The sequence below is a fragment of the Nyctibius grandis genome, chromosome 4, assembly GCF_013368605.1.
Source record: "Nyctibius grandis isolate bNycGra1 chromosome 4, bNycGra1.pri, whole genome shotgun sequence".
NCBI classification, from domain to species: Eukaryota; Metazoa; Chordata; class Aves; order Nyctibiiformes; family Nyctibiidae; genus Nyctibius; species Nyctibius grandis.
Genome location: NC_090661.1, coordinates 1983678 through 2124509, shown reverse-complemented (window position 1 = coordinate 2124509; position 140832 = coordinate 1983678). Strand labels below are relative to the sequence as shown.

At 47.1% G+C, this 140832-nt stretch overlaps 6 protein-coding genes across 14 annotated transcripts; 2 read left to right on the top strand and 4 right to left on the bottom strand.

Annotated features, from left to right (window-relative positions):
* Positions 1-1333: 1333 nt before the first annotated feature.
* Positions 1334-11482, bottom strand: LOC137662201 (acyl-CoA (8-3)-desaturase-like). The gene is made up of 12 exons (XM_068398337.1): positions 11264-11482; positions 8017-8127; positions 7366-7563; positions 6226-6327; positions 5906-6034; positions 4524-4581; positions 4025-4101; positions 3535-3632; positions 3101-3197; positions 2063-2142; positions 1738-1863; positions 1334-1385 (listed from the first exon to the last, which is right to left on the bottom strand). The coding sequence occupies exons 1-12, from the start codon at positions 11480-11482 to the stop codon at positions 1334-1336; spliced, it is 1347 nt and encodes a 448-aa protein (XP_068254438.1).
* A 13267-nt stretch (positions 11483-24749) lies between these two features.
* Positions 24750-37158, bottom strand: LOC137661883 (acyl-CoA (8-3)-desaturase-like). The gene is made up of 12 exons (XM_068397624.1): positions 36841-37158; positions 34283-34393; positions 33091-33288; positions 32193-32294; positions 31894-32022; positions 30152-30212; positions 29951-30027; positions 29093-29190; positions 28397-28493; positions 27725-27804; positions 27192-27317; positions 24750-26421 (listed from the first exon to the last, which is right to left on the bottom strand). The coding sequence occupies exons 1-12, from the start codon at positions 37033-37035 to the stop codon at positions 26370-26372; spliced, it is 1326 nt and encodes a 441-aa protein (XP_068253725.1). The 5' UTR covers positions 37036-37158; the 3' UTR covers positions 24750-26369.
* A 9772-nt stretch (positions 37159-46930) lies between these two features.
* Positions 46931-64393, top strand: LOC137661881 (acyl-CoA 6-desaturase-like). Its single transcript, XM_068397622.1, has 12 exons — positions 46931-47259; positions 51900-52010; positions 53464-53661; positions 54120-54221; positions 55176-55301; positions 57220-57280; positions 57740-57816; positions 58035-58132; positions 60021-60117; positions 61864-61943; positions 62765-62890; positions 64309-64393. Exons 1-12 carry the CDS (start codon positions 47053-47055, stop codon positions 64358-64360), a joined length of 1335 nt encoding a protein of 444 aa, XP_068253723.1. The 5' UTR covers positions 46931-47052; the 3' UTR covers positions 64361-64393.
* An 18431-nt stretch (positions 64394-82824) lies between these two features.
* Positions 82825-103322, bottom strand: RAB3IL1 (RAB3A interacting protein like 1). Of its 8 annotated transcripts, none has more exons than XM_068398349.1 (13): positions 103259-103276; positions 99230-99612; positions 96646-96880; positions 96065-96160; positions 94436-94513; positions 93590-93805; positions 91470-91589; positions 90126-90254; positions 89908-90020; positions 88993-89016; positions 86929-87028; positions 85898-85964; positions 82825-85479 (listed from the first exon to the last, which is right to left on the bottom strand). In XM_068398349.1, exons 2-13 carry the CDS (start codon positions 99355-99357, stop codon positions 85397-85399), a joined length of 1389 nt encoding a protein of 462 aa, XP_068254450.1. In that variant the 5' UTR covers positions 99358-99612; positions 103259-103276; the 3' UTR covers positions 82825-85396. The 8 variants fall into 8 exon arrangements, with proteins under 8 accessions (XP_068254450.1, XP_068254449.1, XP_068254454.1 ...); XM_068398348.1 differs by lacking the exon at positions 103259-103276 and adding an exon at positions 101054-101189; XM_068398353.1 differs by lacking the exon at positions 99230-99612 and having other exon boundaries at positions 103259-103322.
* A 9983-nt stretch (positions 103323-113305) lies between these two features.
* On the top strand, positions 113306-122497 carry LOC137662518 (bestrophin-1-like). The gene is made up of 9 exons (XM_068398999.1): positions 113306-113457; positions 114383-114477; positions 114877-115110; positions 116186-116340; positions 117433-117510; positions 118982-119134; positions 119622-119702; positions 120515-120666; positions 121045-122497. Exons 1-9 carry the CDS (start codon positions 113306-113308, stop codon positions 122234-122236), a joined length of 2292 nt encoding a protein of 763 aa, XP_068255100.1. The 3' UTR covers positions 122237-122497.
* A 1281-nt stretch (positions 122498-123778) lies between these two features.
* On the bottom strand, positions 123779-139685 carry FTH1 (ferritin heavy chain 1). Of its 2 annotated transcripts, none has more exons than XM_068398958.1 (6): positions 139343-139685; positions 132463-132519; positions 128227-128507; positions 126250-126396; positions 125125-125250; positions 123779-124118 (listed from the first exon to the last, which is right to left on the bottom strand). In XM_068398958.1, the coding sequence occupies exons 1-6, from the start codon at positions 139674-139676 to the stop codon at positions 123954-123956; spliced, it is 1110 nt and encodes a 369-aa protein (XP_068255059.1). In that variant the 5' UTR covers positions 139677-139685; the 3' UTR covers positions 123779-123953. The 2 variants fall into 2 exon arrangements, with proteins under 2 accessions (XP_068255059.1, XP_068255060.1); XM_068398959.1 differs by having other exon boundaries at positions 139406-139685.
* Between the last annotated feature and the right edge of the window lie 1147 nt (positions 139686-140832).

Here is a 140832-nt window from a genome sequence, read left to right as displayed (position 1 = left end):
AGGCCTGCATGGGATGACAGAATTAGGTATGATTTAATTCCTTTTCCAGACACAGGAACAGAGCCACAAATGTACTTAGTTGCTTAATAACCAACATAGATGCCCACAGGTCCTTGGAATCACCGGGAAGTAAGCACTTAATAAAAATTAATATATATAAAACTCAATAAGAGCAAAAGTACCCTAAATACCCTTGCAATCTGGAACTACTCCTCAGTGCCTAGGCTTCTCAGTCTTATTTAAAGCTGGTCTACATCAGAAAACTAATCAGACAGCATAGTCACCACTCAATTAAAATATATACATGTATTTATGCATACAAATAATATATGCTATACAGACTCTTTGGATTGTATTCAAACGAGTTATTACAGGTGTAAAACTTAACATCTAGTTATCTGCCTCCCTGTGCAATCCCTGAACAGTACCAGTTTTAACACCTAAGTAATCAGACCAAGTAGCGTACATATGATTGGTAGCGATGGGGACATACCCCAGGCCATCTTGTTTTTTGCATACTTATTTTATCTATTCTAGAATATCCCTTAAAGATCCCCCCGCCTTAATTTGTCCTGACTCCCTGCAGTTTGCTTTGTCCTATCCCATTTTCACCAATCCACTGAGCCAAAAACACTAAGAAGACGACCTTATCGTGGCCTTTCAATACTGAAAGAAGGCTTGTAAGAAAGTTGGAGAGAGACTTTTTAACAAGGGATTGAGTGATAGGACAAGGGGCAATGGTTTTAAACTGAAAGAGGGTAAATTTAGATTAGATATAAGGAAGAAATCCTTTACTGTGAGGGTGGTGAGACACTAGAACAGGTAGCCCAGAGAAGTCATGGATGCCCCATCCCTGGAAGCGTTCAAGGCCAGGTTGGATGGGGCTTTGAGCAACCTGATCGAGTGAAAGATGTCCCTGCCCATGGCAGGGTTTTGGACAGGATGATCTTTAAAGGTCCCTTCCAACCCAAACCATCCTATGATTCTATGACTTTATGAAGAATTTCCTTTCAAACTTCTTCCACAAGCAATGAGCTGGTGTCTCCAATGAAATAAACTGATCAAGGTGATTCAAGAGCTAATTCTCCCCAATTTAAAGGCCCAGTTCATCATGCCTCTAAATTCTGAGACTGAGAGCAGGAAAAATAGAGGTTCATGGTTGGGAACAAGAAAAACTGTATCTTTAAGCCACTTTTCCCACCCATTCTTACTGAAATTAGCTTTGCCCAGCTCCCGAGTTTCTATGCCAGAAGACGCACACACACTGATGGTCTGTGCTGATTCTTTGCAGCAGTTGTCTGGTGAAGAGTTTCCCTTTGAGAGTTGCCAGTTTCTATCCATGCAGATATGCTTCAAGCCAGTGCTCCCCAGAATCCTTCAGTGAACTACAGGAACAGAAAGCAAAAAAAAATCACTTATGGGGAGACAATATTCAACTTCATGGGAAGCAAACTGTAGTTTAGATGTAAAAAGAAGTAAATGGAAAAAAAATGGATTAAAAACTACATGGACATCTCATAGCAAAGTCTGACTACAGGGAGTGAGTTGAGAGGAACTAAGGAAGAGAAAAAAAAAAATCTTTGAAACTCTGAAAGTTTTTGAAAATTCAAGTCCTTTAGAAAAGCCTAAATAAACTCTAGGTTTCATCTCTCCGTGGATATTGATTTGAAATGGTTGCCTATGCCCCTCCCTTGCATGCTATTATAGTGCAAAACTATCTTGTTAATTGATACTTACTGCAAAATATCTACAAAGGCTGTTGGTAAAGTCTTGCTTTTATACTCAATGTCATGCTTATCACAAAGGGCTTTCACCAGAGGAGCTGCTTTCCAGTAGTTGTGTCGAGGCATTGTGGGGAAAAGGCTGCAGAATTGAAGGAGAGAGGGTTATTGTAAGACTTTGCTTGCATCACTCTCTGTTCCCTCTGTTCAAAATATTTCCCTGCCCTTCCCCAAAAGGAGAGCAAAGGGTCTCTGAGATGGTTCAAGGTGAGACTACATGGCCTTTCTCACTTTTAAGTGCCCCATATTATTCCCACTCTTCTCCCCATAATCATACTCACTGGTGCTCAATTTGGAAGTTCAAGTGCCCAGTGAACCAGTCATTGAACAAAGATTGCTTCACATTACATGTTGCATGGAGCTGGGAGGAAAAAAGAGCAAAGAAATACATGATTTAGCTTTTATTTTTCTGCAAGTCTGATAATTGAACCCCAGCAATCATTACCCACCCTCTTCTAGCATAAAAGGCAAGTTAGAGTTTGGGATTATAGCCATCATTGCCCTGAAGGATTAAATGAAGTCTAGATTGAAACAGGTTGTTGGGATATAGGTTTAATTTAGCTATCTCTTTGCTCAGAAAGAACAACTTCTTCACTGGCATGCACACAACCCAGCTGTGATTCTTTTAAGAGGTTCTTCTCACATCTTCCACTTGGATGGAAAGAAAAGATGCCCAATAAAAAAGAAAAAACATTTTCTGGCCTCTTCCAACCAGTGCAAGTGGAGACAGATGCAAGAGTATGAGGGCAAAGATTTGTGTACACAGGCTTCATCTCACCTAATTTAGTCACCTTTAGTTTGAACTCTGCATCTGAGCTCATCACTGTAGAGTCAATGGAGAAAAATCCATATTTTTATGGTGCCATTCATCTGACCTGATTTAGATGTCTATTTTAGAGTAAGATGAATCATGCTCTAGAAATGGCTCTTTCTCCCCAATGAACGTAGCAGGTGTTCAGGTGTAGATATCCAGATCTGGTCAGATGAATATCAGGCTGGGTCTTTTTCCCTTAATATAAGGAAAAATGCTTAGAACCCACTACGTGGAATTATACTGCTGGAGGCAGCATAGATGTGAGTAAAGTTGTATTTACATATTCATTTTTATCAGAACTAAATTTTGTCAGATTTATCTTATCTGCAGTAAACCTGTAACCTGTAGGGTAAAAAAATAAAGGTATCCAGTCCCACTCTGCTTCTCTTTAGTTGGCCTAAAAGGAGTTTGACTGTAACTTTAAAGCTAAGAGAACAGCAATGTTGTCTTTGTCCTATAACTCAGAACTGCAGACCCACTCTTCCAGAAGAAAGGAGATGCTCACCTGAGTAGATACCCAGTCTTTGTTCTTATCATAATCAATGTCCATTGGAATGTGATTCATCTGTGTCACCCAAATAAACCAGGTACTCTCTAGGTACCTGGGCAGATAAACACAGAAACACATCATATCTCTAATGCCATCCAAATTTACTCTTAAAACAATTTCATAAGTCTCATCTTAAGTAAAAGAGCACTTTTACATAATTCAGGATTTTCTGTTTCATCCCTTTGCCTCCTAACTTTTGGAGTTTCTTTTGAGAACCACTCAATTTGTAGTTGTCCCTGAGCAGCCACCACCCCCTGAAGGTATACTGTTCCTTCTTGGCTGACTATTTATTTCTGAGAAAATTGCAGTGAGTATGACTAGTTTTCATTTATTTCCATTGAAGCTCAATATCGTTTACAAATATTAGTCATGGGAACTCTGTGTGTTACCTGGACAACCAGTAGTATATCATGAAATTGTTAAATCCCATTAAAGGAATATACATGAGACAGACTCGGATGTTATAAGACACAATCAATAACAGGTCCTGTAAAAAAAAAACAAACCAAACCAACAAAAAACAGATTAAAATAAGCCTTTGCTGATGAACTCCCTCCACTCTCTCCTCTCCCTTTGTACTGCAGCATAAAAAAAAGTTCTTATTTATTGATCTCTTATTTATCAAGAGCAAGCTCCACACCATCATTCTGCCTCAAGTTGAGTGTATCCCTGCAATACTCCCACAGCACTCACTTTACCATCAGTAACTAAAGACCAGCCTCTTCTAAAAAATTCTCCCTGGACCCGTTGACTTAATTCCTGCTGCAGCAAGCCTGGAATCAGCCTTTTCTATCTTAAACCCCACAACCACCTGAGACGAAGGTTAACCCAGCCACAGCGTGGCAACATTTTCTGAAAGTCAATGCAAGTAGTGCTTACCAACCACTTTTTCCTCTTGATTGTAAAGTAGAATATAGACAGCTGGAAGAAGGGTACAAGTGCAAGTGGAGCCAATACTGAAGGGAAGAATAAAAACGGAGAGACATTTATAACTTCACTGCATCACACATCTTAAAGAATATTGGAGGGGGACAATTCCCCTAAAAGACTCTTCTTCGCAGTGGAATAAAAAAAATTGCTGCCTTCCATTTACACACACTTCTCATGTGTCCAAATAATCTCACCACCTCTTCATTTCTTTCCCATCCCTTTCTTCCTCACACTCGATTCACCCCTATCTAGTACCCAACATCACATAATCCTCACAGAGACATGAGGGGCAATTCCTCCTCACGTGAACTTTCTTTAACGTGCAGGAAGCTTCCCAGAACTGTGACTTCAATGGGAGTATCTTTAAAACCTTTATTTTGGGGAGGAGATGCAGTCATGATTTTTAGGTGAATTTCCTACAGCACTGCAAGGAAGCGGGGATACTCACAGATGAAATACTTATGCTGATAATTGTAAGGCATGAACTTCTTCTTCTTTTTTCCAAGCTGAAAAATGAAAACACATTGTAACGGGCCAGTTGGAGACCTGAGACCCTTCATAAGGTATTTCTTGTTCCTGGCTAATGAACACATCGAGAACTACCTCCTAATCTCTCTAATTCAACCCCTTTTCTTGAAATGCAGGTGTTGAAGTTCCAAAGTAATGGAGAGAAGCAGATTTCATTTGAGTCTTTGTATCCAGATACCAGCGTTATGCCAATATCAGAACAGAGCCACTTCTTAGGAGAGTTCCAAAACTCATGGCAGGATATAAAAACGCTCGAAAATCACAAAAATGCTCACAAGTCATTTAAATTTTGTAGAAGAAGTTTCCAGTGATGGTAATGAAAGTCCAATCTAAACAGTTCCACGTATTCACCACAGAGTGCTGAGACTGTTGGTGCTCAGGGAGGAACAGGTTATTAATATAAACTTGATGGGTGACGAATGCAGGATGTGTTTGCTGTGAAAGCTACATCTGAATTTTTGCATCAGGTGAGGTAGGTTGCAGACATTCCAAATTTTTAAGTAATAGAGAAGATAGTGGCCAAAAATGACACAGCATTGGGATGCTATCCTAAAATGACTGCAAGATCAGAGTAGTAAACACTCTGTAAAGACATCTGCCTTTTTGTTTTGTTGAATATTTTGCCTTCTAGTACATGAAACAGCAAAGAGATGAAATATTTACAAAAAGAACACGTAAATTTATTTCACGTGTAATTTTATTTTCCTCGCAGTGTGTTTTTTCATTATTTGCACAAAAGGGTTCTTAACACCATTTGCAAATTTTGTCTTATGATCCTTCAAAGGACAAAATAATGAGGTAAAGTAAACTATTCCCAGAGCTCCCCTATTACTGAGAAAAAAAACTTGAACAGCTCAAAGATGTCTTCACTGGTTAAAAACTGAAACAAAACAAATGAACACTTGTGTTTTGTGCACATCAGCTGTACTGGTCCTGAAGGATTTAGGTGCCAAAGAGCTCCCACAGCCAAAAGGACCCAGAGGGAACATCTGACTCGCTATCTATAGGATCCTTAAGAACGTCTAACACTAACGCAAGCGGACTGATTTGTCCTTTGGACTGCCTCCAAGGTGCTTACCCTGCTCTTGTAGCAACACAAAGAACTTAAGCATTGACTTTAAGACTTTGCTTCTCAGGAGATGGTGCCTAAGCTTCGTAATAACATGAGGCTCTCAGGCCTTGGAACACTTTGGAAATTACCATGGGTTTATGCAGGAAGGCACAATCTGGGTTATTATTATACCTCACTCTATAGCTTTCCAGCTTTAAAATCTTTGCTTCTCCAGCCATACCCATGCTCACCTCCACGGAGAGTGTCTTTCCCAAGCTGAACAGGAGAGGGTGCATGTTGAGGTCAGGGTCTTTGCGGAAGCAGTTGGGTTTGGCGTGGTGCTGGTTGTGCAGGTGATTCCACCAGCTGGCTGGTAACCCCTGCAGGAAAAGTTGAAGACCAGAGACTCAAACTAGCACAATATCAACAATTACATCACTATTTATCCACCTATTATTGATGACTGCACTACACTTCCCTCACAGGTGATATTGCCTGAATGCAGGGACACTCCCACTCATTGCTTAGTCCAGATTAGCCCCAGAGAATATTCCCATCGTGAGGCAAATACCTTCAGAACATTTATCACAACCAGCTGCAGAATTCGATTCCACTTAGGCTTCCTGAAGACAGAGCAGTGCCCCAGATCATGTTGGAACCAGCCCATCTGGATCTGGAAGACAGAAGGATCACTGAAGAAACAGAATCACAGTGGCGTTGCATTAACATGCCTTGGGAGTCTCTGTAACTTCATAGTGTGAGCACATCTTCCTGCTGGTTTGGGGAAGAAACACTACATGCTGTCCTACGTGCTCAATGCTGAGAACTTCCTTTGAGGCTACTGTCCACTAAAGCTGCTCAATGCCAGATACTGATTTTATTGTAGCAGCTAAAGGGAAAGCAGCAAAGCATCATTGCAATTAATTTGGCTGTTACAGCATGGAAGTCTTTTGCTCCCACTGCAAATAGATAATTTCCAAGGAACCAGCTAGAAAGTGTAAGAGCTTCCAAACCCATAGCTTCATTGCATTTCATATTCTCATGGAAATGCAAGAATGATCTTTGAGGAATATCTGCCTTAGCAGATATTAGGCAAATAGAGCAGATTATTTAAAAAAATGAATTACTTTGCTCTTGTTCCATGGATGTCTGAGCAAACCTAAGGTTTCAGCGCTACTAAGAAAATCTTGTTTTCTTCCTCCCCTCACCCTGCAATTTCTCCCACCTAAGGGACACAAAGTCCTGTTCCCTCCTTCCCTACATTGACCCTGACATGTGTCGTGCCCTCTATGATTCAGTTTACTAAACCAGCAGAAAACTATTCAGGGTTAGTGAGTGTAATTGGCTTACAAATGACCCAACAAACACCAGAGCCATCAGTCTGTAAACAAGGAACATGGGGCCAAGAGTGGAGCTGAGAATGAAATATGCCCTCTTCTGCTGGGGTAAGTGATTAGATCAGCTCATCCCATCTTGTGAAACTGCCACCTCCACAACACCCCACCAACCCTAGTGAGCAGCTTGTCAGCACAACTAGATTTGCTGGAGTCAACAAAAATTGTGATATAGAACGTGCTTGTTGTCTTCAGACAGATTACAGGATCTAAGAGGAAGTAAAGCACTGACTGGGATACGAACATTTCATTAATCATCTGCTCCATCTAGAAGAACCAAACATGTCAGCAGCATTCAACAGCTGTCAGCAGTTTACCTGAGCAATGGTGAAGAACGCCATGCCAACTAGGAAAGGCACTAAGGATATCCCAAAGTACCAGACGGTGAGCCAGGATGCAGCATCCAGTACCAGCAAGTGAAGGAAAATCAGGAAGAAAAAGATGTAATTTGGCCTCAGAAGTCCCATCTTCTCAATAGTGCAGCGCAGCTCACGAAAATCCTCTAAAAGTGATTTCTGTGGGTAAAGTGAGTATTAACACACCGTCTACTTTGAAAGTGTAACATAGCAGACCCAGGAATCCCAAAGCAGCCATGGAAGCCAGAGGAGATATTCTATCAGAGGGGTCTCTGTGCCAAAATGAGCACAAGATCAACAGATCTTGGTTTTGCTTTGACACTGGAAAACAAGCTGCTGACAGGCTCTGTCATGGAGACTTTGCAGTAGGAAGAACTGAGCAGAATTTGGGGCTCTGGGGCTCATTCCTCACATCCAGGTGTGGATTTAGAGATTTTTGGGACAGTGCATGTTTCCATGCATGACTACTGCCAGCTGCCTCCCCACCACCCAGCCCATGGCACAGTGTCAGGCACGCTGATTTGGGAATTATTTCTGCTAGCTCTCTTATTTTCCTTCTCCTCCCATGCTTATCCCCAAGCCATTCCCACAGCTGGATTCTAGGACACTCACTTTTTTATTAGACTCAAAGCTGGGTTGATCTGGTGCCAGCTCCCCGATCAGCAGAGATTTCAAGTATTTTCTCACCAGAGACTTATCATTGTGAAATGCTACAAAGGCATCCTGAGAAACACAAAAAGGAATGGGGTAAGAAAGGGTATGTGAGTAAACACCAGATGCTGAGCCTCTACTTTTTGCAGCTCTTTGATATAGTACATAATCCAGTTTCCTTTGTCCAGAGACTTTTGGATTTTTATTGTCCCTTTGGTTGCTCCTGTAGTTCTTTGCCGTCAGCTGGAGCTTGGCCCAAGGAAGCTGGAGAAGTTTCAAGAAACTAGATTTCATTAAAGTGCCTGGGCGAGGCTGGTAATAAACATGAAAGTGTTTGATGAAAAACTCTTTGCAGAGGGAAACATGCTGTTTCATCTGCTTGTTTCAGCACCGTCCTTTCCTAGAAGGCTCCACCCAGCAGCCCTGCCCTATGGATGGGACCCAGGACCAGGTAAATGCGTCAATGAACGAGGTGTGTCTTTGCCATGCTTAGGATGATGTTTTTAAAATCCTCTCTTTATTACACTAGGGCCATAGGATATATATTATAAAATATGGAACAAAGGAGGAAACTCCATATAAATCAAAACTCTTTAGCCCATGTCCTCAGTGAATTTTCCGGAAGAAAGGTAAAGAGGCTGACCATACTCTTTTGTCTTCCAGAAAGAGTAGATATAATGAAATCCCCAGTGTCTGAGCAGCCAGGTACTTGCTGATTTTGGCTCTGAAAAATCCATGTGGGAGATCATGCCACAAAAACATTCTGCACACATCTGGTCAGGGTTAAGTCCCTGGAAGAGGACAGAGGACTTCCCTTGTGCAGTCTGGCATTGCTCTGGGGTCTCTGTTTAGAGACAGACAGTCTTATCTCTGAGTACTTTAGCCTAGAAGAAGTCAGAGCAAGGTGCCTTTTTGGACAGATGAACTTTCTACAGGTATCTAGTGGCCCTTTGTCACAGTGACAAATGAGTAACTCTGTCCAGACCCAGAGGACTGGGGAAATCTTTCCCTTAGATTCTGTGCCCCTCATCCTACAGTTTTTAATACATTTTTATGTAGCTCCCTCTTGCCAGGAATTCTAAAACTGAGTCAAGGTGTAAGTATCTATATTGCAGCTTAGAAAAAGAGGAGCCAGAATCCTTTTAAGCAGAATTTCCTATCCACAATATCAATATCATAGATTTTTATCACAGAAATGCAAACCTTTCAGTCCTGCAACCTGGCCTTTCTCCTCCCTGCTCTTAGGCCCTGATTATCACCTTGTAGGAGAAAGTAACTTTAAGGATTATCATCTGCAACACACTTAACCTCCAACATTTGACATCAATGTAATGTTCTGCAATGCATATTGTCTATATTTACAAAGTAATCCACACAGAGAAAGATAATTCTCACCACATATATATAACTATGAGCTCTAGAGGAAGATAATTCTCTCCATATAACTATGAGCTCTAGAAGAAGATAATTCTCACCATATATATATAACTGTGAGCTCTAGAGGAAGATAATTCTCTCCATATAACTATGAGCTCTAGAAGAAGATAATTCTCACCATATATATATAACTATGAGCTCTAGAGGAAGATAATTCTCTCCATATAACTATGAGCTCTAGAAGAAGATAATTCTCACCATATATATATAACTGTGAGCTCTAGAGGAAGATAATTCTCTCCATATAACTATGAGCTCTAGAAGAAGATAATTCTCACCATATATATATAACTATGAGCTCTAGAGGAAGATAATTCTCTCCATATAATTATGAGCTCTAGAAGAAGATAATTCTCACCATATATATATAATTATGAGCTCTAGAGGAAGATAATTCTCACCTTCAGAGGAGACTACAGTGAATTAGCACCCACAAAGAAGGTTTACTGGCACAGAATTACAGGGAAGATTAACAAGTTGGTGAGGGAGCTGGCAGTGGTTGGCGGACAGGATTGGTGTCCCTTCTTCAGTGCAACACTGTTTGCACCCTCACATCATGTTATGCAGGTGCTGCATAAAGGACACACAACCCTCTCTTTAAATCAGGGCTGTATCTGCCAGTCAGCGAGCTAGAGAAGAAAACCAACAACTCAGAAGCCTTCTTTTGCCTCATTTGAGAACACTCAGTATTTTTCTGCCTCGGTTTTCAGCAGGGTGGAAGGAATGAAATGTGAAAAACAACTTATCTGATCCATTTTGGGCCACTGTCCCACTTTACAAACTGAAACCTGAGGAATTAAACAGGCTAAGCAATTTCCTTGAAGCCAAAATGTCTTGTCATGACAAGAATTAAATCTGGGTCTCTCACATCACAAGCATATGCCCTAATCCTTGTCATGTTTCTAATGAGCATATTTCTGACTATTCAGAAATACAGTAGCTACTTTCAGCAAACAGTCTGTGAGATCTGCTTAGAATTATTGTTGCTGTCAACAAGCAACAAATGATTTTAGAGAAATCCTCTAAAACAAAGACTTTTGCAGGAATCTCTGGAAAATCTATTTTCAAATAGTGATTATTTGTAGAATTTTTCCTCCCCTTCTGCAGCCAAATGTTATTCTGCTGCTTTCTCAGACATTTTTCTTGTATTTTATTTATTTTCCCCCATCCTTTGAAATAGCCTTTTTGCTCAAGACTCTCTTCTCCTCCACTTGCCTGTACAAAATAGTGTCACTTCCTTGAGTACCCTCTTCTCTTGCTTCCTTGCCCCCAAAATTACTTTAGGTTTGGACATTACCTCCTCTGTATCTATCTTACCTATCTACCTACCCTTGCTCTATCTTTGATTATCATTTGCTTATCCCTGATCACATCCATGTTACGCTGAAAGAGCAGCCTTTAAGGCAAAAATACACACTGAGTATGATGCTTCCTACCCTCTTCCCTTTCTCACTGCTACAACAGAGATGCTTTGCAGGCATCTGGAAGACAGTTTGCCTGATTATGCCCAGTGGTAAGACAACCTGCATGGATGTTGCTCTGTTTACAGCAGGGTGTAACGAACCCAAACAGAGCTTTACAACTGGTGTAGCAGGTAACTCTGACCCTGACAGTAACCAGAAGGGCATTTTTACAGACAGCAAAGACACGTCCACTGCGTTATGTCATCAAGCACAGTGCCAACTACCACAACGCTCTCCACTGGAGTCCCACCATGTCATCCTGCCCTGACAATGGAACCACCTTCCTCTGCTGTTCTCCTAGGTCTTACCGTAGCATCTTGCCCAGCATAGTGGCTAATAACTCGGCTGCCTCCAGGATGTTGTTTGGAAAACTTGCTGACATCGTAAACCTTCCTGTCAATCACCAGCCACTGCTCCTGACCTTGGCCACGGCCATTGTGGACTCTGATCTCTTCCCAAGTGAAAAGCTCTAGAAAGGCTGAAACAGGTCGCGTCTCCTTTTCAGTGGAGCCAGTCTGTGGAGCCATCTGCACTGATAGATGTGCCGTCAGCACTGAGATTCACTAGTCTGAGCTGTGCAGCGCTGTGTCCGGGCAGAGCGTGAACCATCTCAGCCTGCCTGTTATACAGTCCCACTCCAAGCCACTCCCTGTGCCTCTGGGGCTGGTTGGCTCCCCTTGCCCAAACACACCGCTTCATAGCTCCCTCCTCTTCCACTTTCACATCAGACACTTCGACACACCCTTGAATAAAACCCCTGTTCCTTCTTGTCCTTTCTGAGTTGCCTTTGGAAGGTCTGATTACTCACAAGAACTGTAGACTGAATACAAATGTGCATAAATAGAAAGACTTAGGAAGGTTATCTGTTATTCAGTTAAATGAGGTGGCAAAATGACAAAAAGGACTATTAAGTGAGCACCTTTGTAGAAGATTAGGAGCTGGATAAGGTAAGCTGTTAACTTGCTTCCATATAGCTGAGGCAATATGGGGATTTGCCAGAAGAAAGAGGAAGGCTGTGGGCAGCTATTCTGCGGCAAATATTCAGTGTCCTTCTTAGAAAACTGAAGCACTTTCAGCACCATGTTATCCTTTAATCAGTCATTAATATCAGGAAATCCTGCATTTGCCATACAGTGAAGCTTCATAATGTCATACAGCACCAAAATATAAAGCTGTAAAGGAGCCTGTGTGGAGAGCCAAAAGCTGCTCTTAAAGGTGTTTGCTGACATCTCTCATTCAACTGTAATTCCTGCCTTCAAGGCACGGAGCCAACTTGTACGCTAGCACAGTGAAAACAGCAGAATGCCCCAAGGTCTGCAATCTAACTCCACAAGGTATCTCTTAATGGTCTTGTCACTACCCAAAAACTTCAGGTTGTCTTTGGTCTTTGAAATTTTCCAAGTTGACCCTGGTATGCTAAATTCTTCTGTCTTTCTTAACGGAAAGCATTGTTGATCAAAATACCACCAGATCAGAGGAAAGAAAGAACACAGTAAGAAAACATTATTCATCTCCAGTTAACTTAGCTTAATACAATACTTTGCCCACAGTTGTTTCCAGAGTTTCCTGTGTATACTCCAGTCACTCAACCACATCATTGTTGAAGTAATTAATTCATAAGTCAACAACAGACATGAAAAGATTTGGGGCTTGCAAATAATAATAGTGGTAATAATAACAACAACTACAACAACAGTTAACACCGAGTTTGGCTGTAGATTAAGAGTTTCTAAAACTATGTTTAACAGCACTGTCTACATAATTAGCCTTACTTAAATATTAGTCATGTAGAGCCAAAGTCTAAATATCTCTGATGCTCAGAGAGGATCTGCTATGCAGTAAAGAGGTAAGAGTCCTCAGCTGTAACAAATAGCAAAGACAAGGCAATGCTGTGTTTCATATGAAGTCACATCAGTTTTGCAGGTGACTCTGAAAAAAATAACCCCACATATATGAAATATTGTCCTACTTGAAATGTAGGATTCTCTTAATCTTGTATTTTTTTTAATACAAAATTACTAGCCTTGGGTGGTTTTGAGGAAGGTACAAGCAGTAGGCAGATACGATATAGTCTGTCCTCCTTAGGTTTCCATCCTATCCCTTTGTAATGCAATACTGAGTTAAATCCCAAATCATGAGTTTTCCACCTTACCCCAAACTTTTATTTATGTTTATAACCACAAATATTGTCTACAATGATGCCCAGTCCCTGTCTGAAACCTAACAAGTTCTAGGTCTCAACTATCTCTTGTGACAGTGAGTTTCACAGACAAGTCACATATTGTGATTCAAAGAAAAGTGGTTGTTGTGATGAGCTCCCAATTCAAGGAAGGACTGAAAAAACTCAGCTGAACTTGCAGATTTCAGGGAAGGCAGAAAGATAAGAAAGCCAAACTATGTTCTTGATCAAGGTACCTCAGCAGGGCGAGGTGAGATTATGGCTGCGTTCCCTCTCTCCCAAGCAGATGGCACGCAGCAAGCTTAGGCAAGAGCTGATCAAAGCAGAGATGAACTGATAGGCCTCTGCATCAGGAGAAAAGTATCATTTAATTTATATAGAATAACTTTATTTTGAAGAGTTTGTCCTTAAGGAACTCTGGAATGGAGTTTACAGGATATTTGTGCTATAAGTGATGATGACGTTTCTCAACTTGCAATTACTTTTCTTAGCACACTCTGTGCAAGTCTTGGACTGCAAACACAGTGGCAAATGTGACGTCTTGGGTTTTGTCTTCCTTGTGTTTCCCAGTGAATTAACAGTAGTCCAAAACCAGCTGGGTAGAGTAGAGACAGCTGAAATCTCACATAGGAGACACCTGCCTTGCCCTCAGCCCTGTATGGAGTGGGCAGTCTTTCTGGCTGACACAGAACTGTAAATTATGCAATTCTAATTCTTTAAATCATGTCGCAACTTGCAAACTAATCAATCAAGTCCAAAACAACCGTTTGGAAGTTCCTGACATGTGGCAATGGTTGAACCACCTTAGGTAAAAGAGAAATGTGACTATTGGTATTCATTAGAAGGCAATGATAAGAGAATGGGGGAATAATTTCTACTGTGCTGTCACGTTGCATTTTGTAACCCTTTATCTTGCTCTAAATAAAAGTTAAGAGTGTCCACACTAATGATGTCTTCATCTTCTAGCGTGGAAGATGCGTAGAGTCTTACATAAATCGTGTTCAGAACTTGACATGGTGCTAATAAAATATGCAATAGTTGTTGCAAATTTCTGCATATGTGATTTATTTCAAGTGACTCCACAACTGGCTGAAAGTACAAAAAAACCTTCCCATTGTCTTATATTCAGACTTGTAAATGTAGCAGCTACCTGAAAAGGAGTAGATAAAAATGTGGGTTTAGATTCTGGTCTACAAGGAGCTGGAGAATCCAGAGCCGGGAACGTATTGGGGTGAACAAGTGCAGGATGTCTCTGCTTATACACACAGTTAGTAATCATGACTTTCACAACACACACTGTGGGTACCAGTGTCCACCAAACCACTGTTGTTACTTAGACGAGTTAAGCTTGGGAACTCTAAGATAATTTTCCTCCATATCTACTCTGCCCTGGTGAGGCTGCATCTGGAATATTGTGTCCAGTTCTGGGCCCCTCAGTTCAAGAAGGACAGGGAACTGCTAGAGAGAGTCCAGCGCAGAGCCACGAAGATGATTAAGGGAGTGGAACATCTCCCTTATGAGGAGAGGCTGAGAGAGCTGGGTCTCTTTAGCTTGGAGAAGAGGAGACTGAGGGGTGACCTCATTAATGTTTATAAATATGTAAAGGGCAAGTGTCATGAGGAGGAGCCAGGCTCTTCTCAGTGACATCCCTTGACAGGACAAGGGGCAATGGGTGCAAGCTGGAGCACAGGAGGTTCCACATAAATATGAGGAAAAACTTCTTTACAGTGAGGGTGACTGAGCACTGGAACAGGCTGCCCAGAGAGGTTGTGGAGTCTCCTTCTCTGGAGACATTCAAAACCCGCCTGGACGCGTTCCTGTGTGATATGGTCTAGGCAATCCTGCTCCGGCAGGGGGATTGGACTAGATGATCTTTCGAGGTCCCTTCCAATCCCTAACATTCTGTGATTCTGTGATATTAACAGTGTGAGTAGTATTTCATGTCTGAATTTATTTAGCATCAGATCCCATCCAGAGGGTCCTGTAATGCCTATCGATATTACATTACATTAAAAAGCCTCAAACAAACCCTTTCCCAATTTGAAAGCAGAAGCTGTCTCTGTCTATATCACGCAGGTCACCAAGCAAATTTCAGATTGCATGGAGAAGCCCAGATAGACAGTGAAAGCCAGAGTCATGCTCACCCAGAGAAACTATTGAGAAATCAGCTAGTGAATTTACACCATACTTGGTGTTCTGCAACAACTACCCACACACCTGCCAAAATCCATGTCATACGCATCTGGGAGCTAGTACATGTGCCCAGAGCTGTTCCACCTTGCTGCTTTTCTGACTAAGAGCCTCCTTGTACAGGCACTTGCCATAGCTTCCCAGATTTCCAGAGAGCCAGTACGTGACTGCTGAACTGGTAGTTGTTGCATCAACATTTTCATCCTGTACCACGTAAATGTTTAAGTTTACACTTAATCCACTGGAGATAAACTGGCATAGCACAGGATGATCCAGAAAAAACCCTAGTACTAAAATACACTGAAACATCTTGTTTCTAAGAAAAATCTCTTGTTCTAGACAAGTCCTCTAAGTTCCGAGTCATTTTGTCATACAGGATGCCACCTATGGTTCTTTTGACCACCTTTTCTACAGAAACTAAATTTTGCATGAGCCTGTCACACGGGCTGTGCGAACACCTATCAAGTGAGGCTCCTGGGTAAGACTGGATGAAGAACAGCTACTTTACAAGCTGTACAGTCTTGCTCAGACGGATAACTTATACCTAAGAAAGACAGACAGCTATGGGTTGTACATGTCTCCAGGGCTAGATGTCAACAGTACAGAGAGTTTGAGAAGCGTGACCTTGGAGGAAAGCACCTACAATTACAGCTGCACTTACCTTTGTAGGCAGACCTGAGTCTCTCTGCCCTGCCCTGGCTGGTCTGAAGCCATGCTGGAACAGCACTTTGCTTTTGTGGAGGGCTCGTGGACACTCTCCTCTAACGTGGCTCTGACATCTGGCAGCTGACCTGCATCCATCTGCTCCTACTCCCATTGATAGTGCCTGTGTTCCTTCATGGATTTCATAGATCCTCACTCAAGACTCTCTCTTCTGTGACTATGACATGTCTCTTTCCAAACACAGCAAGGAAACTGAAATCATTAAAATTATTTTCTCTCCAACACAAAACTTAATTGGGAACCCATAATTCAGGACAAGGCTACACACTGAAACATCTCCTCAATCTTTTCAAGAGACAATAACTTTTGCAGACTGCAAAATTTTGTTTTGAAGAAATGTTTTGGAGAAAAAAAAAATCCAATAATCACTTGCCTGATAAGAACATTAAAAGACACCATGTCAGTCAGGAGGAGAAAAGGACCAGGTTTCCCTTTTTTTTAGTATATTCTGAATTAATGAGACACCATCCTGAATCTCAGATGGGGCTACTTTTCAGAAACATCAGGTACTTTCAGAAATGGGAAGAGAAGCCAAAAGGGGTTTTTTTTGTAGGGCAGAATCAAGTTTGCAATGGAGGTTCTCTTCTCTTCACTGCCTTGGGGGTTTTAGTTTGCTCAGATATTCAAAGTCTTGATTAACTTTCTCTCATTCCTCAATCCGGATATCAGTAGTAAGCTAACACAAGGGTTTTTTTTCCTTTCTGAAAGCAATCTTAATGTCCTTTGCAAAAGAGAGAAAAACACCTGTGAAGCACTGCCATTTGGGTAGTGGAAAACTTAACTTTCATTCCTGGCTTTGGGTTGTATTTTATGGGTAAACAATAAAACACCAAGATGGATGCCATGTTAATTACAAGGAGGTGTAAAATTAGGTTCTGTAATAAGCACTGTGAACCTTCTCATCTAAAACTCCCCACAGAACAATAAGTTGCATTAAGACACTGAACTATATTATACACATTTTTGTACTTCTGTGTAAGTTACTAAAACCCCTACACAGAAGATGCTGCAATGCTGCACAATGAAGCTGTAAAACTTGATACAATTTGCTGTTACAATTCTTATGTGGCCTTCTCCTACACACATCATCTGTAATTACACATCCCAAATTGTTTTTAAACAGGGCCAATATCTCTTCAACAATCATCCTGCACTTTTATGTATCTCATTTAACCTGCAATTCCTATGAAATATACCCTTCACATCCTCCAGCTTCACAGAAGTCAGAACCCCAGGGGCTCTTCTGTGGCTTTAACATCTACATTCAGCTGATCTAAAATTATAAATTCTAAATTTAACAGCTTTAAAAAGCCCCTCTCTCAAGCACAGGGGTAGCATTGTATATTGTTACAAAGAAGAAATAAGACACAGCATGACTCAAGCTAAAATTGTTAAATGCCTGTAACAAACCCATTTTGTTTTCCCACTGTCATGTATTTGGGGGTGTTTTTTTCAGACTACTCGGCATTTTTAGAGCATTTTCTGTGTTCAGCGCAGAGCACCCTCTGATTACAGACACAATTCTGATTGCTCTGTCGATCTGAAATTGTGCATCCATGAAAGAAGAACTCTACAAAAGGTGACCACGCTTGAAAGTTCTTTTTAATACATGGCTTGTGCAACACCAGTTAGGAACAACATGGCATAAGGAAGGATTAAAACGCCCATGGTGGTTCCACAGCCTACACACAGAGCACCTTCTTCCTTCTGTCCTTCCTGTGGGTCTTGGGCCACCTTCCAACCTCTGCAACATAGGAGGCAGGGATCCTGCAACAACTTGCCTCCTGCGCTATTCAACCATCATTCAGTTCTCTGGCCTTCACCACCTGCCTCCTATACCATCCTTCCTCAGACACGTATTACAGTGTATATGCTTAGCAGGGCAACATATGCATTACAACTCAGACATGTGCATCAGCCTTAAACTTCTACATCCTACCCTCTCCACGAGGAGGTCGGTCATATTTTTCAGTTATATGGCTGAAGTAGCTTTTGCTGCTTCCTTTCATTTCTTTTGCAAAGTTTAATTCTTTGACACTTTAGCAATTCCTACTTGCACTTGCATGACCTTTTCTGACTCTTTGCATTCCCAGTCTGCCTCAGAGATAGCTCCTCACCAAACCAAAATGCTTTCCTGAGTTTATTTCTCCCCTCCTTGCTACGGACCTAAGTCCCATAAAGGTTTTATACTCTTAAGACTCCTCCATACTCATGTCAGAGCTCCTTACTCTGGCTGACTGTAATGATTAATTTCTTTCATTTTTCAAACTTTGCTCTTAAAAAAAATACAGCAAAGGATCAAGTGCAGTGTAGCCAAGCTGGGGCATGTAGCTTGATCACAACTTTTAGCCACAAGCCACTCAACCACTTCAGACAAAAATTGAATGAGTTCTGGACCCATTTCTAGATATTCCACACTACATGGCAAAAGTGGAAGGGCAGAGGTCTAGCATGTTTGGGACCCAGGGACCCTAACCTGCAGCAATAGGAACTCCTTGGAATTTTTCTGTTGCATTTGTTTTGCTTTTATTTGTTTTAGTGAGAACTATCATTGTCTAATGAGGGAAATCAGCTGCACCTCTCTGAAAACAAGGGAAGCAGCAGAAGTGCTTACAGATGCAGATGAGTGGTGTGTTTATGTGCTTAAGAGGGCTGACATATAGCTCAGCACAGGTCAAGATCCATCGAGAGCTTGGTTCCAAGAACGACAACACATGCCCTTCTTTGTTAAAAGTACAAGAATATTTAAGAGGGGGAATTGCCAACGTGGAGTGCTTTCATCTGATCTCTGCATGGCCTCACAGGTCTTCAGCAGCAAGCTAGTCTTGATAGTGGCTCATTTCAAGGGACAAAGGATACTCCAGATCTGTACATGAATATCTGGTTAATAAAGGAAAATGGTTAAGCAGCAGAAAAATGTTCAAACATCAGGCAAATACCTACAATCCTTCTGCAACCTTGTAATTCTTCAGTTTGGAGTTTGTCCTGGTTTTGCTGGGATAAAATCATAGAATCAGTTCTCTGTTACACTTTGGTTTAGTTCATGGCCAGCTCTGGTATGCAGGTTTCCACACTGATCAAGGCCATTAGCAGTTTTGAGTTGGCCAGGTGCTAAAGCTCTGAGGAGCAAAAGCCAGGGCAGCTGAGCCAGGCTGGCCACAGGTGTATTCTATACCACAAACCTCACATTCACTATAAATTGGAAAGTTTGCTAGGGATGTGTTGTTCTCTCTATGCTCTTCTCTCTCCTCGTGGTTACCAACCCTGGAGGTCTTGCCACCACTATATGGGCTAAGTATAACTCTGTCTTTTTTGTATTAGTATTGATATTGATTTTCTTATATTATTAAATCTGTTTCAATTTCAACCCACGAGTCTCTCTCCTTTTCCCAATTCCCTTTCTCAGCTGGGAGGGGTCATTGGGTGATAAAACAACTAATTATTGTTTAGCACTGGATGTGGGCTAAATGGAGAGAGAGTTAATATATGGAAGTTACACCCCATTCCTGTCCTATTTCTAGAGTCCTTTGTGTTTGTTCCTGAGTTCTTATTGGCTGTAGCTTTTCTCTGTTGAGACAGTTTTTAGGCAATGTCAAACTGATTATAGTTCTGGAGGTGTCTCCAACAACTACGGTGGAATTCTCTTTACATCTGGAAAACCATATAACATCCTACCTCTGTGTGACAATTCCTGCTAGACAGAGTGTTAGGAGCTTTCATATGTGGGCAATCAAACATATTATTGGGCGGGCATTGTCTAGGCAACCTAGTGACCGTGCTTAAGACCACAAGGTTCTCCCTTTTGCAGTAGCAGAGTCTGTCCAATGTTGACCTATTTCCACTTTCTCCATCCAGGTTTCCCATAAAGTATGCAGACTCCTGGGATAGCATGCCACTCTCAGTGAACATAACTGCACAGACCTCTTCATCCCTAGAGGAACTAAGGCTTCGTCACTACCCTAAAATTTGAGGCAGTGGAATAACTGTGGGGCTTTTTAGATTCATATGTGGGACATGTAGGTCTATCTTACAACAAGAAGTTCAGCTGCTACCCATTTTAACCAAGAAGGCATCATGCTAGATCCCATTTTAACTCTGAGAGTAGAGCATCCGTCTGTCAGGTAGTTAACTTCCCAAGTACAGTTAATTATAAGGCAATTGGTCTGAGCCAGCATGAGTCTTATTCATGCTTCAAAAGCATGAGTAAGAATTTTACCCCCCAAGACAGCTTTTGAGGACTGAGGCATTGCCAAGGCAATCCTGCTTTCCTCCCATATTACAGGAAGTCCCAATTCCTACTGCTGGGCCAGACATCATCCTGATTCCCTCTGACAAGTTCCTCATTGGCAAATACAACAGGCTAGAGTACACCAGGGCTCCAAACTAAGGCAGAAAAGAATCCTGATGAGTCCTATTGCTCTGACTTCAGCCACTTTGCAAATGCTCCCTTTTTTATTTTCAGAAAAAAACTTCCCCATGTTCTGCCTCTAGTCCTGTATCTCATGACACAAAGTTTAGGAATCTATTCTAGTCCATCCCTGTCTTGACATGTTCTGCCTCACAGCAGTTATGGGTGGTGACTAGCTTTGTTAAAGCAATGTTGTTGCTCTATCAGAAGAAAAGTTTTCTTCAAGAATTAGAAGTTGTCTATAAGACACAGACCATAACATGAACCAGCTACTCAGAACACCTGTTCTGGAATCTGAATTAGACTCCAGCAGGCCTTTGCCCCTTATTTATTCCTCTACTTTGTTAACTTTGGAATATTTGTTCAAGACAGAAATATCTGTAGCTTTCTCAAGTGAAGTCACATGTTTCTGATCTCCCTCTTGGATGAGGGGAGAAGAGGGAATAAAATAAAAAGAACCTCAAAATGACCAAGACATAACATGAGCTCATTGGCAGCATCTTCATTTGCCTTTTGTTTTACTTGGGCAACATCCAGCATTTATTACTTCATCTTGTTCCTTTTTCGTAACTGATTGTGAGATGATCCTGGAAAGGAATTCAGACTCACTTGTTAGGACACTGTCATCTTTTCTTGCCAGAAGAAGTTATCATTCTATCTGGCTATGTATCTAAATTGTTGTTCTAGAAGCAGCCATGTTCATCCCAAAAGGTCTATTATGCAGGAGGTGACCTAATTCTGATAACACTGGCCACAGGACTGCCCTGATCTCTTTCTGAGTCAAAGCAAACAACAGCTACAGTATACAAGGAATCATCACCAGCAGTGACTGGTTCTCCTTGAATTGAGTTTAAGATACCCATACAAATGGGTTTGTTCTTATTTTATCTTTTAGGAGAAACAGAATTTTGTATTTCGGTAATGAGCCACGCAGACAAGATTCTGCATGGGGACACTCCAAGTAGGCAGGGTCACTTCATTTACCTCCATGTGCTTTTTACCAGGGCCTGTGTCTGTCACTGAGGGCAAAATCTTGCTCCCTTTTCTGCAGCTGCAGCGGGTTTTGAGCCAGGGTGAGGAAAGGGGCAGGTAAGAAAATGAAACAAGGGAGGTCCTGACAAAAGTTTTCACTACAAAGGGGATTAAGCTTTGGAAGACGCTGCCTAGAGAGCCTACGGGATCTCTGCCCCTGCAGGTTTTCAGAACGCAACTGAACAAAGGCCTTAACAACCTTGCCTGTATTCAGTATTTACTGAATAAAGCATGAGGTCAGAATATATAACCAAAATGGAAGGGCAATTTTTACCATGACTGAGTATGTCTCCACAGTATTCCTAGAACATCTAGTGGAAGTGTCAGACACACATGAACCTGATGTTCTAAAGACTCTCTTGTCCTTAGACAAGCATTCCAGTGATTAAAGTTACAGTTAGATGATATTTTATTTATTGAGGTATATTTTAAGCTAATTTTCCTGGAAAAAAAGCATTGTGTCACTTGATCCTCCAACTCTACAAAACTGCTTCCCACAGAAGCAAACTATTTCGCCTAAAGGACGCCATCGTAATCAGCCTTTCATACAAGCACTCATTGGTACATCAGTTTTTATTGCTGTTTCAAAACTTTCTTTGTAGAAATTCCTCACCATTTGCTGAACACTTTATATTGGCTGCTGTGGCAGATGTAAATTGCACAGAAACCACATCCATGCCAATGAACCCTCTTCCAGTGTAATGTAATGCTTTCTTTCGCCACCCATGAGTAGTGTTGCGTTAATACATTAGTCTTGCACACCTGTCTTGTTAAGAAACCTTTTTATATTCCTTATAAAAGAACCTATCTTGGGAAGCAACAAATCATCCTGTTTTCGAGTGGCTCAGCTGCATCCATCATCTATCCTGTACGGACCTACAATCATCTTCACTTCTTCTTTTCTAGAGATGGAGAAATTACTATAAACAACACAGTTCACCTCTTCAGGTGTTCAGGACAATGGAAGCAAACACATGCGTGGGCTCGGCAAGGAGTGCAGATCCAGATCATTCGTTACATTAACAAGTCAAAACAACTGGGTGTTGGGAAGGGGAAAACTACAGCGTTTTCCTCTCCCAGTTGACCCAACACCCTTAACTGTTTTAACATCACCCTAATGTTTTTATAATTCCAGCTACTCCATTGCTGAAAATGTTCCTCCCTGATTTGAAAAAAGTAATTTATTCTGGGCTGGAGCCACTTCTTTTTCCAATGATACTCCGCTTAACTGGATAATCTTCAAAGCCTTATGAACCTCAGACTACAGTTTTTCAGACCCCATGCAAATGCCTAATGAATTTGTTCTCCTTTGAACATCTTTGGGGATTATATCCTCTCCCAACATCCAAACGCCATGGAGAGGCTGAAAACTAACAGGCTTCACCTTGGGTGTAAATGCTCTGTCTTCATCCCTAAATAAGCTTTGCTACAGTGCCAGGGGTTTTTTTAACAATTAATCCTATGAATTAAATCGCTGCTTACACCATGTAATTCAGATACTGCATTGCCTAACCTGCCACAACTGTGGCAGAAAAAGAGCATGCAAGTACATGATACGTGAATGCAAGACAAAAACCTCACAACTACCATCTTAGTGTCACTTGGCTTTGAAAAATTACCAACAGCAGAAGATTAATTACTCTCCCCTGCCTCATGATCAGATCCACTGGAGACATCTTCAGAGAAAATGAATTTTTATGTTTACTACATCTGTACTAGATATTTAACACACTTCTCATTTCCTAGTGTTTAGGCTGAACCTAAAGCCTAAGAGCTTTAGGTTCAAAGACCCAAAAGCAAAAGGCCCAACAACTTATTCCTGCTTACAGGCAAAGGTTATTGTAACCCAGTCTTAGCTATTACAGAGGGTGAGATGGGGATATAATGCTGTGGTTAGTGAGTTTTAGGAGCTCCATTCTCACATCAGCCAAAAGTTGCTTTGAGCTGTGCATTAATTTCATATTTACTTCCTTTAAGTGAACAGAACAGTAGGATAATAGCCAGACCAGAGCCTTTAAACGCTCAAGCTTCAGTTCCCAGTGTGTGGCTGTGTGTCCTCCTTCCGTTCCGATGCTTGACTGCCATCCTGTGGCTGTTTCACAAGGCTCAGGTTCCACGTTCTAAGGCTGAACTGTGAAGCCAAAGGACTTCCACTAAATGGCAAATTTGGGGCTGGTGGTGGTGTTCCAAAAAGGTGTATCCCAATGCATGGTCAGAGAACCTGAAAGGGGTTTTGGACTTGCACTTGAATATTGTTGTAAAATTTCAGTATTATGACATGTTGGAGTAATCTGCCCCTGTGGACTCTAAACAGCCCAGAGTAATCACAGAAACTGAAGAAGTTGTCACACAGCTTCCTTCTCCTCCTGAGCTGTCATACATCTGGAGAACTTCTAGCAAACTCAACGTACACAGACCTGCTTATGTTGATTCAGGTCCCCTTTTGCTCTTACCCTTTAGGACTGTGAATCAGTTCATCACGTGTTATTTTTCCTGGTTAGTCAGGCAATTGTTTTATTGTGTTGTGGATGTTTCCTCTTTACTGTGGCAGAAAAAACACAACAGAAGTCTCCTAAGGTCTCAGGCACTAAGGTGGAACTTAGACGCATTATTCTCTTCAAAACTGTTAACTCCTACATCATCCTAGCCCTGAGTGTAGCTTAAATATATTTGAACTTTCAAAATTAATCATCCAGATAATTAAAGTTCTGACTCTGGCCATTCAAAAAAAAAGCCACTTGCTGGGAAACACCAAGCGCTTCAATGGTGTTGAACTTATGGCCCACTTGACCTACAAGCAGCGTTTCTTCTACTTACCTCACTTGTCACAATCCACTTGGTAAGTACTTTTGAAGCTTCATGAACTGAGCTGAAGTCTTGCTGTCTTCTTTCAAAACATGTCAGAAGTACTTAGACTTTTATAAAGTATCTCTGTGGCTAGAGCACCAGCATCCAGCAGAGAAGCTTAGGTTCAGTCCCCTCTTTTGTCAGAGACGATTGAAAACTTGTCCTGACAAAAGAAGAAGGGTACCTTCCTTGCCTGTTGATACCATTCTACTTGTATGTTTGTTTATACTTCACACAAGCTGATTCCCTTCCTCTGAAATACAAGTGCTGAGGTTTGTGACAGTTCTCTCTCTGCAGCTGTGGACAGGCATTTGTTCCATGTTTTAGAGAGTGCAGACTCTTGTGCAGACATATTTTACTATGATGACAGCAATAATTGGTAAGATAAGGAATTTTATTATTAGACTTTCCTCCATGAACAGTTCTAATAATAAAAGGGAAAGAAATGGAGCAGGAAAAAACAAGGCAAAAGAGTAACTAAGGCCCATTTCCTTTATGGTCTTTATCAGCAGGTATCAAAGATTTAATAATTATTTTATTATTTCCACTACAATTTTATTCTGTGCTTAACAACATTCTCGGCCAGGGAAGATACATTTCTTCCATTCCCTCACAAGCCATCCTCCTTTTGGATGTTAATCAGAAAAAGCACCATATGTTCCTCAAAATCAACCCACCACCTCTGGAGAATAAGCCACGGGTGATGGACTCATCTTCATCAGTGCTATGCCAGGTGCTACATCCTAGTTTGGCATCTGTAACATTGGTGTCGGAAATGAAAAGCCACCAGGAAATGCAGGAAGGCTAATTCACATTCCAGTAAATCACACAGTCCATGCCCTCTTGGAGCGTGTTTTGAAGGCACATCATCCCACGGAGAAAGACCAGCAATGTACTGGCTGATGTGTGCCCACAGGTGTGCAGCCCGCTGACTTCTGCCAATTGAAAAGCTAAATGCATTTAAACAGTACTCCAACCCCTAACACTTCTACGACTTCATTAAATTTGTCTGCAGCTCAGAGAGGAATACCTCCTGCTCCATGGGCCAGAAGTCATGAGTTCTCTCTGCTTAACAAATCACTCAGAAAAAGAGTGAAGCTTCAGGTGACCACAGACCGATTACCCTTTTGCTTCCTTAGTCACCCTTGTAGGGATCCTGAGCATGGACCATATTTCTGTCTCTTCTGACTTCCATAACAGGTTCAATAACACTCAGAAGTATGGCACTGTGGAAACCACTTGCAGAGACTCCATGGGAGGTTATCAACGGGCAAATAACCCAGAGGCCTTCAGCGTTTAAGAGATGTGGTGGGCAGCATTCCCACAGAATATGGCACGCTGAGCTCCCACATCTACGTGCCTGGGGAATAACCTGCACTTTCCTGTTTCTCTGCCTCCATTAGGGCTCTAATTAGATCTTTTTCCTCATGCTTATTCCTACAGAACTGCGTGCAACTTCTCCACCTCACCCGCACACATACAAATCAGGTTGGGCTCTCACGTGCTCTCCACTGCCCCTTGATTTGGGCACTTCTGTTGCCATTGTTAATCACACATAGCTATTTGAAAATACTGTCCCCACACAATTCATTATTGCTTCCACATTTTAATAACTCCCATGTTGAGTTCATACTGTCTCAACTCTCTTGCTACGCTCATGAGAGCCACCTCACAAAAGCCTATGTTAGATAAGAGACTCCCCTCCTATATACTCAGCAAATGAAGTATCAGCAGACAAAAAGGCATCTGTTCCCAGCCCCAAAGCTGCCTTCAGCTTGGTGGGACATAACCTCCTCCATTCAGCTTTTCCCCATAACTCAGCACCAGAGAAGAGGAATGAAAGAAGCACAAGAAGAATTAAGAACACATCTTTTAAAAAAAAAATCATATTAATCACATTCATCAACGGAATTAAGTGGCACCACCTCCCCACCTCTGGCTTAGCCAGCTCTCTCTCCTCTGTGCTCTGTTTTCATGGTGATCACCACAGGAGGCAAGAAGGGTGGGGAATTCCTCTGTAAGGATCCACTGCTTCTTATTTATGTAGATAGGCATCAAGCCAGAGCTCCCCTGAATCTTTCAAAGAGCTGCCAAGAGAGAAACACATTTCCTTAGAAACAAGGTAATGAAATACAGTGTCCAGGGAACAGAGCCTTGTGGGAAGAATTCCTGTCTAGAGATTGATAAAAGATCACTGAATCATGGAATAGTTTGGGTTGGAAGGGACCTTTAAAGGTCATCTAGTCCAACCCTCCTGCAATGAGCAGGGACATCTTCAACTAGCTCAGGTTGCTCAGAGATCTTCAGAGGCAAGGCAATGTAGACTACAGCTCCTTGGAAAGATAAAGAAGAGCCAAACGACTGGGGCTCCATCAGACAACGACTGGATGGCTAAAGCAAACAACTTAATTAGAATGAAAACAAAAGGGGCAAGCACAGCAGAAGAAAGCCACATGACTTTTCAACGGAGTAAGAAATATCTGAGGGGCAAGGAGGGGAAGAAAAAAGAAAGAATGAATGACAGTTCAAACTCATCTTTATGAAAACATCTCTTTCCCTGGAGCATGCTCGGAGACAGAGGCTTGACATTCTACTGACCTCTGGCTCTTCAGAGCTGAAGAAAAGGAGCTGTCTGTTAGGTTGTTCCTGCTGCCACCTTCTGTCTGCTGCTACTGAAACCAGCACCACGGCTGAACAGTTTTCCAATCCCTTTCATAGTCACCTGTACTATCTACAGCTCTTCACAGAACTTCTGTGATCCAAGCTGGCTGCCTCTCCCCTTCCCATGGCCCTCGCTTGTTCACTCCATAGTACTGGAGAACCCTCCACCTAGGGAATGCAGCAGGTTGATACATACTGCACGATGTCTGCAAAGGCGGTGAGCAACGGCTTGCACTGGTACTTAATACCATGTTTGGCACACAGGGACTTCACCAGAGGAGCCACCTTCCAGTAGTTGTGTCGAGGCATTGTAGGAAAAAGGCTGTGGGAAAAGAATATGGTGATTCAATGGCATTTGTCATCACCCCAGAGAATCCCTGCCCCTCTTCTGTGCCTAAGCCTGGGAATGCCTCAACCTCCCCTTGTGCCCGTAGCCATTAGTGCTTTGTAGTGGTCCCTCTCATGTCACTTCAGTCAGTATCTGTACTAACCAGGAGGCTGGTAGTTCTCACTCCTGTGCCATGTTACTCATATCTGAAGTGGTGCTGGTGCCTACTGGTGCTCCGAAAAGTTTGTGGAGTTCCCATTCCATCCCCGTATAAAGAGCACAAAATTTACCCACATGATCTTTTGTTCTTGTATTAGCTGGGACCTTGTAGGCTCTTCAGACCTAGTGTAACTAGTACTCCTTGAAATTCCCTGGCATCCCCAACCCATGCTTCAACTCACTGGTGCTCGATTTGGAAGTTCAGATGTCCACTAAACCAGTCATTGAACAAGGACTGATGAACATTACAGGTTGCCTGGAGCTGAGAGAAAAAGCAGTAACATTTAAGGGTTGTTTTAGGGAGGCCCCTTCTCTTACATGTGTCAAACACAACAGTAAACAGGTACAAGTTCCTTATCATCACATGCCTCCTGGCTGAACACAGCAACTCCAAGAGCTATCTCCAGTCAACACAGGATGGCCACGCTGTGATATACAATTGTTAGGGACATAATTTAGGAGAACAGACTTGACTTCCCCAGTAAGACAAGCCATAACAACCATGACCTTCACCTCTCTCACTTAAAAAGCTGTGATGGCTTCAGAACTAAAATAAGATAGAGCACACGAGAGATCTGCATCCTTCATGCACGGGAAGCTCTCTACCTGAAGAGCATTGCAGCATCTCTCATTATTTTCCTTGAGCCATCTGTGCTCAGCATTTGAAGCCTCCATCCCACTTCTGCACCTTCTTTCTTTGCGCTAATCACTCACTTCACACAGCGAGGACAAGCTGCTTATGTTTTCCCCCCCCAGTTCCCACCACTTCTGCAATCAGCTCTCTTGGGCATTATGTAGCCAGAACTATAACTTCTCACCTTCAAAGACACAGGTCTCTAAAAAGAAGGTCTTACCTGGGTAGAGAACCAGTCCACGTTCTTATCATAATCAATGTGCATCGGGATGTGATTCATTTGTGTAATCCAGACAAACCAGTTACTCTCTATAAACCTGTGCATACAAACACACACAAAACCATCAATGATCTCACACCTGTGCCGTAATAAGTCAGTACAAACCACCTGTACACATACAAGTTAGTCATTGCTTGACAAAATGAACACCAGGAACCCAAAACATCTGATCAGCAGATCAGACTTACCCATACCTTCTACCTTCTAATGACAGAATCACAGAATCACAGAATGTTAGGGATTGGAAGGGACCTCAAAAGATCATCTAGTCCAGTCCTCTGCTGGAGCAGGATTGCCTAGACCATATCACACAGGAACGCGTCCAGGCGGGTTTTGAATGTCTCCAGAGAATGAGACTCCACAACCTCTCTGGGCAGCCTGTTCCAGTGTTCGGTCACCCTCACCGTAAAGAAGTTTTTCCTCATATTTATGTGGAACCTCCTGTGTTCCAGCTTGCACCCATTGCCCCTTGTCCTGTCAATGACAAACGACAACCTCTGTCTTGCTGAAAGGCATAAGGGGACAGAAGAATAGGGAGCCGATGAGAACGATAACCAGGAGGCTGAAGAAAAGCTGATGCGAAGGATCAATAGAAACTGTGTGGAGAAAATGAAGGAATTATAAGTTGAATGATACCTGACTAACAGATGAAGCCCCAGGATACCCTTCACCCCCAGTAAGGGCAAGTAGGTGAGAAAGAATCGGATGTAGAAGGTCAGCATCCAGGCCAGGTCCTGTAGTACAGGGAACAGACAAAACTTCATTAAGAGGAAAAATTACTGGCTTCTGAATTTACTGTCCACTCTATGTGGCACTCCCTTTAAAACCTCCCATAATATCTTCTACTGATAGATTTTTCCTCCCCAGCCCCATCACAAAGCAATCTGACACACAGCCACTCCCCAGCCATTCCTGTACTCAGGAATTATCCTGGTCCTATGAGCCCAGTGCAGGGCAAACACTAGAGAGGACGTGCTCTAAAACATCATGTTTTCCTCTGGATCTAAAGAAAGCAGTGAGAAAATCAAAAACCTAGCCAATGAAATGAATGAAGAGCTCTGGTTTACCTCCATCTCATCCTTTTTTGTCCCTCTTCACATCTCTTGCAGTCTCTTATTTCCCTCATGCTCATATTCTCCTGACTGTCCCACCTCCCAGGCAAGAATAAAACAGCATAATGCCTTGTCTCTAACCCCAACATCTCAGAGAAGAGTCAGCTTTTTCTGCATTTTTTTCCAAAGTCTCTAGAAACCGGACTGAGCCAGAACATTGGAGAACATCTTTTGTCACCCAACTGTGAATGGACCTTTTACAGAGGAGAAGGGCTGTGTGGAAGATACCCTCTCTCCCCCAGCAAACGTTATTTCCCAGATCATATACCCACACCCCTTGCCACAGACACACACAGCTCAGAGTTCCTCCTAGTGATTTCTTGCACTGAATATATCTGTAAAAGATGGAGAAGTCACCACTGGCAAAGTGGAGCTGACTTACCACCCACTGTTTCCGCTGTACCACGAAGTAGAATATGTACCACTGGAAGTAAAGAGGCACCAGAGCTGGGGGACCAACTAGAGCGGAGAAATAGATTGCAGAGACATTAACTGTGCCCTTTTATCCCAGTGAGATGAACTGGAAAGGGAAGGGGTTGAGCAAATGCTGTCCGTACAACTGCAAAAGGGTAGGGTTACTCACTGATGAAGAAGTACTTGTGCTGGTGGTTATAAGGCATGAATTTCTTCTTTTGTACACCAAGCTGTTAAAATAAGCAAATTAATCAGGCTGTGAAGACAGCTAAAGACATCTGTGCATACAGTCCTACCGACGCTTTCAAAGAAGCACATGCTTAGATACCTCCTAACTTTTGAAAGAGATGTCCTCTCAAACCATGCCAGCATCCACCACGCCATTGGCTTCATCATCACCCTGGCACTTCAGTCTGTGACTGCTACGGTAAGTTTTCATCCCTGCCTTGGATGCACAAGAGGCTGGGCAGTCCCTTGCAGCACCAACAGCGAGGTGCACTGGAAGCTCCTTCCCTCCAGAGGGCACAGTTGCCCAGTAACACTTAAACCCAAAACCCCACGAGGCACCAGAACAGGCTGCCCACACAGAGCTTCGGGAAAAAAAGACAAACTTATGACACCGTTAACAAAGATGACCCTGTGTAGAACGCCCACCTACTTGCAATTAGTCTCCAGAGCAGAGAAATGAGCATCTAGACATTAATCTGTGTCCAAAGGAACAGGGGTGAACTGATTATCCTCCCTCTGAGACTGCTGATTTTTCAGTGTTCACTGTATAAACATAACAGATCACATCGCTGACTTCCTTGAGGAACTCCACTACATCCCTGTACGTGTCCACACCAATTCCAGACAGCAGCCCTCCCTTCATTTCAATGCAAAACAGAGCATTTAAGCCAGGTGACACTATGAATTTATGTAACTATTTTTTTTAAAGGACCAGCAAATTATAAAGCCATTCAATTAATTGCAGAGTTGCACCAGAAATAAAGTTGGGACTCCAGATGGGATCTGATCTGACACCCCTTGTCCAACTGAGGCCACTGAAATAGATTCTTTGATCAGTGATTGTAAAACATCCAAATAGTCCTTGTTTGTCATCTGCTGCTTCTTCTGACCCTGTCTCAGAAAGGGTCACTAGCCATTGGAAGGGGCTGCCCAGGGAGGTGGTGGAGTCACCATCTCTGGAGGGGTTTAAGCAAAGCCTGGACATGGCACTTAGTGCCCTGGTCTAGTTGCCATGGTGGTGTCAGGGCAATGGTTGGACTCGATGATCCCAGAGGGCTCTTCCAACCTGGTTGATTCTGTGATTCTTTTCCCAAAACACTGTAATTAGTCAAAGCTGATCTTGCTAAGGAGAACTTGCAATCTTATCTTCATACAACTGCGAGTCTCTCATCAGAGAAACATGAACTTGCAACAAATATCTCATTCTTATTTTAAAGCGTAGCAAAAATAACTTCTGTTGAAATTTTAAGAAAAATCTCACAAGTATTGAAGTATTACTAAGGAATATTAGGGACTAGTGGAAGGCAAAGTAGCACTATTAAACCAGCAGGTCAACTCAAACCATTTTCTGGATGTACTTCTCATATTATAGAAGCAGTTTTGATGTTTTTCTTTAAACCTTCAGAATAAATTTGGAAAATTTCAACCCGCAGCAAGATTGTATTAGGGCAAAAACCATAAAAAAACGGTTGCAAAGTTAAGTATATGGAAGCTACTGATGTGTCAGGATCTTTTTTCTTCTTGTTTTTCAAAGGCCATTAATGCCAAGCTGCACCTTCTCTAAATTCCTGAATTACGGAGACAGCTCATTGACCAAACCAACCGGTCACTGGTCTCCAAGCTCTGCAGCTTTCCAAATTTGACTCCTAATGCTGTAATCTCCCAGCCTTCATCAGGTCTCACCTCTACAGAGAGTGTTTTTCCCAAAGCGAAAAATAAGGGGTGCATGTTAACGTCAGGGTCCTTTCGGAAGCAGTTGGGTTTAGCGTGGTGTTGGAAGTGGAGGTGATTCCACCAGCTGGCTGGTGCTCCCTGCAGGAAGGGATGAGAAGAGAGTGTCGTAAAGAAGTTGTATCTTCAGCCCTTAGTCCTCCCTCCCCAGTAGTTCCTTGCATTTGCTTTCTTCTTATACCGAGATGGGTTTTGACTGCAGAGCATCCCAGGCAAGGCTCTAGCAGCCCCTCTCAGCACTGAATGCCCACCTTCAGATGGCCGATCACGAACTTGTGCACCCAGTGGTTCCATCTGGACTTGCTAAAGACTGAAAGGTGTCCAAAATCATGCTGGAGCCAGCCAGCCTGGGCCTGGAATTCAAAAAAACAAAACAAAACAAAACAGTGCTGCTGGGGAAAAAGAAGAATCAGGAGCCTCTGCATCAGAAAAGGGCTTTCCTTCTCCCACTCCCACGCTCCTCACAACAAACCCCTGGATAGCAAGAGCACTTCCACTGCTAAGACCCAGTCCAAACACTTATCTTTTGCTACATACCACTGCAGTCCAGACTTTGCCTAATGACTTTTAGTGCCTGATAGTTGTTTTCATGAGAAAGAAAAAAATCACGGAGGGAAAAAAGCCATGGGCCTCAGAAACACCATTTATTCTCTTACAAAACTGCACTGAAATCAGCAACAAAGTCTCCTTTAAGGAGCAGCTTGCTGCTGCCTCCTCCGAGTACTTGTAATTCCAAGGGGATCAGCTGGCCACAGGAGGAATAGCTGGGGCTTTGAGAGCTGCTCTGCCCTCTCCTCTAACTCGCTGCAAGTTCCCATGGGAACACGGTGGCTTGGCCCCTGCACAGAGCCTTGGAGTTCTGGCACAAGGGACCTCAGAAGCGTAGCATGGCTTTCATTGTAGGAAGAAGGCTGGGAATAAGGAGGGCTTTGACAAACTATGGGAAGGATAAAGCAGGGCAAAGCCTGCTCTACCAAAGCAGCATGTCGTGGCACTGGAATTTTGCCCCTTCGGTGGAACGTAGGGAGAAGGAGAATTTCAGGAAGTCCATGAAGATAAGATTTCTCCTGTGCTTATGGCAATGAGCACCTAAGTCTCAAAGGGCTGGCTTTTGGTGTTTCTGGGGCTTCTTTTTACCTAGCTGCTTACCTGGACAATGCCTAGAAGCACTGCAGAGAAGAGGAAAGGCACTGTGGATGCTCCAAAATACCAGATGGTGAGCCAAGCTGCAACATCCAACACCAAGATGTGACAGAGACACAGGATGAAAAAGGTGAGGCTGGGGTTGAAAAGCCCCATCTTCTCAACGGTTGCACGCAGTTCACGGAAATCTTCTACCAGTTTTTTCTGTGGGGAGACCCAAGGGTATCTGCTGGTCTGAAAATGCCTCAGGAACTCAAAGAGGAGCTCAAGGAGCTACTGTGGCAACAGGGAAAAGCTGAGGGTCACCTGGAGACACATCTTCACTAAGACTACTACTACAGACCTGTTGGAGAGCAGCGTAGGGGAAAGGGACCTGGGGGTCCTAGTGGACAGCAGGATGACCATGAGCCAGCAATGTGCCCTGGTGGCCAAGAAGGCCAATGGCATCCTGGGGTGTATTAGAAGGGGTGTGGTTAGCAGGTCAAGAGAGGTTCTCCTCCCCCTCTACTCTGCCCTGGTGAGGCCGCATCTGGAATATTGTGTCCAGTTCTGGGCCCCTCAGTTCAAGAAGGACAGGGAACTGCTAGAGAGAGTCCAGCGCAGAGCCACGAGGATGATGAAGGGGGTGGAACATCTCCCTTATGAGGAGAGGCTGAGAGAGCTGGGTCTCTTTAGCTTAGAGAAGAGGAGACTGAGGGGTGACCTCATTAATGTTTATAAATATGTAAAGGGCAAGTGTCATGAGGATGGAGCCAGGCTCTTCTCAGTGACATCCCTTGACAGGACAAGGGCCAACGGGCGCAAGCTGGAACACAGGAGGTTCCACGTAAATATGACGAAAAACTTCTTTACGGTGAGGGTGACCAAACACTGGAACAGGCTGCCCAGAGAGGTTGTGGAGTCTCCTTCTCTGGAGACATTCAAAACCCGCCTGGACGCGTTCCTGTGTGATATGGTCTAGGCAATCCTGCCCCGGCAGGGGGATTGGACTAGATGATCTTTCGAGGTCCCTTCCAATCCCTGACATCTGTGATTCTGTGATTCTGTAATGACATGAAGTGAAGTGAAGGGGAAGCTTCAGACCAACACAGTGATTCCAGGAGATATTATCATTTTATGTAGAGGGAATTCTGGCTGCCAGCAAGAGAAGTTAAATAGCACAATTTCAACACCAACACCGAGTTTTTAAGATACTTACATTCTTGCTGGGCTCAAAGCTGGGTTGATCTGGTGCCAGCTCCCCAATCAAGAGTGGGCTCATGTACTTTCTTACTAGTGTCTTGTCAAGATGAAATGCTATGAAAGGATCCTGAAATACAGATATAGGAACGGGATGAAGAAAAACGATCGTTCAGGTGGCAGCAAAAGAAATATATTTCATGATATCCTGGACTCAGCAGAAAGCAACCCAACTAATGGAGCTGGCTGAACTGGATTTTACTGCCACAAACCCTACTGCTTTCTTCACACCATAAATGATCATTTGAAGCTGAACTCTCTGTATCATTTTCTATCTGGATCCTGTTAAGTGCAGGTCACTGAGAAATATGGGCTCACTCCACTCTTACCTCTGAATCTGAAAATTTTATATCCTGTTGAACCTCAAGATACATCATCTGAACCACATACTCATCTGTCTCTATTTTGTCTTTACCTTCCATCTTTTTTTAACTCAGGCCCCATATCCTGAAATGAAAGTCTGACAAGGGAGAAGGGCTACATGTTAGCACAAAAACTGAACCAGCTGGCTGAACTGGGGAAAAAAAATGGGACAGGCAGGACACAGACAGGTGATGGCAGCTTCTGGTGACCCAGACGACTCTCTCAAAAGCCCCACGTTGTTCCAAACGTGCTTCTTTGGCAATCCCCCATGCCCACCCTGCTACATCTTCCTAGAATAGTTTTGTTTTCTTGCTACCTGCCTCCTGTTCCCCATCTGCTTCCCCTCCATATTTCTGAAGAGTCCCACGAAAAGGCCTTTTTTTTCCCTCCATACCATTCAAAAGATGCCTGTTAGGGAAATCAATTACTTTTATCATTAAATGTAATGTCAATCTCCATGGCAACCAGGCAGCCAGGTGAAAAAAACCTCACTAGTGATTGTTATCACTATAGATTCTATCACTGCATTTAGACCACAAAGTCCCTGAGCACACATGGCACCACTATAATTACTAGCTCGTGATTGCATGCTTTTAAAATAAATTATCCTTTTAAAAGATCTCTAGTCAAGAAAGGGGTTAAAAAAACAGCTGATGTTGCCAGCTCTGGATCAGCCCTGTTGTACTTCAGATGTAGCATCCTCTCTGCTCAGGCTGATGTGAATAAAGGAGAGGAAGAGGAGAGGGGAAATGTACATTTGCATTTTCTCATTGGAATAGGGGAAAAAAAATGGGGAGAAGTATGTGGGCAGACCAGAGGAGGATGGTACCACACGTTTAGACCAATCCTTCCCATGGAGGCTGTAAAAATCCGGCAGTGCAATCCTTAAGGGACCACTGATTGCACCTTCTAGAAATCAGAACACTCCAGTGGCATCCAGCAAACTAAAAGTGTTCTTTCTTTACTTTCCAGTTTTTCTGGGTTTCAGGAGCCTGATTCTTTACATTTCCAGGACAAAACTATTAGAAAAATTGGAATTTACTTGGCTCGGGTTCCTGAGCGGTCAGCAGTTTAATTGCACCCAGCAGTGAGACAGATGATAACGCCTAAAGAATGCAGTTGGCTGCAATGTGACCGTCCCACTGTGTTCAGCCCTGTGCTGGCCACAGTGACCAACCCAGTTCTCATCACACAATGCCAACGGGGCTTCGAAAATGCACGTGTGCATCCTGACCTCATGGAGAATGTGCAAATTCACGTTATTTTGGGCTTTAAATTATATATATGCATACGATGCACTAGGTCTCAAGTGTCATCCTTTCTGCTCAGGGACTCTTGAGTACTGAGGTACCACTCTTGAGGTAGTTTTGACATCCCACACCTGCCCTTGGGTCTAAATACTTACATTTGGAGAAATGCATTTTCTTTTGTGAAGACATAAGCAGACAAAGGAAGGAAATAACACCAACAGAATTCCCCCACACCCTGCTGCCAAGTCAAACAACGTTTACCCTGCTTTGCAACCGTCACTGGCATTCAGACATGAATGATTTTTTTTTTTTTTAAAGACTGAAATACGACTTTCAGGAATATTTTGCACTAGTGCCACCTCTTGGAAACATCGTGCTGGGTTTTTAAAGTTAGAGGAGGCTGAATGCATTCGCATTCTTGCAAAAAACAAGCCTGTGCACACACCTGTGTCCCTACCGGTACCTCGGGTGGTTCTGTTCGGATCTGGCCTGGGACTAAACGTGTGTAAAACAAGAGTGTTCTTAATTACTGTATGTGTGCAAAAATGATGGGTTTTTTTCCCCCTAGATTTATGCCCGGCCGCGGACACCCTCTTTGCGCACGTTTTAGCTATTTCTTCAGAAATGTTACCGTGTAAAAACAGCCACCCAGGACAACAACCGCTCAGCACACCCGGGCTAACACCGTGCGTGTGTGACAACGCCGAGTACCCGTCCCCCCCCACCGCCCCCGCCGGGTTTGTCCCCGGGGACCCCCCCCTCCACGCAGGCCACCCCTCCTCGCCCTCCCTGCAACAGTGTGTGTGGGGGAACACCACACTTCTGCCCCTGCCCCCAGCATCCCTCCTCTGGCCGCCCTGCAAGAGCCGGGGAGGGACGCCCTGCCGCCGCCGCCGCCCCTCACCGTGGCGTCCTGCCCGGCGTAGTGGCTGATGACCCGGGAGCCTCCCGGGTGCCTCCGGCAGAAGCGGCTGATGTCGTACACCTTCCTCTCGATCACCAGCCAGCGCTCCTGCGGCGCCGGCCCCCGCCCGCTCCGCTGCCCGATCTCCTCCCAGGTGAAGCGCCGCAGAGCCCGGCCGGGCTCGGGGTCCTCCATGGTTGGGCTGGGTGGGCTGGGCTGGGCTCGGCTCGGCTCGGCTCGGCTCGGCTCGGCTCCGCTCAGCCCCGCGCCGGCCGGGCCCTCCCCGCCAGCACCGCCCGTCTCCCCCCGTCCGCGCTCCTTCCCAACCTCCTCTTGAACACCGGCCCGCTAGCCCGCCTCCCATTGGCTCTCCGCTCCCTCAAGCCCCGCCTTCCCTCATTCCCGCACGCCCATTGGGTCCCGCTGGCCTTGCTCCCGCCCCCCGAGGGGGACGCGCGGTGGCCGGCCGGAGAGCGCCGCTGAGCGGCTGCGCGGTGCCAGCGGGGCCCCGGGGCAGCCCCGGGGCAGCCCCGCCGTGCTCCGAGGCTGCAAGGCCCGGAGATACAGTGAGCGGAGCTGCAGGCGGGGGGGTTGGTGGTGGAAAGAGGAGAGAGCTTCGGGCCCCCGCAACAGGCAGCTGCCTGGCATCTTCAGCTGTGGCATGGGCTATAATACACCGTAATACACCATAATATACCATAATACACCGTAATACACCACAATACACCGTAATACACCATAATATACCATAATACACCACAATACACCGTAATACAGCCGTAGGCACAGGACAAAATAATTTTGAACATATCTGAGGGCACCCAATAGACCTCATCATCTTGGCAAGCTCAAAAAAGTAGCCACTTACAAGATGCGTTCCTAAGAGTGTCGACACTCATGCCAGGGCTATTTAAATGAATTACAGAATCATGGAATCGTTTTGGTTGGAAAAGACCTTTAAGATCATCGAGTCCAACCGTTAACCCAGCACTGCCAAGGCCACCACTAACCCATGTCCCTCAGCACCACATCTACTCGTCTTTTAAATCCTTCCAGGGATGGGGACTCCACCACTGCCCTGGGCAGCCTGTTCCAACACTTGACAGCCCTTTCGGTGAAGAAATTTTTCCTGATATCCAATCTAAACCTCCCCTGGTGCAACTTGAGGCTGTTTCCTCTCATCCTAAACGCCTTCACTTCCGACCAGGGAAATGGGATCAATGCACCCTTATATCAATTTTCTGATTGTATCAAACTGGGGGGAGCAGTTGATAGGCCGGAGGGCAAGAAAGACACGCAGGCTGACAAGAACATCAAGTAGTTTCACATAAGCAAATGCCAAGTCCTGCACTGAGGAGGTAAGAAACGTGGGAAAGGGATCAAGAATATCAAGTGGCTGGTCCTAGATGACTTGCTAGTTGGAAAGGACAGAGGCTTGGTGGTCAATGTTATATGCCAGGTGAAGACACAGCCTGGAAAATTATATAATGAACCAGATACAGGCTTTGGGGAAAGCAGAAAAGGCCAAAGACCTGAGCCATCAACAGAGGAACCATGTGTAGGCTTTGCAGTGCAATTCACACCCAAGTTGCTTCTTTTTAGACCACTTTTGCAACCTTTTTCTCCTCACTTCTGGGCAGAGGATGCCTCACCTTCCTTGCCTTTAGTTTTGTTTTCCCTCTCCAGCAAATATTTCCTGCTCTTCCCTCTGTCCTGTCTCTCCCTTTCAGCTGCCACAGCCTCTTCTGTTCCTATGGCTACGCGTGGCTGCTGCTGCCTGGAGATGCAGCCGGAGGGAGGAGAGGTGTCATGGCAGGTATATCACAGAATATGCCTGCTTGGTGGTGGTCTGCAGATGATTCCTCACACAACAGACTACTGCATAATGCTAGAAGAGTGAATGATGCTGAACTAGACAGATCCATCTGTGTGGGACTTCATACATAGACATCACAAATGTACATTAAAATGCTTCTCTCCACATTCAGCTCCCTTCTTGCTTTCCCTAGTAGCAAGTCTTCTCTCTGAACTCTCATTACCAATTCCGAATTTCTTTGTTTTCATTCACACCTTCCAATCTGACCTAGTTACAGCAATTCCAGTTGAATGTAACCATAGAAACAAAGACCCACCAGACTGCATCCCTTCTTGTTCTGAACATCACCTGATTGCTACATCACATCTTTCTAGCTTGGAATTCCATGCCTGTAAAACACTGGATCGAACATCTTTTAGTTCCCTCCCTTTAGCAATGCCACAGCTAATGCATGGAGTAAAGCATCCCTGCTTCTACACATTTGCACTGTCATCCATGAAAGAAAAGGTTCCCTCCTGATCTCAGCAAAAATTAAGTTGCTCTGTATGTTGACTGCTGACCATCTCACAAACAACCATAAGACATTAATAAATGTTTAGCGTCTTTTAAAATTTAACCATTATATTCAGAAACATATTTCAATTTCTTTTTTTTCTGATTATCTATTGTACAAAAGAGTGATTGTCCTAAATTTAGTTGATATTTTCAGTTTGACTTTTCATCATGAATACAAGGGTCAGTTTTCTTTTTCCTATATACCACATTTAAAAAAAAAGTCTGTCTTCCGACACAAGTAAAACCTTTGGAAACTTGTTTTAAGGGATCTTAATAGCCAAAAAGCACCACTGAGCTTGATAAACCGCAGTCTTGTTCCTCTCATATGCCTCCTCTGATTTCAGCAGGACCAGAAGCTATAAGAGATGTTTAATACCTTATTAACAGATTTCCCCAGACAAATTATACATCAGTCCTTGGAATTACCTACAAAGCTGCTTCTGACATGAAATTTGTGGCTCTGTTTCTTTTCCCCTCAGTAGATGATTCAGCCCAAGACAAAACATCCTGGAGGCTACTGGAATCGTCCAGTTCCAAGCAGTGAAGCTTTCCGTGTCCTCCTACAAGCTGCCAGTTGTCAACAGTGGTTGGTTCTCCTGCACTTGCCATACCCAGGATCTCAGTGGGTCTCGCAGAGGCAAGAACGAGATCTTTGTAATGAAGATTGCAAGGGAAAACCAGCTGCCATTCTACACTCACAGCATCCTGCGTCCAGCTGTGACTGCTGCGTTAACAGAGAATCAATCTTTGCTGGAAGACAATTAACCAGGTAAAACCAGACCTGGCCTCTCTGCTCTTCCAACAGTGTTTCTTCTTCTCAGTGTTCTGACTCCTTGTTTGACCTCCCCTCCTCCCACCTCCATTTCTCCTTCCTGTCACAATCCAGCTGTGACCCAGCTTCCTAGGCTATCAGGGTAAGAGGTGCTCTTTGATTCCTCTGATCCAGCTGCAATTCATTCTTAGCATCCTAGATGATTTGGGATCACCAAAAGTCAGAGAAAATATATTAAAACTCCTTATATTACTACCGTGATTTGGCTGTAACATACTTTAAAATACCAAAGTGACCTGGGTGATGAGGGATCACTAAGTACCTGGGCATCTGGTGACCAAACCAGTTCCTTTATTCTTGTCAGCTTGTTGCATTATTGGGAATGAGCTGTAATAGTTGAATAATTTGGCCTAAGTGAGTTAGTAGTGTACCTGGAACTATTTGTTTGGATTGCTGACACTTTATATTGACAATAAATTCTTAGTTTTGCAGATAAACAGTGTTTCTTCAGCCCATATTAACTACATGGATTATTTGCTCTAGTACTCTGCCCTAACAACTGATTGTTAAAATTTAGATGCAAAATTATACATGACAGAGGGAAAGAATGAATATATTCTAGTGTGGGCTGCTCAGGAAGATTGAGATTTGTGAGGAGTTTACATCTTGCCAGAAAAAGCAACCAGGAATCACTCTACATAAGGGATGGGGTTGCTGAGATAAAAATAGGTGGGTTTTTTTTTGTCCTCCAGAAGATATAAATTAAGATTAGTAACTGAGGGAGTAAGGCAGTACTTCTTTATAGAGTTTTTTCACATTTGAAAGCAAAACCTGAGTAAAGAGAAAAAGAAAGAGTCTGATGATAACAGAAGAACATCAGTAGGATGGACTTTTCATCACAAATTATTACGAATGAGATTATACTGACAAGGCAGCATTAAGAACAGAACATTTCTCTCCTCCTTGTCCTGATGAGTACTTGCAATGCCTGCTGCTTTCTATACTAAACAAGTGTCATTATGTACTCTGCTTCCTTGGCATCCAGACCAGTTTGTGCCCTGACCCCGATAATCCCACACGGCCAATCCAAGATCCACTGCGGAATGTGAAATTCATGCCAGCGATGGCAATACAATGGGAATTTCTGTTTGTTGGTTGGTTGGTTGCCTTGAAAAGTTAGGCAGCTCTCAGCCACTCTCCCATGACTGGAAAAAGTGTTGCCAGCTCCCTTCAAAATGCTGAAATATGTCAGAGGAAAATATCGAACACATCTTTGATAGCATTTTGTCTTCATTTTAAATAGCATTAAAATACATCAACTTAATTAACCAACTCTAGTAGCACATGATCATGAGCTACGGAGCAGAGCAGACGAAGAAAACGACAGTACTATACATAAGAACTGAAAAAATGTATATTGAAAACTATGATTTTCAATAGACATTTTTCTGATTAAAGTTAGGAGAGAAGGAAAAGTTTGTGTCCACCGCTAAGGGATGGAGAAGTAGTTTACTTCTGTTGTTGAAGTGATGCTGCAACAGCATCCCTACCTAACCGTTGGGTTCCCTCACCTCAGGCTCCACGCTCCAGCACCCCTTTCCCCAGTCAGGATGTCATTTAGCTGCTTCCCACTGTGTTTGAATTTATTATTCACCCATCTCAGCCCAAGTTCAGAGCTCCTCAGCCTTTCCTTCTAGTCAAATGGAGGGAAAGCCTGGGGTCCTTTCTCTCCTACGTGTATTCTTCCTTGGCAGAGTAACTTAAGGTAGCTACAAGTCTAAAGATGCAGCTAAATCTGATCTTCACTCTATTTTTCTCCCAGTATCTGCAGTTCCCATCCCCTCTTTGCCCTTCACGTCCCTGCTCCGTGTCCTTCCCACACATCCCTTGCTCACTGCTCTCTCATGCCACCTCCTTTTCCCACCACGTGCCACGGAGCCATCCAGCCTTACCAAATGGCCAGGGATGGATCTTGTGCTTATTATACTGGGGAAAAGGAGGATTTTCCCTTCATGTATGAGGACTATTGCATAGCTGAAGTGCATTTCCATGTGCTGGTGCCAGGCTGGGCGCTTCTATCATCAAAGTCATCCTCCACGTATTAATGGAGACTCTAATCCTTTCTAAAGGCAGATTAAAAGAACCTGATCTGGTCTTACCAACTCTACATAAAATTCTATAAAGCAATGAGACAATAAAGTCAAAAATTGTGATTTCTATTACATTTGAAAACACTTTTCTCAGGGTCTTGGTTTCTTTTACATTAACAAATCAATGCATGACACAGCATAAAGATACCTGAGCTACCAACATGCCCTCTTTTTTCCCTGTTCCACACTAACCCAGCAAGATGTCCTTCACTTAACTCAAGTTAGTGTACATATTTCTACATTACTCTGAGGAGCAGACACGCTCCTCCTGTGTGTGCTCCCTACAAAAACTCTTCTGCTTTTCACCTCTCTGTATATCCCCTTTTCCACGCTTTCTTTCCTGTTTCTCACCTTTTTTCCCCAATCTCGTGACTACCCGATTAAACTCTGGGCTTTTATGTCCCATACACAAGCTCTTTGTGCCGTTCAAGCCACACCGTGCAGCAAATGCAGCCTTTCACCTACTTGGCCACAGAAGAGAGTCTGTTCTCCTCTCGTTGCCTCGGCTGGTTTGTGCCCCAGGAGCCAAAGAAAACCTGGAACAAGTGCTGCATAAAGCCTTGACAGCGTTACAGCCTGGGGTTTTTTTTGATCGGCACCTTTCAATGACTTCCCATGAAGTTATTACACAATTATCTACGTGAACTATCCAGATGAGGAGTTCTCTGAGCAGACTTTACGTCTGTGTCCATCTCACAGGTACAAAAGCCAATTCCAAAATGTACCCACCTCCTCACCAGTTCATTTCTCAGGAGGGAGGATTTGCTCAGACAAATACACTGTTCAAGCCCAGTGTTTGCATACGTAGCCAGCCCTGCGTAGATTATCCACTGCTTAAAGCCATCAGCTCTGAATTATGAACTTCCATGGACTGACTGATAAAGCTTGTTGTACACAAAATAACCACCAATTTCAATAACACTAATATATTCCTTTTGTGGAGCAGTCACCTGATGGATTATGGCCATCAGCTAATACGATGAGTTATCTTTTGTCTCTACAAGTCAAAAAAAGTCATGGCTTTGACTCAGATGAGCTGCTATGAAATGCCTAGACTCACCCTTTAGATCACTGCTCCTGTTCTTTACTGATTTATGTGGCAAACCCTCAAGAAGAATGTGTGCTGCAAGCACATAGGCCAGGTTAATGTGCCCAAATTTTTATATGCCATTATGGTGACATCATTTTCTCCATTTGATGTATTTCCTTTTATTAAACAGAGATATTCTGAATATGATAACATCTAAATGCAAAATCAACCTCTCTGAGGTGTTCCTGTTTGACCCTTTCCTTCAAATCCCTTTTCAACCACCAGCCTCCATCACTCTTTTAATTTTTAAAAAAATTGTTGTTATTTTTGCTGAATCCACAACTTACAGCATAAAGAAACTCCCAACCAAAACAAGGAGAGAAAGGGAGAGGAAAAAAAAGAGAGAAGGAAAACCATCTTCCTGGTGACCAGCCAGGAACAGAAGCAATGGGGTCTTTCAGACAATTGTCTTCTTCTGGACGTCGTCTCCAGTGGAGCAGGGAGTCCACAGAGCAGTTTTCCAACAGTAACACCACAGTTTTTGTCAAAACCCACTTAAACTCATTACTGGTTGCTCCTGCCTGAGATGATGTTAGCGGTGACTGGAGCACACTTGGTCAGGTGCAGGAGTTGCACACTCCATGCACACACAATGTACAAGTTTTCTGCATGAGCATTAACAAGTAATACTTATTGGACATGTAAATGATTTATCTACTGTATTATCCAGTAGGCTTTAAAGATATAAACTAAAAGCTACAAGGCAAAGGGTAAAATAATAGGGTAGGAAAGGATGAGTCACCCATGGTAATCAATTCTTAGGAGAAAGACAGAAAAACACATCAGGATGCATCTGTGCAAGGCCTTGAGGATAAATACACTCGGATACCCCAGTAAAAGCACCATGAGAGCAGCCTCCAGGTGTGTGGTTACCAGGGAAAGGCGAGCGAAAGGGGAACACCCTTAGCATTACACAGGTTAAAGCATCCAACATGCTGTGCAGACACACCTACAGGATTAAAATCCTGAAATTCAAAGAACTCAGCACAGAAAGCGTCATGGTAAACTTTTCCCACATCACAAGCAATGAGCTTCAGGTCCACCTTAATGTAGTGTCTTGCTGACATACATTATTACCCTTGTCAGAGGTCTATTTTGAACTAAACTAAATAAAACGAGCAAGTCTTAGGAAAACATTCCTTTCATTTCTGACTCTTGTCACCCCACACCACAGGAAAAGACGGTTTAATAGGCTGAAGTCCTTGTGCAGCCACAAGACCAGGCAGAAACAGAGGAAACCCATAGCACGCCTTGGCACAAAGGCAGCACGAAGTGATCCTCACTGGTGTAGAAGTGGTTCTATCACTTTGGTCTCCATTCCTGTTGCCTGTGTAAGGAGCATGGGTGGAGAAAAGGAGAGGAGCAAGAGATTGTTAGATATTCACTGTTGTCAGCTCCTTCAGGCTGATGGGAGCAGGCAAAAACAGAGCACCCTTGTCTGTGCCTGCTCTAAACTATGGCTGGGGCTGGACAGACGCACGACAGCACCAGGACTGGAGGCATTTCTTGCTTTCGCTGAAGGAGGTAGTCTCTTACCCCATGCATTAGCTCCCTCCTTCCAGAACAAGATACAATAGTTGGCTGCAGAGCAAATAAGCATCGTGAATTAAAACATTTGATGGTTAACCATAGGAGTTCCTTGCCCTGCTTTTCCAGACCAGGTCAGATCATAATGCTATTGAAAGGTGAGACAAATAAAAGTCTGAGCTACTGGAAGCCAGTGTTGCTCCAATCCTAAGATCTGATGATACAACAGAAAAATGTTTCTGTGCTGTACTTTAGGAAGTGCCTTCTGTGCCCTAAAACATTTGTGGATGAAATCTGCTTAGAATTAGCCAGTGCCTCTACAGAAAGGATTAATAAGCCTTCCATTTATTAATGCAAAATGGTCAAAAGAAAAGATTTCTATCACCAGGAAAGCTGTGGGTCCCAACTGCCTTGCCCTGGAGAGTGGCCACAGATACCCTGAGACATGAGAAGAAAGACAGCAGTGAAAATGCTCTGCAATGGGTTTTGCCCTTGCACCACACCACCTTGCACAACCTAATGGCAGGGATTATTTTACAATAAAAGTGCCCCACGGCAAAGAGAAGATGGCACTGTCTCACCTGTTAATAAAAGCCTTGCCCTAAGCAGGGGATCTCTAGCTGAGCCGGCTGTCAAACAGAAAAAAGACAAAAGAAAACTGTTAAGCCTGACAGCCATCGAGTCGATAATGCAGCATGACAAAACAGAGCACAACAATGCTAATTACAGGCAGAATGGCAAAAAATCTCCTTTCTAAGCCCCGCACTAAGAATCATAGAACGGTTTGGGTTGGAAGGGACCTTAAGTATCATCCAGTTCCAACCCCCCTGTCACAGGCAGGGACACCTTCCACTAGACCAGGTTGCTCAGAAGAAGTAAGGTGAATATTTGGGGGGAAAAAAAAAAAGAAAAAAAAAGCGGAAGGGGAAAAAAATGCAAAAAAAAAAGGGAAAGATAAAAGGGAAAAAGGAAAAAAGAAAAAAGAAAAAAGGGAAAAGGGAAAAAGGGAAAAGGGAAAAAGGGAAAAAAGGAAAACAGAAAAAAGGAAAACAGAAAAAAGGAAAAAAGGAAAAAGAAATAAGGAAAAAGAAAAAAGGAAAGGGAAAAAAGGGAAAAAGGGAAAAAGGGGAAAAAAGGGAAAAAAGGATAAAAAAGGAAAAAAGAAAAAAAGAAGGAAAAATTGAAAAAAGGAAAAAAGGGGAAAAATAGGAAAAAAGGAAAAAAGGAAAAAAGGAAAAAAGGAAAAAAGGAAAAAAAAGGAAAAAAAGGAAAAAAAGGAAAAAAAGGAAAAAAAGGAAAAAAAGGAAAAAAAGGAAAAAAAAGGAAAAAAGGAAAAAAGGAAAAAAGGAAAAAAAAGGGAAAAAAGGGAAAAAAGGGAAAAAAAGGGAAAAAAGGGAAAAAAGGGAAAAAGGAAAAAAGAAAAAAGAAAAAAGAAAAAAAGAAGGAAAAATTGAAAAAAGGAAAAAAGGGGAAAAAAGGGAAAAAAGGGAAAAAAGGGAAAAAAGGGAAAAAAGGGAAAAACAAAAAAAGAAAAAATAGAAAAAAAAAGGAATAAAAGGAAAAAGAAAAAAGGGAAAAAAGGGAAAAAAAAGAAAAAATAAAGAAAAAAAGGAAAAAAGAAAAAAAAAAGGGAGGGGGAGCTTTTTAAAGCAGGAGCCAAAATCCCGAGGAAAAGAAAATAAGGAGGAGAGGAGGGGATGCCGGCAGCTCCCGTCCCAGGGCCCCGCTGCGAGGGGGCGGCGGCGGCGGCGGCCCCGCGGCCCGGCCCGGCCCGGCCTGGCCGGCAGCCGGCCCTTGGCTTCGAAAGATCGCGCCGGGCCAATGGCAGGGAGCAGCCGGGCGGCGGGAGGGCCGGGATTGGTGCAGGAACTCTGGTGATCCCTGTGGAAACCTCACCGGGACTGAATGGAGGAGGATGCTGGGGAGGGGGGGGATGCTGGAGGGGGGAGGAGGATGCTGGGGGGGGAGAGGAGGATGCTGGGGTGGGGTGAGGGGGGTGGAAGGGGCCGAGCTTGCCACAAAACAGGGCTATGTGCGAGGAGAAAGTGCCTCAGAGCGGGGAGCACCAGCCTAGGGGGCACTTCCGAGCAAGCGCCGGGAGCGGAGCGATCGCCAGGGCCGGGCAGCGAGAGACAAAGAGCCGGGAGGACATGAGCGAAGGCGAAGGGAGGGAACAGGCGATCAGCTGAGCTAAACCACGCAAGAAAAGCTCTGCCCCACCGGCAGATCCCTCAAAAGCGCAGGGACAAGTCGTGTCCCCCCCAACACCTTTTGGCAAGCAGACAAAGCGGCAAGTGGCCTCATGGGGAAAGGGGGTGAGAAGAGTGGGGAGTCGGGGGAGCCGGAGGCGCAGATCCGTTTCTACACCTGGGAGGAGATCCAGAAGCACAACCTGCGGACGGACAAGTGGCTGGTGATAGAGCGCAAGGTTTACAATGTCACCAAGTGGGCGTACAGACACCCGGGGGGTCAACGAGTGATCAACCACTGCGCCGGCGAAGATGCCACGGTAAGGACCCACGCACGGACCCACCCGCGACCGCTGACAGCCCACGCTGCCGTCCCGGGGGGCCCGGTGCAGCCGGCTGTCCGCCTCTCCCTCCCTCCCCATCTCCCTCCCACCTCCTCTCGACCCAGCTCATCCGTTTTAGGAGCAGGAAGGTTGGTCCCCACTGATGCAGCTCCTTGGCCATCAACTCCGTTGAGCCATGGCAAGTGGCAGCGTCTGGAAGATTGGTTGGTAGAGGTTGCTGGGCTCTGCTATTTTGTCTTTGTCTCTTGTTTTCTCTGAATTCATGAGCAAAGTGTCCCAAGTCTTCCCCTCTTCAGTGCGTAGCTTAGGATGTGCAGAGTCACAGCGGCCAAGCACACGAAAGGGTTAACGAGAGGCCAGGCTGTGTTTCAAAGTTGCTTCTGTGAGGAGGGTGAGCTTGAGGCTTTAAAACAAGGAGCTTTTTTAGATTTTTTCCCCGGGAGAGTATTCTCTAGAGGATTTAGTTACAAGATTCTACAGAAAAAAGGAAAAAAAAAAGAGAAACCCGTTTGCTGCTGCTACAGCTGCTCCTGCACTTCATAGCTGCTCTCAGCTACCTCTCATGTTTCAGCAACTTAAAAAAGAAAAAAAACAACAAAACCAACCAAACACCTTGAAAAAGGAACAAATTGCCTTAGAGATTGTTGTCTGCAGTTTCCCTCAAAGCCACCTCCTCCAGAAGTGCATCCCCAGCGCACCTTCTCTCCCCAGGGCATCAGCCCATAGTTAATAAAATTTAAACTGCCTCAGAGCTTTTCCGAATATGCGCATGGTAAGCGGCAGGAGGGACAAGCTGTGACATTAACTGTTCGTTTCCCAAGGCTCTTAACACGTTAGCAAGGAGAGAGGCTCTGTGTGTGGCAGAATTAACGGGCAGGAATCACTAACCTTTCCTTTCCGTCAGGCTCCGTCTGCCTGTGGTCCGTGGTTATTTTCCATTCTTTTCCTTGAAGCACTGAAATGCATTTTGATGCTCCTGTCTCCTTCCAATAAATCCTCTGAATGAAGAGCTTTCTCCCTCAAAAAGATGGGCCGGGTTTTACTTTCAGCTGCTTAAATGCAGGCCTGCTGAAACAGTTTGACTCCTGTCCCCAAGAATTTAACTCCAGTATCTCCACTAGCAACCAAAAAGCATCTGCTGTTGAAATTGTCTTGAATCTTTGCAGGGGAGACTGAAACACAGGTTTGTGATTCTCCTACTGCATCCCACTATACTCAGAGCATGCTCCGTGGTCTTAAGAATGCTCTGATATTGTTCATCTCCACTCTGAGCACTAAAACAGAATTGACATGTGGTTTCCAGCTTCCCTGTGGTGAATAACAGTCGACTGCCAAAAAAAATCTCTCTCATTCAGGGTGAGGAAGCCTTGGCCTTGACCCTGTCAAGGCTTAACTAACAAGTTTCATTCTGTATTGCAAGATATCACAACTGGAAGAGCTTAGGAGGAGGAAAAGACGATAAAAATTCAGTTTAACGTGTTTACATTCCTAGTTCTTAAATGGCTTTCCTCTTTCTCAGATTCTCCGTAGCACCACACACAGTTAGGACCTCCAGTCCAGCAAACATGCACCAAAGGAACCTCAGCATCTTGTCCATTTATCTTGGACCAATCCTCTAGAGGATCACGTGTATCCATCTACCACAAGCTGCCCGCTGACAGCCTCACTGAACTCCCCATCTATGCTGGGCCACTCTGAAGGTTCCCTGCTTGGTGATGTGTGAGCTAATTCATCTCAGGATGCTCACAAGACAGCTAACTGAGAAGCTTCCATGGCAGCTGTTATGTTCAGCATGCTCATGCCAGTCAGGTTAGGAGTGCCCAGGCTAGCTTACACATGAATTTCCCCTACAGGTACTGACAACACGGAGCATTCCTTCATTTTAGGCCATACTTTAACATGCTGAGACAACATACTAGTCTGGGACAACCTGTTCTGGTATCACATCATACACAGTTGCCTTCACAAAATGAAGGCAAGAGTATGGAAGGGCACCTTGCAGTCTTTCTGTTTCAGAGATGTTCAAAGATGTGAAAGAGCATCCTTGTACTGACTGCACTAAGCACTTCAAATGCTCAGGTACAGTTCACACCTCAATAATACGCAGCTTTTTTTCACCAAAAGCAGCTGGAACAATTGCCACTTGCCCACTTCCCATAAGACACTTCAGCTTATTTGGCCAGTAGACCACAAAGTTGGGAGGTCAGGTGGAAATATCACATGGCACTTCCCAGAGATGATCTTTTGCCTTTTGCTTTTTATCTCCTGTAGTACAGAACTGAGGACAACTCCAAAATTTAGGTAGTGTCTTATATTTGGGACCTATTAGTAAAGGAGATGCATGAGAGAGAGCCAATAAAAAAGCAATCCTTCCACCACTGTAGCTTGCTGTTTGATGATGGTAAGAGTATTCAGGAGACGTTATTCTCTCCCCTGCTTGGGGGCTATACTGAAAAAGCCCATTCTCTACATATGCCAATGACATATGTGTATATTACCTCTCAGTGAAGGTAAAACTTCTCTGCTGCCAGTATTTCCTCCATGGCGTAGGCTTGAGATAACAGTGAAGTGGAAGACAGTGTAGTTTGGAGTAACAACTGTGTTTTGACATGCATGGTTGTGTTTCTGACCTATTCCAACCTTTACCTTTCATCCCATCCAGAAAGAAGTGAGGCTGTTCAGAAAACTCTCCCTGGAAAAGTCATGACAGAGCATTTATAAGCATGTGTAAAACACAGAGAGGCTACTGGCAGGGAAGCCCCAGGTAGACAAAAATACCTTCTAGGTGGTCAGGCAGAAGATGCTGTTCTGAGTCACCCCCCAATTAACACAACAGAGATCAGCGAGATCTCCACCATGGCCTTCAGGCGGTTCCTGGTCAGACCTCCAAAGACTTTTTTTTCCCCATTAGTTTAAATAATGTTGAGTCACCATTCTTTAATGCTTCTTATGTGCTCACTCTCTCTCCCTCTTCCTGCATCTTCCCCTTTTTTTGCCCCGAAATTGCAAAACATCACAGCAGGTACAGTCAGCGATTCACTTCCCCACTTGTTTTTATTTCTCTCCTGCACCTGTAGCTAGTTCTTCTCTACCCACCCCCACCCCAAACAAGTGCTGCATCTCTAACTTTTCATCTCTCATTTCTTTAACTTCAAGTTAAATGGCTCAGCTCAGCTTTCACTCTCCCTCCTTACATGCCTCCCACAGCAAAACCTCTATGGTCAGAGTATTCTTCTGAAGCTCAGTCCAAAGTCTGGGAATCAGGTGAAAGTTTCTATTGATTTTGGCGGACTTTGGGACCAAGGTTGTTGGCTGGTATTTTTGAACACCAGAGCTAGACCTTTGATGGAGGTCACCTCCCTGAAGGGTCAGCTGGACACAGTGAGCACTTCCCAGCCTGCCCTTTCTGCTCAGAGCCAGAAGAGAGACTTTACCTGGTCCCTACTCTTGTTAGGCAATGGGACAAAGGTGGAAGGGCTGAAGCATGGTACTCCTGACTTCTATTTTTGACTTTTTTTTTTTTCTGTACTGGTCTTAGCACTTCATGTAATTACATCTTTACAGCTCTCCTGGGTGATTTTCTAGAGTTAACTCCAGTTCTGTGCCATAAGAAAAGGGCAAGGACAGAGTAAGCGTTTCTGACCTTTGTCAGCTTTCTGGCCCTGCCTTTGGGGTTAAAATTCAAGCCACTCCATGTGAAAGGAGGGGTGTGCAAGATCTCACTACTAGCAGCAGATGCATCAAATAATATGCTCCTATCGGGCATCTGTAGGAGATGGGTAGACAAAAACATGTGGAAAGGGGAAGGAGTACAGAAAAATAAGTCAGGCAAACTCACGAATGCCAGGATCAAAAAGACTCTACAAACAAGGCATTGTCTTTCCATATGCTTTTTTGGTGTAAGTGCTTTTTTGAATGAGGTCCTAGCCATGGCCCGGTTTGACAGCAAGCACTTTAAAGCAATTGCTTAAAGTTCTGGTATACAACTGAGTTTTTGGGTTGGTTCCTTTCTAAGACATTTTACTTGGACTTGCATGGAGATAAAATTGCCTCTATATCTAGAATATGGTTCTAGAATAAAGAAGAGTCAAGGTAGCATTCAGTTACTCATCATACAGAACAAAAAGAGAAAAACAATCTCCAAAATGAAGAGTCACCACTTTTTCCTCAGCTGTGTTAGTGCTGGGATCTACTGCAGTCATGTCCAGGTTCAGTCACCACAGTCACCCCCTCTCTTGAATTGCCTTTCAAAGGGTATTTATATCCTAGTGGGGATCTGCACAAATTCCTCTCTGCCCACCTTCTAAGCAAATTAACAGGATTTAGGTATTTAGTTGCTTAGAAAAAAAAATTCTTGAGGTGCCTTTCACCATATGTCTAGGTGGCATCCCTGATCTCACCATTCACTTCCTACTAGATAAGTGAATTCATCAGCCTCTAGTAGAAGTACTGCAATGAGCAGCAATCACAGGTCAGGCTGGCACCCCTCTTTCACAGTAACATGAGGGGATGACCGCGGAGAAGGACAGTGGTGGAGATGGACGGGAATGACACAATGAGTAGGAAGCAACAGCTTGCTCCTGCATCTCACACAGTTACTCGTATTTCCACTCCAGGATGCATTCCAGGCCTTCCATATCAATCCCACCTTGGTGCAGAAGTTTCTCAAGCCATTACTTATCGGAGAGCTTGCTCCAGGGGAACCTAGCCATGACCGAGATAAAAACGTGAGTATTTATTTCTGAGCTGGGGTTTATGATGGGTATGTTCCACCACTTTTTTCCTCTCGGGTTGTCCTCCAGGTCAGAGGGAGGCAGATTATAAAGGTCTCTTCACTACAAGTAGCTCCAGAGAGGAAGAAAAGTGCTCAGTGACCAAACACCTCCATGCAGCAATGTGCACATCCCAGTATAGATTAAAATGTGTGTAGGAGGGAGGTGACACATTCAGACGGGCTGTACAAGCCTTTCCTTTCCCCCAGAGCCACCAACAGCTCTGTCTATGGTGATCATGTCCCATTTCTAGCAGCCCATTCTAGGTGCCCAGGTTAGACTGATCCCATACTGAAGGGAAATGGGAACTGAGACACGTAGGCTGGGAAATGTGCACCAGCTTTTGTGCTGGTGTCCCTTCTCCTATTCCTTCTCTGGTGACCAAGCTCTAAAACACATGTCATCACTTGCCTGTTACGGGGGAAGGAGAGGAATAGGCAAAGAAGTCTGAAGAGACTTCCAAAGAAGTTACTCACCACCTCAACAAGACTTCAATCTCTTTCACTGTTTGCTCTGCAGCTCCCTTTGACAGATTAACTCCCAGGGAAACACCTCTTTGAGACTCAAACCGGCTTATCCATCTGAGCCCAGTACCAGCAAAGCTCTGGGGAGCAGCCACATTTGTGCCACACATGGCACCAGCACCAGGCATCTATGGGTGAGGTGACCCAGATGCCTCATTTCAGTGGCTGTGCTTAAGGAGCAGCAACCCAGCAAGCCCCTTTTCCACCCACTCTGCACCCTCAGGGCAGCTCTGTCCCTCCCAGACGCCTGTTCATGCATTATTCAGGCACAGTGCATGGCATGACTGGCTCTTGCCATGAAACTCAATCCTGTCCTGTTGTTTGTGACCGGCCATGATTATGATACATCTGTATCACTCACAATAGAAGAGACGATGCTAACCCGCAGTCACCTGGGAGTGCTCTTCATGAATGATTGCACGGTAGCTGACCCACACATTAAATAGACGATGGATGCTCTGATATTTGGTACTCACCATCAGAGCTCTGGAATTATGCATAAGTAATAGGACTGAATTCTCCCTTTCTCCAGCTGCCTCTTCAGTACTTGTAAAGCTCATTCAGACAAAAGTCATCAGCTGATGTAACTCTCTACAGAGCCAGGTACTGCTGCTCATTCACAGCAGGAGGCTTGGATTACTCTCCTAGCCCAAGGTGCAAAAGGTCAGGACGTGGGCTCAGACCAGCCAGGATGTTTATTCATAGGAGAGTGCTATGAAAAGCGAGAGTACAGGGTGACTATGAGGGCAGGTCCTTCCTTACCTCTGAGGTAGCCAACCAATGCGAGAAACAGCCAGGGTCCTTGGTATGGAGCTTGGCCTTCCTTCCTCAGACACATTCAGACTCATAAGTTGCGTGCTGTGTCTTGCATGTCTATTTTGCAGTCCCAGCTGGTGGAGGATTTCCGGACTCTGAGGAAGACAGCAGAGGACATGAAGTTGTTTAGAGCAAATCCTTTGTTCTTCTCTCTTTACTTGGCCCATATTATTGCACTGGAAGTTTTGGCTTGGTTAATGGTTTCATACTTCGGTACTGGCTGGATCACAACCCTCATCCTTGCCTGCTTCCTTACGACTTCCCAGGTGAGACGTAGTAGGCACAGAGCATACTGGCTACACAAGTCACTAAGGAGAAAGCCAGTGTACACTGAACTTTTCATACTGGATTAATTACCAGTGCAAAACATTCATATCAGTGAAAAATATTCACCGTGGTGTCTTCTGGCCACCCCTACCACTGCTGATTGTGGCTCATGTTATTTTTCTCACCTCTTTGGCCTTTTCTTTCACATGTTGGTGGACTTGGTAGTGTTAGGTTTACGGTTGGACTCAATGATCTTAAGATCATTGGGTCTTTTCCAACCTGAATGATTCTATGATTCTATGTCCCCTCCAGAATGAAAAAAGAGATCTTCACCTTCTCACTTCAATTAACTCCCTCTCTTCCTCACTCTCACAACTTGCCTTCTATCTCCATTTCCTTTTGTGCTTAATTCTGATTTCAAACAGTGTCCTAAGTACTTTACTTCCCTTCATCCCAGGCCCAGGCAGGGTGGCTGCAACATGATTTTGGACACCTCTCTGTCTTTAAGAAGTCTTCCTGGAACCACATCGTCCACAAGTTTGTCATTGGACACCTGAAGGTAAAGGACATTATGGACCCAGGGCACTGTGGAAACAGCTGCAGTCACTTTGACTGTGTCAAAATAGGAAACTGCAGCTCTAAGCCTTTCCCCAGTGAGCACATGCACAGAGGAGAAGTTAGTGACCATTGTACATGGAGCTGTTGTGCAGAAGAGATAAAGAGAGCATGACCATAGCTCTTAGAGAACACAGTAGTTCCACAAGCTTCAGTGCGACTGCACGAATTTATAGCAGATGAGGACAAAGCTTATTAAATTACATAAAACCCTATTTTAACATCATATTTTTGCCCTGTCCTCCACCTCCTTCACACTCAGGTATAGTATTTTTCAAATGTCCCATCCTGCTACATCCCATCCGTTCAAGATGCCTTCAGAACTTCTATACTGGGCAAGGTCCAGTGCAGTCCAGGCATTTCCACATCCACCTGCAGTAGGAACTTACAGGGGGTGGGACATAGCTTTGCCCATTCTCCCAAACCCACTTTGTCTTGCCTGATTCCTCACAGGCACAGGCGATAGAGGGAAACCAGTATAATAATCCATAAGGCAGCAAGGGGCTTTAGTGGTGGACTTGGTAGTGTTAGGTTAGTGGTTGGACTCGATGACCTTAAGGGTCTTTTCCAACCTAAATGATGCTATGATTTGGCTACTAATAACAACTTCACATATGGGAAGACATGATGACATGCAACTCGCTCAAAGTATATATATATTCCCTGTTCTTTGAATACGGATGATCCTTAGTGAGGGCAAACCAGCCCTCTGAAAGCAGCAGTCTCAGAGCAACTGACAGCTTGGCCACTTACTGCTTACTTCTATTTCAAAAGCAAATAAGAGTTTGGCCATAATCAGAGTTGCACTGTGCTCGTTTCTATAAATGAATGGGTAATCCTACCGTTAGAGGAACTGTACTTTTCCATGGCTTAACTCCTTACTCTTGTATCTGCCCAGGGTGCCTCTGCAAACTGGTGGAACCATCGTCACTTCCAACACCATGCCAAGCCCAACATATTCAAGAAGGACCCAGATGTGAACATGCTGCATATTTTTGTCCTCGGAGATACACAGCCTGTTGAGGTAAGGCGAAGTGGGTAAAATGTAGAAGACCAATGTCCTAAAGAGCTTCAGACAATGCTTGTGCGAAAGTAAGAGTTGGCTAGTCTTGGGAGACATGACTTACATAGTCAAGACTTCCAGGAGTGCTAAAAAAGGAAATGTGTCATGCAGGGATTTCATCTGTGTTGTTTGACAGGAGTTTGACCACCACACCCTCCCAAACCTTGGGCTGAGGAGCAAGATTGACTGTATAATTCCCTATCCATTTTCTATATTGACCACAGGAAAACGTGTTTTGGGGTAGCTTGGGAAAAGCAATCAAGATAGGACTGGAAAGAAAGTAGAAAGTAATTAAAGAAAGCTTCACCCTGCTGGCTTGAAATACCAACATGAGCGGAAAATATGGTGTTCCTCAGTACTTCATCAAGAACATTTCAAATACTGATCTTCCATTCCACAAAAAATGTCTTCCAATACTAGTCTAGCTGTGCTCCAGACAACCTGTACAAGATCCTCTCCACTGGAGCCTTTCCCATGCGGTTGAGGGCATATTGCTGGCCTAAGCAATACTTTCTTACATTAACTACGTACTGTTATGCTGCCCATGAAATAACAGGCTAATGTTAAGGTATTTGAAATCAATCTGTCCTTCTAGACCCAAAATACTTACTGTCTGTTGTATAAAAACCTACACAAAGGACATAAACTATGTAGTATCCTTGTTTGTTTTTTTTTTTTTTTACAATGGAACAAGGATTTCTAGTTTTAAAAACAAAAAACAAACCAAAGAAAACAAACAAATGAACACCTGCAGCAAGTACAACACAGGGGAATACAACACTGAAAAGTGAATGGTTTCTCAGCCAGCTTTTATACTACTGAGAAAGTAACTCCAGACACATGTAGGGGACATACATGCTGATATATGGACACGTATAAAGAATGTCTTGCACACACAGAATTTTCAAGAGGCAGAAGGGCTCTTATATATGACTAAAATGAAAGCCTTCTCCTGAGGTATAAAAAACAGTATCTAGAAGATGTCAATCAGTATCATGCTCTTAAATTTGTGGGTACCACCCATTGGAAAATCTTGTACCTGATAACTGGGTTTAAAAGTAGACCGTGGTTCTACCACTTAAAGGGAAAAGGAAAAATGTAGACATTGATGACAACAAGGGAAACCGGATCTCTGTCCTACAAAATATCTAAAATGTTAGGCCAGCATCAGTCTATCCCAATACTCTTTTCCAGATGATGCTAAGCACACAGCCCTTCAGAGCTGAGACCAGAGTGAATGGTGTGGCTGATTTATTGGTGCTACAAGGCTTACCTTCACTGGGAAGTTGCTATGCTGGAAGCAAAAATGCAAGTTCATGGCAATCCAGATTCTCCATGTGCGAGCTCTTTGTGTGAACACTCCTGGAGCTCAAAAAAGTCTTCTGTATAGCTCTAGATAGTTCACTAAGGAGATGAGGTTAGGAGACCGGGTGCTCTTGGCTCCCTCTTTTCACTGAGAGGAAATGGGCACCTGCAAAAATGCAACAATCCAAGGTTCAAACCTGTGTCTGGAGAAACTTCTCTGCATCTGCTCTCTGTAGGTGGACCACAGTAACGCAGGAATCGGTGCAGAATATCTTTCACTTATATGTCAAACTAGTGACACGACATTCTAGATTTAAGCACGTCTGTGTGACTTGCTGTAGTAACAGCTAAGGACCACACTAGTTTTCTCACATCGGTGAAGTAAGCTTTTAAAAGACCTGGCTAATGGCAGGAGTTCGTGGGGGCTGATAGCTGCAGAAGTCAAAAAGGATCAATAGTTGGGACATTTTGCATGGAAGATTACCCAAGAGTCATTGTCTTGTACTGGCATCCTGTGTAGTGACTTACCAAAGGTCATAATCCCAGCCTGAGCTTTCTCCTCTGTGTCCTGCAGTATGGCAAGAAGAAGCTGAAGTACCTGCCTTACAACCACCAGCACGAGTACTTCTTCCTCAGTGAGTATCTGCCCTGCACGCCAGTTGACCTTTCCAGCCCCTACTGCGTTAGCAGAGCAACTCCTTAAGTCTCAACTCATCCTTCCCTTCCTCACCACCGCCATCCCCTGTGCAAGTCCCAAAATCAGTTCAGTATATTCTTCAGTGATATCCAAGCATCTAGAACACTGCCAGCATGGCCATGTAAAGCAAGGCAAACAACTGAGACTGGGCAATAACCTCTGCGTGAGAGGCTCCATGGAAAAAACACATGTTGCCAGTCGATGCTCTTTGATAAGTCAAGACAAACGGGTGTGAAGCAGAGCCTCCTTTCTCCACAGAAAGGCAACCACCCCACATCACCAGCACCTCACCTCTCCCACCAGTGCTAGGCAGACTTGACCTAGAACCAGTCCTAAATCTCACGTCACGTGCCTGTCCACCCCTCTGATGGCCAAAACCTTTCCTTTTGCTTTGCAGTCTTCCCGCCTCTGCTCATCCCCGTGTATTTCCAAATCCAAATCATCTCGACCATGATCAGGCGCAGGTTCTGGGCGGTGAGTGAAACATTCTCTCAACCTTTATGGGGTCCGGCTGGCTCGTAAGAAATCACACTTGAGTAGGGAGGGAGACTGGTCATCTCTGCAAGAGAGCTGGCAGAGGGAGGGTGGGCAGGGATCGCTCTTTGCTGTATTATAGTTATCCCTAACATTACCAGCAAGGACACATTACATGAGAAAGGCAAAGTGATGCCCAATGTCTTCTCTTCCCCTAGGACCTAGCCTGGGCCATCAGCTACTACATACGCTACTTCATCACATACATTCCATTCTATGGCGTTCTGGGATCCCTGTGTCTCCTCACTTTTGTCAGGTAGGAGATAAAGGGCATCCCTGATGCTCTCCCTTCCCTCCAATGCCAGACAAACCAAGGCTCGGCTCTGCTGTGCCCCACAGGCCTTCCCTATTTAGATTCTCTGCAGTTATTGACCTCACTGTGTGTTACCTTGGCTATATCTCCACTGCTTCACTTTCCTCTTATCATCTCCCAGTCCTACCTCCCCCTCTGCAGAGCTGGTACTCAGCATCTTCCCCTGCCTGCATCTTCCCCTGCCCTTGTGATGCTCCAGCCAGGATCCTCCTTTCTTTCCTCATTCCCTGTTCTCACACGTTGGCCAATCCCAACACAATTTATGCATTTTTTTTTCCACTTTGGTCAAGGCTGGACCCTTCCAGAGTGCCTCAGGCCACCCTCTTCCCAGCTTACTGGGAAGGTAATTCATGAGCCCTCCTGTACGTGCTTCCCCTGTAAATGAAATGCTCACCACTTCTCCCAGTGTGGAAGACTGCATGGTCTGTACCCTGTCTGGTACCAAAGGATGGCATTTAGTCCCACAGTCAGCATTAGTTTTAGGAAAAACTGTGATAAAAAACATTTCACCACAGAGAAAAACATTTTCTAAAAAAGATAATTCTTTTTTTTTTTTTGAGTAAAAAGAAATGGCAACAGATGTACAAAAACCTTCACAATATTAGAACTTTTGCCTCTGCAAAATTTAATGTCACTGTTCATGACTTCAGTTTTCATAGTTTCAAAACCCTTTGGACCTAAGGAAAACAGGACATTCAGAAGGCGCATTTGTGTAAGTGCCTAGCCAACCTTTTCAGTCTGCAATCAAGCTGACAAACTTAGGACAACCAACCTGTCATTTCCAAAACTTCTGTAATTTGATTGAGCGAAAAGTGGAAGAAGAAAGGCAAAATTGCAAATTCAGATCATCTGCTCTTTCTGAAAACAAGCCTAAAGACTAGAGCAAGGGTGCTTCTGGACAACTACCTTGTCAACACGCATCGAAGTCTCAGCATAGAGAAACTACTTTGGGTAAATGAAGAGAAGAAAGTGCATTTCTGTAGGCTACTCTAGAGGTGCTAAAAATGCATTTATATACCCTAAGCAATAAACAAGCTGCTCTAAAGCAACACCCAGCCCAGTGCAGAGCTGAGACTTATGGTAAAGGTATGAGAGAGCAAAGGGAGGCTGGGACCCCACATGTACTAAGCCTGACACCCAGGAAGCTAACACCAATGGGCAGGTGGAGTTTGAAATTAATGTACATCCATCAAGCAATGGGAAAGATTAAAATAGTTCTGAGACTTTCTAAATCAGGACTTGTTGGTTTTTTTTTTTTCAGGGAGTTGGATCGTTTTATTTACCGAAAGGCAAAAGTAGCATGAAAGATCAATCTACTTCTGAGGGAAGGGGATAGGGATAGCCCAGCTGGATGTCCTGCTTTTATTTAATCCTAAGTGCCTTAGTCCCAGAGGTATAAAGAGGGGAAGGGAAATTCATCACAGAAGAGATTCTCTCTGGTTTCCATAGAAAGAGCGGTGTTTCACAGAATCACAGAATCAATCAGGTTGGAAGAGCCCTCTGGGATCATCGAGTCCAACCATTGCCCTGACACCACCATGGCAACTAGACCAGGGCACTAAGTGCCATGTCCAGTCTTTTCTTGAACACCTCCAGAGATGGTGACTCCACCACCTCCCTGGGCAGCCCCTTCCAATGGCTAATGACCCTTGCTGAGAAGAAATGCTTCCTAATGTCCAACCTGAACCTCCCCTGGTTTACTTCCATACCTCAGAGCAATACCCTCTCTGCACATTGTGTCTCCTGCTGCTCCCTGTAGACCTGCTCTATTTACCTCATGTCCTGCTCTGCGATATCCAGTGTCATGCTTTTCACCTGTTTGTTTTGGAAGGTTTCTGGAGAGCCACTGGTTTGTGTGGGTCACCCAGATGAATCACATTCCAATGGAAATCGATTGTGAGAAGCACAGAGACTGGCTTAGCTCTCAGGTAACTGGAAGGGGAAAGAATACCCCTGACTCACCCCAAAACGGATTAGAAATTTACTCAAAGAGTGGCTGGGTTACTACTGTCCCCACGTACTAGTATATGGTCTCTGTCTGTGACCCCTCCCATAAAGATGTTCTCCCCAGAGGCAGCAATGCTGAGTCACGACATGGAAGTCCAAACTTATGTAATTAATTTGACAATCAAAAGATTCCTTCAGATTTGAGGCAGTATCAGGTTCAAGAAGCATGATTTGGCTTTCCCCTGTGGTGTATTTTTGCATATACACACAAGCAAAAGAGCCCCAATGAAAATCAAAGCTGAAGAGAGAGCTCAATGTATTTCTAAAGTTTACAGTTCAGCAATAAGGACTGAAATGAAAACCAGCTGCTTTCTGCATCCTTTTAATGCCTGGTCAGACAAATCCACCCTGCTGAAAGGATGCCTCTTATTTACAGTGGTCCAAGTCCTATTCAGACCTAGAGGATAATGAGAGCAGCTTTGACACCGGCTGTATGAATTTGGTATAACTGAGCTGAGAGAAGAAATCATCTCATGTGTTAATTAGTATTTGTAGTTGTTAATGGGGCCTTGAAGGTGAGCTTTCAAAGTCTGACAGTCCATTTCTTTCCCTTGTGCTACAAGCACTATTCAGGAAAGCACCTAAGCATTTCTTTTAAATTAAGTGTGTGAATAGATTCACTGAAGTCACAGGAGTGTGCAGATGTTCACCTTAAGCTTTTGCTTAAGCACTTAATACAACTGGAATCTGCAGACAGAGAGAGGTTGTGAGAGTGAGAGATTTGGGGAGGGGATTATGAGAGAGAGAGATTGGGGGGGACAGAGAGAATGTGTGTATGATCGAGGGAGATAAGCCTCTCTTGACACTGCCGTGGTTTTATGATGCATCTCACGGGCTGAGGAGAGAACATCTCCTATGGCGACTGTGTAGAAATCACAGCTTAGCCAGTTCAGAGTGCAAGAGGATTTTAAGAAATTCTACCTAATCTTACAATCGTCAATAGCAAGAGTAGCTAAGAAATATGTCCAGAATATTCAGATCTTGCACTTAAGGCAAACAGGGCAATAACTAGATGGGATGGGGAAAGCAGGCTTTCTGTGTCCATGCATTTTTCCTCCCCCATTTTCCACCTTAGAATCACAGACTGGTTTGGGTTGGAAGGGATCTTAAAGCTCATCTAGTTCCAACCCCCCTGCCACGGGCAGGGACACCTTCCACTAGAACAGGTTGCTCCAAGCCCCATCCAACCTGGCCTTGAACACTGCCAAGGATGGAGAATCTACAACTTCTCTGGGCAACCTCTTCCAGTGTCTCACCACCCTCAGAGGAAAGAATTTCTTCCTAATATCTCATCTAAATCTACCCTCACCTTGGTACTGTTGTTAACCATCTGATCTTCAACAGGAGAGGCTGAGATTTAGGAGTCTACTCGGGCTGATATGTGACTCGTCACCAAATGCCCACAAACTGCCCCCATATATTGTCCCCTTTTCCACCAGTCAAACCCGTGGAGACACGGTCAGCACAAGAGTTGACAGTAAGCCCTGAAGGAGGGTTAAAGCTCCCCTTGCTACAACCAGCTATCTCAGCACGGCAGCCTTCTGCGCTCTGACAGCTCAGTAGTGCAGGAAGATGCACGTCAGCCCCTGCAAGAGGCAGGAGGAGCTTTGTTCTGATTTTAGGGTGAGACTTCACTGACCTTCACAGCTGCTTTCTTGCCTTCACAGGTGGCAGCCACTTGCAACATCGAGCAGTCCTTTTTCAACGACTGGTTCACCGGGCACCTGAATTTTCAAATTGAGCACCAGTGAGTATGGACTCAGAATAATTTTGCCACTATTGGGTTGTCACAACACTGGATGTGAGGGAAGGGAAAGTCTGCTAAAGGCACATATGTGGGATGGGGCAGGATCTTTGGAGCACTACCATACGCCAAAGAAAGAGAGTCCTGGACTACCAGGGGGTCATAGTCTGCTTCTACTACAGGCATGGCATCTGCCTCTCTTGCTACCAAATACTTCAGCTTTCACTCTCACATTTTTAATTTGGGGTTTAATTAGGAGTCAGTGTACGAATCTACCAGTTAAATGGCTATGGATTCATACCCTAAGCTAACTACTTGAACTTGAGTATCCACTTCAGAAATCTCCTCTCCGTGACTAAAAGCACTTCAGTGTTTTATATCTTGGGACAGCTGTGCAGGGCTGTGTCGCTGCTGGTGCCAGGTTCCAGGAAAGATATTAAAACCAGGGCCATATGTTGCCAGTGACAACACAAAATGTAGAAGAGATGGCACTTAGGGTAAAGCTGACTGGTTTGGAAGTCAGCTTAGGAAATCTCCATTGAACAGCACAAAGAAGGTGATCACAAGTTGTTCTTTACCTGCTTTATCATTCCATGAGCTTCCAGAGATGGGAAATCAATGCATTCAGTTTTCACAAGCTTCCTTGAAAGAGAGGACTGTAAAGCACGGATACATCTCTGTGCCTCTCTTTCTCTTGTCAGCTTGTTCAGCTTGAGGAGAAGTCATTGATAATTAGTCCCTGTGAGGAGAGAGAGAGAGATGCCCATCCCTTGAGGTTAGTCTCTAGAGTTTTCTCAGCTTTGTTTTCTGTTTCTCTATTCAAGCCTGTTTCCAACAATGCCACGGCACAATTTCTGGAAGGTGAAACCTTTGGTGAAGTCATTATGTGCCAAGTATGGAGTCCAATATGAAGAGAAGCCTCTTGGAAAAGCCTTCGTAGACATCGTTGGGTAAGGTTCTTCTAGTATCATCTGCAGCTCGCCATTCATTGTTATGTGAACATCCTATATTTTCTAGTACAGAGAATTCAGGATACTATAGACCCTTCAGAAATACCGTGTCGATACGTTGCAATCCCTGGTGTCGCTACGTTAATAAACTCCATGTTTTCATCCAAGGAACACCTGCAGAAATGTTGACCCACAGCAATGACACAGCTCCACTGATTTAGTGGACTAACACCGGGTGACAACAGATGGGAAGCTGCTTCACTACATCATGGGGGAAGAAATAACTATCCCCCAGAGCAGCTTCTGCAACCAAAGTACCAAAGTACTTAGTGAGCATTTAGATGGGTACTAACCTGATCTAATAGGGACCTTTTTTTATAATACCTTTTTTATAATACTATTTTTAATAATACCTTTTTTAAATGCTATTCTGACAGCTGATGATTCTTGCTTTCGGGAGCTGGCAGCATATCTTTAGGCTGCAAAGTGAGATGAATCAAAGGGCATCGAGTCAGGTTACAGCCCATGCTGTTTCCCACCTGAGCCCTGCCAGCAGCAAAGGGCTGTTCCCTATAGGCACAGTTGAAGACTAGTCTAATAGTCGTTGTCAGGCAGACTCTGTGTTAATGTTTCTGTCTCAGTTACTCCAAGGGGAATAATTCATGACAGGGAACATGAGAAAGTATTCTGCAGCCCAGGGATCTCCACTCTCAAGCCATTCTAAGCAAATACAAATTAAAGCAGGTTGGCCCCAACATGTAGAAAGGCTGAAAACTGATTCAAAACCTCCTTTGGTCCTCTCATCCAGTTAGCACAGGAAAATGCATGAAACACACCCACCCAGTGGGGTTATGCCCAGCATCCCACCATACAGCACCCATGTCCTCACACAAGTCCTCAGAAACCATCTCAGCAATTACTTGCCCTCCTGACAGCAGAACCATCTCCTGTAAACTATACAAAGCTACATTTCCAGCCTCTGGACCACATTCTGTTTGTCAGAGGACTTTTGGGCCCAAACCATCTCAGATCTGCCACGTAATATTTGTGGAGCTGATACAGGTGGGAAATTCTGTGTGAGAATTGCTGGGGGAAGTGGGGAAACTCCTCAGGAGGTGCAACGTGGTGAGCCCAGGCAATTATTTTCTGCTGTTTATTCAGGGCCAGAGGGACTACAGATTAACACAGTGGGCATTAGGTGAAGTTCTTGCTCACTGAGTCTCAAACTGGTCACTTTGGGGTCCTAAAGAGCAAAATAGGTGGCTCTTCTTGCTATATCTGCTATACTGGGGAAAGGCATTCGGTGCCCTAAGGATTCACATTCAAATTCAGTAACAAGCTTTGTTGTAGGAAAAAAAAACCTGACAGAGGCAAGATTCATGGGCCAAACAAATTTCTCTTCGTTTTTCTTTCCACAGGTCCCTAAAGAAATCTGGAGATCTATGGCTGGATGCCTACCTCCATAAATGAACATGAATCTTAATGGGGAGGTGTGAGTGATGGGGAGGGATGGGGGGGTGCGCGGGGGGGAAATCACACGTGTGTCTTTTGCTCTCAGATTTCAGTCTATATCTACGTGCACAGTTGGAGGGGAGTTTCCTGTCTTGTGAACTGCTACTGGTACGGGCTCAGGCAACCTATTTAATTCAGACAGATTTAAAACGTGCTACAGAGGATGAAAAACAATGCCAGTATTGCACAAAGCGGAAGGTTGGGAGAGGATGGGGAGAAGGAGCGTTTAAAAAAAAGGGGCATTAATATCTGACCTTGACCTTCTCTTCACAAGCTTCATTCTAGTTCTACCTAAACCACACAAGCCCTTAATTCACAGACACCTCAGACTTGCTAGGCTTCAGTGAGTGTTTGCAATCCAAGGACACCCCAGTCAGCATACGCCTCTTTCCTCTTTCCCATGTTTGTGTAAAAGAGGAGCTCAGCACAGTTTCATTTTGTTATCAAGGGAAAAATAACGTGGTCTGTGACTCCTATCGTGACAGGGAGCTCAAGGTGGGTTGCGACGCCCATCAGCCCTGCCTGCAGGGATCTCGCCCCACACCCCACGGGGACCCGCAGCCACCGTACCGCGATGTGGCTTTCAGCCCTGCTCTCTCGGGCTCCCTCCTTTCTTTCTCTAATCATAGCATCACTTTAGTAAAAGCTGCAATACTGACCCTGCGCAACTAATGTCTAACCACCTCTCAGCAGGGCTAATATAGCTGTATTTTTATGACCAGCCCCTAGTTCCAGGCGTTCGTGGAAGATCTTTGGGCTTAAACAGCAAAATGTCTCCTTTAGGAGAGGGTCTATTTTCTCTTTAATGAGCAACAAGTCTGGCATAGCATTATGGTTGTCAGTAAATTACACAAAAGACCAAAATAAGTCACATAAGCAAAACTTACTAATTGCTTGTGAGTGCTCCAGTGTAACCACAAACGGTCTTTTCAGCAGAGCAGTTAGGCAGCGTGCTGCAAAACCACACTGTTCTGCCTGTCTGCACATGCCTGGCAGAAACCAAGCCTCTTTCTGCTTGTCAGAGGCCAGGAGCAAGGGCACCGTTTACCCTTCTCCTGTGAACAATCAGCGAAGGAAAGGAGTTCTCCCTGCAAAAGGAGGAGCTGCCCAACCATTTGACTTGGCCCTTCGGGGAGGCAGCTGAAAACAGAATTGACCAGGCTGTGCTGGTGATATGAAACCTTCTGGAGAACCCTCTTACAAGTTGTCTAAAACTCTTGTTTTCTGCCCAACACCTAATCACCGAAATCCATTAATGGTTTATCAGGAGATACGGTTGAACAACTTCCAGGTGCTTCTGTAACAGGCAACCTGATCCCAAATAAATCAAGGGCTTTAGATTCAGATGTAATACAACCAAAGAGACAAACCCTCTAGTCTATGGTAAAGGGCCATGGTTTCAAAAGCAGTCTCCAGTTCCAACAGCTGCCTCTTTGCTCACTTAAAACACCCAATAGAGATAACTCTAGTCATTAGGCAGTGACTTTGCATGCCTCATTGCTTTGCTCAGCTCTGAAACTGGATCCTCTCTATCAAATTCTTAAAGGTCCTTTCCAACCAAAACGATTCTACGATTCTATGAAATCCTTGAACGCTAATAGAGTCCCACAAAATCAGCAAAGTTCTTCATGAACAAAGGCATCTCCAGGACTGTGGCCAGCCACTTAAAAAAAATGTATTCCACCACCCCTCACCCTCTTTGGAGAATGAGATGTTTCTTTGCTTACAGATGGGAAATTCATAGGCAGGACTGCAACTTAAGCTAGCTAGTAATGCTTAAGGCTTGTAAAGGGCTTATTCTGGTGTTCTTGCCCACCCCTAAGATGGCAACAGCTGGATATCACTAGGAACGGTTAGGGTGAGAAGCTACTGCCTCTAGGGTGTCTGAAGCTCAAACAGACTTTGAGCAAATTTTATAGTTGATTACTAACAGCATAAACAATAGCGTCCTTCTGGACACTGTAATTTCCCAAACAGGTAGTAACGAGCTAGCCTGGAGTTGTGGCTAACATTGTTAAGAGTGCCTTAATATGTGCATCTCTTTCTGACTCCTTGAATGTATCTCACTGTCTCTGCTTCAGCAAGGATGACCACCAGCACACAGTGGCATCTGCAGCACAAGCTTTTAAATATTCAGCTTATTTTTCTGACAGTTTGTGTTTTTTCACCACTCCAGTTCTTCTTTCCAGAGCAAATATTTCCTCAATACAGACGCCTCTTCCTCCTTAGCACCGTCCCCTCTTCTCTCTCTTACCTTTCTTCTTGTGAAACTGTTTGCTTTTCAACACCTAGAGAAGCTGCAGGGAAGGGGTAGCTCAGCCTAGGTAAATAGTCCTGCTTTAGCAGCTTGGTTTTCCTGCTTGCCACTGACCACTCTACTGGAAGGACTGTTTTTCTCCTAAAAACCCCAAACCCAACACAACAGCCTGGCGTAACAGTGCCTAGGAGACAGCAGCTACTACTGATGATGGCTGAAAGAACTTCACCTTAGCACAAGATACCAAAGGGAAGAAAGGGGGAGACAGGGGAGATCTCGATATTAACTCTTCCCCAGCTACTTGCTTCTTTCAGACTCTCAAAAAAGTTCCTTTTCATGAAAAATGTTCAGCTGCTCAAATCCAGAAATAAAAACTGTGCAATGTTATAGTCGGAACTGATTTTCAAGTGTCACACGTTGTCCTTGCTATTGCAATACAAAAAGGTCTGTTCCACAAAGAACAGGTCACCAACCCTTGGTAACTAGCAGTGTATTTTTTCTTATTCATCGTACTTACATGTGCAAAAAGTTTGTCTGGTGAAAATGTAAGATGCTGGTTACTTTTTCAGGCAAAGCCTCTCTGGCTCATATAGTTTCTTCTTCTCCCTCCAAAAAATCCCAGCCTTCTATCGTGGAATTCAAGCTGTTTCGTACGTGCCTTGATGTAGAAGTTCTCCATCCTTTAACAGGAGCAGGTCAAACACAAAAAAATCCATAAAACATGCTGGGAGCCTGCCAGGGTTTATTTAACCCAGCTAAACCACATCACTGGCGATGAAGAGAGGCCATGAGTTGGAAACACAGAGTTTGTTTCAGGACAGATAATAAAACAATAGGCAGGAATGGACTGGGTTTGCTTCTCTTCAGTCACTTGTCAGCGGGGACCGGAGTAGAAGCTGGAGGACCAGGATGGTCAAAGACAGTTGGCAGGGAAAGGCATTAACTGAAGCGAGTGCAGTGAAGGGAAGAGAAGCCTCTGGGCGGGAGAGAGATGGGCACGTGTTTTGGGAGGAGAAGTACAGAGATGGGAGAAATGTGGGAAGGGAACAGGCTGGAGGATGCATGACAGTGGGAGAAAAAATACCAAGGGGGGGTGGAGAGAGAAGAAAAAGCAACTTGAAATCAGGTGCCCCATATTCTCCCATTCAGCGCTAGTATCTGCCTGGACAACAGCTTGCGCTGGAGACACCAGGCCAGAAAGGGCAGAGCACAAGCTCAAAGGAGATGGCAGCGTCACCAGACATCTCGTGGTGAGCTGGATCTTGCACTGAGCTCGCCCTCGCCCAGCTCTGAGAGCAGGGACAGTACGGGGGTGACGCACACGCTGCCCTCAATAGTGCGCTTCGGTCCCCCCCAAAGCACACGCTTCTCCTGCACTCAGTGAAGCAGGTTAACGCTGTAGCCTAGACCTTCAGCAACAAAAATTAACTCCGCTGAAGGCCATAGGTCTGTGCCAGCTTTGTGAACCAACATGAAATCTAGCCCCATGTTTCCAGGCAGAGGCACAATGGGAATTAGGGGATTCGCATTGAGATTTTTTCCTTTAAGCATGGATTTGAGGAGTCTAAGATCCCAACTGCTCATTGAAACAGGACTTGGGAGGCTCAGAGCACCAGCAGAGCCTCATCAGGACATATCTCCAGGCCCCATCACTCCTTGCTACAGGGACTGATGACACTGGCTGGATTTTAGGTCTTCATTAGGGTAAAGACATCCTTTTTCTTTCTGTAACAAACTGCCATGTCCTAGCCATGGCCTCTTCTAGCAGATGCTTTCCTAAGAAAGCCTTCCTAACAAAGCCCTAACATTTCAAATGTTTTCTAGGAGTTGTTAAAACATCAAACCCACATTCCTTATAGGACAGCTCCTAATGGTGTCATTCTTAAAAAAAAATATTTCAGTAACTCAAAAAGAACAATTTTATTCTTGTGTATTCTACTGCTCAATAAAATCATAACTATTTGTTGACCATAAAAATGCCTTATGTGTTTTTTCCAGTCACATCCAGAGTCACTGCAGCGCTCAAAGAACCTGCTTCCTCTCAGAGCACCTTCTGCAATACCAACCCACTAGCAGGTAGCATGGAGAAGCCAGCTAAGGTAGCTAGGACATTTCTGGGGCATGAATGTCACCATCCAGGGCTGGCTCTGAGATCAAGAACATATGCTCAAATTCAGAATTCTTAAAGGGTCAGGGTAGCATTTGGCATAAAGAGTGATTCAAGTGTTTAAGATGGAGGTGTTTAAGAAAAGCCTGGACATGGCACTTAGTGCCCTGGTCTAGTTGCCATGGTGGTGTCAGGGCAATGGTTGGACTCGATGAGCCCAGAGGGCTCTTCCAACCTGATTGATTGGAGTCTGAATTTCAGCATTAGTCTTGTAATTGCTGTTCTTATCAGTTCAAAATCCGATCCCAGACCAAGAACTGTAAGAACACTGTGGAAGCAAACTCTAGAAAGGGATTTGGGATCAGACCTGCTGATTATGGCTTCTCTTGTTTTTCCTAACTATGTTTTATAGAGGAGCTCTTAGCCAGTGATTGTGGAAAGTCCTTTTTCCACTTCACGGGGTGAAATTAGTGAAATTACTTTTATAGCATTGACTTTTATAGTGTAGATAGATTTTTTTATCAGCCTTCACACAGCCCAGGAACAATGGTGCTGCTTACCCTCATCTTGGGAACAAGCACCAAAGAAAAGTTCTTCCTGTACCAAGATTTGCCTGGCCATTCAAACTCAGTCTCCAGGCCATTTGGGGAGGCAGCTGAGAACAAAGCTGATGTGAAAACTTCTGGAGAAGCTTCTTCCAATTTGTCTAAAACTCAATTTTCTGCCCATTCATGGCTCACCCGGAGGTAGGTTGAGCAGCTTGCAGCAGCTTTTCTAACTGACAGCTTGATCCAATGCTTCGGTCAACACCATCAGTGGGCGTAAGGGCAGCCCAGAGGCTTTAACACAACTGTGAGACCGTTAATTCTTGCAAACAAACCTATTTGAACCGTTATCAGCAGGTAGAGGAGCACACAACAACAGAGGCTATGAGTAGGAAGCGCATTGGCTGTCCCAGGTCAGGCGACAAAAGGATAGTCGGGGAAGGCCAGTCAATGGTTATCTGTTACCTTAAATCAATACTACAGTTTTCCAGAGTACACATTAATTGCTTCATAGGTAAACTCATTCTGCACCGAAAGCACTCTATGAGAGGTCATAGAACTCAAGCCAGAAAATGACCCTACCTTGCCCTGCTATTAGGACTTTTATTTCATCCTAGAATAAACACATTCCCCTAACACAAACACAAGGAGCTCTTACACAAAAATAAAGTTACAAACTGATATCTCACCTGGCTTTCTTCCCTGGGAGAGCACAACTGTTTCCAGAACTCTGAGCATCCCAATGCAACATGGCTTGAACCTCTAAGCATCCCAACACAACATGGCTTGAACCTCTAAGCATCCCAACACAACATGGCTTGAACCTCTGAGCATCCCAACGCAACATGGCTTGAACCTCTGAGCATCCCAACGCAACATGGCTTGAACCTCTGAGCATCCCAACACAACATGGATTGAAGGGGAGCAAGGTCCTGTTAGTTCTGAGTTCACACACTGGATTAAGATGCCTACACTCCAGCCACATCTCAGAGCCATACTAAAACGCTCTCTGCTTTTACACAGGGCTTGTACCTCGTCCGGGAATCCACAGACATTAGTTGACATGTGGCAAGCTAGCCAGTTTCCCAAGTTTTATCTTCCACAAGCTTAGGTTCAGCTTATCTATCCAAAGTTCAGCTCATCTTTCAGCTGGGAACTTTGGAAACATACCGCTCCTGTGAACCCAGCAGCACCAGTGGCTGGATTGTCTTTTTTTTTTTTTTAATTAATCTAACTTTCAGTGTCAGTAAATTGTGACAGACTAAACTTTCCATGGGCTTGTTGAAATTAAGCCTTTTCAATTCCCCCCCTCCCTTGAAATTAGCACAGGGATGGCAAGGAATCTAAGGCAGGAAATCAACATAAAATGCACCTGATACTCTGATGTTAAATATACACCAGGCATCGAGCTCATCAATTCCAACTCTATTTTTAAGCTACTTAATGGCCTAAAAAATAGAGAACTATGACTGGCAAGATCTATAAAGAAACCTTCACCCATGAGCAATGTTGCTTTAAAAGAAAATAAAATCTGTTTTACTGACTCTGCAATGGCCCAGAGTTCCAGATGTCTCGGGAAACCATATGTTTCACAACGCACCCAGTATGTGGCATTGACATGGTAAGAAACGTGTCCATGGTGCTCACACAGAGTTTTTACCCAGATAGTGCAAGAAGGTACGTTGTCACGTAGTTACAGAATCACAAAATCAACCAGGTTGGAAGAGCCCGCTGGGATCATCGAGTCCAACCATTGCCCTGACACCACCATGTCAACTAGACCAGGGCACTAAGTGCCATGTCCAGGCTTTTCTTAAACCCCTCCAGAGATGGTGACTCCACCACCTCCCTGGGCAGCCCCTTCCAATGCCTAATGACCCTTGCTGAGAAGAAATGCTTCCTAATGTCCAACCTGAACCTCCCCTGGCCAAGCTTGAGGCTGTGTCCTCTTGTCCTATCGCTAGTTGCCTGGGAGAAGAGGCCGACTCCCACTGCGCTCCAACCTCCCTTCAGGTAGTTGTAGACTGCACTAAGGTCACCTCTGAGCCTCCTCTTCTCCAGGCTAAACATCCCCAGCTCCCTCAGCCGTTCCTCATAGGTCAGACCCTCCAGACCCTTCATTCTTTGCAACAGGTTTTAAAAATTCTGTTCAGAAAAGTCAAGGACAAGTTCAGCCTCTGAAGAAACTCAATTTTTAGTTCAGCATTTGTGCTGGGGTTATATCATATTATCATATATTGTACTTGGCAGCTTGAAAAACTCTGGCTGAATTCCTCAAATATAACATAGAAACATTTCCATTGCATCCTGCTTACGCTGTCCCTCTCTCCTGGCTGTCTGCAGTCTCTACACAACAGGGCAGAGGTGAAGTTGCTAACCTCTTGTAAGGCAAACATTTAATTCACATTTCCAGACACAGAATCATCATCCGCTTGAAAACCGTGTTATAAATAGTATTAAGGGAATACTACAGAATTCAAAAGCAAGACAGGGGGGTGAATCATTCCCCTGTGGCAACCCCAACGCTGTCCTGGGATGGATCTGTTTGACGTGATTTCCCCGTGCGTGGCATCGTGGTGGCAAGGAACCCCGCACAACGCTTCCAGCATCCTGGAAATTTCACCACTCAAGCATAGTAAGGTCGGAATTAAGATGTCATTCCTCTTCTTCAGGAAGACGTGAAGATCCTACGTGACCCCCAGATACATCAGTCGGTTAACAATCCAAAGTCACTTTCTGCTGAAAGTGTGTGTTTTCAGAAGCAGCACCGTCCCCAGCCACCGCAGGAATGCAGTGATTCAGCTGAGGGAGCCACCAGCTGAGCCAGGAGCTTGGCCAGGAAGGTCACGCAAGACACGTGTGGAGCATTTTACAGAATCCTGACTAGACCATTACCAAAGAGCAGAGAGGAGGAAGACAATTTCCTTTCAGAAAGGTGGTAAGAAGCCTTTCAAAGAGCATGAAGCTCAGCCTCTTGTTGATGAATGAGACAGGGAGGAGGAGATAATTATGAGAAGGTCTCATTTGTGTCCAGAAGTTACTATTTTCACCTTTTGCCTGCTGACGGAATTAGGATAGGTGCGGACCGTGTCCTAAACACTGACCAGAAACAACATGAAAACAATTACTCCAATAAGAGCTACTGGATAAACTCATTTATTTCCCATTTCAGAGTGAGAAATCTCCTGAGCCTGAACATAAATACGCTACCAAGGTTGCAGGGCAGGTGATTTATCTTTTCTACAACTGAATCTTTACATGGATTATGGACTGGTCCATGAATTATCTAAATTCACCTGGTTCCTTTGAGAAACAGCAGTGTACTCAGGCTGATAATCTGAGCCATATAAAAGGTTTAATTTAAAAGCAGTCTTCCATAATCCTGAATAAAGATATGTAGCAGACATCCATTTCCATGTGGTTTATAGGAAAATACAGTGATAGTAGTCCAAAAGTTCACAGATCTAGAAGAACAGCTTCAATATATTTACCATATGCTTCTCTTTTCCCTATAAATATAAATGTAAAATGACCAAATCGTCAGTCCAATTATTACTATAGCATATCAGTTATATTGACAAGCACATAAATCTATTTGCGAGCAGTGCATTATCAAAAAGTGCATTTTTTTCACTGAGGTTTTTTTGATAAACTCACTCCAGCTCCTTACAGAAGAACACTCAGCCCTGTGGTAAAGACCAGCGTTAGAAATACTGGTGCTGAACACTAAAATTAACTACTGGAAAGGGGAACAGAGACTGAAAGCCTCTTGGCAAGGGAAACAACTTAAATGCATTCCAGCAAAAACAAACCACAAACACCCAGCTGCGACCAGCAAGATGAAATGCAGAAAAATCCTCCTCTCTGGGATTCTATTCTATGATACACAGGCCAGCTCGTGATGTATATGGAAAATTAAGGTTGTTTCCTGAAGTATCATGGTGCAAGTTTGATGATTATGGGTTGTGGATTATGACTGATAAATTGACTTTCGTGGTGGCGAGTGCTGCGTCTTAACAGATACATAAAATTGAACCATAAAATGAAGATGTCCCAACTTTTTACCTTCAGTCAATGTTTTTTCTAGACTCAGTGAGAGAACGGACTCCCTGTCACTCAGGCATTAGATTCAGTTGCTGAACAAGTCCTGGATTAGTTTTGCTCTGTATCGAAATGCCTTTCCTAGCACCCCAGGGAGACAAACTCTCCATCAGCCTGCTGCAGAATTAGACAGCACGTGTAGCCAGTTCCAGATGTCTGGTGAGAAACCCAGTTTTGTTGAAGAAATACTTGCAGGAGCTCACAAGAACTTCTGTTGCATTTCTTTATCAGAATTACCCAGTTTGGAGGAAAGGTTTTCTTGTTTCTTTTTTTTTTAACCTGGGGTTAATTGTGAGCGACCAAAATAAGGGTATCTGGTACTTAAGATGTTAACATGAATGACAATATCCTGCTACAACTACACATAGTGCTGATCTTGAGACAAAGACATTATCCTTAGGCTCTACCTATACTTTGGGACTCCACCCAAGTCAGCAAGCTGTTTTATAAAGAAAGGTGCTATCTAACCCCTGTAGAGGTTGCTTGGTTGCAAGTAAGAGGAGCTCCGCTGGTGTGAATGATGACTGCTTTCTTAAATACCCCAGGTTCTCATAACAGAGTTCTACCACCCACTCCGACCAACTGAACCTCAAGCACAGGCTACTTGGGTCAAGCCAAAGAAGCCAAGGGAAGCTCAGCAGAAATCCAAGACTCTCAGGAAACGAGTGGGGAAGAGGTCAAGGAGAAGGATCCTCACACAGAAGCACCACCCTTGCCTGAAGCATCGTTCTTAGCACAATTAGGCAACTATGCAACTTATCAGCCAGGTGCTGAATTTGTATATGACAATGAGAAGATTGATGACAGTAATTGCTTGTGATTGCACACATCCTAGGTGAAACGGGTGTGGCTGGTCTACTTGTCTCATTCATTTAATTGACTTAAGTTATCTCGCACTTAGATCGGCACCCTGTTTAATTAAGCAGCGACCCGTTTTATATAAAACATAGGAATCACGCTTCCTCTTCTGTCATTTTTCCCTTATTTTTGTAGCAACCAGCGCAAAGCCAGAGCCCACGCGCATGGGTCTAATGACAGAGAATGCCTGACGGTCTTTGCGTCCAGCCCAAACCAACCTACTTCACTGGGAGTCTTCAGGGGTTTCACGCCAGCCCTTGTCTGTGTCATTTCACTGCCCTTCTACCAGAAGTCTATATAGCAGCTTCTGAAATTGGTTCTGTGCCAAACAACATCCCAGAACTGGAAAGCACCTGTAGTGAAGAGATCTGTGAGTGATTTTGGGAGTCACTGCCCCTGGAGAGGTAAAAGTGTCTGCTGAGAGTAGAAGAACATGCTTAGCAGAGTATTTAGACTGATGATATTACCACTAGAATTAGTCCAGAAAAACTATATTAAAAAAAAAAATCCTTGCTTACAGATGCTGATGAAACCTGAAAATTTGGTTTCTGAATCTGCAGAAGATGCTGTTGGTTTCTCAGCTGCAGCCAGTTCCTCCTTCTGCCTGGTCCTATAAGCATCTCCAGATCACAGAATCACAGAATCAATGAGGTTGGAAGAGCCCTCTGGGATCATCGAGTCCAACCATTGCTCTGACACCACCACGTCAACCAGACCAGGGCACTAAGTGCCATGTCCAGTCTTTTTTTAAACACATCCAGTTCTGAGTTGAAATTATCCCCCTTTGCAAGTCAACAGACCTTTAGGCCACACTCATGACCCCAAACGGACCTAAGCAGCAAAGCCTACTCGTCACCATCACCCAGGGGGTGGAAATAAGGTGTGAACATAAATGAAAGTGCTGCTGCCAATACCAGTGCCAATCCCTTGCTCACTCTTGTCTCCCGATCATGCTGAAGCTCACAAAATGCTAAAATTAACCATCTGATTTGGTAAAGGTATGTAACCAAAATGCAATCCAACATCACTAGAGGGCAAGGCACCATCAGGATGACTTTAACACCACAGCGTTCATCGCAGCATTCCAGCATCATGACTCCTTTCACACCCCTGCAAAAAAAAAAACCCCACCAATTTGCCTAATAACAAGATGTCTGGGCTTGAATGTTGCAGCATGAGATTCTGTCTCTCATCTTGGGCAAGTCAGGAACTAGATGATCTTTAAAGGTCCCTTCCAACTCAAACCATTCTATAACTCCATGAACATTTCTGTCTGTGTAACTGAAAACTCTATAAATAAAAAGCAAAGAGATGTTGCATCAGTCTGCTCTGTGATGCACAAGTGAATCACACACAAAACGGGGGAAGAAGCAATTTCCTTTCCACAACGTCTCTGTAACCACCTCCAGACAGGAAGGGACAATTTTCAAGGTCTCTATTGAAATATTTTGTAAAGGTACCTACGTTTCAGAAAGGCTCTCACAGATGTGTTGTTGCCAAGACAGTGAGGGCAAGTCAGAGAGTGGTGAGGGTTTAAGATGTGCATTTTGAATATCTAAAGCCAGGCTTTTAAAAATAGTATAATGAAGAGAAGCTAGTGACACTACTGCTGACAACAGCAAAATTACTTCTGGGTTTTCAAAACTCAGTCAGACAAGGCACTGACTGGCCTGACCTGACTCAAATGTAGCCCAGCTATGAGCAGGGAGTAGGACTACATTCCCTCCAGAGTTTTCTTCCCTCATGTGAAATGAAAGAACCATCTGCTGCAAAGGAGGAAGGTTTTATCCTGTCACTCAGTTATGGACCCAGTAGCACCAGCCCAAGCCAAAACATTTGGAGGGCTACAAGCCACAGGGATACTCCCGAGTCTTCCCAGAGTCACTGAGGATTTTAAAGAGCTTGTTGTAGTGTCTGATGAGTCTTGTCCCACCAGGAGTCCCTTTGCAAACCAGGAGTGAAATATCACTGAACCCGTGGATATGCAATGGTCTGGTCAGAAGAATGGGGGGCTGGAAAGACAACCTAAACAGGTGGTTAAACATGAGGTCTTCTTTCACAGACATACATACCATTTCAGTGCCAGATGAACAAGATTTGGTCCTCATGGCCCCTGTTACGTGTTCCTAGTGTAGAAGAGGCTTTAGGCTTAATGCAACTCAGAGTTGTCAGGCTTTTTGGGTGGTCCCAACGCTTCACCTGCCCAAAAGCACTCTTGCCATCCACCCATGGGACCACTAGACACTGCTGCAATTCCTACTGGAACGTTATTTGTCAAGCTCACTGCACTGTCGTCAGTTTAACTGAAAGTTGGCCTCGTGCTTCATTCCTTATCATTTTTGTCAGCTGGCATTCATGGGCAGCCTGACAAAGGGGAAGGTCATCAAAGGCAATGGACAAGTCACCTCTGCCAGCCCCAGCTGCAATCCTGATGCAGAAAGAGCAAAGGTGTCTTTCAGTCGTGACTGACATACGTGTCCATTGGCATGAAGCATCTTAAATTGACTCTAAGGTGATTAACAGAGCAGAATTAGCACAATGAGCCAGAGGAATTAAGGGCAAAGAGCTGTCCTTGAGACAACACCATGTCTACATCTGCCAGAGGAAAACCTGCAGTCCCAGAACTCAAGTGGAAGCATAAACAGGGAACATTAACGAAGTCTCTGGTATTGTAGCTTGAGTTAAAAAGCTCAGGAGGTTCTGTGTACCCATGCAAACATCACTGAAAGCTCTCTAAGTAGCACACAAACGAGCATTGGAGTTTTCACTGCAAAGTTTTCCAGGGACCAACTCCAATTTCTCTTTCAGCTTCCTTTTCCCAGCTCCCCTCTCTGAGACAGCCCCATGGGGAGCTGTTTTGGGGCTCACTACTACTCCTGCACAACTTGCTGTGCACCGCTTTTCCATCACTGGAGTTACTTGTAAGTAACCAGATATGTACCAATGACTCAACTTTTCCTGCTCAGCTAACCCAGTCTGATATCTTCTCCTACAAGGGGAATCATTTCAAGTTCAACCTGGCCAAAAGAAAGCTAAGAATTACTTTTTCCTTCCCAGACTTTCCCTGCTGTCTCTCTGCTCCATCATACTACCTAGTGCTACCACATCTCCTGAGCCAAGGCATCACTGCCAGCTCACCTTTTCCCTTCTTCCCCTCAAATCCAGTCCACAATCAGACCTACTCATTTTCTCTACATTCTCTTTCCCTTCTAATCTATCCCCAAATGAGTGCTTTCACTTCTGCCTTCTCACCAGTGAAATCACACCAAGCTCCTATGGATTCTCCCACCACCTCCCATCACACCAGCAATCCAGCACAAGTCCCCCTCCAAGGGTATATGTCACTTAGTCCTGCTTCTTCTCTCTGATTTCCTCTCCTTTCACGTTCCCTCTCTCACCTCCTGACATTGCCCACTAAATACCCTATTCAAAGCTTTCCCTGTTCTTCACCTCAATGCCTTCTGCCACACTGTGTGCCCAGATCTCCTGTGATGGGAGGACCCACAGAATATACTATTACTTGATAAGTAGGGAGGGGTTGGTCTCCTTGGATGCTGCAGATCCTTTGCTGCTGAGCCAAGCTCCATGGTGCACAGGCTTTGCAGCTGCTTTACCACAGTTCCCTGTGGCACATATCAGCCCTTCTAGAAGGGACCTCACTGTCCACTGAGCCCTGTCCACTTGACCTCACTGCAACATAGATAATCACAGAACCAATCAGGTTGGAAGTGACCTCTGGGATCATCAAGTCCAACCATTGCCTTGATGCCACCATGGCAACTAGACCAGGGCACTAAGTGCTGTGTCCAGTCTTTTCTTAAACCCCTCCAGAGATGGTGACTCCACCACCTCCCTGGGCAGCCCCTTCCAATGGCTAATGACCCTTTCTGAGAAGAAATTCTTCCTAATGTCCAACCTGAACCTCCCCTGGCCAAGCTTGAGGCTGTGTCCTCTTGTCCTATTGCTAATGGCACGCTTTAGCCTTCTGCGTGACCTAGCCCGCAGCAACAGGCGTGCAACTACAGCATTTCACTGGTGACCAGAATTTGAAGGGTATAATTACAGCCATGGAACAAGCATGGCTAGAAGGCACCTTGCTAGCTATCTAACTCATCTCCTGCAAGGTGCTTCTGACAATCCTGCGAATGTTATGCAAACCAGCACAAAGTCCGTCTGCCTTAACGGGGTTGCTAAAGTCAACATTTCAGCTCAAAAACCCGTGCACAAACGTGGAAATATCGACATGATAAATAGCAAAATCGACCTCTTAGCTTGCAGCAGCAGTGGCACCACTGGGACTGCTCCTGTAAGGAGACGTTGCCTTGGCAGAGCTGGCCAGCCCCAGCCCTCAGTGCCACGTGCACGATTAGAGTTATTCCAGGACATTGACTTCTTTCTGGCAGGGTCACACTCCCTGAATTTCTGAAATTACTGGAATTTCCCCACGGCTGATATAGTGCTGCTTATTCTGCCATAATCCTCGCCGCTTTGATACATTTGTCATAAAGGAAGGTTACTAGTCATCAGGAAAGTTTTGAAATAGTTGACTTTTTTTGGGCCATCTGCTTACTTTCTCCTTGTCTGCACCTGAAACAAACAAATCTTTCATTTGTTGGTTCCTGGAAACATACATCTCTCTGCATGTGGGGACAGCCTGACCGACTGTGCAAAGACAGCCTGACCGACTGTGCAAAGACAGCCTGATTTACAGCCCTGTGCAAACCTTGAGTAACTCTGAAGGCAGGGTAAGAGCCAGGACCAGCAGACCCAGGGAATTGCCATGAGCCACCAAATCTCTAGGTCCCTTCTCCTGGTTGCTGTCTTCTTGCCAAGTCTCCTAGATTCTGCACTTAAACATGTATTAACATCTGAGTACCTAAAAGCACCTCATTGTGCACAACACTAACGTCCATCAGAGATGTAAAATATCCCGTTTCTGTTCCAAACCCAAGTTCCTCCGCAGCCCAGGTTAAGATGGCTCATTCTGGACCTGCAGACCCTTATCCCTCCCAGCCATGAACACATGCCCAAATACTCAGAGCCCGACATAATACCAAGCTACGTGTACATTTGTCCTGGTGCATCTATCTCTCTACAGTACTACTACAAAACATCATTACTCAAGTTGGCCAAGCCTCTGGAGGAATTGTCACAGGGATGACTGAGGACTGCTGTCCTTCACAGCACACCCTTCTCTGGTCCTACAGTTACTAAGGCATCTCCAGGGCAAACAGGCAGTCAGCTCCCACTTGCCCTCTCCCTCGTGAGCTCCACGAAGAGATCGAGGTCACACACACACTTTTCTGCTTACAGAGCACAAGATTGCAAGGGGGATTGCACAACGGCTGATTTATGGCCACGGAACTCCAGAGGTGATATAAAACCCCCTTTATGTTTTATGGCAGGGAAAAAGGATTTAGGAGGGAGGGAGAGAGGAAGGAAAACAAAATCCTCTCCGATGGTTTTCCTCATTATCCTTCAAGCAAGTCACACAGATCTACAAAGGCAGATGTTTGAACTACCACCCCTTTGAAGCTCTTCTGGCCCAGGACAGGCTAGCAGGCCCTTTGTTGTGGGGCAAAGGGGTGCAAGAAGAAACACTACTCACACAGCAGCATGTGCAAGAGGATCCAGGGACTCTGTTCAAAGGACATGGAGAGGGTCTGCCAACTGGTGTATTTCTGAGAGGGAAATAGTGGGAAAGCTCTGGTGGAAGACGTGGGCAGATGGGGATAAGGGACAGGGCTGATGTCTTCCCAGACCATAGAAGCTTAGGAGCCAGCCTCACAGTTCAGCTCTCAGCCACAGGGAAGTTTCTGAACAGCAATCCCTGCTGACTCCAGCGAGGACACAGAATCACCTTGAATCCTGTGTCCAGTTCTGGGCCCCGCACTTCAAGAAAGATGTTGAGGTGTTGGAGCGAGTGCAGAGGAGGGCGACCAAGCTGGTGAAGGGTCTGGAGGGTCTGACCTACGAGGAACATCTGAGGGAGCTGGGGGTGTTTAGCCGGGAGAAGAGGAGGCTCAGAGGTGACCTTAGTGCAGTCTCCAACTACCTGAAGGGAGGTTGTAGCAGGGTGGGAGTCAGCCTCTTCTCCCGGGCAACTAGTGATAGGACAAGAGGACACAGCCTCAAGCTTCACCAGGGGAGGTTCAGGTTGGACATTAGGAAGAATTTCTTTTCAGAAAGGGTCATTAGACATTGGAAGGGGCTGCCCAGGGAGGTGGTAGAGAGACATTACACCTACAGACCCAGAGACAGCAAAACATTCACAGTCTCTCACCTGGCCATCCTCATTGCTTTGCAACGTTCCTCAGGCTTAACCAAGGAACCCTTAAAGAAACCCAAATCCTTCCTCTCCACATCACAGACTCGCTCTCCAGTCGCCTAAGGAGAACAGCACCCATCTAACGCCAGTTCCCATAGCCAGCAGCGGAGAGAGGCTGCAGAGATACACCTGCCAAGGGCCTGCAGGGTCAGCGGGTGTGATGCCTTCACAGAGGCAGGAGCAGAAGCCTGGTAGGACTCTAGAGATGCTCCATTCTGGCAGGGGGGACAGCGAGGGCGGACAGTCCCTGCCTGGTCTGCCTGTGCCCTCTCGTGGCTGCCTGACCATGCTGCACAGGGTAGGACCGAACCTCCAGAGAAACAGAGCAGAGGCTACCCTCCCTTGCAAAGAACGAAGATTCTGGTATTACTTTTTAATACAGACTCTGTAGGATCCTAAAAACAAACAAAAACATTGTTATCCCACTCTGGAGACAGCTCTCAAATCAAAATTTAGCTGCCTAATGCAGGACAGCTGAGGAGCTGAAAAGCACAAAGCAACTTTACAGTCATCTGAGCACAGACAATGGCCCACGCCAGACCTACCAGGGAAGGGATACGCAGACACAGCTTTGAGCTTGGCAGGAGGACAGCCCTTCCAATTCCTCCATCCTCTCTGCTGTTGGCCCCGGTAGCTGCCTGCCATCTCCTCCCTGAAGGCCCCATCCATCCAGGGGAATTTGTCCTGGCTCTCCTGGTAGCTCCCCTCCGCTCACCACCCTGCTCTGCTCCAGCACTGGCACTGAGGGCACAAGCAGGACAGACAGATACCACCACCTCCGTTCCTGCTTTGCGATAACCAGTTGGTTTCCTTCTCCATGCCCAGATGATCTGTCCTATAAAACAGCAACACCACTTGAAAAATGGTAACATCACTTCAGAAAAAGGCAGAGGACCTTTGGGTAAGCATCGCTGCTATCTGTTGGGGCTCTCCACACCCCAGAGGTGGCAGCCCCTTCCTCTGGGCACTGGCTGAAACCGAGCTGCCTTCTCTACCTCCCACAATGTCAGATGACAACGAGTGTGAATCCAGACAGGGAAAATCTTCTGCACCCTCACTGACCTAAACAGGGCAGGGAGATCTGAGAGCAGCAGCGAGGGACCACTCATCCCATCAGAGAAAAGCAGTGCCCACATAGACACAGGAATGGAGAGGGAAAAGGATGACAGGGAGATTTAGGGACCTGGCTAAGAGTGTCTCAGGGCACTCTGGGTAGGGAGGACAGGGGACCACAGTTCATGGCTGTGTTTAAAGCCTCTGGGTGAGGCACAAGGTTCCTTGGGGCCACTCTTTCTCTTACTCACCCTCATGCAAGTTTACCTGTAAAGAGCAGCCCCAGGTCCCAGAACCACCACTACCATGAGGTCTAATGCTGTTTCCTGCTCTGGCTGTACCTCTGTTTCATTTCCCAAAGGACTTTGATGTTTTGCTTTTTCCCTCCACTGCCATCACCAGGCCCCCATGCAGCCAAGGGAAGACCAGCTAAAGAAGACTCCATGATCCAAAAGTCTCCAGAGAAGACAAACACTCACTCTACACCACTAAGGGACATTTTTATTAGACATTGGAATGGGCTGCCCAGGGAGGTGGTGGAGTCACCATCTCTGGAGGGGTTTAAGAAAAGACTGGACATGGCACTTAGTGCCATAGTCTAGTTGACATGGTGGTGTCAGGGCAACGGTTGGACTCGATGATCCCAGAGGGCTCTTCCAACCTGGTTGATTCTGTGATTCTGTGAAGGGACCATTGCTAATGGCAGCTTCTGAAAGGTTCCCACCACAGTTCTGCCTCCACCTGCTGACAGGAAAAGCAGATCGCTCAGCCCTGCAAGGAAAGAAGATCCTGGACTTAACCAGCCTTTGGGACAGGCAGCATATCCCATGCAATGCCTCAAGGCAGTAAACTGAACCAGACCACAGCTGAGCTGGGAGACCTCAGCCTTGCTCAGCAAGAACCACACAGGCCTGCCTTGTCACAAGAAATACCTGTGGTAAAAGTTCCCTACCAGAACACTTTTGCTTAGACCCTGGTGAAGTCAGGGAGCAGCCAGCTACAGGAGGGGCAGGCTGAGGAAGAAAAGCATTAAAAACCCAGTCCCTAAGGACACGAGGACACGCAGTGGCGAGAGAAGCACAGAGCACAATGCCAGCCAAACTTGATTTTTCTCTTGGCTATCAAACACACACGCCCCAACCAACCAACCCACCCTAGAACTGCAACCAGACCTTTAAAGAGGTTAATAACAAATGTTTATTTTCCTTTAATAAAGAGCAGGGTGCAACCATCCCGCTGTTAACGGAGTGACTTCATATTAACTTACAAATTGTTCTCTCTGCTTTGTTTTCAATGTAAGACAACCTCATACAATGCATTTCTCCAATTTCTTTCATCTCAAAGTGCTTTACAAAGTGACACCAGGGGAAAAAAAATCCCACAAACCAGAACATCTCCTACATAGAGAGATTACCTCATCCCCAGTGCTGCAATGCAGCCACGTCTGTTGTGCAATGGAGCAGCTAATGGCACAGGATGACATGTAGAGATCAAAACGTCAGGGGGAACAGATATAAAGAGAAACTGCCAGGAATAAAATTTACCTGAGCTGAAATCTGCAGCTGGGAAAAGATGTTTCTATTTTCTCCTCTGGAAAAGCTGATGTCAAATTGCCACAAGTGTGCAGACACCAAAGAGATGCAGGTTTACCACTAGCTCCAGACCCAGCCAGACTTCTACCCAAAGATGTATCTTCCAGGCTTTTACTCCTGGAGTTTCAAAATACATTTGAAAAACACATTTCAAAAGACATTTGAAACATATTCCTTTGGTGGAGAGTAGCAGATGTATGCACTCATCTAGCTAGGGTGAGCAGCTTGAGTTGGGGCGCTCAGCTGTGGGAAACAAAAGCAGAACTGGGGTGCTGACAACTTGGACTTGCAGGTCAGCCCTGTCTGAGCTGAAGGAGATGGATTCAAAGCTAGTATTGCATATGTATTGTCAAGAACACGTTCTCCCAGCTCTGGGGATGTCAACTCAAGTTTCACATAGCCACTAAACCTTGGCAAACAATACCATATGCCAGCATTGCTATAAGGAAAGGAGTCCCCTGAGGAGCAACTGTGAGTGTGCTCAGTGACAGGAAAGCTCCTGCTCAGGGGGGGGTCTTCTAGATGAAGGTTTTCTCAGACCTGCTGTGAAGCTGTCCTTGTATTAGGTTCCAAATCAAACACTTTTTCCTTCCCTGTCTATTCCTCCCTCCCCTGGACAACACCACAGCAGCTCAGTTAATCTTCTTCCACTGAAGATACAGAGTTCCTACTGTAGCATCTCCCAGGAGAGGATGAAACTTAATGGAGCTGAGGATGGTGATCTGGTTCTGGGCACCAACTTGCTAAGATGGGAGTTACGATGATGGCAGAGGGACAGGGTGATGTGTCAGTCAAGTGCAGAAATGCCGCATGAGATGAAACCCCCAGGGTGGGTGGTGGCCGAGCTGATTCCACAGTCACCGAAAAAAAGGCTACATCAGCTACATAACACTGTCATGGCTTTAATACAGTTCTGCACAAACAAGCCTGGGCCTGAGCTCAAGCTCTAGCGGTCCTCTGCTTTCCAACAGCTTTAGCAACATCCTTACCAGCACATCTGAGGCACACAGGGACCGCAGCCACATTCCTTACGTGCACACAAAGAAGTCTCCAATCTCCTCACTGGGGAGGAAATCTCAGGGCTTCAAGACTCTACCCAGCCAGGACATGCTCCTTCTGGAGACAAAGAACTCAGCCTGGGACCATCGTTTCTATCTAAACAGTGGGGCCACTACAGCCCAAAGCTACCCCGAGAGCAGGAACAGCTCAAAGGCATCTGTCTGGGGGTGAGGTTTGTATCTAAGAGCACCACGGGGGACTTCTGCACCAAGGACTGCCACAGGGTACCACCCATCAAGGTCCACATCTGCCCGTGACAACCGCAGCAGATTCTCTAGACCAGGGGAAAACATCCTGCAGCCAAGCTGTGGCCAGCTGGGAGTTATGCAATTTCCCTGCTTGCTTTCTTCTGCTGAAGGTCCCAGGTGCACAGCTCTGGCCTCTGCTCCGGCTGTTCCCCCAGCCTGGATCACCCAGTGCCAAATCGCAAGCTAAAAACAGAAACAAATCCCTCTTTGTGACTCAGTTGGCAGAAAGCTTCTCTTGCAGGCTCCTTTAAAAGGAACGAGGAAGTACTTGGAAACAGGCTGTTCATGGCTCTCCATAAGATAATTGTGTGCTGCTGGCATTTACAGGGCCGTTCGGGGAGTAAGTGCTCAGCAGGACCTGGGTGTACAGCTGGGCACAGCACCCTCCACCCCAAAAAATGAGTGGAACGGACGGACAGACAGCCAGCATCTGTCCTGAAAGACTTGCTTACAGAGAAGGTCCAGGATTCCTGCCTTGCACAGGGCTGGCCTCAGACTATGCCAAAGCAGACTGCATATAAAAACAAAAGTTTTAAAAAAAAATGGATATATACTGCATATAGGAGACTCCATAGAGGACAGTCTATAGGCGGCCACCCCAGAGCAGCCAGGGCCAGCCCAGCTCTGAGGGGGTAGCTTGGCAGCTGCATTCCAGTCACAGCTGGAGAAGTGGGACAGCTGAAGGTGGACCTTGTGCTTCTTGCTCCTTGATGAGCTTCAGGCAGAGGGAGGGTGGGGAGAGAGCAAGGCCCACTGGAGGAGAGGCACCGCATTCATCTGGTTGGCAGACTACGTTGGACAAGCTGTTCATACAGGAGCAGTTTCCTTCCACCCTCAGGCCTCTGCTTACACCTCGTTGGGATAAAACCCAAGTTTGGCCAGAGACATCTCCCTCCGGAGCCGCATGACCTCCCAGTACATCAGCTCCACTGCAAAGCAAAATGGGTGTGGGGAAGAGAAGAGAAAAGAACACCAAAAAATCAGTAAGCAAGGCACAGCTAGAGACCACCTCATCTTATGTTGTGCTCTCAGTGCAGCCCAGCCAGGCTCATCCCCAAAGTGAGGGGAGCAGACATGCTGGAGGGTCCAGCAGGACAGGCCCATCAGGTCACCCCTTACCAGCTCCACCCCAGGGCAAAGCTCCCAACAAGCTGGTGAACAAGGAATAGGTGCGTCTATTCCTCCTGCTCATGCTTTCTTTTGTCATTTAACTGTTTCTCAAAGACACAGGGAGCTCAGGGTACCCCAAGCTGCCCCCACTCCTGTCACGCTGAACAGGACCTCTTAATTCCTCCCAATGGCCCACAGAAGGTATCCCCACCGCAGCCAGCTACTATCCCCTCTTACCATCCTGCCTCACCAAGCCCTGCTGGATATAGCGAATGTATGTGAAAAAGTTGCACACCGCTGTGATCTGAGGGAGAGAGGAGAAAAAAAAAAAAACAGAGTCAGCTACAGAACTGCTTTGCCTGTCCAGAGGCTTGCAGAGCACTCAGCAGGAGAGCTCTGATGTTCAGCACCTGAGAAATAACACCACATACCACCAGATGGAAAGAGACAGGAAGAAAGCTGGTTTAAAAAGAAAAAAAAAATAATCATCAAAGTGCTGGGCATCTGCAATCCCATCCCAAGGTATTACGTTATCCATGAGACACACGGTGGAAGAACTCCAATCTACTGCAGGTTTGAGACAGAAGTAATCACTACTTAATGTGGCAGCAAAGTCCACGATCTTCCTTCAAAGAGCACTGTTCTCTGCCTGAATGAGAATCTTTGGAGTTAAAGGTTTGTGCAGCAAGCATGTGATTCACACGGACTTCAGTCCATGCACAAAACCCAACGTTTTGTCTCAGAAATAGTCACGTGTTGCAGGATCAGCTCTTCTGATACGCAACTCAGGAAAGCATAACCTTCTAAAATGCTCCCTTGGATCAGAGCCCCAAGAGCAATATTAACAAAGCATTCACCTTCTGCCTCCCCTCCAAAGAAAGGGCACCTTGTTCTCATAACCATTTGAGTCCCTGATCTGTACTGGAACAGTAACAAGAGCCAGCATTTAAAAGAGCAGAAAATTACTGTGTTTTACAAATAAAAAATAATAATAAAGCAAAACAATCCAAGCCCTGTACTGAATCAAACCATGGAAAGGGAACACACTGAAGACAGGCTGCCTGAAGGAACATAAGACAGAGCACTGGAGCATGACGCAGGGCTGGAGACCTGCACACAGTCATCGACCAAGAGCCACCTCGACGTTGGGAACAAACTCAAGCCCCACAGGTCTCTGTCAGTTTGAGGGCTGAACCAAGAGCTCCTCCGTCTCAGGGCTTGCAACAATTTTGGAGGGTTGAGGCACCCTGGGAAGGTGGAACACTCACCCTGGCCCTGCAGGATGGTGAAATGTAGTAGTAATTCCCAGAATCCCCCAGCATGATGCGGTGCTTGCAGGTCCTGGGGAGGCCGCTCAGAGCACATTTCCTGCAGACAAAGAAAAAAACACTTCAGCCTTCAGCAGTCTCGTGGCACAGCAGAGCACAGCAGCTCAACAACCTCAAGAGTGTCCCCAATAGATGGAAGCGGGAGCTCAGAAGCCTGACGCTGTGTCAGTTCAGCACGAAGAAAACACCTTGGCTGATACGAGCCTTTTGCTCCTTGGAAGATCACATAAATGGCAAGTTTAGGAGACCTTAACCTAAATATCTGGAACCATGAATTATTCCATGCCCAAGCAAACCAAGGCTGGTTCCCTGACAGGCAGCCCAACACAAAACCACAGAAAATATTAAAGAGGTGAGGCTGGAGCAGAGTGTAACAAATGGTCTCTGTCACATCTCCTTCATGTTCCAGGCAAGGCTTCTGCTGAAGAAGTTCTGCTCAGGTGCACCAGCTTTCCTGATGGGATGCAAACATGCTGGCTGGGGACCAAACCTGGTCTCAAAACAGGTAAATCCAGCGTTTGAGGAGAATTTGCTCACGCCAAGAACTCAAAACAAGCCACACCGCAGCCTTTATGCCAGGCTCACCATCTCTGGATGTGTTTAAAAAAAGACTGGACATGGCACTTAGTGCCATGGTCTAGTTGACGTGGTGGTGTCAGGGCAACGGTTGGACTCGATGATCCCAGAGGGCTCTTCCAACCTGGTTGATTCTGTGATTCTGTGGCTCCTATTAATTAACTTGGGCCTGACTCAAAGCTACTCTAGTTGAAGCCACATGGAGTTACTTTGTACTGACTTCAGGGGGCTTTGGATAAGGCTTGCAGTTCCAAAGAACAAGCCAATCCCTTCTTGTGCAGACAGGGAAGCAGCCTGGCTTCACAACTGTAAGGAGATTTCAGACCGAGTGAAGAAAACAGTCTTTTCAAGACAGCTCAGCTCCCAGGGGGACCACCAAAAGCCACAGTCAGCAAGGGTGCAGCATGCCTCTATTTTCTTGCCATTTCCTTCCGTTATTTGCAAGACAAATGGCACCCAGCACCAGCCAGCTGCCCTTCCTTCATCACCACTTAAAGCAGTAAAGCTGAATTTTCTGCTGCACAGTCATCACCACGTTCCCCAGAGACTCAGTGCCTGCATAGTGGGAAGAGGGACATAACTCCCCAGCTGCAAAAAATTGCACTGTGGGCCATGGAAGTTGACAACACATGGGAGCAGATGTTTCGGAGACCTTCTGAGCATGTCTCTGTGCTTGCTTTCCACTGCTATCAAGGCAAATAAAACCACAGCATTTGGACACCTGCCCTTCAGCACTCTACATACCCCAGGGCACTTTGCCAGACACGCCATCATGAAAGCCAGTTGTCCTCAGCACCTCCTGGCCAGCATTTTGCTCTGATGCTACACAGGCAATGTCACACTGTGGCCAACTCAGTCCCTGCCTGTCCAGACTCCTCAAACTGTTGAAGAATTTCTTTTCAGAAAGGGTTACTAGACATTGGAATGGGCTGCCCAGGGAGGTGGTGGAGTCACCATCTCTGGAGGGGTTTAAGAAAAGACTGGACATGGCACTTAGTGCCCTGGTCTAGTTGACAGGGTGGTGTCAGGGCAATGGTTGGACTCGATGAGCCCAGAGGTCTCTTCCAACCTGGTTGATTCTGTAATTCTGTGATTCTGTGAACTGAGGTCTGTACAGACAAGTAGGTCTGGTAGGTCCCAGCTTGGGCAGGGACCCCAGCTTTCTCCTTTCTGCTTCACAGCATGTCCAAAGTTGCCATAAAAATCAGTGTTTTGCATCTGGGAAACAAAGGGGAACAAATTCCTTTTGGGTCCTTTATTGCCAATAGCGAGACTCCTTACCATCCTGTCTGGGTGGAAATTAAACAGGGTTAAAAGGTAAGCTCAGTTCAGCTCTAGCCTCAAAGCTGCCAAATTGCACTAAGTTAGTAACTTGTTAATGGATTAGAGATCTTTGATCACTGGCTAAAAAATAAATACTTCACTTACGTTACAATTTGTGACCGGAACCCACTGTGAAGACACAAAAAAAACAAACCACGATCAAACCGATAAGGATAAACACAGGATGGGCTGTTCTTGGAACAGGCCTGACACATACTTGTGGAACAATTTGCCTAGAGATGACAGAAAACGCAGAAGAGAGCAGTAGGAAACCTGCATGCGAGCAGCATTTACTGTCACAGGAACACCTTCGCTTAGAAGGTGCTCTGCTTGAAGACAAGGGAGGCAAGAACAAAGGGAGAACCCTGGCTGAACTTAAATTCAGGAGGTGAATAAAATCCCCTGTCTTTGTCTGGAATATCATGTCGCTCCTGCTGGTGCTCCTCTTCTTTGAGGCAATCTCAAGTTGTGTGTCACATCAGATACAGTCACGCAAGCTCTGGAGCAGCCATAGCCCCAATTCTGATGGCAAGGTGACAGCATCAGGTGGAGAAAATGATATGCAGCAAGAGGAGATCTCTTCTGACCTAGACTCCAACCCACCTGGTGCACCAGCAAGGTCGGGAGTGCAAGGTGAGCTCAAACCTCACAAGATGCAAGAACACGAGATAACGCAGCTCTGACTTAATCCTTTCACCCTAGGCTATGCACAAACACACCTTCAGAGAACGTTAAACAAGTTGCTACCTTAAGGGGAAAAAAAAACAACCTCTCCCAAGCCAAGGGCACTAACATGTCACTAGGTCATCCCCCAAAACAGTCAACTACAGTACATCAGCTGAGCTAACTCCCCTTCTCACGTGAAGAGTTGAGCTGAACTACCACTGGTCATAGGCTAGTGGAACACTCAGCTGAGCCCTCTGAACTGTTCAACTCAACTGACTGAGCAAAACTCCACGAGATGGTACAAAAAGACCAGCAGCAAGGAGAGGACAAGAGAGCATAAGCATGGTTCCTTACTTTGGCCCACCACACTCTTCTGCTGACACCTTCACCACAGGCAGTGTCTGGGAAGCAACCGGCTCAATGGTGAGTGTATTCTGCTCCACAGCCACTCGCACCAGCTCCGACAGCTGTGGCAAAGAGAAATGAGTGCAGATATGAACGTGAGAACGTCAACTCCATAAAGGTGCAACCGATGCTGCCGGACTGCGCAGTTTTTGTGCTCCAACACTCACCTCCCGCTTAGTGAAGTCTAAACAAGGTCCTACATCTTCTCGATAAATTCTGTCCAGGAAGGAGCAGGATTTATCCAATGTTGGAGATTCCTTCCAGGCCTGGAACTCAGCAAATAAAATGGGGTCGACCTGCAGCAAGGATCCAAGAGGAGCAGGAAGAGGGAAGGTGGGTGGAGGGAGAGATACCGTATCAGAAGTCATCTGCTACTACGCAGGTAACCTAACTACGAAACATCTGCTTTGGCATCTAGAAAGGCTCAGACATCACAGAAGTGTCTGAGGGAAGCTGGCTTGCTCCAAGGATCTTTCATCCCCACCCATCAGCAGTTTGGTGCCAGACTGACACAGCTATACTGGGCTTATTCTGCCAGGCACCATTTTCCTCCAGGACAGGGCAGCATCTCTGCTGCAGGAAAGCCACCACACAACCACCAAACAGATCAAGTGCCCACTCAGCCCATGGCAGGAATGACAAGCGCAGCTGTATGGCAAAGCACAGTGGCAATGGCACCCAGGACGCAGAACCCTTCTGTAAGGAAAGGATTGCTACAGAGAAGGATGAACTGGAGAAAGCTATTAGTAACAGCCATCAGCAGGACCACACTCAGTGAGCCCAAGTATGAGCTCACAGCGTATGCCAGCCCTTTAAAGACCACTCCGAGGCCACAACACTGGTGTTGGGGGACTCATAGAAGTAATGGGAACACTGGGCGGCCATGCAGGCTTGCAGAGGCAAGCTGAGCGTAGGAAAGGAGGTCTCTCAAAGGGAACTCAAAGAGTAGGAACAGCTTTCCCTATTCTAATGTCTGGTCATTGGCTTTTACAGGTGGGCCCACAAGCATTATCACTGCTCAGCAGAAAGGGACCCAGGACAGAGCTTGCTCCCATCCCCTGAGCCTGCAGGAAGGTTGCTCCCTCCATCTCTGTCTGGCTGAAAATACTTCAGGCCTGGAGACTCTCTGGGACCTGACATTTAAACCCCAGATGGATCACTAGCAGAACCACCAACCTGACTTGACGGGGTATCTCCTTAAAAGGTGAGCAAATCCTGTTAAAGCTGCAGAAAGGCAAAACAAAACTAAAGAAACCCTGCTGAGCACCACAAAGACCATGAGTGAACAAAGCTGAGAAAGCTCTGGGTTCTAGCACACTCGCTCTGTGCTATGGAGACTGCTCACCTGGTACCAGGAGACAGCTTCAGAGCCACAAGATGGAAAAACAAATGGAGAAAAAACCCAGACCAAACCAAACCAAAGAAGGAGGTTGGCATAAAAGGAAGCTAGAGCTGAAAGTGTGAGAGGCAGATGGGTCCCACCCCTCCCCAGTGCTGTCCAGAAAGGTTACCTGCCGCGAGGATGAGGAAGCATCTGCCCCCAAGGCCTGCCAGGCTGGTTCATAGGTGATGTGGATAGCCTTCCCAGGGATGATACAAAGGAGCAGAGAGAGGAGAGCGGGTAACCCAGACTTTGAGGGCAGAGGAAGAGACAGACAGTGAAGGAAAAAGGTTTAGAGAATCAAGCAAGAAAGGGAGGTAAAAAACACGAGACAAAACAGGATACAAAGAAAAGCTCAAGTCCTCCCTTCCAGGGAACTAAGTGTGCTGCTCAAGACATCACAGGGCCACAAGGCACAACTTCTGCCTTCAGCCTGAGGTGCAAAAAGGGAACAGAAATTGTCATTTTTAGGCTCAATTTAAGATGGGGCACGCTTTTTCCATAAGGCACCAACTCTCTGAACGCCAGGTTCCCTTTTATCACCTCTCACACAGGCCACCAAGGAATTTGACAGATGGAAATTAACTAGTTAACAAAAAACCACCCCACCCTTGATATATAAAATTATTAGTCACTTTGGAAGCTGTAGCCCTGGGATTTTAAGCCCTAGGATATCTGCACCATGTGGAAGTTACCTACACAAATGACAGTTACCTACACAATGACAGGTCCAAATCTTTAACAACCAAGGCACTTACAAGAGCTGGCATTTCTCTAAACATCCTCAACACCAGCTTTGCTGAGACTGAGCCCAGAACAGCAAAATGAACAACCCAGACAGGCAAAAGTTACCTCTGCTTACTGTAGGCAGAGGGCTACTTCTACAGGGTAGGCAGTGGTGTACGGAGCTGGGCTCTCAGTTTGAAGCTCCTCTGTTCTGTCTGGAGGAATGGTCAGCATTGGGAGAGGTCTCAGGACCTCAAAAAGATTAAAACCTTTTCTTCCTGGCCCTCAAAGCAGCTTCTAGCTGACTGCACTTGACTCCAACTTCCAGCATATCTGGCCTGTTCCCTGCTTGACCAAGAGAAACCAGTGCATCAGGCCTTCATGGTTACTGAACTGATTTTTTCCTCTGGCTTTCTTTCTGACATAGCCTTTGTTCCTCTCTGTGTGTGAACAGAGTTAAAGACCTTCATGTCTCGTTGCTGTTGCTCTCTCAGGACAATGGGTAGAGCCAATGCTGCCTGAAGCATTTCATCCAAGCTCTAGCAACAAGAGCACCGCGCAGAGGCTGACAAGGCACATTGATTGAATCCACTGCCAAAAGCAGATGTTACCAGTGTTGCCAGCACAGTCCTGTTTGGTGAGAGCATTCATTTCACAAGTGGCCCTTCTGCATACGTTCTCACACAAGCCAAGTGACCAGGTGCCTTCGTGTTCCCTCAAAAATTCTCCATGACAGAGCTCTCAGCTCCCAGAAAATAGTCCTCCCACTACATTCTCACTCATTTTCATTCTTCCTGACCAAGTGCCATTTGCTGCCTCCTTTTTGCTCCCCAGGACAGCTGTGTACACATCTGACTAGTGCAAAGTTCCCAGACAGAAAGATCCTGCTAGCAGGAAGAAGCATTACCTACACCCATGGTCACAGCAGGTGGGGGGCTATCAAAGGATCACCGCAGGGAATTAAACAGGGTTTGTCTCAAAGATATTCACAAATGCTTTGTATGCTTCTCTGTCCAGTTCCTTCCAGTGAGGAAGGAATTAAACATAATTAATTAAATATATACTCTGCAAAGAAGAGGGAGAACACTGACATGCCCAAGAACACCGAACAAGCGACAGAGACTACAAGTTGATGGAGGTGTCCTGGTGTCCAAGTCAAACTAGGTAGAGAGAAGAAACAACAGCAAATGACACCAGAACAGGCAGTGGACTCAACTGCCAAGATGCAGCAGAACAACTGGCTTTTTTCATGCCCTCCAGGGATCCCGCAACTGCTTCCTCCAGCAGTTGTCCTGACGCAGCCTTCAATGTGCTTCCCAGAAGAGGAAATCTCCACAAATGGAAACCCTCCAGAGCCTGCCTCAGCACAAATTTAAGGAACAAGCCACATTACTGCACAAACAGCTTCTCCCAACACTGATACCACAGAGTTCTCCAGGAAGCCCGAGTTAGAAGCCGCACAGCTCCCTGAGCACAGTGACAGCAGTGGCTCCAAGGCTGATGCAGTCAATGGCCCTCACCCACCTCTTTGCGTTCATGACTGACTGGCTCTGGAGTCACATTCTGGCTGGCAGCCGAGATCATTGCGCTGCTGGTGCTCTTGTGTCGCCCATGGCCCTTCCTGAAGACAGCTTTAGAAGGGCTCTGGAGTTGAGGGTGCAGCTCCCGGTTTGGAGAGGAAGGTGTGGATGTGATCACCAGTGTCTTCAGAGCTGTTACCTCTGCCTGCAGCATGTCGATCTGAGGAGACAAGGCAAGAGTCAACAGCACCTTCAGCACCTGCTGATCCTGAGCTTGCTGCACCCCACCAAACACCAAAGCCACAGGGAACCAGCTACAAGCCCAGTCATGAAGTCTTCTCCCCATTCTCCCAAACGCCCACCATCATCCAAAATTTTAAACACAGCTAAACAGCATCTATTTGGGAACCCACCCCTCTGCTCCTCAGTCTGAGCACATTTTGCCCCAGGTTCTTTTTAGACCAAATAACCCAGAAGAAGTTTCTCTCTCCTCAAAAAGGAACCAGTTGAGCAGCCCTATGATACAGCCTTGTCAGGAAATTCCAACTCCCCAGCTCCCTGCTCTATCCATCCCCACAGTTGTGGTAATTAAACAGCATATCACTTCTCTGTAGTTCCCCTGGCATCCATTTCTCAAAGGGGAGCTGGATCAGCAGCAGACTTCAAGGATGCCTCTTCCCCCCTCACTCAGTGTCTGCTGGAGAGGGAACAGAGCAAACGCAGCATCTCAGAGAGACCAAGCTGCAGGCACTTTACTCTCCTCCAGCCAACAAACAGCACCATGGCCAGGTTGGGCAGGGATGGCACCAACCTAGCACAGAGATCAAGTCACAGAGAGTGCAGTTCTCACCTTCCCCCGTGCCTCCCTCAGCTGTTTCTCTGACGCCGCCTGTTTAGTGTTTGCTTCTCTCACCATCTTGTGCGCTTCCTGGACCAGAGAGAATTTTAGTCTGCCTGTTGCAGCCCCAACTCATAAAGCCACCAGGACAGGTCAAAGCTTTGCCATATCGCATGCTCTGGGCAAGCAAGCAGGAGGACAGACATCACCGCCACATCCAAGGGTTTTCCTCTGCCGGCTGTGAAGAGCCCTCCCCCAGAATGTCCCAGGGAAGGCTCTCAGTGGCAGAGCCCAGTGCGTCCCCCTTCTAGGAGTGTAGCTGGCTAAATTAAAGAGTTCAGCTGGCTGAGTCCAAGGTCATCTCTTTCACTGATAGGGGCTGCTGTGAAAAAAGCTAGAAGCAAGGGCCTGCCCCTCCTTGCCTTTGGGAATTGCTTTAAAGCTGAAGCTTTAACACTAGCACCCACCAGTGCTACATCACAGCCGTGTGGCAGCTGTGTCTGTGCCCAGTCCAACACCTCTGTGACTCTGACCTTGACCCAGACTCACTAGCTTGGCTTCCTGACTTGACCTCACGACTGCGTTGTCACTGCAGACTTGCTGGTTGATCACCAGACTGTTTTCTGACCCCTTGATTGCTGTCTGTGGCACAGATCCTGATCCAGACTTGCTGCTCCACGTCTCGGCTCCTCACTGGTGAGGTCACTGTTCTTGCCTGACTTGTTGTTGCACTTTGCTCCCACCTCCCTTGCGGAGTGGCCAGCCCTCACTGCTCTGGGCATGGCTGCAACGTGGCAGGAGCTGTAGCTCAGGTGGGGGCCAAATGGTAGGGGCTAGCTTAAAAGCATCTCCCACAGGAAGTGGGGAGCGGTGCGAGTCCCAGCTGGGGCCTCCTCTCAGCGTTCTCTGAAGCAGTCTGTCCAAGGCCACCAAAGGAAGGGGACAGCCCTCAGCTACATCATCTCTAAGTTCGCCCCGAGCCCAGGCAGCTAAATCTCCAGGAGGGGGATGCTCTCTTGGCCCTCGCACTCAGCACCAGCCTGTGTTTCAAAGGTACAGATGGGCTCTGGATTTCCTCACTGCCCAGTCAGATCCAGACATCAGAGCTGCTGGTAAATGGGATTTTGCCAGGATAGAGCTTGGCAAGAATCACATTACAAAAAAAACAACCAACAGGCCTGGAGCAGACTATATGAGGACATCCAGCTTGTCCCTGCCCCAAGCAAGGGCTGACACGAGCCAGGGAGTGATCTCTATTACACAGCAGCTGCTGTCCAGACTACAGAGCAGGCACAGGAGAGGCACAGGGAGCTATGCTTAGCTCCAGCTACAGGCATCCCCACATCTGTTTTTGCTACCAGATGTACAGACACTTCACTACTGTGCTCTTTATGCCACCCCACAGCTGCTAGAAGGGGCTAAAATGAAATGCATGCAAATGCTCCCCAAGAGCAGGTACAAGCCCCTGCTCTGAGGCTCTGCCTGCAGCACTGCCCAGCTCTGCTTCTCCAAGTGGGAAAGAACAACAGGGGAAAGAGGAAACTGTGGGAGGAGATGGCTGGAAGTTCAGGGAAAGCCTGTCTTAAAGGAGTTGGATGTGAGCTTAGCTTAAGAAATGATGGGAAAGGAAGAGGGTGGTACCTCAAACAGGCTAGCTGTTAACTCCTCTAGCTCCTGCTCCAGTTGTTCTCTGACTTTTGACAGTCTCTCGCATTCTTTGTCCTTCAGCTTCAGCTCCTGTTGAGGAAATGGAGAGGGACGCAGAAGCTCACAGCAGGCCCCAGCAGTGCTGATGCCTGCCTGTCCCCACCTGTCAGTCACAACCTTTCCTTCCTACCACGGCATGGATCCCCAGCCCAAGACTCCTGACACTCCGTGTCACCAAAGGCATCCCTCCACAAGCTGTAGCAGGCTTTTCAGGTTGCAACTGCTCATGTGCCATCAGCAAGGAGGCTCCACAGTAAGCACTGCCTGCCTCAAGATGCTTTCTGCAGCAGGTCTCCAGGACTAATTTGGATGTTGGCACAGAGGCTAGCAACTGATGTCCTGCTCCAAAGCACTTCACAGCCACCTCAGCTCAATCTCTCTCCCATTCTGCCTGCTCCAGACTGTGGCACAGCCACATTCAGACCCTGCTCCTCTCAGCACCACCTCTAGGAAAACTCCCACTGCTTAAATCTGTGCCACCATCCTCAGGTGTTCTCACAAACTCTAGGCCTTACCTTTTGTGCTTTGTGCAGCTCTTCCTTCAGGAATTCTGACCCCTTTTCACGGATCTCCACTGAAGAGCTGCGTAGACGTGACACATTGAGCTGCTCAGCAGACTGGGTCTCATCCACACCTCCAGCATCCTGGCACCCAGTCTCTGTCTCCTCCTTGCTGCCTTTGGATGGCATTAGTGTCTTCCAGTGTCCCACAGCTGGTTGCTTCTGGGTGTCTTCCTCAAAATTGGCCTGGCTGTTGGGTACCAGCACAGTGAAACTTTATATGGGGGCAATTCACAGCCTTCCTCTAACACTCACAACACATCCACCTCCAGCCTCTCACAGGCACTGACGTGAGGCAGGGAGGGTGATGGTGTATGAAGAGGCCACAATTGGCTCAGAGGACCTGCTTTGTGTCCAGCAGCATCAGTTCCTTTACCCTGCGTGCAGGCACTGCCTCCCTATTGAAGTGCTTCACCCTTTTGGCACAAATTGCTTCCAGACCAGCAACAGAAGAGGAGATGACAGTCTAAAATAAAGACTTTGGGGGAAATCTCCACTCCTATCCTGGGATCTTTAAGAATCACATGAAGTCTTCTTTGAGATGCCCAGCCTGCACCCCTTTTAAGAAGGGCTGGTTTCTCAACAGTGAGTACTCCCTCACAGGTAATTCTGGACACACAAAACTTCTCAACCAGCATGTCCCAGATACTATTAACTCAGGATAAAGCAGGAGAACTAAAGACAGCTGCTCCAGGAATCCCATTCTTGCCTGCTTTCAGAGAGAAACAGACTGCAGCTGGCTTGTTTACGACTCAGGAATACACCCAGTAGAGCTAATTCCAGAGACACCACTTCCCCAGCTGAAGGTGGGTAGCAAGAAAAAGCAAGTGCAGCTCTCCCATTCCCTAGCAATACACAGACCCTAATCCCTTCCACTGCAAACCCAGCTTTCCTCTCCCCCCAACCCTGATTCAGAGTGGAAGGATCTATTTTTCACCTACTGGTTTCCCACCAAAGTCCTCCCCAGAGCTGTCTAAAAGAGTGTATTTCCACTGAGTTGAGACGAAGCATTATTTTTTAGCTTCAGTGGCTGGTGAGTAGAGATGTACTAGAAAGAGAAGACCAGAGGAGTCACCCAGGACACTGTTGCCCAGTAGGACTTTGTCAACAGACTAACACAGACCCTGGAAAAGGCTGATAATTTAATAGGCTTTGCAGCTGCTGGGGTCTTACACGAGGAAAACACAGACTTGAGTGTCTGCATGACAGGGCACTGCAACCATGGTGGTGCCTAGAGCGCATGCATCACCCCTTCTTCACGCATTGAACTGTCCTCGTGTGGTCACTTGCCATTTGAAGCCAGCGGGAGGGCGATCAATCCTTGCGTGCATGGAAGCTTTCTATCACGTCCAGCCACTCAGCAGGACACACATGCTGCACTACAGATTAACCTGCTGGGTCCCAAGCCTTAGCGGAGCTGTGGTGCTATCCTCTTCCACGCACAGCACCAATCCCTCCTCCTGCACACTCCTTCTGGCTACTGCTTCCTACCCACTACCTTGTCCTGCAGACAAGCTATCACCTTCTTTCAGTCAGGTTCACTTTCTGTTCTTCCCTTTTCCCAGTCTCTGTATTTTCCTCTCCTTAATTTGCGCTACCTCCTGCATTCCAGCCAGGCCACACAATCACAGAATCAATCAGGTTGGAAGAGCCCTCTGGGATCATCGAGTCCAACCGTTGCCCTGACACCACCATGGCAACTAGACCAGGGCACTAAGTGCCATGTCCAGGCTTTTCTTAAACCCCTCCAGAGATGGTGACTCCACCACCTCCCTGGGCAGCCCCTTCCAATGGCTAATGACCCTTGCTGAGAAGAAATGCTTCCTAATGGCCAACCTGAACCTCCCCTGGCCAAGCTTGAGGCTGTGTCCTCTTGTCCTATCACTAGTTGCCTGGGAGAAGAGGCCGACTCCCACTCCACTACAACCTCCTTTCAGGTAGTTGTAGACTGCACTAAGGTCACCTCTGAGCCTCCTCTTCTCCAGGCTAAACACCCCCAGCTCCCTCAGCCGTTCCTCATAGGTCAGACCCTCCAGACCCTTCCCCCCCCCATTGACTTCACCTGGTTTTGCTGAACATTCACTGGGAAGATCTAGAAAAGGCAGCTCATCCTGGTGATACTACTAAATTTGGAAGTGTGGAAAATAACAGAAAAGGGTGCGTCAGGGAAAGGGCAAGAAAATAAAATTTGTTTTGGCCAGAGGAAAAAGGACAGTGCCTCCAAGCAAAGATAATTCACCTTGAGCTATTCAGCAGGCTGCGACTGCTTGATAAAAAGCAATATGCACAAACATGAAGGGATACACCTGACTGAGCAAGCCACGACCAATGAGAACTCCCAGACTGGGCAGGCATCTACAGTTTGAGGTGCAAGACAGCATGCAAGTGCTAACTACATGGTGTCCAGAGTGTGCAGTGCCTGCTCCACCCAGTTAGGCTGCTCTGTTGGCACATTTGGTTAATCAGAGGAAAGGCAGAACTGCACAGAAGAAAGAAAATGGTTTAGAAAGGTCAAGATTAGCTAACACAGATCACTTACCTAAACAGTGACATCACTAAAGGGATGAGGAGGTCCCCAAAGGCTCCAAACGCTAAGGAAGGGGAGGGATTGAGCAAGAGAATGACCCAAAGGAAGGGATTAAATCCATTACAGGAAGGTGGGGACATAATGAGACCAATTCATCCCAGAGATCAGGGGAGGTTCTCTGCAATGGATCTGCCACGGAGCAGGGGAAGCACGCCAAACAGAGAGGTCTGTTCCACAGTTAAACCATTTCTCAGGCAGCATCGTGAAAGCCCTCTCTGCTGTGGACTTTTGAGATTAGACAGGATAAATTGCAGAGAACACATCTCTCCAGGTTCTCCTGCATTAGATAGGGAACACACCAGAAGGGCCCCAGCCAGTCTGAGCACCTCCAGCTTCTGTGATCAGAAGGAAAAAAAAAAAAATAACACAACAAACAGAACATAGAGGAAAAGCTAGATTCAAAACCAAGCAGCTAGTAAAAAAAATTAAGAAGCAGCAAGGAAAAGCGGCATTTCAACAGTCCACAAAACTACTAAGACAGCCAATCTAGCCCATACATAACACGAAGAAAAAAACAGTCTTGTTCCTTTATGACTCTCAAGTTCTCAGATGAAAGTTGTTTGTCTTGGGAGACAGGTATCCCAGTGTATTTCCATGTGCTATGGAAGAAAACTGGAGGACACAGAGGAATGAACCAGTCCCACCCACACTCCGTAATGCCAAGGGACCTGAAGACCTATCCTGAAAAATCATCCCCTCTTCCATGTCGGAACAGCGCACTCTCCACACCGTGCAAAGAGAATCCCCACGAACGCCTCGGCTGTGCTGGCTTCTGCCCAGCCAAACCCCAATCTCCAGTGTCCAGCTGGGGTTCTGAAATACACCCCTCCCAGAGACCAAAAGACCACCACGTACACGCACTCCCCTGCTATCGCTGACCTCACCGCTGACTAACTTTCTCGGAAAAACATATCATATCCTCAAGGTCCCACATTGCCACAAGAAATGCAAACTTACACAAAAAAACACCCAACAACACTCTGCAACCTTCTGAAGTTGGATTCTGTAGAAAAAGCAAAAAAATGTGCAGGATCCGCACTTTTTCCAGCGGGCCCCACATGTTTCCTGCAGTGCTGACCTGACAGGGTTATTTCCCGGACCAACAGCCCTGTGGGTCTCTCCAGCTTTAACTCTTGCCCTTAGGCTTGCGAGGAGGACCTGCCTTTTCCATCCTGATCAGGACAGAAGCCTGACCGCTGCAGCATCGCCACGGATGGGTATCAGTCCACAGCCCGCTCACCACCCTGCCGGCTCTCAAAAGCTTTTGCAAAGCATATGGTCTGTTCTGTTACAGCGTTAACAAAGAATTTGTGTTTATTGTCTCAATCAGTCCCTGTGTCCTTATGTCTGCGGGTCACTGGCGGACACGGTACCTCCTTATTCTGTCTCTTTCCTTGACTTTCACATGACTGCACGCACAAACACACCTCTGGAGAGCCTCGAGACCAGGCTGAGCCGTGAGGTTTCGGGCTGCAAGGACGCAAGGTGTTAACAGCAAAACAAGCAAACCCCCATGGAAGTCCAAGGGGAAACTCTCCGAGCGGGACGCCCCCGCCCCAGCACCCGCGGGCGGCGAGGCTCGGGGGCGGCTCGGCGAGGCTCGGGGGCGGCCCGGCTCCTACCCCTGCCTGCTCGCGGGGGGATAGGTCCCGGCACCAGCCGCCGCGGCCCCGCAGAGCCCGGCCGCCTCCCCCCGCCACCGGCCAGGCCCCGCCGCTAACGGCCGCCTCACCGCCCTGAGCCTTCCCACCCGCGGGACCGGGCTCCCAGACCTACCCCCGCCGCATGCTGGGTCCTGCCGCCGCCGCTGCTTCTGCTGCTGCTCAGGGCGGAGGCGGAGCCGCGCCCGCCGCCCCCATGCCCGGAGCCGGAGCCGGAGCCGTGCCCGGCGCTGCGGCACCGCCTGAAGGACGCGCTCCCGCCGCTGGGGGGGGAACCGTGGGGGCACCACGTGATCCCGGCGCCGCTCGCGCAGCAGGGGGCGCGCCTGCGCGCTGCCGCCCCGCCGGGTCCCGGCCGGCAGGGAGGGACGGAGCGGGGCCGGGAGGGGCTGAGCCACGCGTGTCGGCGGCCCCCGCCGTGTCCCGGGAGCGGGGAGCCCCGGGGTGTGGGGCTGAGACCGGACCCTTCGCGGCCTGGCAGCCCGCAACAGCCCGTGCCCTCCCGGGACCCCCGGAGCCGGGTGCCCGGCTGCGCTGGTTGGGAGAGCCCTCTGGGATCATCGAGTCCAACCATTGCCCTGACACCACCATGGCTACTAGACCAGGGCACTAAGTGCCATGGCCAGGCTTTTCTTAAACCCCTCCAGAGATGGTGACTCCACCACCTCCCTGGGCAGCCCCTTCCAATGGCTAATGACCCTTGCTGAGAAGAAATGCTTCCTAATGTCCAACCTGAACCTCCCCTGGCCAGGCTTGAGGCTGTGTCCTCTTGTCCTATCGCTGGTTGCCTGGGAGAAGAGGCCGACTCCCACTGCGCTACAACCTCCCTTCAGGTAGTTGTAGACTGCACTAAGGTCACCTCTGAGCCTCCTCTTCTCCAGGCTAAACACCCCCAGCTCCCTCAGCTGTTCCTCGTAGGTCAGACCCTCCAGACTCTTCCCCAGCTTGGTCGCCCTCCTCTGAACTCGCTCCAACACCTCAACATCTTTCTTTTGATCATATACAAGAGTCAGATTTGAAAAAGGTAACCACAGGCACTGTTAAGTTTGAAATAGGTAACTTAGGTTTGAAATGGGTAACCAGAGACACCTCACCAGGATGTTACTGGAGTTTTCCATGTTTTGTTTAAGAAACTAAGGAGACCATCACAGACACCAGTTACGCTGCGTGGAAACCCCCTTACCCTTCCCATCCTGATTTGAATATCAGGGATGGTTTCCAATCAGTACAGTAGAACTAACCAATGATTCTTTTAGAATAAGAATATTTATAAGGTTATAATTAACGGAACGGATCGTTGTAAAGGTTAAATTTAAGAGCGAGCATACTGTGTATTTTTATGTAAAAACTTATGTAATAGGGACTTGGTGTATAAAAACTGATGGATTTTTAGGATTGGTTGGACACGTATGGAGGAGCTATCCCCCGTGTCCCCAGCGCTGCAATAAAGAAGTGCCTACTTATCTGCTTCGTGTAGATAAGTTTTCTTCCCGATTGCTAACAAAAGGATGGGGGAAACCTGGCCAGAGGGAGAAAGGCCTGTGCTTGTTAGTGGTGGGCAACAGTGGGACTGGAGCAGGATTTTTCCACTCAGCATTCAGGGAAAGCACTGGGCTTTCCATACCCTTACATGACTGAGACAAATCGGTCTTGTTGTAGACTTTGGATGCTGTGGCTCCAATTTTTAGCTAGCTCATCCTTGCACTTGCTGTCTCCAGGAGGCTGAGGGAGCAGGGTGGCTCTCCCAGTAGATGGGAGCAGTCATGTGGCTGCACTCATTTACATCCCCTCTGCAAAGCAGTGGGAACACACTGTCTTCTGTCCACCCATTCTCCTCCCTGCTGCATCACCACCTGTGCATGGAGAAGTCCCTTTGCCCAGGGCATACTCATCCTGAAAGCTTTCTCCTCACTTGCTCTGCTCTGCTAGCACAGAGGGGCAAAAAGGGTCAGCCCCAGGTGTCTTCTGGGGCATTTGGAAATGACCAACTCACTCGACAGCCTGCCACTGAAATCAAGAGGAGCTACGGTTCTAGGAAGTTCACCCACTCACAGCACTGCGGGGCTCCCACCTCCCCAGCAAATGCTCCAGTTGTCCCTGTCCCTGGGGCATGTCTGCCTGCTGGGAAGAAAACAGGAGAAACACTCCTGCTGTTACCCCAGTCCCACAGCAGATCCCACAACCACCTCTGGACTGACAGCACTGCAATTTTGGTGACAGTGTCTCTGTTCGACCAAAAACTGCCCCTTGCCCTCACAGGCCACCCTCAGAGTATGTTTTCCAGGTCGGTCCTTCCCCCATGTTTCCCTTTGCGTCCTACCTTGCCATTGCCGTGGGCTTTCCTCCAGGCAGTGGTGTCCCCTCCGAGCCTTCACACACAGGGGCAACTCCCCCATCCTCTGCCTCACTGCCTGACACAACGCCAAAGGCAGGCAGGTTAGACATGGTGATCCTCATATCCATCGCAGAGTGCCGCTGTAGATACTACACGGGAAACAATTCCCTGTCCCAGCTTCTCCCGGGTGTCCATGTCATCTACAGCCCTGCCCTGCCTCGTGGCCTGGATCCACGGTGACAACAGAGGCCGACTCCATGCTCTGAAGTCTCAGAGCGAAGTGTCCGAGAGGTTTGTGGCGATGGCAGTAACCTTTGTTATCTTCAGGGAACTTTGGGGAGGAGGGGAAAGATCTTCAGCTTTGCAAGGCAGCACCAGAAGTAATTAGTCTTTGTAATTATTAACTCCCAAGGCCTGGCTGGCAGGGATGGAGGGTCCTCAGATTAGAAAGGTAGAACTTCCAGGATCCAACAAAGGCAGGAAGAACGAGAGCTGATAATGCAGACAGGAAGCATGAAGAGGGGATGTGCTGGAGATGCTGAATCCCAGCAACTTGCAAAAATAACTTGTTACAAGGTGAGAGTGGCATGTGCTGCCCCTCACTCCCAGCCCCAAAGGACAGGCAGAGCTATTGAGGAAGCCTGGCGAGACCCAGAGCTTTCTCCATAACCAGATGAATGGGCTGGCCCAGCAGAGCAAAACTCAGCACATATTGCTCCCAAGCTGAGGCTTATCATAGAATCATAGAATGGTTTGGGTTGGAAGGGACCTTAAAGCTCATCTAGTTCCAACCCCCCTGCCACGGGCAGGGACACCTTTCCACTAGATCAGGTTGCTCAAAGCCCCATCCAGCCTGGCCTTGAACACTGCCAGGGAGGGGACAGCCACAGCTGTCCCCCAGGCCGTGTTGTGAAGTGTCCAAAAGTGTCCAACCCAGCAGTCGGTGAGACACAGACCCAGCTCTCACCTCTGGTTTAGAGAGATAACAAACCACCACACAACCTTAAAGTCTCAGTGCAGCTGGAAGCTCTAACCCAGCACCCTCGTCTCACACCATGGAAGTACCTTGCTTCTCCCATGTTATTTCCCATTTACATTTCATGGAAGCTGAAAAAATCACTGACCTTTGGGTAATGAGGTGTCATAAAATCCACTTTGCCTCCTGCCAGTCTCCCAGCAAGGCACATACCTGTTGTGGAGGCCCTGACACGGTACCTCCCCACTGCCACAGACAATTTTGGTCACCCTTTTTTCCTCCATATCTTCCCCATTTGTCACAGAACACCACCACACCACTTCCACTGCCTCTGCTTCCTCACTTGTACCCACTCACCCCCGCTCCTCTCATCCCTCCTGCAGATCCACCTTGCCAAGCTACTGACCTCCCTGACTCTTCACCTTTTGTTTCTCATCTTCCCATATCCAGGCAAAGCAGCACCTTGCTAATGCTTTCTATGTCTTCTTGAGAGTCAGGTCCAGCCAGGTCCCTTGCTCCCCACAGCTCTTTCACAAAGGAAAGGACCCCCCAGTCCTTCCCCTGGGTTTCTCAGATGCAGGGATACACTTGGTATTAGGACACAGGTCCTAATTGCCTCCTGTAGACAGCAAGCTCTCTGCCTCCACATCATCCTGATCCTTCACATTTCCTCCCGGAGTGCCCGCATCTTCCTCTGAATGGGTCACAAATGAAGAGCAGGACTCAGAATCCTGCGTTTAGTTCAAACAAGGTGCAAGACCACCCTGCAGAGCAAAAGCAGCTCTCAGCTAGGACACTCTGCCCAGCACAGATGCTTCCCAGTCATGGGTGAGGGCTCAAGCCTCCTCTGGGCTGCCTTTCTGCTCATGGATTCAGATCCTACTACAATTAAAAAATCACAAACAAACAAACAAAACCAGATACAGGCTGGGAAGGGAAGGAGGAACAGGGATTATCTTAGAGCTTGGAAAGCAGGACTACACCCCTGACCCAGCAAACCCAGCCCGGATGTTATTGCCTTGAAAATGAGAATGAAAACAAATGGCATAAACCTCCAGGCTTCATCCACCCACTCGCTCCCCTCCCTCTCGCCTGTCTCGGCCAGCTGTGCAGCATGTTTGCTCAGCTGGCTGGAAGGGCTTCAGCAAGGCTCCTCTGGGATCTCTGGGTCTAAGATTTCTGATTTCATTGAGGTGATCTGCCTTGATCACCCAACAAAGTGCAGCCGCTGTTCCAGGGTGACAGAGTGAAAGAAAAAGACTGAAAAAACACAACGCTCAGCTCCTGAGAGCCAGAAGAGCAGGGGGGAGGCTAGCCTGGGTCAGCAGTGCCACATTGCTCAGATGGATGCTGCTATGAGCAGTCACACTGAGCAGAGACCCACCAGAAACACTGCTGTTCCTGCTGGTTCTCAGCTGCCGACAGCTGACAGAGAGCAACCTCCCACTCAGCAGCATCCTTTGAAGGAAGGGATCAACCTGAACCCAGGGGAAAAGACACCAGATGGAAGAGGAAGAAGAGCAGCTGGGAAACTCAGAGAGAAAGGATGACTGCCCCTCAGCTTTTTAGGAAGGTCTTCCTTTCTGCTGGCTGATTTGGTCACTGTTTATCCACCCAGAAACTTCTCAGTCCTGCATCCTTCCTGCAACATCTGCGAGGAGGCAGCAAGCGGTCCCTAGAAGTGACCCCCAGGACCAACACATTTCATGCTCCCTTTGGAACCTAATCCCCACCATGGTGGCTAAGGCAAAACATGGGAGACCTTGCTAAGGACTCTCCCCTCCTCTTCATGTCTGTACAAACTGAACTAGAAACTCAGTGCAATGTCAGAGGGAAACGGAGAGATATGTCACCCTCCAGGCCCCTGAAAGTGAAAATGCAGAGGGTCAGGCAGAGATTGGCACTCGGATTTGCAGGGAGATACAGAGCTTGGCACTGAAACCTCAAAGCAATAGAGAGGTGTAGATCTCACATACTGTTCATCTCTCCTGGGCAAAGAATATCTAGATGTGTCAGGGAGTGATGGCAAAAAAAAGTCCAGTGAGGGAGAGTCAGTCTGTCTATGTGCAGAGCTGTTTGGCCAGGGTTCCCAGGCATCCTGCAGCTTGGTCCCTGCCATCCCAAATGGCTCCTGTACATACACATGCCAACTCCAGCTCACCGGAGCCTGGTGCTACCTTGATTTGCCACAGAGCTGAAAAAAAAACAAATCCAAAGACACTTGTAAAAAGCAGTAGAGCTGGCAGGGACGTGGCTTCTTCCATTAGAGCAGCAATTTACCCTTAACGTGCCCCCAGCTCTCAGGGCCCTCCCAGGATGGTGCAGAATTAGGGATGAATCCTGCAACATAAGTGGAAGAAGTCTGGGGGTCCTCACAAAAGCACTGATGGTCACTGCATCCTCTTCAAACGTTTATAGCCAGCTCAAACCTCAGAGTAAATCCTGTCTATGCAAAGCAGCAACTCCTCAGATACTTTGCACTTTTTTTTTAATTTTTTTAATTACATCAGATTCTAGGGAAGAATGTCAGTTTGAGAGACACTTCTGATGCCAGCTGCCTCTGTGTTTATCTCAGCACTGAAACTGGAGAAGGGAAAGGGATTTCACCAAGCTTTGGGATCCACAGCATCCTTCTGAGAAAAGCACTTGTTATTCTCTGGGAGACAGCAAGGAGGGCACAGTGCCTTGCCCAGACAGCTGCAGCTAACTCAGCACAGAGGGTGGCTCTTTGGGGCTACCAAAGGGGACGTTCACAGTAACTCAGTCTCTGCATCTGTAAAATGGAGAAAATTAGAATGATTCCAGGACGGTGAGACTGAGGAGGGATGTCAGCACCTCCTTGCTTCCTCCTCTGCTTCGGTGCAAGGCAGGCTTTCAGACCGGCATTTTCCTCAAGGCCTGCAAGGACTGAGGCCACAGGGGACGTGAAAAGAGATCCAAGCAGCGCTGCCGTGCTGGTAGCCCCTCAGTTATTTACTTTCATATTAAATTCCACAAATATTTCATGCTGTCCTAACAGCAGCTCTGAACCACACGAGCTGCCAGCTGAGCTACTCTCAGAGGAGGGCAGCAGAGTCCCCCAGATGCCAGAACATCCCTCCACAAAGTGCAGGACACTTGAGGTTTTGCTGTTTCGTGTTAGAGTCCCCAGCAAATGTCTCACCCGAACCACTTCTGTCCCCCTGCCACGTGTGGGGATGAGGGCTCAGGCACTGAGACCCTCAAGAACTGTCTCAGCCTGCCTGTCCACTAACTCCTTTTCTCTCCTCCCAAAGGGGAGGACCAAATTGTGGAGCAGGGCCCTTGTGTGGACCACCTTGCCTTCAGAGAGGCTCCACCCCTGTGCTCTCCCAGCTCTTACCCCCATTCACAGAGCTCTTTGGTGTTTGAGACATCGTCATGATCCTGAATCACTTGAGGACCCTGTCCCAATTCTGTTTCTGGACATAAAAGGGCCCTTTGGGAGCTGCTGCAACCTAGGAGCAAAGTTTCAGGGACCTCATAGCAAGCCCAGCTCCATAACCGAGCAGATGACACAGTAAATACACCTCTGAGGGACAAGACTGTCCCGGAGCCTCAGCAAAACCGGGGCACCCAACCTCCTGTCCCAGACAGATGCCACTCACACAGGGGTTGCCACACTGGGGTCTGAACCAGCACCCCTGCCTCGCTGCTCGCCCAGGGCAAGGCTTCAGAAAGGGAGGACAGCTGGTGTGTTCTGGTGCTGGTGGATGATCCTCTTTCCCCCCGAGCTGGCTGGTGCTGCTCCTGACAGTAAGTGCAAATCTACATTCTCCTTCAGACAGTATGATGAGTTTGCTGTGGTTGGGACAGTGAGGCAACTGTACTCACTAGCCTCTGGCCGCTGATAAGAGCCCTTATCTAGTTCCACGCCTTGAATGTGAGGCCCTCCCTGTGACCCTCCATGTGCCCCTGCTCCTCCTGCCAGGTCTGTATCTCACGCTGCAGAAGCATCATGCTGCCTTTTCTCTTCTGCGTTGCCCTCCCATCTACCCAGAGCAAGTCATCCCTGTCAGGGGGGCTGCAGGACCAGGAGCTGCAGGGCCAGGGAGCTGCCTCACACCCAGGGACACAGTGTTCATGCAGGAAGGACTCTGGTAAGGCCAAGTGCTCCAGGTCCGTCCCTTCCCCCTGCAATTATACCCCTTCTCCTAACGCAGAGTGCGGCAGCCTCCCAATTGCACAGCCAGATGTTGTAACTTAGTCCCACCAGATGTGTGCCCATGTCCTTCTGCATATCATGCGATCCAACACAGAGCAGCTTCTACCCAGAGACTAGCAGAAGTCAGGAGATCTCCATGGTTTTGGTGCCAGGTAGAAGCAGCAAGGATTTTCCCCTCCACTTTTGTCAAAAAGGAAGCAGGACTGGACATAATACAACACACCACAGCCTACACCAGAATTAAAACCTCAGATGCTGGCACTGAGTCCCACGTTTTAAACTATTATCTCCCCACTGTTAACAGCAATTCCCAGGGCTGCACCAGAAACCCCCCATTAGACAGATGCCAGGCAGCACCTGCTTCAGAGAAGCAGTGACCCACCACCCTCGTCTAGGCTCAGCCACACAGGAACGACAATCCTACAGTTTGCACAAATTGATGCCCAGTGCTGATGCTAAGACACAGGCACATAGACCAGCACAAGAGAAAGTCGGTTATTACAAGAACTAGCTCTTAATTTCATTTCACTGGAGATTTTTCTGCCTGCTAGCTGGAAAAAGCAGTGAAAAAAACACACGTGGCCACCCCACAGAGCCTCACCAAGGAGCCTGGGTCTCCAGCTGCTCTTACATGCAGGGATCAGACCAAGCTCCCCCTCCCCAGTGGCCCACGGCTGGGTAAACGATGGAGGCCAGGAGGGTCAGAGCACACTTATGAAGTTGAGCCCAGGTGGTGAGACAGGGCTATGGCTTGGCTCGAGGCTCAGAGCAGCTCCTTGTCTCCAGGACACTGAATGTTGTAGCAGCTCTGCAAAAGCTGACTGGAGGAAATGTTGGTGTCTAGGGGACGGCTGCTATTACCTTGGACAACAGAGACAACTTCCCAAAGGAGTGAGCAGGAAGGGGATGGAAAGACACGGAGATCTCGTGAAGAGCTGTGGGCTGTCCAAAGTCCTGTGCTTATGGGCACACAGTTGCTGCCCAGGAGCCTTCTGACAGTGAAGGGTGGATGCCACAGCAAGGCTAATTTGGTAAGAAAGGATCTTGATTCAGAGGCTCATGGAAGGGAAATGTCTTAAAAACTTGACAGGAGAGATTGCAGGAGATGGTGGAAGAGAAGGATGGTCACAATTGTGAGGGACAGTTTGGGAGCAGAAAAGGGACTGAGGACCCTGGAAAGACAGAGGCAAGGAGTTCCCTGGCTTGGTGGAGGTTTGAGGACAAAGGCAAGGACTGGTGTTTCCCAGGGTGGCATGCAAGTAAGAGCAGTGACAGCCCCCAAGCGCTGCTGGAGAAGCAAGTGGAAAAGAAAGTGAACACATGGAAAGAGACTCGGGGAGCCAGTGGCAGAGTTGAAGTCTCAGCATCCAAACTACAGCTGGAAGAGACGGCAAACTCATCCAGGGACAGCAGAGACAGTGAGGAGTTAGAGAGAAACATCAGCTGAGAGCCAGGCAGAGCATGGGCCAGGTCTTTCACTGACCTAAGGACCTAGGAGTTTTCCCAGGGAAGAGAGGGCTGCGCAGCCCCCAAGGGTGACACGTTTTATAGCCTTTGTGGAAAATTCCAGCCCTGCTTAATCTCCCGGGGCTCCTGTAAGATTGTGACACAGAAAAAGGGACCAAACAGGAAAGAATTAGATGAAAAATGCCTCTCTTCTGGCAGCCACCATGGCTGTGCCAGGAGTTAGCAGCAGCAGCTGCGGAGCAGCCAGCCCTGCCTCCCCCTCCTCCGGCCGCCTCTATAAACACACAGGGCTTACTCAGAAGATTAGAAGGGACCAGGGCAAAAGACAACAGAGTCTCTTTTGTAATGAGGAAGGATTACGGCATCAAGTGACCGGCTGCAGCTCCCGAGTGGGTTTCAGGCTCCTTAGCACACCGTGCCGGTCAGGTTCAATCCCCCCATGAGCCAAGGGGGCACGAGGAGGCGGGCCGTGGCACGGGCCACAAAGGACCCAGCAAGGACACCGCGCGGGACCAAACCTCCACAGCCTCCAGCGCAGCTCAGGAGCCCATGACTGTAAGTATCTAGTCCTCCTAAGAACAGATGGTTTCCTTCAAGATCTATCCTCCTGCCTCTCCGTGACCTCCTCTCACTCCATCTCTCCACTCTACCTGCTTGCTCTCCGCTTTGCAATAGCTGCTCGTGTCTCTTTGCCATCTCACGCGGTGGGTAACGCACCTGACGCAGGCTTGATGCTGAGGGATCTGGGTTGCTGTGGACTCCCACAGTGTGGTTAGTGTCAGTCGACCTGCGGTGGTTAGTCCGGGTGGATCAGGCAGGCAGATGCAGGCAGCGGCAGGCAGCAGCTCCCTGGGCTGTGCGGGAGGATGGCTCTTCCTCCCCATACCCACCCCGGTGTGCCAGTGCTGCGGTGAGTCACCTCCCACCACGTACCTCAACCCCAAATGGTACTTGGAGTGTGCCAGCTGCCGAGTGACATCCCGGGGCTGTCCCGCACAGGAGGGCAGGGAAGTGCGTGAACCATTCAGGGCTGGAGGAAAAAGGACTGGGAAAAGCCCCATATCCCATGCCTGAGCAGAACTGCACAGAGGTGGGTGACATCCATCATTTACATGGACAAGAGCTGAAGTTTTCCATGTTTGGTAAAAAGTGAATCTGTATGTGAATTACGCAACGAAGAGTCTCCCTGAGCACTTTCAAGACCCAAAGCATAGAGCAAACAGCCAGCTTTCTGTAAGCAGCCCCCAACAAATTTATGCGTGTTTGCATACATTTCTCATCTGTGTAGCCCAAGGCTGTGCAGTCTCTAGGGCAGTTAAAAACCGCTCCTTTGAGTCCTGTGCGCTGGCCAGAAATACACATGGAAACTGCATGAACGTACATGAGGCTGTAGTGAAAAGGTGCATTTGTGCAGCTGGGCAGGTGCCAGCTCTGCTCCTCCGATATAACCTTTGTGTCCAGTTCTGGGCCCTGCACTTCAAGAAAGATGTTGAGGTGTTGGAGCGAGTCCAGAGGAGGGCAACCAAGCTGGGGAAGGGTCTGGAGGGTCTGACCTACGAGGAACGGCTGAGGGAGCTGGGGGTGTTTAGCCTGGAGAAGAGGAGGCTCAGAGGTGACCTTAGTGCAGTCTACAACTACCTGAAGGGAGGTTGTAGCGGAGTGGGAGTTGGCCTCTTCTCCCAGGCAACTAGCGACAGGACAAGAGGACACAGCCTCAAGCTTGGCCAGGGAAGGTTCAGGTTGGACATTAGGAAGCATTTCTTCTCAGCAAGGGTCATTAGCCATTGGAAGGGGCTGCCCAGGGAGGTGGTGGAGTCACCATCTCTGGATGTGTTTAAGAAAAGCCTGGACATGGCACTTAGTGCCCTGGTCTAGTTGCCATGGTGGTGTCAGGGCAATGGTTGGACTCGATGATCCCAGAGATCTCTTCCAACCTGGTTGATTTTGTGATTCTGTAACCTGTGAGAGGGGACTCAGGGAGAGTTACAACAGCAAAACCCAAAGGAGGAGCAGCAGCGAAAAGCCAAAGCCAGGACAAAGACGCTATTTGGTTGAAGTAGCCAACAAAACAGAGTTTGCTGGTTTTCCTCACAGCACCAGCTCACCAAGACCTGAGTTGTCCCCACCTAACTGTAGATCTTTCACTGAGATGCTTAAATGAGGAGCATGGACACAAACTAACCCGCCTTCTGTTGCTGCTACAGAGGAGTAAGGTCTGAATTGTTCCTTGAAGGGCTTCTTTGTCTCTGTCCTTCAGGGAAGAGCCCAAGGCCCCACAACTACTAACATTATTGCCTCTGTTAGATAGCAATGTCTGTGTAACATCCTGGTAACATGTTTTGATTTAGAAATAACAATAGTTTTCACACTGGATAATTATTTATGAACCAAGGGATCATTGACCTATCTGCTTGGCATGGATTGCACTGGTTTTGTTTTTTTTTGACAAATTTAGGTTTATATGAATGTGAGTCTGATTATTAATTGATGATAAAGAATTATTTATCCAGGGTTAGACTAGAAGAAGTGCAACGGGGACGCTGTACGATTTGGGAGGAATTTCATGAGGCTGAATGCCTTTTTTCATCCGGCATGATTTATTGTGCAACGTATGGTTGAAGGAGAGGGGAGGTGGACTTGCTGGAATTTGTGTTCTGTGAGCCTGGCCAAACTCCATCCCTCAGTTCTCTAACAGGGAGGGCTGTCCTGCCTGCAGGACTAGGACCAGCACAGTCCAGACATGGCCCTCAGCCCAAACTTAAAGACAGCTATACTTGTTGGGCAAGTGCTACAAAAACTGTCAGACCTCCAGGGGTACCTTCATCTGGATCAGTACCAAGAAGTCTCTCCTTCCTGGGGTTTTTGCTTTCTTTGGGTTTTTTTTTCTTCTTTGCTAGCAGTATTCCAAGCAGATTAACAGAAACAACATATTTGAAGCAAGTACTACAATAATCAAAAAATACAGTAAGCAACTTTGGAGTTTGTGACCCTGAGAATTAATCTTAAACAAGTATTTTGTGGAAGGGGGTGGCAAGTGGGCTATGTCCTCTCTGACCAACCAGCCCCACTTGAATGCTGATAATTAAACACTACAAACCAAGGGCCCCACCAGAATGTATATCCTCTGTCATTGTAACCAGCTCACATCCAGCTCAAAGACAGGAAAAAGATGGCAAGCTCATCAAATTAATTGCCTACCATAAATTTCCTCCTGGTTCTTTATGTCACTGACTTCACCTTACCTGTCTTTTGACCTCAGTGCATTGTTTCTTCCTCCCTTTTTCTCTTCCTTCCTTCCATCTTGCTTGCTTGCTGGGACACCTGAGGTGTCCCTGTCTCCTCCCTCTGTGCAAGCTTGCTGGCAGCTTCAACGTCTGCTCATTTGGTGTCCCCACTAGGATCTGTGATGACAGTGACATACACCAACCGTGTGGCTGATGCCCGCCTAGGCACCTTCTCACAGCTCCTGCTCCAATGGAAAGGAAGTATTTACAAACTTCTCTACTCCGAGTTCCTTATTTTCATCTTTCTCTACTTCACCATCAGTCTTGTCTACAGGTGAGCATCCTTACACCCCGACACTAACACAGCCCCTCACTCTGACAGCTGAGCAGGACAGGATTGGGACAGTGATCCTGGTGAAGAGGAGCTGGCCAGCCACTCCCCAGCCTCTGTTCACAGGAGGAGAGGCAAGGTCCTTCCTCACTGCTCCAATACGGCTTAGCAGCTGATAAATCTTCTTCTGTCCTGGGAAGTAACGTGGTTTCTCTTCCCCTCTCTTTGGGATGAAGAGTTGTATTTGATGATTACCTACAGAAGAATAACATGTTGGTCAGCAAAGACCAAGACTGAAGTAGTACTGGAGATGTCCCACCGTGGGGAGCTTTAGGAGAGAGTTTCCCTTGTTACACCACAGGCGATACCTTGGGTACATTTTTGAGAGCAGACATCAGCTCTGGGACCACAGATCTCTAATAAGGCAACTGTACTCTGTGGCTGGTCTGGGTTTGGTGATGAAGGACAGTGAGTTCCCCTAACTGTTTTGGTCACAGATGCAACACAGAGGCAGGGAAGCAGCTCTAAGAGGCAGGAGCTCACGTAAGAGCAGAGCTTAGACTGACATCTTGCAGGATATTAAGTGAACCGTGGTGCACATCCAAGCTCTGTGTCAAACCCTTGATACCACATAGCGCTGTCCCGAGTGAGAAAACCAGGGTTGGTCCCTGACATCAGACCGCATCACTCACCACACAGTCTCTGTCAGTGACCACTTCTGGCTCCTTCAGGCTGCTCAGCAGGGTATTTTGGGAGGTGGGCTGATGTCCTGCACTTGTGAGGGTTGTTCACTCACATCATCCCCAGACTCACAGCATGGCAGTGCTGTGACTACCCATCCTTAGCTTCCCTTGACAGATTCCTATCCCAGCAGGCCCAGCAAGGCACAGACTTCTTTGAGACTGATGCTTCTGTTTCTCCTTCTTAGGCTGATCCTGACTGAGAGCCAAAGGCTGATGTTCGAGAAGCTGGCGCTCTACTGCAACAGCTACGCTGAGCTAATCCCCGTGTCCTTTGTGCTGGGTAAGGAGAACACACAGGGAGGGGAAAGGGCCAGCATTTCTTCTCCCCGGTGTGATACAGCTCTGCAGGCAGGCAAGATGTGCTGAGCAGATCCCTCCCTCTGCCTTTGTAAAACTCCTCAAGCAGAACACATCGTTCCATGTCGCAGCTGTGAGGTATGCCCCCAGCACACAGCTTGCACTGCCCAGATGTACAGGCACGTGCTGGGTTCTGCCAGGAGAGCAGGCACCAAGTAGCACCAAATAAACTGTGAAACCCAGGCTCTAACTTTAGCATGGAGATCTGAATTGTCCTCCAGGCATGCCTGCATCCCCGTATGAGCAGTACCAGCCTTCCTACGCACGAGCATTTACATCTCCCACTCCTCTAGGATGCCTAATTTGCTCAGCTCACCTCTAGGTTTCTACGTGGCTCTGGTGGTGTCCCGCTGGTGGGCTCAGTACGAGAGCATCCCATGGCCTGACCGCATCATGAACTTGGTCTCCTGCAACGTGGATGGGGAGGACGAGTACGGGCGGCTCCTGCGGCGCACCCTCATGCGCTACAGCAACCTGTGCAGCGTGCTGATCTTGCGCTCGGTCAGCACTGCTGTCTACAAGCGCTTCCCCAGCATGGAGCATGTCGTGAGGGCAGGTCAGTACCGGTACTGCCTTCTGCACAGCTCTGGCATCAAGCAGACAGCAGCACCTTGCTGCTGGTTTTGGGGTAAAGAGCCTTGGAAAGGGCCACGTGACCTCTAGACTGGAGATGGGATAGTGCTGCAATGTGCTCGGCTGATATCTGCAGCGGGTGCCCAGCATCTGCTCGTGTCCTAGCTCTGCTCTTCTGGGATAATCAACTGTTTATGTTTCCCCATTGCACAGCATGCTTGTTCCTACTAGTGGCTGGAAGGGTTGTTGGAAAGATGAAGGGTCTCTGCCCAAATTTTTTACGTAAGGAGAGTGTTGAGATCCAGTTTGTGGATGTAGATAACGGTGCAGGTCACAGGGCAGCCCTGGCTGATGAGATTAGGGTAACTGTGGTGCAGCTACTTCACTGGGAGCTGCTCGCCCTGTACTGAAAGTGTGCATGGGGAGAGAAGAGCTCTCGGTAGTAAATGACCCTGTGCCCAGATCCATAGCAGAGCATGAGCAGACCCCTGCCAGGTGGTGTGTTTGTCCTCCCTCAGGGCAACAGTTTTCCACTGGGCAAGTAGAAATTGGAGCCTCAGACCTCTGACCTTAACTGCTGGGCTCCCTGAATCCTCTCTGGAGATGCTCCTCAAGGTACAACATTTCCCAGTCTGCCCAAAGGGAGATGTCTGCACCTGCCCTAGTCAACTGGCTTCCCTTTGCAATCCAGAGAGAGAAACAGGCACTTTGAGGGCACAAGTTATCCCATTCTCAACAACTGTCTAAGTACACCAGGCAATTACACCCCCAGCAGTACTTTATCTCCTTGCTGACTGTGATCTGGTCAGATATGCTGCAGACATCCAAAGTGAAATGAGCTAAAGCCTGCCTCTCTCACTTCTCTAACTTAATGTTTTAACAAAAAGACGCGTCCTCCTTCTGTGTGTCTCCCAAAGACTGAGTGCCGGAGTCTTTCCTGTGATTTTTAAGGAGAGCTGAGGTGACCACCTAAGATTTAGATGTTTTGCTTTCAGATCAGATCAATTCCTTTCTGCCCTCTATAGCCATCCCTCTCCCATCTACTCTTTTCCACCCAGGCCTCATGACACCAGAAGAGCATAAGAAGTTTGAGAGCTTGAATTCCCCCCACAACAAGTTTTGGATCCCGTGTGTGTGGTTCTCCAATCTGGCTGTGAAGGCAAGGAATGACGGGAGGATTCGGGACAGTGTGCTGCTCCAAGGCATCCTGAATGTGAGTGACAGAGGCAATAGGCAACTGCTTAAGATCCTCATCCAGTCCTCTGGGTGGAACTACAGGTATTTCCAGAGTCGGGCAAATAGGAATGGTGAGGTAGGACAGGGAGCCAAGCCTGTCCCTGGGGATATTACATTAACTTTGATGGGAAGTGCCCCCACTGCCACTCTCCAGCTCGTGATAGAGCAGAGCTTTTCATGGACTACTGACACAGTAGCAATGTCACATATATTAGAGGTGAGGGGAATGTGACATCTTTCTCAAATGTGGGACTGGGAGGAACCGTGGGACTCACATCTAGGTGTGGTAATGGGAGACACCCATGTAGCAGGTCCTTGATCAGCCTTCCTCCAGCCTTCACACACTCCAGAGCAGCCAACGACAGTGGCCAGTGGAGGTCTCTAGGATACAGATGGAAAGCTGCAAGGAAGCACAAGGAAGCACGTATCTGGAAGAGACAAAGGAGGTCAAAAGTATCCCCAACAACCAAGGTCCCTGTAGAAAACTTCACTATTGAAAACTCTTAGATAGTCCTGGGAAGCAGGCCATGCTCCACAGGCAAGACCTGGCAACAATCCCTGCCCAGCTGCAGAGAAAAAAGGTCCAGAGCCGCTCATCCTTCCTGGTATTCATGTGCAGAGAAAGTCACATTGTTTCTGTTGCCTGGAGTGAGATTCATCTGCCCAGAGAGAGATCTCCCTCTGGGCTATTTATCTAGACTCACTATATAGTCAGGAGAAAGCAACGGATGCTCCTGAGACGTTCTTTGCCTAACCTGTTGGCTGCTCATTTTGTGAGGAGATAAACTGTGCTATGAAGTGAGCTAGGAAGGGATCTTGGGCTCAGAAGGAGACATCCAGGCACCAAGGAGTTCCTCCAGGGCAAGTGTGAGACCCTGCTGGTGGTCTGCTGGGGTAAGGCTGAGCACCAAGGGAGCAGGAGTCCTGGCTGAGCCCTCCCTTCCAGAGGAGGTGTGAGCAGGAGGGAGTGGGCTGGAGTAATGAAGGGCAACAGGGCTGGAGAGGCTCAGTGTCCCCAGCAAGAAGAGGCAAAGTTATGCTGACAGGCCATTCCTCTTCCCCACTGCAGGAGATCAACACCTTGCGCAGCCAGTGCGGGCGACTCTACGGGTACGACTGGATCAGCATCCCCCTGGTCTACACTCAGGTGAGAAGGGATCCCCCACACCTACTGCTCCGCTGCCTGCCTGGGCACGCTGCCCCATGCTACAAGGGGCACCCCCATACCTGACCCACTCATGGACCATGCTGACACGAGATATGGATGAGGGGTCCAAGCATACCTACACATGCCGGCTCTCATGTGTGTAGCTCAGCTGAGCACACTCAGCCCAGCCACCTCTACAGAAACACACATAACTAACCATGATGTGTGAGACACAGGTACCCGGTGAACAGAGATACACACAGACCCGCTCTCTGCACCGCCTTGCAGGGAGCACGTCCCAGAAGCAGTTTCTTCCCACCCAGCAGATCTGCGATCTGTCTGCCAGCAAAGCTGCTCCAGCAGGCAGGGCAGCTCTGATGGAGCTGTGCCACGCGTGTGACAGAGCTGTGTGCGTGTACTCAGCTGTTCAACAGCTCTCTCGATGCAAACCCAGACGCTTTGGCACCACCTTGCTCCTTTGTCTCATCCAATCCAGCTGCTCAGATAACACTAATGCACCCCGCCGTGAAACGGGAACTGCTTCCATTCACACAGCGCTGAAGGTTAATGGGGAACACGTTGGGAAACTATCTATAGTCCTGCACAGACCAGCATCCTGCACACTAGGAGCAAAAGCAATACCATAGCATGTCTTTGCCCCCTGAAATACACAACCCCTTGTTTTTCTAGATGCCACAATGCAAAGTGTGTCATTCCAGGCACTCTGTATCCTGCTCATCATGAAACAGCTCTGCGCTGTTCACTGCAAGGAACTGCATGGATAGCTTGAGAGTCTTGTGATGCTGGGTGTGTGTTTTGAACCCCCTTGCTTGTTGTGTCAGGAGACCACGCAAAAGCCTCACCTACTTTTAATTTGAAAAGGGGAAGTTTGGAGTCCCGTGATCACAGGGAAAAGCACAAAGCTCAGTGTAGCCTGAAATCCGCACAAGCAAGCAGGTAAACATAAAAAAGGTCCAGCCTGAGGACCAGGAAGGAAGAAGCTAGTTCAGAGCTGGCAGCGCTGCCAGGGTTCCCCTCCCTGTCTTGGCAGCAGCCTGCCAGCACAGACTGAGCCGTGAGGGGCTTGAGACAGCTTTCAGGAGAGGCAAGGGCAAGAATGAAAAGAGCTCACAGCACCCCTTACTTCAGCAGCCACATGTCAGTTGTTTAAGCTCTTTCCATCCAGGATGTCACGTGCTTTCCTCTGCCACTATCTTTCTGTGACACCTACACAGATGTCATTGCAGGGACAGCACGGAATGAAATACAGTGTATGTAACAGCTGAAGGGTAAAGGGCATATTTAAAGCCTGTCATAAGTGAATCCAAGGCTTTCAAAAGGCTACAGAGCCAGCAGCTCTGCAGCAGCTTACCACTATTTGGAGTTGCGTGGGGTGGAACTGAAGAGAGATGCTGGGAAAGCAAGCTGGGAACTCAGGCTCCTCTGGTGTGTCCCCTGGCATCTTTCCCAGGTGGTGACCGTGGCTGTTTACAGCTTCTTCCTGGCCTGTCTGATCGGGCGGCAGTTCCTGGATCCAGAAAAAGCATACCCTGGCCATGAACTAGATCTCTTCGTGCCTGTCTTCACGTTTTTGCAGTTCTTCTTCTATGCTGGCTGGTTAAAGGTAAGTCCAAGAAAATATGTCTGGAGCCAGAATCTGACCCAGCCAAGGGTTTTCCCAGTGTGTGCTCACCAGGGACCCAGCTGTGTTCTTTGGCCTATGGGAACGTGCCAGGTGCTGGCAGAGAAATGGGAAGCCAATGGAGGCTGAGGGTATTGCCAAGACCTTCTCAGTTTCTGAGTGTCTCACCCTGGAGATCCACTGCACCTTTCCTAAGCTTTGGTCCTGACTAGTCTGGGGAAAAAGAGAGGCAAGTAGGCTACGCTCTACCTGCAGTGGTGGTCTGCAGTTGCAGGAGGGCTATGTGAGCAAGGGGCAGGTACCTGTGTGCACCAAAGCCTCCATTTTTAACACACCCCTTTTTGGGAGGAACAGCATTGCTCCAAATTTAGGGTACATCCCACTTGACTCTGCCCCACAGGCCTTCTCCCTGCAGGGAAAGGGGCAGGTATGACCATGATGACCCTGGCTGTGTGCTCTCCGTATGCAGGTGGCTGAGCAACTCATCAACCCTTTTGGGGAGGACGATGACGACTTTGAAACCAACTGGCTCATCGACAGGAACCTGCAGGTAAAGGGAAGGCAGGAGCCCCCAGATGAGCCTGACCTGCAGAGGAACACTGAGGCAGGACTGCACCTGAGGGTTTAGCAAGCCCTATCAGTGCAGTCACAAAGTTCTCCTGCAACACCTCTGCCACTCACCTCCCATGTTACCCTGGCACTTTCCTGAAGTGTCGGTGGCTGCATGTCTAGAACAAGCCCAAGATCTGCAGAGGGAGATGGCTAGGAGAGCAGGAGAAGAGCATAAGGCTTCCCAACCAATAACAGGGTGAAGGGGACCAGCTTAGTGCTCCCCCTCAGCAGCCAAGGAGACATCCCAAGCTCCAGGAAGAACATGGGGCAAGACCTGTGCCAGGAAGACCCCCCCACACACCAGGGAAGACAGGGCTTTTGGCCGATTGGCCAGAGACAGATTGCAGCTTTAGTCCATGCTCTGGCACACACGATGGGCCCAGACTGTTTCAAGCCCTTGCACTCTGAATGACACATCATTCCTGCTCCTCCCTAGCTTTTTCCACCCTATGTCTGTATCTAAAACTGCCTCCTCTGCTTTCTTCCGTCCAGTAACTCTCCACCTTCAGCTCTTCCTAACACCGAGCCCTTCTGTCCTAGTAAGCATATTGCTTTCCTGTCTCCTTCAGCATCACTTTCCTTCCAATTAAACAAATCTCTGTGTGAAAAACAACCCGAGGCTCAGGAAACCACATAGCACACCCAGCCACCTGCCTCGCTTCCGTGCTACATTGCTTCCTCCTGCCCTGCATTCCTTTGTCCACCAGCAATGCTACTCACCCCGTATGACAGTCCTGCTGTCCCCCGTAGGTCTCCCTGATGGCAGTGGATGAGATGCATCAGGATTTACCCATTCTGGAGAAGGATCTATACTGGAACGAGCCTGACCCCCAGCCACCCTACACCGCAGCCACTGCCGAGTACAAGCGCCCGTCGTTCCTTGGCTCAACTTTTGATATCAGGTGAGTGCAATTGCAGGGTGTCAGAACAGTCCACGTTTACACCTTGGATCAGGTCTTGTGCAGGACATTATACTCAAGGAGTCAGAGCAAGCAGTATTAACTTTCTCCATAGTCTGTGAAATCTTGCTCTAAGATACTTCTAGGCTCATCCAAAGACAACAGCCAACATCCTCCACAGAAAAGGATGCCGCTGACCTCTTCCCCCCCTCCTCTCTACTATGAGCATCCCTCATGAGTGGGGGGGACTAACACACATGTAATGGCAATACAGCAAGAGAGAGGCTTGCTGCTGGCAGCAGCATTCCTTGTGCTGCTCCCTCTCCACCAGAAACTACCTCCTTTTGTGGCGGTGTAACAGCCCGTTTTGCCTTTCCCCAGCATGCAGAAAGAAGAGATGGAGTTCCAGCCCCTGGAGCAAATTAAGGAGAATGAGGAGGCCAACCACTCCACACCGTTACTGGGACACCTGGGCCGCCTCCTCGGTGTCCAGTCACCAAGCTTCTCCAGGTCCTCTTCCCGGATGAACCTGCTGCGCAGGCGAGGAGACCCCACATCCCCCTTCTCCCATTATACGTACCAAGACATGGGCAAGCCTGGAAGCCCTTGCAGCATCAATCAGCCAAGGGGAGACTCCATCTCACAGGAGCAGTGGGACAGTGAAGATGGAAAACTAAGGGAGTTTGATGCCTTCATGTCAACCCCATTTTATGAGAGACCTGGTTTCTACAGTGCTCCACAGACACCGATCAGCTCTATCCCCATGCTTTTCCCTTCTAGACGCCAAGGCCGCAAGAAGCCTCCTGCACTCTCCAGCATTGCTGCATGTTCAACTTCTCTTAAGGACGTTGTTGTCAACTCCTCACCTTCCAGGGTCAGCGATACGTATAAGAGCCAGAGCTCCCTTGGCTCAGGTGCAAAGGAAACATTTATTTGGCCAACAGATCGGAGCAAAGGTCCTGACTCGCTAGGTGCAACAATTGAAGAAGAGAACAACTCTAAAAGCAAAGCAGCTGCCACCACAGGAAGTCCAGGAGCTCAGTCCACAGCATCAGACAGCCCTAAATTCCCCTTCTTGGCAGAGTCCCCAGACCACGAGAAGCAGGGTAGCTTCAAGAGTTTGAAGAGCTTGAAAGGTTCCCACCCACCCTGGCTAAACCTAGAGAACATAGCATCAGCCACCCCCAGCTCTGAGCATTCAAGTGCCTTCCACACCCCTAGTAACAAAACCCCTGGAGGCAGTGCCTCCCTCTGCTTCTCATTCACTCCTGTCACATCTCCAGTGCTGGAGAGATCCCACACAGGGAACATGGGCCCTGATGCTCGCAGCCTAAGTTTAGAAGATGCAGCCAGTGCTCCAGACCAGCACCCAGCAGAGGTTTCCAGGAACACAAGAGATACTGGAAATGGAAGCACTAACACTCCCTCTACAAAAGAGCCAAGAAGAGCGGACAGTCCATCCCCCAATGACTCTGGCATCTCTCTAGCCGAAGGTGACTACGTGGGGCTGATGGAGGTGATCATGGAGGCCAGTGAAAGCACATGTGAAGAGCAGATAGATCAGTACAGCTAGAGGAGACCAAGAGGCACACACAGTTCTGCTGAGATACCTGCCATATTAGTGATATTGCAGTATCTTCACACCTGGCCACACTGGCACTCACCCAAACAGAAGGGCAGCACAACCAAACCACCTCCTGCTGGAACATGCAGCTAGAGCCCAGCCTAGGCTAAAGCCAGCACTAATGACACTGCTGCCGGCCTCAGGTACAGTAGCAGTACAACTTCAGTCACAATAACAAAACAAGCAAAACACCCCTCTACATTGGTAGGAAAAGTACAACTAAGACTTTGAGTGCCAAGTACTGCAGATACCCAACAGCAGGGCAATAGCTCAGCAGGTACCAACATGAAGAACCTGGAGTGCAGGTGTAGCCTAAAACAGAATAGGAACATAGTTCATAAGGGTACCTCCCCCCTCCCCATCACAGCAAGAATTGGAACTTGAGCTTTATGTTAACATTTGTCACAAGACCCATCACAAGTCTTAGACAGGGCTTGCACTCCAGACAAGATACTCCAGGGACAGTAAGGGACTGAAGCAAGTCCCATCATTCATGATGCAGACCCATAGTGCTTCACAGTCATGTCTAGCTGGTGTTTTCCAATACTGGAAAAAGTGATGGGACAAGGCAGGTCAAGTGTCCTCTAGAACAGGTGGCTGCAGTCAGGGGTATTTGCCCAGCACATTGCCTCCTTTTGAAGTTCCACATCTGCCAGTAATTGACAGTGCTCAGAGAAGTCCTCTGGATGGTAGCAGACACCATACAGCTATGAGTTTTTACTGCCTTCCCTAAGAAAATAAAAGCAAGGCTGAAGTGCAGGACCATCTGTTTTGTTTCCTCATTTTAGTTTCCATGCAACAGCAGAAATTCAGAGAAACCAGTTTTCCTCCTTCTATCTTCAGAAACAGCTGCAAGTGTCCCATATCACATGGGCCACATGACAAATTTAGCCTCCCTCCCACACCCCTCCCAATGCCTTCAAAACAGCTGCCTGCCCTCTCTGCCTTCCATGCACAGCTGCTAGACCCAGGCAGATGTCACCACCACCCGCTGCAACTCCCCCTGCAGTGTCCTTGAGGCAGTTCCTGCAGCACTGCTGCTTCAGCCCAGCCTGATTATAGCACACAGCTTCAAAGTCTTGACTCACAGTAGTTTCTCCATACAAGTGTAGCACCATCTGTTAGGCATGACACCTACTGAGGCACTAACCCCCCCTTCAGTAGCCTCATCTCAATTCACAGGGACCAATTAAGCACACCCAGATACTCAAGCCTTCCTTTCCTCAAGCATTTATTACAGCAACAGCTTTGGTGGCAAAGGCATTTTAAAACACAAACTTTAGTCACTGAGCAATTCCCACAGTAAATCCCACTGGATTGGAAAAAAAAAAAAGAGTCATTTTTATAAAAGCACTAAGCAAGTAAAATCCGATTCCTCTAATATATTCCTTCATCCATGCCCAGCTTAAGAGGACTGTCACAACAGAGACTACAGAGCACAATCCTGCAAGCACAGGCCTCTCACTCCCGAGAGAAAGAGAAAAAGCCAACTTGAACCAAGTCACTTTATTGGATGGAGGGCAATACACAAAACACGAGAAAAGAGAGGGGTGCTATTTGGTACAGAGTATGACAACTGTTTATCTAGATAGCTGAACGTGCATGCATGGCTGGACAGTAAAGTAGAAGTCCCACTGAAACCCACAGAGTGGCTCTTGGCAAGACTTCAGCTGTCATTGTCACTGTCCCCTAAGGTGTGCTTGTCAAAGAGGTACTCTGCCATGCCGTATTTTGGTGCCCCCATCTTCCGCAGGTTGGTCACATGGTCACCCAGCTCTTTGATGGATTTCACCTGCTCATCCAGGTAGTGAGTCTCAATGAAGTCACACAACTGAAAGGGAGACAAAGAGAGTTTAAATTTAGGCCTGAACACAGCTTATCCTGCTGAAGCAGCATCTGGAATCCGACCAGTCCTCTCTAGGGAAAGGAGAGGACACAGAATGGCAATTTTAAAGCTGCAGAAGATACTTGAGAGGAAGAAGCCTTCAGTTTTGCCTCAGCAATGCCAGAACAAGACCAGAGTGAGGCAGGCTTATTTAGGCACACTTGCCCCAGAACCCTGCAGTACAATGTCAGCTCAGGAAGCCTCCCCTCTTCCTCAGTACAAGAAGCAATCGGAAAGTTTCTGAACAGGTTTAGAAGCCCCCACTGCACAGCACTTGAATTCATGACCATGAGGATTCACACCTGTAGAATGGTCCTGCTATGTTGTTTCTTTTAAAAGAACTCCCTCTAACTTATGCAGGACACTTCCAAGAGTACTTTGATTCAGACACCTGCTAATCTGTTTCTGATAGTAAGAAGCCTCAATCCAGCCTCACCAGTAACTTCCCTCTGTGAAGAAACCCATGTTTTCAGACACTCTGTTCTGAAGGATCAGGGCTTTTAACATTCAGAAGTGCCTGTCAACATTTTCTGACAGCCTTACAGGCATCTATCAGTTTAAAGAACTCATTCCCCACAGAAATAAGACTTCTCCATAGAGCTTAATACATTTCTTCTCTTCAAAATGCTGTTCACGTGAGTGCCCTCTGTTCCCAAGAGCAACAGAAGGGTTTGAAGCAAGCGATGCACCCACTGTTCTGTAACACAGGCCTCAGCCACCATAACACACTGCAACTGGTCCTCCTGGAAGATGGCAATAACCCTACCAAACAGCTAAGGTACAGGCTGACACCTGGGCCCTTCCCTTTGGAAAGGCTGCACCACTAGTCCACACCAGTTTTTCACCTTTAGGAATACCAGGGACACACAACTTGCCCCCAAACCCACACAATTAGACACATACAAGCTCCCCTCGTTGCACAGCCACGTTCACAGCTTCAGCATCTACTTACGTGTGGGTCATTCTTTTCAGTTGCCAGTTTGTGCAGTTCTAAGAGTGACTGGTTCACATTCTTCTCCAGGTGCAGGGCACACTCCATTGCAGTCAGTCCATTCTCCCAGTCATCACGGTCAGGCTTCTAGAAGGGGAAAGCACATGAGAATGTTTTCTGTAAGTACCCACAGACCATTAGGGAGCAAAGTCTTTTTAGATCAGTCTCAAATCCTGTTTAGACCAAGTTAGGGCATTTAGGTATCTTCAAAAACTTGGCACACACATAGTGCACACTCTGAACAGAACTGAATGCATGCTGCAAGTCCCAGACCTGTCCTCACTCCCTAGGTTCCCTTTATGTTATGTTCTCTGAGCTCTTGCAGGTAAGACAGCCAACAGAGCTACTGTCTTCCTCCTCCCATTTTAACCTAATGGCTTAAACATCCGCCTACATAAGTAGGTAATGGGCACAATTTCAGAAATGAAGCAGTTAAGATGTCAGTATAGGCAAGTCTAGTCTTCAGCTCAGAACTGCCTAGTATAGAGTCTGGTGTTTACAAGAACTCAGACTTACTAGTAAGCAAGGAAATTCTTTTCAAGTGCTCATCACTTACTTTGTTTGCTGTTTTCCCCATGAAGAGCTGTCTTGCATTACACTGGCCCTACGACATTGCTTACTTTCTGCAGTTCTGAATAATCTAATTAAAGTGACTTCAAGAAAACAGTGCTATGAACTCTTGCAGTGAGCCAAAACGAGCAATTGGAAACTTGAGATTTCCTATTCCCATGGCAAGTGAGTCAAGAGTTCTCTACAAAACAGCATAGACTGAGAAGGCTCTTGCTGTTAAATTTAAGGTAGGTGAACCAGTTGTGTTCCAGTTACCCTCACCCCACAGCAAACCACCTAGGGCTAGGCACCCTCTTCTCACACAGAAGTACTTTTTATGAGTCAATCAGCACAAATTATCAAATTACTACACATCTCTAGATTTTGGGCCAAGTGCCACGCACAGATCACAGCAATGCGGTATGGTTATCTACTGTCAGCTCCTTCTGGGACAGGATCCACAGGGAAATTCCTCCCCTTCCAGTCTGGAGACAGATCACAAGTCTAGTTAGGACAACCCACAGCTCCACTCCTCACCTTGACGTCCTGCAAGAAGATGCGTCCGCCCCTCTGATTTTGTAGCTTCATCAGTTTCTCAGCATGCTCACGTTCCTCGTGGGACTGATGCCGGAAGTACTTGGCAAAGTTTTTCAGAGCCACATCATCCCGGTCAAAATAGTAGGACTGAAAAATAAGAATTTGTGTGCTTAAAACCCCAGGCCTCACTCCAGCAGCCACACAAAGCCAAAGCCGTACTGTGACTTCAGACATGTCTCCTATCAGCCCTACTTCAAGACACCTTGTCCAAGCTAAGACTAGCAGCAGCATGAGGACAGCAAGGCAGTGTGGCAGAACTCTTCCCTTAATAGCAAGTTACTTTCCTGACTAGGATTAAATTTTAACCTGTATCGCTACCACAAACACCAGGGACACAAATACATGGTTCAGTTCTGAAGATACAAAAAAAGACCTGAAAAGCCTTTTTCAAGAAGGAGAAGTCTTCCTGCTCCCTTTGTTTACCTGAGTTTGCTTACAATGATCACAAGTCAAGGTTCTGACTTGCAGCACCAGTTAAAGGTGGCCAAGAACTTGAAGTAGTTGTACAATAAAGCTCCCATGCTTCCCTAAGTTTATCAAGGATTAGACTAAGTAGTACACTTTCTACTTTTTTGTGGAAAAAAATGTTAGTTCACATTTAAAAAAGATAAACTGAACTAAAATTCAACAGCAAACACAACATCATCTTTTTTGAAAGCCAAATAAAATGTAACAGCAGTTAGAAGCCAGCACACAGCTTGTTTGTTCTTTGGTCAGAGCCATTAGGCAGGATTCAATGGAAAGCTTTGTATCAACTGCCAGTTATTTACCAAACTACTACAGAATTCTCTGCTCTTAAACCAACAGCTTGGAGGTTTAAGGCAAGACACTGGTGCTTTGTGTACCACTATCATCCACCAACATAATGACATTCAGCTTACAGCTGAGGTTCAAACCTTCATACTAACACAGAAGCAAGCTGTAAACTTCTACATGCCTCAATATACTACAGTGTCACTAGAAAGTCCCAAATTACCTGCACCTCTAAAGCACCAAGATTGCTGCACAGAGGTCAGAGCTGCTCTTTGGACCAAAGTTACTCAGCTATGGCTAAAATTAGAGCCTCATGCCAAGTGAGACATGTAAGCACAGCGCCAGGGAAACCACAGATTCCTACCAATTCACTTCAAAAAAAAAAAGCTACGCAGGAAAAACCTTGTCTCAGAGACACGAACGGCTATGGGAAAGGTGCCAACCGCTTCGTTAGTCAACTCCTGCTATCCAGCCCAGCCCCAAGGGCAGAGCTGCTTGGGAGCTGCTGAGCTGTGCTGATAACGAGTCGGCCACGGGCAAATAACAGAGAGCGGTTAACGTGTAACTGGAGTTCGCCACCGAGATAAAGGTCTCACCTTCACAAAACAAGCGGCCGCCCCACCCCCTGGGGAAGGCCAAGAACGCCCGGGAGGAGCGGGGGGAGGAGGAGGAGGAGCGCGGTTCGCCCGCAGGCACCGCCCGGCACTCGGCACCCCCCGCCGCGCCGCCCTCCCCGCAAGCCGGCCAGGCAGCTCGGCCAGCGTGCGCGGAGAGCCCGGGCCGGCCCCTCGTGCAAAGCTCCTACCGGGGAGCGGGCAGCGCCGGCAACACCCAGCCAGCCCCGCGGCCCCGGCTGCGCCTTGATCCCTTGAGAGATCCTTCCCTCATACCACTGCCCCCCCCCCCCCCCATACCTTCCCTTCCTGAGGTCGCACCGAGGGAGCGACGCTTCTTCCCCCACCCCGGCAGGCCCGGACCCCCCTCAGGGGAGCGGCCGCACCGGGTAGGCCCGCCTCCCCCCGAGGCTGGCCTAGCCCCCCCCGCCCCTACCTGAACACGGGCCTTCCCGGGCAGGCCCCAAGCGCCCCCCCCTTCCCCACGCCTCTCCTCCCTTTACCCCCACACCGGCCCAGGCCCCTCCGCCCCCCGCCCCGGGCCGCTCACCATGCTGAGGTACACGTAGGAGGCGTAGAGCTCCAGGTTGATCTGGCGGTTGATGGCGGCTTCGCAGTCCTGGTGGTAGTTCTGGCGCACCTGGGAAGGGGGCGCTGCCATGGCCGCTGCCTTACGGGGTGAGTCGGCGGGTACGACGGCGGTGGGTAGTGGTGGCGGTGGGGGGCGGCGGGCCCGAGCGCGGCCGGTTCCGTCCAAGCACTGTTGACGCAGGAACCCACTCCGCTCCGCCTCGCCGACGCGTTCTGGCCAGCGCCCGCCCCGCGCCGGCCCTGTTATAGCGCCGCAGCGTCACGCTGAGGGGGCCGGGCCTCCCCCGCTCCTGCTGCCGCGCCGTGACTCAGCACCTCCCCCGGCGGCGCGTGCCTCCGCCCCCTCCCCAGAGCGGCGCTCAGGCGCGGCCTTCACCGTGGCCGCCGGTCAGGGCAGCTGAGGGGGCCCTGCCACCCCCCCCTCCCGCAGCCTTCTACCCCCAAACTGCCAAACCTCCCACGTCCAGCGTTAGCCGACCCGCCCCAGCCTAAACCCGGCGGCGTCTCTCCGCACTCCCGACCCCGCCGGGAGGGAGCAGGCCTCGGGCTGAGGCCCAGCGAGCAAAGCGCCTCATGGCCCTGCGGGCGCTGAGGGGTGTTTGTTCAATAAAAAACATCACAGAGGTTTTAAACCTTAACAGTAAACCTTTGAGCCGCTTGCTGAATATTGCGTTGGGAGGGAAGGGATTCAGGCCGTGGTGGATGGGGTTTTTTCTCCTTTCACTTATGATGAAAGTGGTAATTGGGACTGGAAACCAGTATAAAAACGCAGCTGGCTGGTAATGGCAGCTGCCGGCTCTGGCTTGCCACCCCAGTAAAGCAGCTGGTGACTCAGTGGTGAGACCTGGTGAGTTTTCAGACTTCTTCCTTTCAGTGACCAGGCCCTTCTTTGGATACTACCTCAAAAACGCTCCTAAGAAATGCAAGAAACAATTAAATAAAGGGCAAAATCCTTGGTTAGCCCCATGAGCCAACCAAACACAAATGAACAAACACAAGTGAACTCTTCAAAGTTGCTCCAGGTTATTAACAGACATCAGCAGCGATGGCTCTTGGTGTTTGCTAATGACCTCGGAAGGAAGCACGCTGGATGTTAGCACCGGTGGTGACTAAAGGCACCCTACACAAGAAAGCTAGTGAGAAATAACCCTTCTTGCCCTCGATGTTCGATTTGCTTGATGGTGAGATTTAGGATAAGAACCTAATCGTTTAAACATAATGCTGAATAATAAAGAATTGAGAAATCAAAGGTCAAACAGAAAAAAATGAGCCTTCTGATAATGAGATGATTATTTCAGCTGCTTTTAGCACTACCAAGGTCAGTCAGTTTGTGTGGTCATTTATTTTCAATAAACACTGGATGATTTTACTTTCTGAGATTTTAAGCAGATTATAAGTGAAACCTTGAGGGCTAGAAATGTCCTGCTTAAACTGAGATTATCCTGTAACATCGGGCTCCCAAAATCTTGGCTTTTACTAAGCCAATGTTAATGTTTACACTCATCAGAAATGTTACGAGTTACTGAGCCTGTAAACTCAGATTAAATCAATTCTCCTCTAACCAGTTCTTTCTACGAAGTTTTATTCGGTCTTTGAACCTTCCTGGTAATGTGTGATTTCCCATGTGTGACCAGATGGGTGTCTGTGTGTAAAGGGCAGCGTAAGGCTTGTGTCAGCACAGCGGCGTTTTCAGAGGCGCTCTGAACGCCCGAAGGAGATATGGCTTCCTTTGTTTTACTGTTTTCTGTTGCTTCTGTCGGTTAACCATCAGAAGTAATTAAGGTATATAAGTTAACATGGGTCATACCTATCGCTTCAGCAGGCTGCCAGGTACATTATTTGAAATCTCATGTTCTCCTCCCACACAAATGCTTATGTAAAAAAAAAAAAAAAAGTTGTAACTGCCGGGCAGCCTTGCATTACTGTTTTCTTACTGCAGCATTTTCACCAGCATTTGGCTGATGAGGCTTGCCAGAAGTCAGGAGTTGTCCTCCTGAAGCACAGACTTGCATATAACGACACTCTACATTGGCAGTTCATTGCAGAGTATGTTTCAGTATTCCAGAAAGACTAACCTTGAACCTACAAAACACTAAACCATTTATTTTACATTACAGTTGCTGTTCGTGCTCTTTTTTCTACCTAACCTTTTGTGACTGACAAAGGCACACTTGGAACGATGAGAAGAAAGTTGCCCAGCAGCTTATAGATTACAAGCTCTTGCAGTTTATTTTTTTCAATCCTCATTACATTGTTTCATGAAAAAGCTGCGCAACAGCACAGTTTGTAAGCAATTGAGCAAACAGGCCATTCATAATAGGAAATTTTCTCTGTAGTTTGGACACTCTGTGCCACCCATGATTAAATGTCAGTAAGACTAGGGAAGTCCTACACTCTGGATCAACTGCAAGTTGCACAAACATACACATTATCTTTGATGACAGCAGATTCACGTGGCCAGAATGGGGAACCCTGGCTTGTACAACCATGCGTCATGAGATCTTGGTGACCAAGGTGATGAGTGTTCAGCACTCTGCTCTTAAAAGTTTGGGTTCAGCTATACCCAGACCTTTTCTGTTGATCGTGCAACTGACTCTCTCAAACTACTGTCACATTGTGTTTTAATTTTGACTTTACTGTTTTCTTAGGGCTTGGTTTAAGCCTTGTTTTATCTTGTGCCTTTCTTCCTGAAGAATGCATTTACAAGCATTCTTGGGAAGAAGCCTGCTAAAAGCATTACCATACTCAGGCTGGACTTCCCATCAAATGACATTCACATTCAGTAATTGCAGCCTCATTTTTTGCATCTGACACAGCTTCACACACTACTTTCTATCATATTATTTTCAGCAGCTAATAGTTAATTGCACATCTGACCATTATTCATTAAACTATTTGAATTAGAGGGGAGATTCTGGCCTTTCTCACCCCAATCCAGTAGATTAAAGATGTGGTGTATGCAGGAAAAAGAGCCTGGCCATCCAAATTACTTTTTAAGCACACTTTTACCCACAAACATCAGAGCTGCCCAGGGACTGATCCATCTTCTCAGCAGAGTGCACGCGCAGCGTTACTTTGAATTCATGTTGGCTCTCAACTGCTTCGCTGGTCTGAAGTAGAGGCATGCTTCATGCTGCCCACAGGCAAAAATCAATGTATTGTCTGCCTACACAAGCTTCAAATTGTTGAAGACAATCTCTTGTTTTCCCTTGGACAAGATCCCGTCGGAAACAATGGAGCAAGCTCTCTTGTTTACAGCTTAGCTGTTATACACAGAGCACAGACCCGAACATCAGCCAATTTAGGGACAGTAATGCTTAGTTTCCTCATATGACAGCTGGAGAGGACAATTTAAGCGTGCAAAAATAATCTAAGCTTCTTTGAGGAATGTTTCCATACATATACAGAAGATGATTAAGTCAGAGAACTGGTGGACCTAGATACAGAAAAATCCACCAAGACTCCGTTTGCACACACCTCAGAGTGCTGATACAGTCCCTGGGTAACAACTTAGCACGTGACTTAGGCATCCAGCTAGACCTTCAACGAGAGGGCTCCCTTGGTGTGAGCGGAGAGAGGTCACTGTAGTTGGACCAGCCAGAATGTTCAGGAATGCACAAAGTTTCATTTATCATCTGTAGAAATGGTTCCCCTCTAGCTTTTAAATGCTTGCTTTTTGCCATGCTAGTTTAATGGCTAGAATAATAACAGATCTGAGTTAAAAAGCAACAACTGTGTCAAATCCAGTGAGCAAGAGAGCTGACTATGCCTCAAATATTGAATCAACAAAAATATAGTAACCTTTTTTCAAAGCTCAAAGTCCTGTAAATAAGATAAACTGTGCATCCAGTCAAATATTTGTTATGGAGAACTTCCATTCCACCCACAAACTTCAGTGTAATTCAGCTCACAGACTTTATGTAAACACAAAAGCAACGCTAAACTTGGCTCCAGGCTTGATCATGTGTCTGGTAATTTAACACTCTGAGTTTTGAAAGCAGTTAACTAAAAACATCTGGGCTCCACTTGTTCTGTAAGATATCCTAAAAATGGAATCGCCATTTACTGCAAACTCCTCCTCTAGCTCCTCGGGCAAAAACATTGTGCAAATTTTTCAGTTATTTCTTTTAGGTGCCCAAATTTCTACACGTGGGAAACACAGGTTTTAGGCAACAGGTTTTCTCTGAGTACTTACGGCACAGAATGCAGACGCCTGGGTTACACAGAACTGCTAGTTCCTGGAAACACAGTCCTAGGAAAGACAAAGGATATTTGAAGTTACTCTAGGAAATTGCTTAGGAGATGATGGAACAATAAGCTGTTCTGCTGTAGGAAAAATGTCCCAAAGACAAAATAACCTGTAACAGTCTGTACTACAGGATTTTGTAGACAAGTAATATAAAACCCATTTAGACAGACAAACATTTTCTAAGTTGTGTGTTACAGGCTTTTTTCTCGCTCTGGAACATTTTTGCACACAGTCAGTCTAACCTAAATGCCCCAGGAGATTACAATTCTCTAATTTGTTCAGAATACCCTTTAAACTTAATTTTAATTCTTTGGCATGCCTCTAAAAAAGTGCTTAGAGGCAAGAGAGTGAGGAAGAATAGTGTTAATAATACAATAATTCTGTCTGCCCAGCACGGCCAGAAGCAGAATTTGGTGAATTTACTAGCACATATCAGCCCCATTTAACCTAATTTGAAGACTGACTCTGCTACCTGTAACTGAAAAGCTCTAGCTCTGATCCCAGCGACAGCCTGGGCACTAAATGGACATACTGTAGCTTTCACAAGACAGATTTGCCAAGTTGCAAAAACCACAATTAGTTTAATGTTGACATTCCACCACAGGCCACAATCCACGGCATTTGCTATACTGTCATCATCATCTTGTAGTGTGATCCACACTTTTTTCCTCTCTCAGATTAACAAAGTCTTAAAAACAAGGAGGTGGGGGGTGGGTATCATTCTCGTTCCCTGTTTCTGTTGTACTTAATAACTTTTTCCTCAAATACTGAAAAGCTGGGGAAAAAAAAAAAAAAATGTGCTTGCAAACAGAACCACCCAGTTAAAGTCAACAACCACAGGGAAATTTCTCAATACACCAAAAATCACCTCCTTCCTATCAGGAATTCCCCTGCAAAACACTGGTAAGCATTGAAGCCTTCATGAATGATCGGGCAGCTTTCATTCTGAGTAGGATACACAGGCAAAATGTCCTTTTTTAAAGATGAGGTTTCATTTGGGAACCTGTCAAAGAGACAAACTTTAAACTGATGTCTGTCCCCTCTATCCCTCAGGCTGCCAGCTGAGGCCATGAGTTAATTTTGTGAGGGTGCACAACAGCGTGTCCGAGGCACACACGCCGGTGTTGGCATGCTAACAGCACTATGCCAGACCCCACGTGCGACACAGGGACCCCACGTGTGACATAGGGACCCCACGTGTGACACAGGGACCCCACGTGTGACACAGGGACCCCACACGCTCCCAGCACAGTGCCACAGCATATCGCAGGGTTATCAAGCAGACATAAGTGGTGGCACTGTACTTGGTCAGCGAGAGACAGGGGTGGGGGAAGTAAGGCAGCAGTACAGCAGATGTGAGGTGGAACCATGCAGCTCTAAAAGCTTCCCTATGCCATGACTGTGCCCATAAACCAGGCTATCCATCTGCCAGTGCTCCTATTTGTAATTACTGCTCATCCCCGAGATGCCTTTTTGACTGTGCAGCATCAAGTTTGAGCAGACATTATACAGCATTAAGCCTTCCAGAGGAGGTGGTGTTTGCTTTTATATTTAGCCACCCAAAAAGGGGCAGGCGGACAAATGCTTTCAAGCATGATGAGAAGAAACAAGCTTTTACAGGGAACTGGCAGTTAAACACCAGCTTAAAGAACATGCACCAGCCCGATAAAGCATCAGCTCCACCACAAAAACAAGCAGCAGCCCATGTCACGATCTCTCTTAGGCAGGACATGCTGATGGGGGGCACCTCTGACCTGCTGCTGTTGAGCAGGTCCCTCTAGAAACTCATTTCATGGCTTATTTATAGAAAGTGAAGAGATTAGATCGTCTTAGTGGTTCAGAAGAACTGCAGGGATTTTCTCTATTGAGGCAAGGCATAGGTTGGTGAGGGCAATTAAAAAGCAGAGAGAGTTTTCTGAGAGTCTGTGGGAAAAGTTGGTTCCTGCTGTGCTGTAAAGAGACACTGAAACCACCCATGTAGTTTATGCAGCTGAGATGCAGCCACAACTCCGCAGGCTCCACACACCCACCCACTCGCACACCTTTCCTGCTGGGTATCATTTCCTCCTAAGCCATGTCCAGCCCCTCGCCATCAGAGTAAAAACATTTAAAAGCAGTTCAGGTGGTCAAGTTGGATCTGCTCTTACACGTGTTACCTGTTGAGCAGCCAGCTAGTGTTGAAGTGTGGAGTATTTGTCCCTGCAAAGTCACCTCTGGATGAGCAGGACACAGCTCCTTCCAGAAGCCAGCAGCAGCTGGTGGGGAAGCGATCCACTGCTGCTTTCCCTGTGCCCTAACTGGGCAAAAGGAGAGCCAAGACCTTAGAACCTAGTTCTCCCTCTTCAAACTTACTCCACCACAGCATCTGTGGAGAAAAAAGCAATGAAACTGGACAGAGAGAGAAATAAAATGGGGAAAATAGTCAGCAGGCTCTACTGGGGCAAGACCTGACCTTGACACTAATACATAGGATCGGATACGAGGACCACGTACAAGCCGTCTTCTTCAGCTCAGCAGATGTTGGACCATGCCCACAGATAACAACATTTCAGCAACCAATAAAACAGTTCGACAACAGGCCACCCACTCCATGCAGTCAGCTAGATAACACGGAAGGGCAGCTACAGGAGTGTGCGCTGCTATAGAACGGAGTTGACAAACTCCTTCGCAGTCACATCTGGCTGTGCCAGACTGTAGCACCAGCTACGCTGGCAGATGCTCTGCTGAACAGACTAAGAGGAATCATCAAACCCAGGCAGATCACCAGCCTCTTAAACTGTGGCCACCAGCTAATGCTGCCCTGTGTTCTTGGTCAGCATGCTGGAAAGATACTCCCAGTAAGAGCTGTTATTATCAGTCTCATCTGCAAGGCGCTCAGACTTTTCTAGGATAGCAGCCAGCTTCATTTCAGGTTTAAAACAGCCAGAGGAATGCTCTGCCTGGCCTAAGGAATCAGTCCCTCCCCTCAGTTGCTCTATGTTATGAGTAGGCTTGCTCAGTCATGCATGGCCACGCTGCCCAAAACCTGTCTAAATAGGCAGTGATGACCAAGACTGAAACCAGTCAAATCAGGAACTTTCCAGTCCAACAATAAAAAGATTTCTGCTCCACACTTACGTAGCACAGGCTGGACTCCTTGCCTTTTGTTTGATGCTCTTGGTATCTTCTAAAAGCCATTGCGAAAGGGACACAACCCCCAAGACAGCAGTAGGCTCAGAGTAAAGCTACACCGTGCAGCTGAAACATTCACACAGCTTGAGGCTGTGAAAAAGGGGAGACTGCATTCCTCACACACTCACCCACCTTACTTGCCTCTTTTCCCTGTCTCCAGCCCCCCTGCTTGCCCCTCACTAGCTTCAGTGTTCATCACGGCCTCTACAGGCCAGTTTAGCTCTTGAACCTAGCAGAAAACAGAAGACAAAAAATGAATCATTTTTGGCCACTCTCCAGGGTTGGCTCGGCTGATGATCTGACGAACTCCAGAATCAGGTGCAGGATGGGAGGACAGCAGGTTTCTAGATCAAGCATCCAGGTTATGCCTTCATGCTGAGGTGGATGAGGGGGGCTGGCCAAGCTCCGTAGCAATGGGAAGCAGAAGTGGGGGAGACAGAAACAAATTGCCTCAAATGCCACAGCCAGATCCTTGAGAGCTAGTATACACTCTCCCTGAAAGGAGAGGGTGCTTCCTCACACCTGCTGTGGCCAAGACATTTGTTCCCAAAACTGCATGGGCTATAAATCCTGTGCCTGATTTGGTCCGTGTAACTTCTAGTGTGTGTGTGTGCAAGCCCAGAAAGGGAAAAAGCAACAACAAAACGGAAGGCAACCACAGCCTTGCTTAGAGGGGTCAGGCGGTGCGGGTCTGTGATGCACTTAGATGGCAGTGGGGCACTGAGTGCGCTGTAGTAGCAGGGTTAGGACCTTCGGTGTTGCAGAGCAGATGGAGATGAGACACACCAAGGAGGCAGCTCCCAGCCAGCCATTCCTCAGACAGGGACTCGTGCTGAAACAGCAAAGGCTAAACCCCTCGGCTGAACCCCATCTCCTGGCCAAGGATGCCAGGAGAGTAAGAAGCAGTGAAGATGTTAAATCATTCCCCAAAGGGAAGCGGCTGTGATGAGATCTCTTACAGAGCATTTCTCCAGTCAGGAGGTGCAGATTGAGCAACAGGCTGACATCAGCTAAAATAACAGGATGGTGGAGGGAGTGGCTCAGATGCTAAACCACGCGAATGTTACTTAGGTCACCATGTAAAACATACTTTCTGATTGGGAAGAAAAAGAAGCCAGAATTGCAGCATTGTTACTTAATCCAGGAAACTTTGTCAATAAAGTTCAGCTGTATGAGCTGGCTCATCATGACCACACAAAAAAAGAGCTACTAGCCTTTTACTGGAAGTCATAAGCGACTGCATCCCTAGTCACAGCGAGGCTTAACTAGCAGCGAAGACTGCCTGACATAGGCAATTCCCACTTCTCTCCCTGTCCCTGTACCTCACTACAGCAGAGCTTCCCTGGGGAAGATGCTGTGTCAAGTCCAGGTCCAACCAAGGAGTATGCACCCCAGCCCTGGCTCGCCCATTATCCCGAGTGCCTCACTTGCAGAAGCAAGGGTCAAATGGATTTGCCATCACACCTCGTGCTTATTTAACTGCCACTCTTATCACGCTCCTCTTTGATCAGCCAGTTCAGATCCACAGACAAGGATAAGGTTGTCTCACTGCCCTGTTAAAAAAAAATTTTGGATTTAAGACACCCAAGGAGCCAGAATTGCCCATAAATACTTTGCCAGTAATTAGGACTGGTCTAATCAGTAGACAAGTGATATGTTGAGCCATAGAGTAGCATTAGGGCAGCACATGAGTCCCTACAAAACATGTCCACCATTTCTCTACCTTCGTTATTTGCCCAGAAACTCACTTGTTGAGAAAAGCCTGTGTTTACTCTCTGCTTTCTTCATCTTTTCATATACTTTGGAGTCACTAGGGTCTACCTCCCTCCCCGTAAATGTGAACACTTCAAGATTAACAGGGTGGACCATGGTTGGCAGCCTAGTAAAGGAAAGAAGAACATCCACTTCCAGTGTTTTCTACTGAAAACCCTTCTCCTTTGCATCATCAGCTTAGTCCTGCTTGCAAGGCCCTGTGTCATCACGAACCTCCTCAGGTGGGAAGGGTTCAATACCTTCTTGCTCTTCTCTAGAGGCCAGAAAAGCAGCTGGATCCCAAAGTGGCTCAGTACAGGAGAAAGAAGTACTTCCTAAACTACTTCAACCTAAACTGGCCCATAGTCACATCACAGTAACACAACCACACAGAGGCCCACAGTAACAAAGCCGACAAGCGAAGAGCACAGCTGGAAATTGAGGGAACCGAAAAGGAAGAAGGGGACTGAGAATCTCTCTGTTTCTACGGCCACATCCAGCGTAAGAAACACCAGTGCGTGGAGAGACTGAGGAACGGGAAGAGAAAGTGACACCATCATGACTTTAGATCAACTGGAAACTTTCTCTTCTTGTACTAAGTCCTTCAGAAGCGCTTTCTTACAGAAACAACTGGTAGGAGACAGTTCTACCTGTTTCCCCATATCACCCCCAACCATAATCAGGCAGAGCTCTTTTTCAGTCCGTTTCTGCTTTCCTCTTAGGTGGGACTTATCAGGATTGAGCAACAGCACCTACGAAAGCAACCAAACCCTATGGGCGAGGAATTGGGAAGCAGACACAATCTCTCCCTGACCAGCACATGACCTTTATTTGTTTTCCTTCTTGAGAAGGAGACAGCATTTCATTTTCAGGCAACGTGTTTTGTGTGACATCCGCAGTAACCAAACTAAGAAAGGCACTATTCATTTGCCAAGAGGAAATTTTAAAAAGCACGTTTTTTCAGCTTTGAAAACTACCAGATTGTCCCTGCATTATACCACGAGTCAGGGGATATGTGAAAGGTTACAGCACTTAGCTTTAATTTCTGAGTTCACCTGTCTTGCAAAGAGTGCTGTCCTTTACGACTCTTTCTAGGAAGATTTCGGAAGCTTTGTTAACATTCCCATCTTGTTTACAGCACCAGGATTACAGTCAACAGCTAGCACACTGAGAAGTTGGTCAGGACTCCCAGCACCCCTCCTCTCCCAATTTCAACCCCTTCTCCCCAAAACACAGAGATTTAATTAATTTGGGAGAGGAAGGAAGGACAACAGAAAGCTGCCAACTGCCAGTGGTGCCTTCCAGTATCATTACCGCTTGCAGAGCTAACACACCTGCCTAATCCTGTCATCGTAAAGCAAGAAAGCTCATTTTCCTATAAGTATTTTCCACTTTGTTGGTCTTCATATACATTAGCTCTGCTTCCTCAAGCTGTACAACTGTGTCATAACTCATCTGAGTCTTCCTTCCCTTAGCAGAACCAATCTGAGTGACACTTCCACCTCATCTGACTGCCTAAGGCTGTCTGTAACACCACGGCATCTCCCTGCTCTCAAGCCTATGCCAGCCTGTCTCCCAGAGCTCCTCCAGCTCACCGTGACCTCAACTTGCCATTCTAGCAAGCAAGCACGCTCTGCCAGGCAGAGGGACCCAAGCAAGCACACCCTGCCAGGCAGAGGGACCCAAGCAAGCACACTGCCAAGCAGCGGGGCCAAAGCAAGTCACCAAGCAAACACTCAGAACCAGGTGGCCACATAAGTACTCATACAAGCTTTAGGCTTCTGGTGTCTGTGTCAGTGCACCTCAGGGGAGGAAGGAAGGAAGGGTAAATGAGAGAGGCAGGCTGGGTACAGCACTGAGCTGCCCTTCTCCCCCCGCCAGTCCTGCTGCTCACCCCACTCACCCCCATGAGCAGCAGGGACGTGTGAGCCAGCCACCAGCACCCACCCCGCAGGCACCTCCTCACCCAACAGGGCCGGCAGTGAGAGGGGCCAGGCCAGCCAGGTGAGGCAAGCGGGAACCACCACAGCACCGGGCCCCGTTACCAGCCCAGCCGCCCGGCCCGGCCCGGCCCTGCCTCCCTCCAGGCAACAGCGGGGTAGCTCGGACCACACCTGGGGTCCGGGACGGCGCTTACACATCGCTGTGAAGCCGAGGGGCAGGCGGGGAGGAGAGGGGCCCCGGTGGGGCCGGGCCGGTGGAGCCGGCGGGGTCCCGGGCCCGCGCCGAGCCGCCATCGGGGGGAGCCCCGGGCTGCGCTGCCGCCGCGCGGGCCGCAGGGGGCGCTGCCGGCGGAGGGGCGCCCAGCTGAGCCAATCGGAGGGCTTGGTGGGCGGGGCGGGCGGGGCGCATGCGCCACTGCCCCGGGGCATGCCGGGAGATGTAGTCCCTGGAGCGCCGCTTCTGAGCCCCCAACCTGCTCTGAGCGGGGCCGCTCCCGGGGCCTGCGGGGAGCCCTCCGCGGCTCGGCGGGGTGCTGCCGGCTCGAGTACAGTTCTCTCCTCAGGGTCCCTTCGGGATCTGCAGGGTATTTTCCAGCACGCCTAGTGCTGCCGCAGGCTGTGCGGGAGAGCCAGGCTGCCCTCGGATGGCGGCACGGGCCCCGCTGCCCCGGCCCGGCGTCGCCATGGAGATCAGGCCACAATGTCGTGGGTTGATGACGTCACGGCGGCGACGCCGCGCGCGGCATGCTGGGAAATGCAGGCCGGGGAGGCGGCGGCCATGGAGCCAGGAGCTCTCCTAGAGCAGCGCGGCTTGTGGCCGTGCTGGTGCCCGACGAACCTCTGCCTGAGGTGGGAGAAAGAGGGCCGGAGGGAGCCCAGGCAGCCGCCAGCTCCTGGGCCGGGTTCTCCAACTGCTCTTGAGACGAGACGGTTCAGTAAAAGTAGGCCTCAAAGTAGGCCCTAAAAGGCCTACTCTGTGTGACCTTTAAACAGAACCAATTTTCCTTTAAGTGGTTTTTACTTTCAGCTACATAACTGCACTTTCTGAAGCTAACTGCATGTTTTGCAGACAGTGTCTGCATCTAGGACTGATAACACTTATCACTGACTCTTGCTTGTGCTTATTCTTAAAGAATTATTAAAGAATCCAAGGTCTCTGTTAAATTCCTCACCAATTACAAAGAAGGGCCAAAGATAAACAAGACTGCGAACAACATCTTTGTAGTGTCTTAAATGACTTGATTCAAACCTCTGGTGCCAGGAGAAGAGATAAATTCTGCAAGAACCAGAAGAGAATCTTTTCCTTGGAGCCACCTGCATGTGTCAACAGAAAAGCATCAACCACACTTGCACAGAAGCGGGGTCATACAGCGGACACCATAACGATGGGGGGGTTACAACCACCACAGATCACCCAAGACCCCCAATTTAGGACACATGCACAAAGACA

What these genes read in the sequence shown, in the direction of transcription:
- LOC137662201 (XM_068398337.1), bottom strand. Translation starts at nt 11,482, where the DNA reads ATGGCTCCACAGACTGGCTCCACTGAAAAGGAGACGCGACCTGTTTCA. An exon ending in GCTTTGAGTCTAATAAAAAA is followed by an intron (nt 7,564 to 8,016) that starts GTGAGTGTCCTA and finishes CTTTACCCACAG; the next exon opens with AAATCACTTTTAGAGGATTT. An exon ending in TCAAGAGGAAAAAGTGGTTG is followed by an intron (nt 3,633 to 4,024) that starts GTAAGCACTACT and finishes TTTTTTTTACAG; the next exon opens with GACCTGTTATTGATTGTGTC.
- LOC137662518 (XM_068398999.1), top strand. Translation starts at nt 113,306, where the DNA reads ATGACAGTGACATACACCAACCGTGTGGCTGATGCCCGCCTAGGCACC. An exon ending in TCATCGACAGGAACCTGCAG is followed by an intron (nt 119,703 to 120,514) that starts GTAAAGGGAAGG and finishes TGTCCCCCGTAG; the next exon opens with GTCTCCCTGATGGCAGTGGA. An exon ending in GGCTCAACTTTTGATATCAG is followed by an intron (nt 120,667 to 121,044) that starts GTGAGTGCAATT and finishes GCCTTTCCCCAG; the next exon opens with CATGCAGAAAGAAGAGATGG.
- RAB3IL1 (XM_068398349.1), bottom strand. Translation starts at nt 99,357, where the DNA reads ATGTCCCCACCTTCCTGTAATGGATTTAATCCCTTCCTTTGGGTCATT. An exon ending in TAACAGCTAGCCTGTTTGAG is followed by an intron (nt 94,514 to 96,064) that starts GTACCACCCTCT and finishes TCTCTGGTCCAG; the next exon opens with GAAGCGCACAAGATGGTGAG. An exon ending in TTCCGGTCACAAATTGTAAC is followed by an intron (nt 87,029 to 88,992) that starts GTAAGTGAAGTA and finishes CTTTGTCTGCAG; the next exon opens with GAAATGTGCTCTGAGCGGCC.
- LOC137661883 (XM_068397624.1), bottom strand. Translation starts at nt 37,035, where the DNA reads ATGGAGGACCCCGAGCCCGGCCGGGCTCTGCGGCGCTTCACCTGGGAG. An exon ending in GGGCTTCATCTGTTAGTCAG is followed by an intron (nt 28,494 to 29,092) that starts GTATCATTCAAC and finishes TTGTATGCACAG; the next exon opens with GTTTATAGAGAGTAACTGGT. An exon ending in AACTTCCAAATCGAGCACCA is followed by an intron (nt 27,318 to 27,724) that starts GTGAGTTGAAGC and finishes CTTTTCCCACAG; the next exon opens with CCTTTTTCCTACAATGCCTC.
- LOC137661881 (XM_068397622.1), top strand. Translation starts at nt 47,053, where the DNA reads ATGGGGAAAGGGGGTGAGAAGAGTGGGGAGTCGGGGGAGCCGGAGGCG. An exon ending in GCGCCGGCGAAGATGCCACG is followed by an intron (nt 47,260 to 51,899) that starts GTAAGGACCCAC and finishes TTTCCACTCCAG; the next exon opens with GATGCATTCCAGGCCTTCCA. An exon ending in TTGTCATTGGACACCTGAAG is followed by an intron (nt 54,222 to 55,175) that starts GTAAAGGACATT and finishes GTATCTGCCCAG; the next exon opens with GGTGCCTCTGCAAACTGGTG.
- FTH1 (XM_068398958.1), bottom strand. Translation starts at nt 139,676, where the DNA reads ATGGCGGCTCGGCGCGGGCCCGGGACCCCGCCGGCTCCACCGGCCCGG. An exon ending in CGTCCCTGCTGCTCATGGGG is followed by an intron (nt 132,520 to 139,342) that starts GTGAGTGGGGTG and finishes TGTCTTTCCTAG; the next exon opens with GACTGTGTTTCCAGGAACTA. An exon ending in CTGAAAAGAATGACCCACAC is followed by an intron (nt 124,119 to 125,124) that starts GTAAGTAGATGC and finishes TCTCCCTTTCAG; the next exon opens with TTGTGTGACTTCATTGAGAC.